This window comes from Miniopterus natalensis, chromosome 22, assembly GCF_054644295.1.
Source record: "Miniopterus natalensis isolate mMinNat1 chromosome 22, mMinNat1.hap1, whole genome shotgun sequence".
Lineage (NCBI taxonomy): Eukaryota > Metazoa > Chordata > Mammalia > Chiroptera > Miniopteridae > Miniopterus > Miniopterus natalensis.
Window position 1 is genome coordinate 9,052,277 of NC_142102.1, and position 128,226 is coordinate 9,180,502.

At 51.9% G+C, this 128,226-nt stretch overlaps 2 protein-coding genes across 5 annotated transcripts; one reads left to right on the forward strand and one right to left on the reverse strand.

Annotated features, from left to right (window-relative positions):
* The first annotated feature begins 584 nt into the window (after window positions 1-584).
* ADAMTS7 (ADAM metallopeptidase with thrombospondin type 1 motif 7) lies at window positions 585-28,863 on the forward strand. Of its 3 annotated transcripts, none has more exons than XM_087829231.1 (24): window positions 585-690; window positions 5,871-6,226; window positions 6,908-7,073; window positions 8,022-8,197; window positions 9,068-9,151; window positions 9,426-9,550; window positions 10,580-10,729; window positions 12,027-12,173; window positions 15,953-16,100; window positions 16,591-16,683; window positions 17,090-17,235; window positions 18,278-18,447; window positions 18,666-18,799; window positions 19,613-19,736; window positions 20,903-21,147; window positions 21,404-21,524; window positions 21,987-22,113; window positions 22,755-22,968; window positions 23,231-24,346; window positions 25,046-25,198; window positions 25,507-25,680; window positions 25,774-25,920; window positions 26,657-26,819; window positions 28,423-28,863. In XM_087829231.1, the coding sequence occupies exons 1-24, from the start codon at window positions 585-587 to the stop codon at window positions 28,557-28,559; spliced, it is 4,722 nt and encodes a 1,573-aa protein (XP_087685357.1). In that variant the 3' UTR covers window positions 28,560-28,863. The 3 variants fall into 3 exon arrangements, with proteins under 3 accessions (XP_087685357.1, XP_087685358.1, XP_087685359.1); XM_087829232.1 differs by lacking the exon at window positions 28,423-28,863 and adding an exon at window positions 27,018-28,269; XM_087829233.1 differs by lacking the exons at window positions 585-690; window positions 5,871-6,226 and adding an exon at window positions 6,336-6,821 and having other exon boundaries at window positions 15,953-16,106; window positions 28,423-28,862.
* Window positions 28,864-36,146: 7,283 nt separating this feature from the next.
* On the reverse strand, window positions 36,147-73,764 carry TBC1D2B (TBC1 domain family member 2B). 2 transcript variants are annotated; one of them, XM_087829213.1, is made up of 13 exons: window positions 73,441-73,764; window positions 58,635-58,788; window positions 52,500-52,665; window positions 51,155-51,315; window positions 49,488-49,723; window positions 48,243-48,638; window positions 47,595-47,705; window positions 46,187-46,380; window positions 44,698-45,192; window positions 43,285-43,402; window positions 40,296-40,481; window positions 37,894-38,015; window positions 36,147-37,072 (listed from the first exon to the last, which is right to left on the reverse strand). In XM_087829213.1, exons 1-13 carry the CDS (start codon window positions 73,762-73,764, stop codon window positions 36,877-36,879), a joined length of 2,859 nt encoding a protein of 952 aa, XP_087685339.1. In that variant the 3' UTR covers window positions 36,147-36,876. The 2 variants fall into 2 exon arrangements, with proteins under 2 accessions (XP_087685339.1, XP_016053221.2); XM_016197735.2 differs by lacking the exon at window positions 73,441-73,764 and adding an exon at window positions 63,224-64,170.
* Between the last annotated feature and the right edge of the window lie 54,462 nt (window positions 73,765-128,226).

Here is a 128,226-nt window from a genome sequence, read left to right on the forward strand (position 1 = left end):
AGGGGCAGGCCTGCCGGGCCTGGGCGCACACCAAGGGGCGCCTCCTGGGGCCCAGCTTGGGGACAAGGCTGGAATTCCGGAAATTCCAGATGCTTTGGGGGGTCTCGGAGCGCCCAGGCCGGGAGAGCCGGCTCCGCTCCACCGCCAGAGGGCGCCCTGGCCCGGCGGGCTTCGGACGGAGCGGCGGGCTCAGCCCGAGCGCAACCCCGGGAGCAGAGGGGAGGCGGAGAGGCCGGCGGGGAGGGGCGCGGGGCGGGGGCGGGGGCAGGAGCCCGGGGCGGGGCGGGGGCCGGCGGCCGCCCCTCCCACCTCCTTTCTTTCTCTCCTTTTTTTCTGTCTTTCTTTCTTCTATTCTTCCTTTCTTTCCTTCTTTCTCTCTTTCTGCCTCTCGCCCCGTCTCGGTCCCTGGTGTCCCGGTCTTGTCCTCGCCTCCGCGGCGGCCGGGGGGCGGTCCCTGCAGCCTTTGTTGAGCGCGGGCCGAGCCCGACCGGACCGGGAGCTGCACGCGCGCGGCCGGGCTCGTCCCGAGCGGGACCCGGCACCGGGCAGGAGCGAGCGCACGGGCCGAGCGCGGTGTGGCCGGCATGCCCCGCCCGGGCCCCCGCCGCCCCGGCCGCCCCGCGCCGCTGCGCCCCCTCCTCCTGCTGCTGTGCGCGCTGGCGCCCGGCGCCCCCGGACCCTCACCACCAGGTGGGTGTGCGCCCCCACCCCCCGCCTCTCCTCCGCCCTTCTCTCCTCCGCAGCCCCCGCGTGCGAGGGACCGGGGTGGGGTCGGGGGCCCTCCAGACTCCGACCCCGCCATCGGCCCCTGCCTGTGGCCGGGAAGAAGCCCCCCTGCTCTTCGGGCTCCAGGGTCCCCACCTCGGGCGCAGCCGCGCGCGCCCCTCCCGGGGGGTCTCGCGTCCCAGGGGCTGCACGGAGCGCGGTGTGCGCTCGAAGGGGTCGGTCTCTCACCCCCCTCCGCGCTCCTGCGTGGAAAGCGGGCTGCGGGACGCCGCGGTCGCCGCGGGCCCCCCGACGCGGCACTGCCAGCCGGCTCCGCGCGGGGTCGCTCCTCGCGCCTCCCGCGCTTCCTGCCTCCCCTCGGCCCGAGCGCGAGCGCCCCCGGCCGGCCTCGGGGCTCCCGGCTCCTCCGGAGCAGCCGGCCTGCGGGGAACCGAGGAGTCAGGGACGTGGGGGCTCCCCGGCTGCGCGCTCGGGGACCTCCCGCTCTGATGCGGCCGGAGGGACAGTAGGGGGAGCCCTGCTGGAGTCAGTCGGGGAGGCTCTGTAAGGGGGGGCTGGGAAGGTGGGCAGGGGTGGGGGCTGGGTGAGGCCTTCGCCCCGTGGGTAGGGAGACTTGCTCCCAAGGAGTGGATTGTGGTTTGGGGAGCAGCGGATGAGAGCAGCGCCTAGGGAATTTCCTGAGCAGCAGTGTGTTGGGCGTGCAGAAGGAACAAACTTTTAATGGGCACTTACTATGCGCCAGCCCGCCTGGTTCTGATTTTTCATCATCTGGACAACTACCCGGCCAAGCAGGTGGTGGTGGGAAGTTCTTGACGCATGAGGGGACAGGCTCAAGGAGAGTGACCTGCTAGGTCACCCCTGGGCTGCCCAGAGCTGGGTGAGAATGAGCCAGGTGTGGGGATGCAGGAAGAGCAGCAGCTTGGCGTCCCCCCTCCCCACAGGTCTGCCCCTGAACCTGAACTTGGGTCCAGGTCCCCTGGCAGCTGTGTGAAGAATGGGGGAGGGTCCCTTGTGCTTGGCCCCCTCTCCACTTCCACTGCAGGCCGGACCCATGTATGAGTGTGGCCACCCTCCTGCCCTCCAGTCCGCCCATTTGTCAAATGGGAATAATGGCATCTACCTCCTAGGGCTCTTGTGAGGATTAAGTGACCTGCTGAATGACCTCCCTGTAGTGGCTGTTATTTTTATTAACCTGCCAGGCCAACCCAGTGAGATTAGGGAGTCCTTGGTGAGTCCTGCCACAGGGATCTGCCATTTGAGGGTGGAGGCAGAGCAGTCACCCTCCCCACATCTCATCTGCCCCCCTCCCCAGAGTAGGGTAGAAGTATCTGGAACCCCTATAGATATGTAGCAGGGGGTCCTCCACATTCTGCGCATGCTTGCTCAGTTTCCCTTGAGGCGCTGAGCTCTCTGCCATTTTCTTTGGAGTTGCCCTGGGAGACCTGCCCCAGGGGCTCTGCCCACTGAATGCTACCTTTTTTGGGGCGAAAGAGCACATCTTGGGCTCACTTTTAGGAAAATGTGACAAACCAAGGGACTTGGGGTTGCTGGGACTGGGGTCCAGCAATGTCTCCCCTAAAACGTTGAATTGCACATATGAGCCCTGTGTGTGTCTCACACACATCCACACACATCCAGACATCCACCCTGGTTATTTTTTCTCTTTGGCACAAGCTGCGGGTCCTTTTGTTACTGGAAAGGGAACCTGGCCCTTGGTGGGTCTGCCTAGGGCCAGCCGGTAGTGTGTGGGTTCTTGGGTTCTTGACTTCACGCATAAAAAATTTCACGAGTCCAGGTGACTATGAGGGAACGTTAATTAAAGCCGGGGACAGTAAAACAAGAGAGGCCTTAGCATAGAAGAAGCACCAGGAGAGCCTAGGCTGGGCTGCCTGGGAAGTCAGAGAAAAGGGGGCCTTGGGAACAGGTTCAGGGACTAGCCAGGGATGAGCTGCCGCTGCCCATTGCTCCCCTGGTTGCAAGTCTCATGGGGTCCCTTAGAATTTAGGAGATGCATGCCATGGGGGGAGAAGTGGGGGGAGAAAAGGGGAAAGGGAATGGCTGCTCCCCAGACGGAGAGCTCAGGCTGGGTCCTTTGTCTTGAGGCTTTATCTCTCCCTCACATCTCTTTCTCATGGGCGGGAGTCTTAGGAGAGGTCTCAGGGGAGGGTTTCCGCAGAATTCTAGGTGTGTGCGCTCCTTCAGGGTCGTGGCCTTCGCTGATTGGTCGGTGACAGGGCAGAGGGTCATTAGCCATTGCAACTGGTCCTGATGTTGCCCACCTGGTTTTGCTGCTTTTCTGGGCCTGGAATTGAAATACACCTGAGGCCTAAATGTTATCTCTAGGGACGTGACCTTCTGTATCTGCTATAAAATGCTAAGTAGTTTGTTCAGCTATCTGTCTCAGTTTCCCTCTTCCACTTGTCCTGTCCTGTCTCAGTTTGAAGGGCTGGATCCTAAGTCAGGTTCTTGATAAGGGAGTTCAGGGTACACACCATGTTGGTATTTCGTCTGGTAGAAGCTCCAAAGAGCCAGTTCTGTCACCTGAGGGTGATCGTCAAAATATTTAACACCCACCAATCAGAGCAGATGGGGCCATGAACCACTGGCATCAGCTCTGCCAGTTCCATAGATGCACCGCGTCCCATCCTAGATTGCAACCTGCAGTACTCCTTGCTGGCACTGGGAAGTGCTGGTTTCAGTCACCAAGGTCCCCACCAGGGATCATAGGAGGCACTGGGTGGTTTACTTTTAAACTCACTCTACCCCCACCCCCTTTAAAAATATTTTAATGGCAAAACAATACAGGTTGATTATATTTTTTAAATCAATGCAGAACAAAACAAGAAAATAAAAATTATTGCCGTAAAAGTGGTAACATTTGCTCTAGCCGGTTTGGCTCAGTGGTTAGAGTGTCAGCTCTTGGACTGAAGTGTCTTGGGTTCAATTCTGGTCAAGGGCACATCCCCCAGTTGCAGGCTTGATCCCCAGCCCCAGGCTGGGGCATGTGTGGGAGGCAACCAACCAATGTGTCTCTTTCACATTGATGTCTCCCCCCCCCCCACTCTCTCCTTGTGAGCCATGGGTTGATGCTCTAACCACTGAACCACACCAGCCAGGGCCAGGCCATATGCTATTAAGTGGCTGAGCTGGGACCATACCCGGGTCTTCTCTGCTCAAAGCCCACACCTTTGAAAACGTGTTATCACTCCATTGCCTCTCATTTCAGAGAAGGTGCATCTGGGCCAGGCTCACCTTCCTGCTGTTTACCCCCTTTTCCTCCTTCCCTGGGGGGTCTTCCACCAAGATACCCCGCTCTCCTTCACGGTTAAATGTGTAGCTTATGTCTGGAGACATCATCTCACAGGTGCCCCCTGTCACAAGGTTTTCCTTCAGCCCATCTGCCCCTCACTTGCATCTACTTAGCACTGTGCCAGGCGTGAGAATCATGGGGGCCCCGCGCCCATTTCTCTGTTTTGAGGGCAAGGACAGTGTCTATACATTTTCCTGGACTTTGGTGCACCTCACAGTCCCTCGCAACATCAGATGCCATGGACCAGGCAGATAACCTAAATGGACAAAAACAAGGCTGGTGGGGAGACATTCTTCTTGAAACATGGGGCTTCTTGGTCCACCTTGTTTCCCCATTTTTTGTTAGGGGCTCAGTTCTTTCCTAAATGGAATGCAAGTGTAAAGCCAGAGAGCAACCTCTACTTAGCTGTGGTGTTGGGACATCATAGGGACTGGTGAAGACTGAGGCAAGTGGGGGGAGCATGAGACCTCTACAGGGCTGCTTCTGACAAGTGGCCATTTAGGCCAGACATAGATAGATGATAAGAATTTTCAAGGAAAGCTGACAATTGAGATTTTTTTTTTTGGTACAAGATCATGTGATTTTTAAATATTGATGACTGATGAAATATTTTTCAATATTTATGTCCGCCAAAATAAACACCCTCCCCCCCCAAATCAAACTGACAGACAAAAAACAAGTCCCCAGGCTGTGGTTGTGGGGTTGCAATCCCAAATGCCCTTATTAGGATGTTAGTATAAGAAGCCTCCTTAAATTATCCAGCCCAGTGGCTTCTAAATGCCATCCCTGACGTGGTTACATCAGGATCCCCTGAAGGTTTATGCCCTGGCCGGGTGGCTCAGTCAAAGCATCTTCCCGTCCACCAAACGGTTGCAGGTTTGATTCCAAGTCAGGGCACATGCCTAGGTTTTGGGTTCATCCCCAGTTAGGGCCTGTCTCTCACATCATGTTCCTATGTCTCTCTTCCTTCCTCTCTCTGAACATATCCTCGGGTGAGGGTTTGGAAAAAAAAGAATCCCCCAAAGGTTTAGAAAAACACTGGAAATGCTGATTCTGTGGCCCCAGGGCCTTGGACCTGCAGGATCAGCCCTCTGGGCTAGTGCTGACACCTTTCCGAGCCCTCCAGGTGCTGCCGAAGTTTATCCAGATGTGGAATTTCCCAACTTCCCTGAGGCTTTATGTCAAAACACCGACTTCCTGGTCGAGTTTCCTGGAGGTGCTGATTCAGTGCCTCGGGGGGCAGGGAACGGGAATTTGTTTTTAAGGAATTCTTATCTAAGAAATCTGGAAAACCCTTGCCCTGCGCCCTCCTGAAAATCAGAGATGGAGAGAGATTTGCTCAGGGCCACACAGCAAGTCACCCCAGCCTGCTGACCTCTTGTGTTCTCTTGGAGGAATGTACCTGAAGGCAGGCCTTGGGCGGTGGTGGGTAATGGGCCAAGGGGGGCCCAGGTTCGAAATGCGGGGGTGGTGGTGGTGTTCTCAGCAGGGGGCACCCCACTGGTGTGTCCAGGGTGCTCCCCAGGAGGTCTGGCAGGAGGCTGGCTGGAGGTGGGCCTGGCCAGATGGAGCTTCAGGCTGGGCTGGGAGTGAGATGAGGGCGCGGGGGGTGGAGGGGGAGGGGAGGGGAGGGTTGGGGGGGTTTGGGGGGGTTCTGAGCAGAGGAAGGCCAGGAGCCGATGGGTTTGAGGGGCGCAGAGCCCAGCTGGGCTGTAGTGGAAGCAGGGAGGCCTGTGAAGAGGTTATTGCGATAGAGGGACCTGCAGATGCAGGAACAGAGGCATGTGAATCCCCGCCCTCGGGTCCCGGCGACAGGACGGTTTTCTCCCCGCAGGGGCCGGCGCCGAGGGCCGGGAGGCGCTGGACATCGTGCACCCGGTGCGCGTGGACGCGGGGGGCGCCTTCCTGTCCTACGAGCTGTGGCCGCGCGCGCTCCGCAAGCGCTCGGTGGGCGCGCCGCGGGCCGTCCACGCCTTCTACGAGCTGCGGTTCCGCGGGCGCGCGCTGCGCTTCCACCTGGAGGCCAACCCGCACCTGCTGGCGCCCGGCTTCGTGAGCGAGACCCGGCGGCGCGGCGGCCTGGGGAGCGCGCACGTCCACGCGGGCGCGCCTGCCTGCCACCTGCTGGGCGAGGTGCGGAGCCCCGAGCTCGAGGGGGGCGCGGCAGCCTTCAGCGTCTGCGACGGCCTGGTGAGTGCTCCCTGGGCGCTGTGGCCAACTCCCTTCCCCGCCCTGGGGCCTCAGTGGCCACGCCTGTAAAATGGGAGTGAGAACACAGGTTCCCAAACTTCAGTTGGAGCTAGGGTCACCGGCGGGCCATGTTAAAACAGAGTGTCCCATTGGTTAGGTCGGGGTGGGGCCCCAGACTTGCATTTGTGACAGTGTCCCAAGTGATGTTGGAGATGTAGGTCCACAGACTCGCTTTGAAAGCCAGTTTGTGGTCTGTGCAGACTAAGCAGCTCAGAAAGCAGCCGAGCCCCTCTTCCTTTGGGGTGTGAGTTTCCCTTCTCTGGCAGCCCTGGGACCAGGGAGTAGGATGTCCTGCTGGCGGTGAGCGTCTGTCTCCAGAGGAGGCCAGGGCCCTGGCTGCTGGGTCAGCATGGCCGTCTGGGTCTCCATCGAAGACACCTGTCGTCTTAGATTTGGACGCACACCCGTTACTCCCACCTAATGGGGTGAGGGGTGGGGTGAGTGCGTGGAGCAGCTTCAACCCCAGGGCCTTTGGCTGTGCGAAATGGCAGGGAAGGGCCTTCCAGGCAGAGGGCACAGTGTGAACAAAGGCCCAGTGCGTCCAGGGTCAGCTGGGGTGGTGGGACAGGGGATGAGCAGCCAGGGTTGGTGCTCCCCGTGTGACATGGAGCTCCTTTCCAGAAAGGTATGTTCCAGCTCTCCAACGAGAACTACTTCATAGAGCCCCTGGAAGGTGTCCAGGCCCAGCCCGGCCGCGCCCAGCCCCATGTGGTATATAAGCGTCAAGCCAGCGACAGGCGGGCGGAGCAGGGCAACTCCACGACTCCAGGCACCTGCGGGGTGCAAGGTATGGTTCTCTGCCTCCAGCTGCAGGGCAGGGGCTGGGCACAGGGCACGGAGGTCCTTTGTAGGAGCCTCCCTCACCATCCCTATGCCTAGCTCCCCTTGGACCAAAGGGGCAGGGACGGACCAACAGACACATAACAGCCTGTGCCCTGCAAGTGTGCCCTGGCCTGAGGCCTCTGTCACGCGTGCCCCAGTTCATCCCTTGGATCGACCCCTTTCTCAGCCACTTCACTTGCCTCCCCCACCTCAGGGCTCAGTCTCCCTGTGCCCTCCCCACTCACAGCCTGTGATGCCTCCAGCTCTGCCAACCGTATTTTTTGAGCCTCTAGGCAAGGCTGAGCCATAGGCACCCCCGCAGGGCAGCTAGCCAGGTGCCTCCCTCCCCTCCCCACTCGGGTCCCACCCCAGAATAACTGACCTCGGTATTGGGGACCTAGTGCATCCGCCAGTGCAGTACGGAGGGAGCCGTCCATCAATGGCTCCTGGGGCTTGGCGACTGCTTGCTGGCACTCCAGCCTCCTAAATTGCCATAGCTGAGGGACTCTGCTGGAACAGATAAACGCTTTTTGGCCTCAGTTTCCCCTGCTGCATACATGTGATTCCTCCCTGATTCTCAGCCTGGGGCAGAGGGGCAGGCCTCCAGGGGTGTCAGGCCTAGGTCTGCATGTGCTGGGAGGCACTAATGCCTCGTGGGGGAGCCACATGGGGGAGATGGGCCAAGAGGTCCCCTCACGTGGGCACAGTGCTTTACTGTGTCCTGTCCACCATGTCATTGACCCCCTGAGACCACCCTCTGAAGCTGATTGGAGTATTCCTATATATAGTCGGGGATCTCCTGGGTCACAGACCGGAAGTGACACAGTCAGGGTCACATCGCACAGGCCAGAGGCAGAGCCAGCGTGCCCCGGGCCTATCTAACAGCTCACCCTACTCTGTCCTGGCCCCACAGCATCCCTGGAGCAGGAGTTCCAGCGGCGGGACCTTTGGGACCAGCAGCGGCGTGTCCATCGGCGCTCAGTCACCACAGAGAAGTGGGTGGAGACCCTGGTGGTAGCTGATTCCACCATGGTGAAGCACCACGGCCAGCAGCACATCGAGCGCTACGTGCTGACCATCATGAACATGGTGAGGCTGCCAGGGGGTGGCTGTGGTGAGGGCTGCCAGGGGGTGGCACTGGCAAACTGCACAAATGGGCAGGAAGGCTGGCAGGCTGGCCCCAAGGCCCAGGCCCCAAGCAGGAGGAAAAGTCTCTAAGCTCTTGAGTCCAGGAAGTCCCTTGGAGGGAGCTGGGCACGGGTGGGGCCTTGGGGGCTGCTGTGAGGACACCACTGGGTGTCACCCAGCTCATTGGCTCTGCTGGTGTTTGGGGGTCAGCCTCTACCTGCTTCCAGGACCCGAGCTGAGGGTGTCATTTATCCAGTGGAAACACCCATACTGGCCTTAAGCCATTAGCAGACACCCCCTGGTCAAGTTTGTCAACCAGGCATGACTGTGTCTCCTGCCAGTTATCTCCCAACACGTGTTTTGCTCCCATACTTCTTGGGAGACAGTATGGGGGTGCTCAGCCCCAACTCAGGGTGTAGGGTGGGCCAGTTGTCTGGCAGGTCTTAGCAGACCCTTTGCTGGGGCTGCTGCCAAGGTCACCTATTTGTACTGTAGGAAAGACTTGTTCTTTTCACCTCACTTTCTCTGGGGTACTTTTCTCATTTCCCACTGTTGCTTTAAAATGAGAGCATGCCTGGTAACCCTTAGCAAGCACCCGAGATCATTCATTCATTCAACAAATATTTCTTGAGTCCCCACCATCCGACTTTGGGGGTGGCCTTCTCTCCAGGGCAGAGTGGGGAGCCCCTTGCATAAGTTGGGGAGGCATGTGGGCAGCCTGCATGCACTGCGGAGCTCCCCTGTGTGTGAACGTGGGTGCGGGTCAGGGGTGGACAACGGCTGCCCATATCCTAGGTCTGGGGTGACAGCCTGACCTCCTCTCTTGGGCAGGTGGCCAGCATCTACCTTGACCCCAACATCGGGAACCCCGTCTACATCACTGTCGTGCGCCTGATCCTGCTGGAAGAGGAGGAGGTGAGAGGCCGCGTGACCACACTGCCTGGGTGTGGAAGACACAGTGAGGGCCTCCGTGGCCCAGGCAGTGTCACCTGTCACCCCCAGTCCCTGCTGTTGGGTCATCTCTCAGGTCCCCCCAGGAGATGCCTGCAGGAGGAAGGGGGTGGTCAGGCTGGCTGCTGTCCTCTCGCTGCCCCCTCTGGGCATCTGCGTCCTAATTCTATGAGGAGACTGGGCCTGAGCCTTTGGAGCTCAGGGGACCGGCATGAGTGGTCACACGCTCTGCTCGCAGGAGGAGATGAATGTCACACACCACGCGGACAGGACCCTGAGCACCTTCTGCAAGTGGCAGGAGAAACTCAACATGAACTGGGACTCCCACCCACTGCACCACGACACCGCTGTATTGCTCACCAGGTGCCACCAGCTGGGGGGAAGGGGCCAACCCTCAGGGAGCCCAGCCCGGCTCTCAGGACCCACATTCTGCGGGGGGTCCATGTCAGCACTCAGATTCCTGTTTGGAAACAATGGTGGATTGTCATGCAGTTGTCGGAAATAGTACAGACAGCCCGGCCGGGCGTGGCTCAGCGGTTGAGCGTTGACCTAGGATCCAGGCGATCGGGGTTCGATTCCCGGTCAGGGCATATGCTCATGTTGTGGGCTCGATCAATGACTCTCTCATCATTGATGTTTCTATCTACCTCTCTCCTTCTCCTTCCCTCTCTCTGAAATCAATAAAGATATATTTAAAAAAAAAAAAAAGAAAAGAAATAGGACAGACACTACCCTCACCCTGGGGAATATCTGGCATCACCCTAGTGCCATCACCCAACCAGCAAGGGGCACAGATCCAGGCACGGCCCCACTCAGACTTCACTTTGTCACAGGCACTTGTGTGTGTGTGTGTGTGTTTAGTTCTGTGCAGTTTTTATTTTTTATATGTTTTTATTGATTTCAGAAAGAGGAAGGAAGAGGGAGAGATAGAAACATCAATGATGAGAGTCATAGGTCAGCTGCCTCCTGCATGCTCCCTACTTGGGATCAAGCCCACAACCCGGGCCTGTGCCCTGACCAGGAATCGAACCATGACCTCCTGGTTCATGGGTCAATGCTCAACTGCTGAGCCACACCGGCTGGGCTAGTTCCGTGCAGTTTTATCGTGTTCAGCTGCCAGTCTGTTCAGAGGCAGTGTTTTTGAATTCTGCGTGGAGTTCTTTCCCCTCATTTGGGCTCCGGCAGATCTGAGCAGGGTCCACTCCCTGGGCCCAGTAGTGTCCGGTGGGGCCTTTGTGAGTGAGGGCACCTCTGTCCCCTTGGCTGCTGCATGGGCCCGATGTCTCGGGAGCAACGGGCAGGCCTCCTTGCTCCCTCCCTGGGATCCCTGGCTCAGGTGGGCCTGGCACGGGGCCAGGCGAGCCTGAGGGCCATGTCTCTCTGTCTGTGCAGGACGGACCTGTGTGTGGCCATGAATCAGCCCTGTGAGACCCTGGGCCTGTCCCACGTAGGGGGCATGTGCCAGCCCCAGCGCAGCTGCAGCGTCAGTGAGGACACGGGCCTGCCCCTGGCCTTCACCGTGGCCCACGAGATTGGGCACAGGTACCTCACAGCCCCCACTGCCACCTTCCAAACTAGGGGCACCGGGCAGCCAGGCCCACAGGCCTCAAAATCCCAGGGAAGGGTGCCCCTGGCCATACACTGTCCCTGCATGTCCCATCCACAACCAGACTGCTTCCCTGTTAAACAAGAGAGAGGCCCTTGGGGGATCTTGGGCTGGCCTGGAGCAGGTATTGTTTGATGGGCTGGGACAGGCCAGACGGGTTGGGACAGGCCAGACGTCCCCAGCGGGCATTCGTCTCAGTGCTTGCATTTTTGACTCTTGGTCTCTACTAACTGCTCTGTGGCCCTAGGCAAGTGTCCTGCCCCCCTGAGCCTCTTTGTGCTCCCTGGGTGATTGGAGTTAGTGATATCCAAGGCCCCTTCATGGGACATGTCTGCTCGAGGGTCACGGACATGTCTGCTCGAGGGTCACGTCTAACCGTGGCCTGTGCCCTCAGCGCCCTGTGCCGGGGGCTGCTTAGCTGGTGAATGTGGTGGCGTTTTTAGACTGTTCGGAGCCCATGATGGCAGGCGCCCAGATCGTGCTGTTGGGGTCGTTGTGTGGATTCCCCGGGTTCCCTGGCTGACGGCCATCTATGCAGGGCCTTGGAAAGCTGCCTGTGGCTGTAGAAAGAACACACTGCTCCAAATTAGCCATTTCCAGGCTGTGTTACACCGGCTACTTCTTAGCCTCTCTGAGCCCCTCCAGGAGAAACAATGCCCTCCTTGGGTACTTCTGAGAACTAAAAGACAAGCATTTCTGAAAGGGCTCAGTAGGGTGCCTGGCACATAGTAGGTGCCTAGGAAACACAGTTTTTCTCATGTCCTTCCTAAGGATGGTCTCGAGGCTTTTACTGGGATACAGCAGCTCAGACTCCTTTAAGGTGATGCAAAGCCTTGGGACAAGGACCTGGGCCAGGTGGGAGGACCTCTGTCAGACTGTTCTTGGTGGCAGTGAAGCTGCAGGGGCCACGGTGGGCCGCCATCTGTGCCCCCTGGCTTTCCACCGTTGCCAGCCTGGGGGCAGGAGCTGCTTGCTCTAGGTCCCTGGCACCCATTCAGGCTCTGGCTGGTGCAGCTGAAGGAGGCCCTGCTAGATACTAGCCTCATGGCACCCATTTTCCAGAGTAAGGAAACTGAGACTCAGAGAGGAGAAGTAACTTTCCTAAGGCCACACAGCTGTCTGGTGGCCGAGCCAGCCCTGGAACCAGGATCGGGCACCTCCCGGGCCGCAGGGGCGGGGCAGGCTGGCCCCTTCCCCCAGCTCACCCTGCCCCGGGCCTGTGCTCTCCCGCAGTCTTGGCATCCAGCACGACGGAACCGGCAACGACTGTGACACGCAGGGGAGACGGCCTTGCATCATGTCCCCACAGCTGCTGTATGACACCTCCGCGCCCCTCACCTGGTCCCGCTGCAGCCGCGAGTACATCACCAGGTTCCTCGAGTAAGCCCCTTCTTCCCTGGGGCCCTGCCCGCGGCCCCGAGGTCAGGGTCTGAGGACAGTGGCACCGAGGTGCCAGGCAGAGGGACGTGCAGGAGCAACGGCTTCGGACAGGGGCCTCTGTGCCCTCCTATTGCGCTTTCACCTCGGCGCACGAGGTTACACGAATTGTCCCCCCCTGCTCCCTGCTAAGTGTCTGTTTCCTTTGATTTATTACTTAAGATATTTCTTTGCTGTGCCAGGTTTTTCTTAAAATGGCTCGGCTGTATTTCCTGTCCTGGGGTGGCAACTGGCGGGGGGGGGGGGGGGGTCTGTGGACCTACAGGACTCCTCTGAGTCACCGCCAAGGGCCTGGTTGCCATAGGCACGGTCCTTTGGGGCATCTCCAGGTGTCGGCATCGGAGGTCCTTTTCCTGAGTGACTCAGCCCCCAGAGAGGAGATCTCTAGTCTTTTCCTGGGAGGGGGGAAGTGTGGCATCATCTGCACATCCTGGCAGCCACCAGGGAAGGGGCATGGCTGGCGTCTCAGAGTCCCCGTGTAGACATTTGCATGTCCCCTTTCCTCTGCCTCGGGCTTCCAGCTGGTGGTCTTGGGCCAGGTCTCCGGGTCCACGGTCTGCCGGGCGGGACATGGCCATCGCCTGGCCACACAGGGTTGGGGAGGGATCTAGGGTCCAATGGGGTCTTTCCAGACCTTGAGCCAGACGTCCCGGGTGCTGCTTTGGGGTGGCCCCCGCTGCAGGCCCCCGCTCTCAGCTCTGGCCGCACCACCTCCTCAGCGGCTGCTTGGCCACCGGCTTTCCAGAATCTCCCTGGCATCTCTCGCCTGCCATCGTTGCCTCTGTCTTGTGGCCTGTGCCTTGTTGATCCCTTCGCTGTCGTAGTGGGGCTCTGGAAGCTGGTGGAGATAATTTCCTATGTGCTACATTTTTCTTGACGTCCGCTCCCTGTGGGGTTTGGGCAGGTACGTCACCACATCCATGCTGGATGTGAGAGCAAGGCCTCCGGCCTCTGATATCGAGGGGTGGCCGGGGCCAGGGTAGGGCTGGAAGCAGAGGAGAGTCGAGTTGGATGGGTAAGAACCTGGACTCTGGCCCAGGCTTCTGCCCCCCGTGGGCAGACAAGTTATATTCTTCCTTAAGCCTGATAAGGAGGGGCCTGGTGGCTCTTGGATTAATATCAGGAATCAGTGAGCAAGCATTTGACGTGTTGAGGTGCCACATGCTTAGCATTCAAGGCTGGGTCACTGTTATCACAGCTGAAGGTCACAGGTGATAAGGAGCTGAACTAGGGAATGGGCCCCTGGGTTGAAAACCCCCCAGGGGATGTCTCTTCCCCCAGATGGGGCCAGAGAAAGGGCTGGAGAATCAGAACAGATGCCTCGGGGCTAGTCCCCAGCTGCCCCGCCCAGGGTGCTACTCAGCACCCTGGCTCCTACGCGAGGGACTTGGCTCGAGGCCTGGGGGACAGTGGGGGGAGAGGGTGACAGCCTGAGCCACCTGGCCTCCCACGACCTCGAGATAGAGTCAGGTTCGGCCAGTGGAGGGGTGCTTGGGAGGGGGAACCTCCCCTCCCCCAGGTCGGCCTGGCCCACCTCACCATCCGGAGGGCCAGGCAGGTGGGGCTTCACAAAGGCCCAGGACAGATGAAAGGAGAGGGGTGTCTCTCCCCCAGCCTCTGTACCCCCCATCTTTTTGCTGGGGATGGGATGGGAGACAGAAGACACCCCCCCCCCGATAAGGTGGGGACAAAATGAGCGAGATTCACGGGAGGTGCCAAGTGGGGTCAGGCAGTGCCCCTGGTCTTGGGGAGGCTCAGAGGTGCTGGGACCACCTGGCTGTCCCCGCTGGCACTGGACTGTCCTTGGCCATGCAGACCCAGGCGTGAGTGACACCCGCTCTGATCTCAGAGTCACATTCCTGCTGTAGCAATAAACCCCAAACATGCCCTGTGCTCAGAGAACAGCTGTAAAGGACACAGATGGGGCACCTGTCCTCCGGCCCACCCCACCTGGGGGACAGGCATGCAACAGTTCGGGAGGTCAGTGCTGTGGCAGATGGCCCTTTGGGTGTGTAGGAATCTGGAGGGGGCACTGGTCCCTCCTGGGGTCGGGGATGTCATCTCAGGAGCCTCAAAATTGCCCTCTAAGGACTCACGGGGCATCCGGAGGAAGGGGGCACTCTGGGTGCGGTGCGAGGTGTGGTCAAGGGTGGGGGCGGGGAGGAGACGCCCCCTCCCCCGTGCCCTCAAAGCAGGGGTTCCTGCAGGACAGCGGCTGTCCCCAGCGCGTGTCCTGTCCTTCACTGCACCCCACGCCCCCACCGACTGTGGCTCTGTGACCAGGCACCGGGGGTGGCGAGGGGAGGCCTCTCAGGTGGCGGGCAGGGGCTTTGGACTGGAGCCAAGCACTGTCTGCTGTGTCTCCACGTGGGGCCACCAGCCCTGCTAGGCTGATGGGCTTGGGGCTCCGGGTGTGTCTGCTGCGTGAGGAGCCAGCCTGGCAGTGAGCCGACCAGAGGAAGGAAGGGCCGTCTGTGGCCGCCTGTGTGACTGTCCCCAAGTAGATGCTGCTATTTATATCTCTGTAGTGTGAGGTCACACCAGCAGCCTCGACCTCTTGCAGATGAGGACATGAAGGCCCAGAGAGGGTGAGGGATGACCCAAGGCCACACAGTATCCATAGCCAGGTCGAGAGCAGAACTTGCGCCTCTGACTCTTCAGTTCACACCTGGGCCTGGATGTGGCCCTGATTCTAGCGGTGGGTCCCGTGAGGGGCTCCTTGGGGCCCCCTCCTTCTCACCCTCCTACAGGATGGACCTGACATGTTTTTATTGCTCTGGCGGCCCTGAGGCAGGTCAGCGCTGGGACCCAGCCAGAAAACAGGCTGCATGTGGCCTGGGAGCTGCCGGTGTGGGGGCTGAGGGAGCACCCAGCCCACATCTTGATGGAAAGGAAGAGACCCCAGGCCGGGGTGACCCGCCCACCCCCTGGCTGACATTCTGCCCCAGGGTGCAGGCCCAGAGAGCCCCCAGAACCCTCTTTCTCCCCACCAGGCCATGGTTCTGAACTTATATTTTGGGTGAAGTGTTGGAGGCCAGGCTCGTGGTGGGATGGGAGGAGCCCTGCACTGGGGACAGCCCCACGAGTGGACACGCAGGGGTGCCAGCAGCCTGGGCCTGGCATCATATCCTGATCATTACTGCCCTCCCACATCACCACTGCCCTGAGCCCTGTGTCACCCGTGTCGGCAGAGGCAGGGCTGCCCCTGGCTCTCCCAGGGCTAGGTCCTCGCACAGATGACTGGGTCTCAGCCCCAGTGGGGCCGTCAGAGGTCTCCGGGGGTATCGGCTGTGACGTGATGCTCTCCAGGTCCCTGTGGGCCATCAAGGCCCCAGGCTGAGGGGTGGAGGCCGCAGGAACTCGGGGCAGGGCCGCATGAGGCCTTAGCTGCACAGAGTTTTCTGGGGAAGGGCCTTTGGGCTGGATCTGGAGGAGAGAAGCCTCCCGTAGAGGAGTGAGAAGAGCATTGTTGGGGAACAGCTGGGCAGAGCCTGGCACTGGGGTGCGGGCGTGAGTCGTTTGGCCCAGAGATGAGGTGGGTTAGGCCTGCAGGGCCTGGGTGCTGGGCTGGGGTCCCAGGACAGGTTGGGGTGGTGGGATCCTGCAAGCTTGGGGTTCTTTCCCTTTCCAGTCTACCCTGCCCTCCGGCCCCGCCGAGGCCTCCCCTGGATGGGTCTCTCAGGCTGTTTCCCTCACCCCACCCCACTGTCCCATCTCTGCAGCCAAGGGTGGGCCACGTGCCTGGATGACCCTCCCAGCAAGGACATCATCAACAACCTCCCCTCCGTGCTGCCCGGTGTCCTCTATGATGCGGACCACCAGTGTCGCCTCCAGTATGGGCCTGGCTCTGTGTCCTGCAGGGATTTGGACGTAAGTGTAAGTGTGGGGTCAGGGGTAGGACTCCTCAGCCTGTGGACGCCTGCCCTGGGCCTGCATGTGACACTCGCCGGGAGAGACCTCAGGTTAGGTGGCCACAGGCCCAGGGCTGAATTCTGGGTGGACTGTCACCAACTGTGGGACTGTGGGCAAAGCCCCCCCCCCCCCCCCGAATGGATCCTAAGAGGTTAAACAAAACCTATGCTTCTGGGTCCTGGGGAAGGTTGCCTGACGTGATGGCCACGGGCATGTTACCCAGACCCCGTGGCTTCTGGCCTGGGCTGGAGTCTGCTCCTATCAGCAAAGCTGAACCTCAGGGTCGCCACAGCACCACATGGTCCAGAGAAGACAAAAGGGGCCTTTGAAGGTCCCATCTGCTTAGCCCTACTGTGTGCCAGCCCTGTGGAGGGGCCCCGGGGACTAGTGGGACATCGAGGGGGCACTGGGAGGGGGTGAGAGTGTGGCCCTTGCCTTTTTCCTGCAGAACGTCTGCCACACACTTTGGTGCTCTGTGGGGACCACCTGTCACTCCAAGCTGGATGCGGCCGTGGATGGTACCAAGTGTGGGGATAGCAAGGTAGGGGTGCCCCAGCCCAGCTGTGCAGGTGGGAGGGAGAGGCTAGACTTTGTGCTGTGTCCGTGGGGGGGTTGGAGGTGTCAGCCCAGACCCACAGGCTGGTATAGTGCTCTTAGCACACCCCTGCCCCTCTCCTCCCAGCCCCCCTCTGCAGAATGGAGGTGTGGGGGCTCGATTCAGTGACTTTCCCAGGCATCTTCAGCTCAGAGTCAGCCCCTGGGCTGATTCATTCTCTGCTCTGCTCCCCTGTGGGGCCTGGGTCTTGGGTGACTGGAAGGGGACCTCTCCTACCCCTTCGATACTTCCCCTTTGTGCCTTCCCAGGCCTTCCACCCGCCTGTTTCTCACTAGGGTGAACATGACTGATAGGCTTGGGGTGGCTGCCCTACCTCCATGTGTCTCCGCAGTGGTGTCTGAAGAGGGAGTGCGTTCCTGTGGACCACCAGCCTGTGACAATGGACGGTGGCTGGTCCGGCTGGAGCGCCTGGTCCGCCTGCTCGCGGAGCTGCGGCGTGGGCGTGCAGAGCTCCGAGCGGCAGTGCACGCAGCCTGCGTGAGTGTGGCACCTGGGCCCAGTGGGGTCGAGGGCACTGAGCAGAATGTCAACTGAAGGAACCTGGCTCTGTCCAAGCCTCCTTCTATCAGAAGCGTCCCCAGAGAGGCCGAGTCTGTAGTGTCCAGCCACCTTGGGTCACTTGTAGGAGTGTCCCAGAAGCTGACAGAGCCCCCCACTGCTGATCCATTGCAGAGAGGGGGACACCAAAGCCCAGAGACTGGAGGGACTCATCAGAGGCCACGTGACAAAGCAGCCTGGCTGAGAGGAGGGGACAGTGGTCAAGAGCTTAGACCCTGGCCTGAGATGGGTTCAGGGTTCAAGTCTCCCCTCCACTCCTGTGTGAGGGCCTGCTCACCCCTTGTCTGGGCCTCAGTTTCTAGAGAAGCTGCGTGATGGGGTCCCAGCAGTGCCCCTGGTGGGGCTGTGGCCAGGGGTACATGCAGCTAGTTCACGTGGGATTCAGGAAATAGGAGCCACTTGGTGGCATCAGAGTGGGTTTGAGAAGAGACCAGGAACAGCTGGGAGAGTGGTCAGCTGGGAGGGGGGTGCTTTGTGACCTGGGCCGAGTGACTTCCCCTCTTGGGGTCTCAGTTTCCCCATCTGAGAGTGATGTGAAGATTTGGGGACATGCGGAGGCCCCTTCACTAGGCTTCCCTGGGGTGTGGGGTTCAGAGCGAGCCCCATCCAGGGCTTTGTGTGTGGCCAGGACTGTGGCCCTACCCCTGCCTCATCCTGACCCGCAGTCTGAGCCGGGATGGGGGTTTCAGGAGGGGCTTCCTCCTGACCTGGGTGGGTATGGCTGGTCTGCCCACGCGTGGGCTCATCGGGACACTGGGTGCCACGGGCTGGAGACTCAGAGCAGCCAGTGCTGGTCAAGTCTGCAGCTTGTCCCAGCCTGTCCACAGTCCCCTGCAGAGAAAGCTCCAGCCCCATTTTCTAGAGGAAGAAGCCCCAGGGTCACACAGGGCAGGTTGGGGGCAGTGCGAGCAGAGGCGGGCGGCAGGTGCCAGCTCTGAGCCCTGCCCGGCTCTGCCCACAGGCCCCAGCACAAGGGCAGATACTGCGTGGGCGAAAGGAAGCGCGACCGTCTCTGCAGCCTGCAGAACTGCCCCCCAGGCCACCCCACCTTCCGCGAGGTCCAGTGCAGCCACTTCAACACTGTGCCGTACAAGGGCCAGCTGCACAAGTGGGTGCCCGTGGTCAAGGATGGTGAGTCCTGAAGGTTCCCCGGGGCTCAGCCCTGGGCTGCTCCTCCCTGGCCCCCGGGGGGGCCCTCCCCCTCGCTCCCGGGGTGCCCCCCCTTGCTCCGCCTGCTGCTCGGCGCCTGGCCTGGCTGCCTTCTCTGCGTGTCCTGGACGTGGTCTTCCTGGTGGCCCCCATGCCCCCTGCCCTGTTGTCCCTCATGGCTCCTGCACTTGTGCCCCTAGAGGTCCCCTGTGAGCTGTACTGCAAGCCCACGAATGAGTCTTTTGCTGCGAAAATGCGAGATGCCGTGGTGGACGGCACGCCCTGCTACCACGGCCGGGCCAGCCGAGACCTCTGCATCAACGGCATCTGCAAGGTGTGTCCCACAGGAGGGTCTCCGCCACTGGCCCTCCCACGGCAGCCTCCTCCGAGTCCCTCCCCAGGCCCACCATTGGCTCCGCTGCTCTGCCGGTGCCACTGTTCAACGCGCCCCCTGCCCGCTCAGCAGTCCTGATACCCTCATGGCCCCCTTGACTCCCTCGCCCCCCCTGGCTACCCCCCGCTTCCCCCACATGCATCTCGTTGGGGCACAGCCCTGGTCAGGAAACTGGAGCCCAGGCCGTGGCTCGACCTCCTCCTGGCTGGGTGACCCCCCCGGGAAGTGGTTTCCTGTGCGGTAGAAAGGGGACCGAAACCACAGCACCAGGTTAAGTGAGGTCGTTTAGTAGGTCTCAGGACCTGGCCGAGGCAGCGAGTGTCACCCTTTGCTCGCAATACTTTGTCTCACTTCCAGCAAGACCAGCAGCCTCACCTCTGTGCTTGTGTCCCAGCCACTGTCTTTCTGCCGCTCCTGGGAGGTGATGCCACTGAGCTAGAGGCCTGGGCTCCAAGGCGGGGCAGCAGGGGGTGCCAACCCCGGGACCGGTGGGGCTGATTCCTGTCCACACTGGTCACCCATGGAGTGCTGGCCCCCCGGCCACTGCCCCTTGCACAGAATCTGCCCCATGTCTCGTCTCCCGCAATCTCACAACCTGCCTTTACGGCTCGGATTCCCCTCCCCATTGCCCATGTGAGAAAACCGAGGCCGCATCTGAGGAAACCGGGGCTCAGAGAGGCAAAGGGGTTTACCTGGGGCGTCCTCCTGAGCCCCACACCCTAGCCCCGGGGGCCTCCCCTCTGTGTGTTTCAGAAGGTGGGCTGCGACTTTGAGATTGACTCGGGTGCCGTCGAGGACCGCTGTGGCGTGTGTCACGGTGATGGCTCCACCTGCCACACTGTGCGCAATACCTTCCAGGAGGAGGCTGCGGGCCGGGGTATGGGCAGGACCACCGGTGGGGGGACCACTGGCCCTTCCTTGTCTCCCCTTGCCCCCCATTGTCTCCACTGGGCAGGGAAGCCGAAGTGCTTGGTCCAGGATCCAAGCACGTAAGACACTTGGCCCAGATGCACTGACCTGTCCCCACAGGGCATCCTCCTGCCCCACGGAGCCCAGGCTGGGCCGATCAGGCTTGTGGGGAGCTCTCAGCCCTTTCAGAGGGTTATTGCCTTGTTATGAAGCTTCAGAGACTCCTCACTCCCTCAGCTCAGGGTGTTCTGCACACATTGTTTAAGTGTCCACTGTATACCAAGTGAGGGGGCCGTGGAAGTGACGTGCTCACAGTCTGACAGGGTGACAGAACCTTTTAGCCTCACAGACACAGCAGAGGGAGGCCCAGAGGGCTGTGAGAGCGCAGAGGGAGAAGTCTATGACCTGGGGAGGTCAGGGAGGACTTCCTGTAGGAGGTGGCAGTTGAGCTGAATCATAAAAGACTCAGACAGCAGAGGCAGGACCCATGGACCAAAGAGCTTGTGCGAAACAAAGCCTGGGGGCAAGAAGGCGCCTGCCCGGTGGGTCTGGGGCCTGTAAGGAAGGCAGAGTTGCCTTGGGGCCTTGAGTGCTCACCCAAGAAGCTTAGATTTTATCCCAGAGAAGCTCCCAGCACAGTGGTTGAAGCTCAAACCCTGCAGCCTGGTGCACAGCCGAGCAGAACCCTTGGGCCCCATTCTGTGCCTCAGCATCCCCACCTGCAGCATGTACCTATGACACAGGGTTGTTACCTGGGTGAAGCACTTAGAGCAGCCCCAGGCATGGGACAGACACTGTGAAATAAGAGGACAAACAGCCTGTGTGGAGGGAGGAGGGTGTCGCAGGGACCCTCATGGTTGGAATGGTGACGCTGACCCTGAGTGTAGGGCGTGGGCCAGCTGTGCGACAAAGACCAGCTAAGGTGTCTGGGACGGGGCGATGGGACAGGATCAGAGGACCCCTTTGGAGGTGTTGGTCACCTAGGACAGATGTAACCATCTGCTCCCAGGGAAGCTCAGAATCTTAAGCCAAAGGGGGGGGGTCCTTGGCATCAGCAGGGTGGGGGCTGGGGGTGGGAGGGGGGCGTCGGGGAGGCGGCCTACCTGCTCATCTCTGCACAACCCTGGCCACCAGAGTACGTGACTGTGGGGCTGATCCCAGCCGGCGCCCGGGACATCCGAATCCAGGAGCTGGCCGAGTCGGAAAACTTCCTGGCCCTGCGGAAAATGCACTCGAATCAGTATTTCCTCAACGGCTGCCGCACCATCCACTGGAAGGGGGACTACGAGGTGGCAGGCACCATCTTCACGTACGAGCGCATAGGCGACTGGGAGAACCTCACATCCCCCGGGCCCACGGACCAGCCCATCGTGATCGAGGTGCCTGCCTCCCAAGGCCCCGGGCTGGGGGCAGGGGCGGAGTCCAAGGGACCCGGGCCCCTTGGCCCGAGAAGGCCCGGGGCAGTCCCGGAGCCCGGCTCTGGCCTGGCTGTGCTGCTGGGGCCTCTGCCTCCGTTTCCCCGTCTCTAAACCAGCCCTGGGTCCCAGGGGTGGGGGGGTGGGCTCCTTTCCTTTGGGATGGTTGCTCTGGCTGGGTGGAGAGGCTGCCTTGTGCTCATGGGCCCCCCTGCCCCAGCTGCTGTTCCAGGATAGCAACTCCGGGGTGCGCTACGAGTACACCATCCAGCGGGACGCGCTGCCTGAGTTCTCCTGGGACTATGGGTCCTGGAGCAAGTGCACGGTCACCTGTGGCACAGGTGAGGATGGGGCCTTAGTCTCTGGGCAGGGATGCCGGCTTCGGCCTCCAGGTCACTGCTCATTGAGCCTGGGGTTTTGCTTCTCCGAGCCTCAGTTTCCCCATCTGTAAAATGGGGCTATCGATAGCCCGTCTCAGGTCTCCCTTGGACTTGCAGGCTAGCAGCAGCGGGCACGTGTGGATCTCTGGCCGTGGGCCAGGCACAGGCTTAGCCAGCACATGTGTGACCACATGTCATCCACACACCCAGGCTTGCTTCCAGACAGCTGTTACTGTTACTCTCATGTACAGATGAAGACTCTGAGGTTCAGAGTGGCCAAGTGAGCTGCTCAAGGCCTCCCAGCTAGGAAGCCCCAATCTACCGAACCTCCACATTCTGTTCCTCCTGGGGTGGGGGCAGTGGGGGCCTGCTCTGGGTGTGGCCACGTCTCTGGGTGCCACTGAACCCCATGGCCACCCCCAGGCATGCAGAGGCAGAGCGTGTTTTGCACCGAGCGGCAGATGGGGCCTGTGGATGACAGATACTGTGACCAGGAGGACCGGCCGGATGACCGCCAGAGGAAGTGCAGCGAGGAGCCCTGCCCTGCCCGGTAAGCCCACCCTGCCCACTGCCCCCTCCCAGGCCTCTAACCCCCAGGAACAGGCCCCACATCAGGGGAGCAGAGGGAACGGGCTCTTACCCCCTCTTTTTTTTCTTTGTTAATCCCCACCTGAGGATATTTTTCCATTGATTTTTTTAGAGAGAGTGGAAGGGAGGGAGAGAGAGAGAGAGAGAGAGAGAGAAACATCGATGTGAGAGACACACATCAATTGGTTGCCTCCTGCACGCATCCCGACTGGGGCCAGGGATCGAGCCTGCAACTGAGGTACGTGGCCTTGGCTGGTATCGAACTCAAGACCTCAAGACCCTTCAGTCCACGGGCCGACGCTCCAACCACTGAGCCAAACTGGCCAGGGCATCTTAGCCTCTCTTCCCAGGGCTGAAGCCGCAGCCCCAGGCTGCCCCCACCCCAGCCTGGGACGTCCCTGCTCACTTGTATTTGGGTCCCCGTGTGGGCACAGGTCCCCTGGGGTTAGGGTTAGGGCTGTGCCCTGTCACTGGGCTTTTGGGGGGGGTGCCCTAGACTTGGAGCTCTGGGGACACGTCCCCTGGGTTTAGGCCTGACCCTGCCTGGACCCTGAGTGCCTGGGAGTGCAGCCAGCTCCAGGCTGATGCCACTGTGCCCCACAGGTGGTGGGCAGGCGAGTGGCAGCCGTGCTCCCGATCCTGCGGGCCTGGGGGCCTCTCCCGCCGGGCAGTGCTCTGCATCCGAAGCGTGGGGCTGGACGAGCAGAGCGTCCTGCAGGCGCCCTACTGTGACCACCTGCCCCAGCCTCCTGCGGAAACCCCGTGCAACGTCCATGTGCCCTGTCCAGCCACCTGGGCTGTGGGGAGCTGGTCTCAGGTGAGCGTCAGGATGGGAGGGGCCTGCCCCCAGCTCCACTCTAGGTCTCAGGCTGCAGGGAGGCAGAGCCCTGACTGCTGGGCACCGTGGTGGGGGGGGCCTGGGGCCTTCCAGGTCCAGCCTATCCCCGTACCTTGGGGACTGGGATGCCCTGGTGAGCCACAGCCACCAGCCACAGTCTGGAGCTGGGCGGTGCCAGAGAGGGCTGGTGATGGGACCTGAGCTCTTGGCTGGAGGGCCTCACCCTGGGTGTCCCCTGCAGTGCTCTGTGACTTGCGGGCTGGGCATGCAGCTTCGAGCTGTCGTCTGCACCTACGACACCGGCATTCCCTGTGACGAGGCCCAGCGGCCAGTGAGCCAGGCGGCCTGTCCCTTGCAGCCCTGCCTGAGGGCCCTGGACACCCTGGACCCTGAAGGCTCTGGCAGCGGTTCCTCTAGCCAAGAGCTCTACAACGAGGTGGACTTCCTCCCCCCCCGCCGGGCCCCCCGCCCTTCGCCCCCGGTGCCCCCCGAGCCGGCCAGCAGCAGCAACGCCATCACAGAGGAGGGCCCCGAGCTGGGCCCGCCGGGCCCCGCGTTCGTCGATGACTTTTACTACGACTACAACTTCATCAGGTTCCACGAGAACCTGTCAGATGAGGACGAGCCCTCCGAGGAGCCCGGCCCAGAGCCGGCGGGCACCGGGGACTGCACCACCCCATCCCTGAGCAGCCCTGCCCAGCCCCCCACAGAGCCTCCTGGGGACAAAGAGGAGGGGGCGCCGGGACATTGGTCCCCTGCCCCTTGGCCCAGCCAGGCCGGCCACACCATGCCCCCACCGTCGGAGCAAACCCCCTGGAACCTCCTGTTCAACTTCTTGTCTGAGGAAGACGCCCCCACGGGGGCCCCAGACCTGGGGCTCCCCAGCTTACCCTGGTCCCCCGCTTCTGTCACTGAGACACCTGGGAGCCAAGATGAGTTCCCGGTGGGGGAGCACAGCCCAAGCCAGCCGCCCCCTCCGCGGTGGGAGACCACCAATGAGGTTTCTGAGGACGAAGAGGAGACCTTGGGTGGCCCAGCGCCCCACCTGCCCCAGGCTCCCGCATCACCACCGTTGTCCCCCACCAGCATCACCCACTCCTCTCCAAGTACTGACTCCGTGGAGCTGGGGACCTTCCTTCTGACAACTGCCACTGGCCTAGGGCACAAGCCTTGGGTGAGCACCCAGAGTGCGGATTCCTCTGGCCAGCCCGAGGTGCCCCCAACCTCAGTGCTGTGGTCCACACCAGCTGGGGACAGGCCAGCCGACAGCAGCAGGGCCCCTGAGGCCTGGACTCTGCACCCCTTGGACCAGCCGCTGACCAGGAATGCCAGCTGGGAAGTAGGAAACTGGAGCGAGGCAAGTACTGGTGGTGGGGGTGGGGCGGGACAGGACCTGGATGCCTCAGTTTCCTTTTTGAGTGGTGGGGGGTGGGGCGAGGGGTCCCACCTCTCTGTGCCTCTGGAGTCCCTGAGGCCCTTCCCTGACCAGCACAGGAAGAGTGGGCACCCATGAGGGACAGCTCATGCTTGAATGCCCCCAAGGACAGGGAGCTCACCCCAGACAGCTGTGTGGGTGGAGCAGCCTCCTAGCACTGCCCCAGGTCCGTTGCTGCCTGGCCGGGCCCAGCAGGGTTCCCAGGGTGCGGCTGTGGCCCTCCCACCTGGCTGTCGCCTCTGGGCTGCACCCTGTTCTCTCAGGGCCTGCAGGGGTCTGAGCAACACGGAGCCCAACTGCCCTCCGCCCGAGGATTCCAGATTGTCCCTGCAGCAGAAGAGAGCTCCAGTTCAGGTCCCTAATATTGGGGGGGGCAGACGGAGGCCCAGCGAGGACCCCAGACTTCCTTACCAGGCAGGACAGCTGGGTGCCCTCACCCGCGTCCTCTGCCAGCAGGCACAGCGGTGCGGAGGGGATGTGACTTGTCCTCACCGGCTCCTCGGGGAGGTGGGGGGGAGCCCGTTTTGCTGAGGAGCGTGCACCCCTCTCCCCGATGGCTTGGCGGGCTGCGGGCAGGGGGAGGGGGGTCTGCGGCGCCCTCACGCCCCCGCCCGCCCCCAGTGCTCCACCAGCTGCGGCCTGGGCGCCTCCTGGAGGTCGGTGCGCTGCAGCTCCGGCCAGGAGGCCGACTGCGTCCCCGAGGGCCGCCCGCAGCCCGCCCGCCGCTGCCACCTGCGTCCCTGCGCCACCTGGCACGCGGGCAACTGGAGTAAGGTGCGTGAGGAGGGCTTGGGGGGTGGTGGGTCCGAGCTGCGGCCTCTGTCCTGGCTTTGCACCTCTGCGGGGGTGACCCTCCCCAGGCCGCCCCTTGTGCACCTTCACCTCTCTCTCTGTGCGCCCCACTCCCCTCGGGGACCTCACTCACCCACTCGCCTTTCTCCCCTCTGGCCCATCCTGGGTCCAGCCCCAGCCTGGCCTTGGGACTTGGGGGGTGGTCCCAGGCGGGGTGTGACCCCCCATCGCTGGGTCAGGGCCCCGCATGCACGTGCGCTGTGTCCACACGCCTGTCCCTGGGCCCGCAGTGCTCCCGCAACTGTGGCGGAGGGTCGTCGGTGCGGGACGTGCAGTGCGTGGACACACGGAGCCTCCGGCCCCTGCGGCCCTTCCACTGCCAGCCCGGGCCCGCCCCGCCGCCAGCCCGCCAGGCCTGCGGGGCCCAGCCCTGCCTCAGCTGGTACACCTCTTCCTGGAGGGAGGTGAGGCCTGGAGGTCTGGGTGGGGTGGGGTGGGGAGTGGGTGGGGGGTCAGCCGGCCCAGCCCTGCCTGACCCCTCCCCGGCCTGTCCCCAGTGCTCCGAGGCCTGCGGCGGTGGGGAGCAGCAGCGCCTGGTGACCTGCCCGGAGCCCGGCCTGTGCGAGGAGGCGCTGAGACCCAACTCCACTCGGCCCTGCAACACCCACCCCTGCACGAAGTGGGTGGTGGGACCCTGGAACGAGGTGCATACTAGGTGCCGGGCACCCTGTGGTCACTGCAGATACAGTGGTGGCCCCAGGAGCTCCTGACCTGCCCGAGCTGCAGCCTGCCGGGGAGAAGTGGAGCTGCCCGGGAAGGCCTCCGGGGAGGGGAGCTCAGAGTCCAGACCTGGGGGAGGCCGTGATGTGAAGGGGCGTCCGCAACGCAAAGTCCTGAGCAGCAGTGACAGGCCTGGGGATGGTCAGGGAAGGGGGGGCCGGACACCCTCCGCTGAGCCTGTTTGGAGCTCAGAGGGTCAGCACTCTCGGCCCTTGTTTCTCTGGCTGCTGAGTGACTCTAGGCTCTGTCTCCTCATTTGCCAAAGGGGGTCGTGAGGATCCCGTGAAGCAACCTGGGCACAAGGTTGGCACACATTAAACGTGTTTGAGGGCTTTGTAAAAGCAGCAGACCCCAGCTGGGAAGAACTGAGCCTGACTCAGGAGGGTGGCCCCCCCTCCCTCCCTCCCTCCCTCCCTCCCTCCCTGCTGGAGACTGCTGGGCTGGTCCCATCCCCAGGGAGGTGCTGCAGCGCCCCCTTGTCAACCCCTCCGAAGGTGCAGCAGTGATGCCCAGGAGGCAGTGGGCCTGGGGAAGAGGGGGCCAGACCCTCCTAGGAGGCAGCAGGGCTGGGGCTGGGAGCAAGGAGAGGCTGTCAGCCCTCGGGTTGCCCAGCCCCCACCGTGAGGCTGGAGATGGGAGCCCACCCCCTCCTTCCCACAGTGCTCGGCCCCCTGCGGGGGTGGTGTCCAGCGGCGTCTGGTCAGATGTGTCAACACCCAGATGGGGCTGCCCGAGGAAGACAACGACCAGTGTAGCCACGAGCCCTGGCCTGCGAGCTCCCGGCCGTGCGGCACCCAGGACTGCGAGGCTGCTGAGCACCCACGTGAGTGTCCTCACCCCACATAGGAGAACTGGGGGAATGGGAAACCATCAAGCCATCCCCCCTACAGCAATACTGAGCGTGGGGTGCCATGTGGAAGCCTGGGCTGTGCCGGGACTGGACGGGGGTGTGTGTCCAGCTTTCTCAAGTTCGGTAGGCATCCGGCAGCAGCCTTGACCCCAAGTTGCTGTGTGATCTCAGGTGATCTTCTCCCTCTGGGTCCCAGAGTGAGGCCAGGGGTGTCCCTGAGACTAGAGACCAGACCCAGGTAAGTCCCTGTCCCCAGCTATGGCCGGAGTGAACGATGCCTCCCTCCCAGGGTCCCGCTCACTCCCTGCTTCTGGGCCAGCTGTGTCCTCCTGGAGGAAGGGCCCGAGCCCCAGAGGTGGTTCTGGACACACACACACACACACACACACACACACACACACTTCCTGCAGCCTAGACACCTGCGGTGCTGAGCACAGGAATCTGGCCTGGCATCCACCGGGGCTCCCCTCCCAGCTGTGCGGCCTTGGGCTCCACTTCCCTCTCTGGCCTCCACTTCCCTGACCATAAAGAGCTGACAGCCCCCATCCCTGGTGGGTGGGGGGAGCATCTCTGAGGACTCAGGGGTGAAGGGCTCAGGAGGGCCTCAGGGAATGTGGGCATCTTCCCTAGAAGGTGCTATCACCCCATCACAATGTCAGGAAGCGGGTGTAGGGCTATCTGTCCGTTGAGGGAACCCAGCAGCTCATGAGTCTGTCCGCTTTTTGTCCCTGGCTCCTAGGACAGTCGGTAGCCCTCAGGGCCTTGGGATCTGCCCCAATCTGCCTGAAATCCCAGCAGAAATGCCACCCACCCGGCCCCTGCCCTCACCCTGCCCTCGGCATTCATGTAACCAGCCTCAGTGCCTCTGCACTTGGCCCGAGCTTGCTGCTGACGCCACAGCACTTGCCTCCAGGGCACCATTGGGTCCCTGCCCCTCTCAGCCCCTCACGCTGGTCTCAGGGCCTCTGGGGAGCTGGGCAGCTATGGTTCCAGGCGGCGAGGGTCAGCAGGGGCGAGCACTGAGGCCTCTGGGGCTGGAACCAAGGACAAGGCCTGGCCCGGGAGGTTTCTGGGTGGCTTTTAGGGTGGTCAGGTGGCTGAGCCACCAGCTGCCCCAAAGGAGGAGTTTCCAGGCTGGAGCCAGGCGGGAGGCATCTTGGATGCTGACACCCCGGAGTCCCCAGGATATTCTGATGGTTTGTGGGGTTGTGTGGCCGGATATCAGGAAAGGCCAGGAACTCCGGGGTGTGAGGTGACCCCAGCGAGGCAGCTGACGCCATGGAGGTGGGGTACTGACAGAGGGAACCGCCACCCCCCCGACCCCAGAGGTTAAGAGGCCTGCCCTATGTCACGCAGCAGGAACGGGCCACGCGTCTGCAGACGCGCTGCTGGGGAGCTGCTGCCCGAGGCCGGGGTGGCGGAGCCCGGCCCCCCGCCAGCAGCAGCTGAGGGCTGTCAGCAGCGCCGGGGGCAAGGTCAGGGGGCTGGAAGCGAGCTGCTTCCCCAAATAGCTCCAGCGAGCACAGGCCTGGGCCCCAGACGAACCAGCCCCCGCCCGCCCCTGTGCTGCCCGCAGGCTGCGAGCGGGACCGGCTGCCCTTCGGCCTGTGCGACAGCCTGAGCCTCCTGGGGCGCTGCCAGCTGCCCAGCATCCGCGCCCAGTGCTGCCGCACCTGCCTCGCCCGCGGCCACCCCACGGCCACCCCCCGCTGACCGCGCCCTGGCCGGCGCCCCGCAGACAGATGGACCACTGACAGCCGCACAGACCTCAGTGCCCGCCGCCCCTCCCTTCGCGCCCTCCTGGTGCTACCCTGGCCCCCCCGCAGCGGGCTGGGGAACCCCCTCAGAAAGGTATTTTTTTATTCTAACAGTTTGTGTAACAATTATTATTATTATTATTATTATTATTATAATTATTATATAAACGAGCATCTACCGAGTCAGAGCGTGGCCTGGTTTCCTCCTGGATGGGGGAGTTTGAGGTCTGAAACTCTGCCCCCACCCTCCATTGTCCGCCTGAAACGCCGCTTGTCCTGGGGAGAGGAGACGACAAGGGAGCAGGGAACTGGCCCATGTGGGCGGAAGGCTGGGCGAGGCTGAGGCTGCTGCCTGGAGGAGGCGTCTCTGCCCCCTGCTCAGGCCCCCCAGCCCCCCCATGTTCCCTGTGTGGTCCTCAGATCCGAGTTTCTCAGGGATGGGGCCGCCCCCCATCAGCAAGGCCTGTGTGTCACCTGCAGGGACTGCCCCCCCAGGCAATGGTGGGCTCTGTGAGCCCCTTGGGCTCATCTGCACCAACGGGTAGAGGGAGGCATTCCCTGGGCTTTGTCAGCTCTGGGCCAGTTGACCTTAGCCCCCTGGGGGGAGGGGTCAGAAGGAGGGGCAGACTGGCCAGTCACAGCCTTCTTGCCCCACTTGTCCATCTCCTTCACCTCAGTGCTCAGGGGAGAGGGGCTAGGCCGGTCCCTGGGGTCTCTGGTATCACTCCAGGTGGCCCCAGGTGCAGCCGTTCCGCCCCCCAGGTGACACTGACCTGTGGGCCAGCCACCTGGTACCTGCCCCCCACAGCCCCTTCCTGCCACACTCACTTCCCTGGAGCCGGCCTGGTGCACACCCCAGGGGAGGCTTCGAAGGATCCTGGGCCCTGGTGGGGGCGGGGAGGCGGGGGAGGGGCTACAAAACATCCTGGGGGCCCAACCCCTCCTCCAGGAAGCGGCCTGTGCAGGCCCAGGCTCCCCTGTGCCCAGGAGCCTTTGACTAGACCCTTTTATCACCTGCTCACAAGTCACCCCCCTTCTCTCTCCATTTGGGAACACTGAGGGTCAGAGGGGTCCAGGCCCCCCTGCACCCCCCTGCCATGCGTACCTATCTTCAGGGGACACCACTCACACCCGTTCTACGTAATGTGTATGTGGTGGCCTGAGGGTGCTCACTCTGGGCCCTGTGGACACTCGTGGCTGGGTGTGTGTTGGGGACAAAGGGGATGTTGAAAATCACTCACTGGGGACTGAGACCAGAGGCTGAAGCATCAATAGTGTCTGTCCCAGAACTAGAGGGGTGGAGGGCAGTGGCTGTCCCCAGTAGGAACAGGGTGCTGTTGGGCCCAGACGCTCTTAGATCTCACATCGCCCCATTTCAGACCAGAAGCCAAAGGCACTGAGGGAGGCGACCAGCTGAAGGCACACACCCCGGCCACACGGGCCGCCAGCCCTACCTCCCGCTGAGCTCGGGGGCGTCCCAGGCCAGGCAGGAAGATGACCCTGGGCAGGCCCCACAGCAGCTGGGACAGAGGTCGCACAGGAAAGTGCATCCCTGGGGGCTTGTGTGAGTCTCATAGTCACCACACCATGGAGGTTGGAGGGGCCACAGCCTTGCTTCCTGTCTGCCTGCAGACACCCGGCTGGCCCACGGAGGCCCTGGGGACCTGCTCTGAGTAATGGCTTCCACACTGTCCACTTGCTGTCCACGGCCCCTCATGAGAGGCAGGCGTCAGAGCCTCTGCTTGGGGGCTCCCAACCCACACGAGCCTGGGGGGGTCCCAGCCCCGGCGCTGCGGTTGTGCTGGGTGACCTCAGGAACCCCATTCTCACTGCATCCTGTCCCGGGAGGAGACTGGCTCACCAGGTCCTTGCCTGCTTGGACTGTCTGGGAGCCCCCCTCCCCCACATTAGGGAAGGACATTTGGTCTTAATCATTATGTGTTTTTCCCATGATGAAGGTGGGGTGGGGGATGGTGTCCCCAGTGGCAGCTGGGCCTGAGCTGTCACCCCAGGCGGGAGGCAAACAACCCATGACTCAGGCAGGGCATGTCACAGACGGTGGGAGGAGGGGTGCCTACCATGTACCGCTGGGGGCTGCTCCAGCTCCTGGGGCCCGGCTGAGGCCCAGGCCCCTGTGCCTGGCACTAGCTCAGTGGGCATGCCTGAGTTCTTGGCACCAGCGGCAGGACTGGCTCATGACTGGCTCAGGATGGCCCGGTGGGGTCAGAGTATGCCTCAGACCCTTCACCAGGGTGGCAAGTATTGACAGTCTATGGAGAATGTGCACTTTACGGGTGTCACACTATCCCCAGGTAAAAGGCACCCATCCACAAGAGACATTTTTAAATGACGGGAACTTGCCCCTCACCACTGGCAGCAGTTTCATGGAAACAGATGAGCCCCCAGGCTGGGCTGTGTGTTTTCGGCCATCGGGGGTGGGGTGTCACAACAGAAACTGGTTCCTCCAACAGTTAGGGGGCTCCCTCACCTCCTGCCCCCATTCTGCAGGGACTGAAGGCCCCGATACGTATACAAACCCCAGGAAAGGCTGCGACAGAACAGAAATGTCCCCAGGAACTCCAGGCCACTGGCCCCTGCTCTTCTATTTGCTCGGGCTCCTGGAATGTGAGGTGCACACAAGTCAGCACACACACCCCTTCAGCGTTTCTCCCTTTTAGATTTAAACTCCCTGCTCCTTAGATATGCCTCACTCCCGGAGGATCAGCCTCCTGCAAGGAGGGAAAAGGTCAGCAAGGCCCTGTAAATGCTGAGTTCCCAGAGTAGTTTCTAGTGCACATGACACGGGAGGAACAGAGAGGCCTGGACGACACCCTCCTTTGGGGCTGATCAGGTTCTGCCTCCTGCTCTGCTTAGCTGACGGGGCTGGGGACAGGGGACCTGGGCCACATGACCAGCGCCTCTTCTCCTGCAGCTGTTTGTCACACATGAAACCTCCGTGCCCAGCCCCATCTTTGCTACAGAAAGCACGAAATCCCATTCCCATTTCTCACTGATGCCTTCAGTTGCTGACTGAGGCACAGCAGGAAGGCGAACACCTACGCCTGGGTCTGGACGGTACCGAGTAGAGATGAGAAAGTGCCCTGGGCCTGCTCAGTTAGAAGACAATGCTGGGAAGTCCTGACTCAGAGATGGGTTGATCTGGTTTAACCCAACATCCCCTGGCGCCCCTGGCTCAGAATTCCCACCCTCCAGCTTGCAGAACCGAACCACGTGCTGCAGAATCTGTGTCCTTGGAGAGTAACGCACTGGGGCCCAGAGGTGGGCCGAGGGCACCCACAGTACTCGCCACCCCCGGGAGATCCTCTGCAGCTGGCCTGGAGCCTTGATGCCCTTGGGAACCCGTGGTCCAGGGACCTTGACTTCCTGAAGCCAAACGCAGGGAGAGCTGCACCCGAGTCCCTGGTAACTTGCTGCTGTCAGAGGACGTGGCACTGAAGCTGGTTCAGGGACGGCCGACCGTAGGTTCTGGCAAATCTGGGAGGAAAGTGACCCGCTAACCTGAGAAACACACACTGTCCCTTGTTTCTGTTGTGGTGCCTGCAATTCCACTCGTGTCCACAGGGCCACAGCACATACTTTCTTTTTTTAAAAATATTTTCTTTTTTAAAATATATCTTTATTGATTTCAGAGAGGGGAAAGGAGAGGGAGAGAGAGAGAGGCAGAAACATCAATGAGGAGAGAGTCATTGATCAAGCCCGCAACTGGGCCTGTGCCCTGACCGGGAATCGAACCCTGATCGCTTAACCGCTGAGCCACGCCCGGCTGGGCTACTTTCTTTTTTAAAAAAAAAAAAAAGCCTTGGAGGCGGCAAAAGGACCAGCGAATGTTCTGTGTTGCTAGCAACTTTGACTGGTTCCCAGGCATTTGCCCAAGTAGCCTGTTGCTTTTTTAGGGGGTGTCTAAAAAATAGTGTGCCTTCCTCTCAGGGCCTTTGTGCTTGCAGTGTCATTTCCCTGAACTCTCTTTTACGGCTTTTTAAAAAATCCCGGCTGTGGCCTTGCTTATTGCCGGAGGGCCTGACAATGCAGCTGTCTCAGGGAAGACCAGTTTCAGTTAGTTTTATAGATTTTGACAGGTTTTGGAGGAAAGCTTGACACAATCACTTCTTTTTTTTTTTTTTAAATCCTCACTTGAGTATATTTTTTCCCATTGCTTTTCAGAGAAAGTGGGGGGGGGGGGGAGAGAGAGAGAGAGAAAGAAACATCCATGTGAGAGAGACACATGGATTGCTTGCCTCCCACACGTGCACTGACCAGGGCTGGGGACGAACCTGCAACCGAGATACATGCCTCTTGGCTGGAATCAAACCCAGGACCCTTCAGTCCACGGGTTGACCCTCTAACCACTGAGCCAAGCCAGCTAGGGTGACACAACTGCTTAATCTGGGATACAACCAACTGTCCCTGTTGTTTCTGGTCTGCTGACCACACCACCATTCAATGTCCACAAGGTGGCACCATTTACCAACTTTTAGAAAATACCGGGTGGGAAACCTGAGTTTGTGGACTTTGCTAAGAGCCTTTATGGATTTCCAGTGTCTAGGATGGTCGTAGGTAATTTATGGGGGCGGGGGAAGGTCTGGATAAACACCCTACCTATTCCAGCTCAGGGTCTTAGTACTTGATGTTTTTCCCCCAGAATGCTCTTACATGACTGTTTACTTAATAGTGACTCTGGAGTGGCATTTGTTTCAAGGACCAGGCAATGCAGCCGGCTCAGGGGAGCCCCGCTTCTGTTTCTTCTTGTAGGCCCTGGAGTTCTGGGAGAGAAAGACTAACTTGCCCCTAATCAGAGAATGTATATATTTGTCCCCATTCTGCCATCTGCAACACCACGGGGGTGCAGGCTTGCTTCCAATGTGTTTGCAGAGGCCTCGCTGGCCCACGGAGGCCCTGGGGACCTGCTCTGAGTAAAGGCTTCCACACTGTCCACTTGCTGTCCACAGCCCCTCACGAGAGGCAGGGAGCAGAGCCTCTGCTTGGGGCTCCCAACCCAAAGGAGCCTGGGAGTCCCAGCCCCAGCTCCGGCGCTGCGGTTGTGCTGGGTGACCTCAGGAACTCCCAATCTCGCTGCATCCTGTCATGGGAGGAGATGGGCTCACCAGGTCCTTGCCTGCTTGAGCTATCGGAATCTTCCCTGAAGCTCCCCCTCCCCCACACCATGGAAAAAATTTGGTCTTAATCATTCTCGGGGTTTTTTCGATAATGGGAGGTGGGGATGATGTCCCCCAGTGGCAGCTGGGCCTGAGCTGTCACCCCAGGCAGGAAGCAAACAACCCGTGACTCAGGCAGGGCATGTCACAGACAGTGGGAAGAGGGGAGCCTACCACTCACGGCCGGGGGCTGCTCCAGCTTCTGGATCCCAGGCTGAAACCCAGGCCTCCGCAGACCCTGCCCCCTGCATGACCCCAGCCCTCATCTGCAGCTTGGGGATGACTCTTGGGGCTCCCGGGGCTCCTACTGCTGACCAAGGCATCCGGTCTTACCTGCCTTAGAGCGAACTCAGGGCAGGAACCCCGAAACACCCACCTGGCAGGTCCGAGAGGCCCCCATGGCCCTGCCCTGCTTCCCGCCCGTGGGGCTGAGCGCCTTACAAGTGACTGTAACTGTAGGTCATGTCAGAATGTTATACAAATTAGTTTATTTTACCTTTTAATATGACAATTCCAAAGTTGAACTCGAAGGTAACCATGGAAGCTGCTGTACATCAAAGGCAAGAGTCAGTTGGCAGCACCTTCGAGGGCTCCAGCGCCAGCATCCAGCCTCCCGCCTGCAGGGACACCCCCCCGCAGGCCCAGATGCCCACACTCGAGGGGCAGGGAATTGTGCAATAATACAAACATTTTGTTAAAAAGAAAACAGAATGGCTATTTGCCTAGGACTCTTCCTATATTGATGTAATGCAGTTGAAACCGGAATCCTCCCCAGCGAGACCAGGGTCTCGGCCGCTGTTGGGCAGCTGTCAGCATGACTCCAAGGAGTGCCAGACGCTACCTGGGGTGGGCAGTGGGCCGTGCAAGAGCGGAGGCCCAGGATGGTCCAGGCTGGAGGTCAAAGGTGGCCCAGCGGGGAGAGCAGCTGAGCAGGTTCAGGTTTACATAAATACACACAGGGGAGTCGTGCACACAGAAGAACTTGTTATACAAAATAGATGTACGTGATCTCACAAAATCTTGATACAAATAGGCTATAAAAATATAAACTGTAGTGAAATATACAAAAGTATTAACAGATGCTCCGTAAAAAACAAAAGCTCACCCACGTGAAGCTGGCAGTTCCCGACTGTATGATGCAGGAGGCGCCCCTTGGCCGTGGCAGGTGCACCCCGGCAGGCCAGCCAGCGGCAGCCCAGCCTGGGTGTCGAGCAAGTCTTTCCGGGCGGCACGGGAAGGAAGCGTTGGCTCAAAACAGTGGGACTGGACCCTACGGTTCTGGAGGAAAGAGTCGGGGCCATCAGGTCCCCAGCCTGGAATCAGGCCAGCATCTGGCTGTGCCCCTGGATGCCCGCACCACAGGGGAGACTCTCTAAGAAGCTCCCAGCCCTTTCCTCCACCAGCTCTGCTCTCACGCCTACTGCCTGGACACAGATGATGACACCCCGGTGCTGCCTGGGGAAGGGCTGGCACCTTGGGCTCCAGGCCCACGCAGGCACCAGTCTCAATTCAGGTGCTTTCACGATGCGTCTTTTTGGGACAAAATAGACAAAACAAGCCTATTCTTGAAGGTGGTGTTCTTGCCCCAGGTTTTGGAAACTGAAGTCTGAGGGAAGCTGGAGTGACTGATCCGTGGAGCCCGACCCCATTCCCACTGTACCCCAGGCCACCAGCCTCGTGGGACGTGGGAGTGGGGGAGAGAGAGGGCCTTCAAAGAGCAGTGAGGCTGCTGGGGCCTCCTCATAGGACCCAACTCACAAGGCAACTTCCTGAAGAAGCTGGACCTCAAACACCTGCTCCCAGGGTCCAAAAGGATGAAAAACACGTTTCTGATCCCTGACAAGAGACAGAGGCTTTTGGCTGAACGTAGAAACCAGCTCCCTCTATACGGTGAAAAGCCTGGTATGCTGAGCTGGCTGCTGGGGAGCAGTCACACCAACGAAGAAATCACGTCTTCAAAGGACACCGATCGAACTCTCAGTCTGAGTGTGCTCAAGGTTTGTCAACTCGCGTTTATTTCCATTGTCTTTTGGGTAAAAACTCCATTTGGGCCCTCGCCAGTTTTCTCAGTGGTTAGAGCGTCGGCCTGAGGACTGAAGGGTCCCGGGTTCGATTCCAGCCAAAGCGTGAAAAGTAATGGAAAAATATCCTTGGGTGAGGATTGAAAATAAAAAAGCTCCATCTGATATGGCGTCCTTCCCACTGGAATAATAACATGCTGGAAAGCATCCTCTCCCGTCTGCACAGAGGGTGGGTGGTCCACGGAGCCTCAACAGAGCCACTTTCTTCCTGCAAAGCCTCTTTCCAGGGCTTTAAAAGGCAGTGCTCGGGGTCCTCAGACCCACCAGGCCAGCCTGACACGCTGAGACCCCCACGCTGAGCCTGGCCCGCAAGAGGATGAGCCAGTTTCCCTGGAGTCCCGCCCCACCCGAGTCACCTCTGAGATGCACGGAGAGCTTCCTGCGGGACTTGCGGCGCCGACCTGCCAACACCGGCCAGCAGGAGGAGTGCGTGCGGTGTCTGGGGAGCCAGGCCCTCCCCGAGCAGCCGGCAGCCGCGCCTAAGGCTGGAAGGGCACAGCCGGTCCAGAAACAAGGCCCGGCGGGCAGTGTGGAGCCCCCCCGATGGGGCGATTTCTACAGGCTCTTTCTGAATAAGGGATGGGCCTGCTTTTCTAAGGAACTCGCTTTTTTCACACTGACCGTAAGCCACGCTCTGGCCTAGGAGTCTGTGAGCACACGGGCGTCTTCCACGCTGCCCACTGTGTAGAGGAGACGACACGGGAGGTGGCCCAAGTAGGGCACAGACCGCAACATGCCTGACCGATGCTGTAAACAGGCTCCTGAGAGTAGCCGACGAGTGGGCCCGGCCGTGCACGGTTCTGTCGGAACATGTGACGGGATCCGTGGGACCAAGCACGCAGCAGGAAGATGGCTGTAAACAGACGCGACCCCGGCCGAGTGGAAGTGAGAAGTGCGGTGTGGCCCTGGACAGCTGCCAGCAGGTTTCCAGAGGCCACGGGGTTACATTCCGGGTCTGAACGACAGACGCCTCTGCAGCTCACCCCTTGGCACGCTGTGGTGGTGGGCTGGGGGCCACTCAGGTGTCCTCCTCCTCGTCGCTGACCAGCTCGCCTTTGTCGGGACTGGTGTCCCGTTCACGCAGGAAGTCCTCCCGGAATGCCTCCAGCTCCGTCAGCTCCAGCCGCACCTTCTCCAGGTGGTAGGCGCGCCGGTTGCGGATCTGGCGCAGGGGGAAGGGGTTCAGGTCCCCGAAGGAGATACTGATCAGCTTCCTGGTGGGACACGGGGCAGAGCGTCAGCGGGGCTTGGGTCATGTGCACACAGGAGGCCTGGGGGTCCAGGGCGCGGACCCAGACACCATGGGGCCTGACATTAGTGTGTCACCTGGAGGCCAGTCCTCCTTGTGCAGACGCTGCAGGGCTGTAAGAACCCCACTCTGCGCCGGCCCCACCTCAATCCCCGTCACTCAGACACCAGCCCGGCCAAAGATGTCCTGGTTCCCCACACACTCTGTCCCACATCTCTGGCCAGCTCCTGAGCTGCCCCTTCCCAGCCTGGGTCACCCTGCGAGGGCCTGGCCCCAGCCTGGGTGTCTCTGAGCTCCCCCATCCCCACAAGTTCTGCAAGGACGAGACGGTCCTCATGTGTCACCCTTGATGCTGGGCAGGGGCCCCACCCCATCGTCAACACTCCGTTCAAGCCTGTCACACCAATCCACCTGCTGCCGTGCTGGCTGGGACTTGGGTTTGTTGGACAGAGAATGGGTAAAACCACCTTTCCCGCCCGACCAGCGTTACTCAGTGATCGAGCGTCGACCCATGAACCAAGAGGCCACGGTTCGATTCCCGCTCAGGGCACGTGCCTGGGTTTCAGGTTCAATCCCCAGTAGGGGGCGTGCAGCCGATGGATGAATCTCTCATCACTGATGTTTCTATCTCCCTCCCCCTCTCCCTTCCTCTCTCTGAAGTAAACAACAACCAACATCTTTCCCTGCACCCCTGGGGGGCCTGAGCCTGACACCACAAGCACAGGCGGCTCTCAGGGGAGCAGAGGTCGGGAGGCCCACTGTCCCGGACGTGCCCCCCGGACTCACCGAGCGTCGACAATGGTGCGAGTGAAGCGCCGGAGGTACTTGAATATGGACATTGAATCCTGCAGTTTCAGCATCTCCTCCTCTTTGAATTTGAAAAGCGCCAGAGCAAAACGGAAGATGACCTGTGGGCAGGACAGGGAGTCTGTACACAGAGAAGCACCCAGCTTCTGGGGGCCAGGCCTCCCGGGCCCTGGGGCAGCCTCGGGACTAAGGTGTGCTCCACCGGCAGGGCCAGGGCCCTTTCTAAAAAACTCCTCAGCCGAGGACATCTTCATTGGCTTTTAGAGAGAAGGGAAGGGAAGGAGAGAGGGAAACACCAATTGGTTGCCTCCCGCGCACACCCTGACCAGGGCAGGGGATCGAACCCGCAACCTTTCGGTGTATGGGAGGGACGTCGCTCCTCACTGAGCCGCACCGGCCAGGGCCAGGGCCCCGTTTACAGAAAGATGGGTGCTAGTGACTGACGACAACACCCCAGCCAGAACCTGATGTCCTTGTGGAGCCGAACCTGTGTGGACTCCTCCCCATTCAGCTAACACTTCCAGGAAAGAAGGTATACAGAACCGGGAATCACTGTTACTTTTTATTTTGTTATTATTATGTTTTGATTATGAACTTTATTATTATTTTTTTGCTAATCCGCACCTAAGGATATATATATTTTTAATGTTTTTATTGATTTTTACAGCAAGAGGAAGGGAGAGGGACTCATGATCGGCTGCCTCCTGCACGCCCGCTACTGGGGATGCAGCTGGAAACCTGGGAATCGAACCCTGACCTCTTGCTTTCTAGGTTGAAGCTCAACCACTGAGCCATACCGGCCCGGCTGGAAATCAGTTTTAAATACAATGAAAACCAGGGTTGACTCTGAGACTCCCTGAAAACTCCACACCTCCATGCGGTTTTTATTGCCACTTGTGACACTAGGGTCTGAATCACTGACTCCTGAATATAGAGAAACTGTGTCTGAGGCCAGAGGGACAGGACTCCTGGTAGTCTTGCAAGTCCAACCAGCTCTGGAAGAAACCGCCCACGCCCGAGGCCCTGGCTGGCCTGTCCGACCAGCACTTTCTCTTATCTAGACAGCAGTATTTATAGCACTTGAATAGTTATCTCTCTTTTGACATTCCTACCTATGGCCCAACAGCAAACACTGAAAATCCTGGTTGAGAATTCTTTTGTTTTTTGTTAGTCTCACCTGAGGATATTTTTTCCCCACTGCTTTTCAGAGAGAATGGAAGGGAGGAAGGGAGGGGGAAAGAGAGAGAAACATTGATGTGAGAGAGACACATCCAACGGCTGCATCCTGCACTGGCCCCGGCCAGGGGTTGGAGAATGAACCCACGACCCGGGTATGTGCCCTTGACCAGAATCGGATCCACAGTCCTTCAGTGCATGGGCCAACGCTCTAACAACTTAGCCACATTGTCCAGGGCGAGAACTCTTTTTAGTAATGACAGAAGTCCTATGTTTGAGGCCAGAGGGATCAGACTAAAGTCCCACGTTGGACAGAGTGTGGGGGATCTACACACTCACACTCTGCTGGGGGTAGGGGGCTGTAAATTGGTTAGGCCCTACGAAGGGTGATTTGGCACCAGCCATGAACACCGCAGATGGGTGTACCCTTGACCCAGCACGTCCCCTTCTAGGACGCAGTGGCACACGTGTGGAAAGACAGCATCAGGGGCTGTTAGGTACATTTCTGGTTCATCTGTACAAAGAGATATTATGCAGTTAAAAAAAAAAAGCCAGATCTATATGCCCTGATATGGAACTATCTCCAAGATGCATTAAGTGTAAAAATAAAACCCTTATATTTCAGATATACATAAAGTACCTTGAGAAGGATACATAATAAATCAAGAAGAGAGACTAGGAGACTGGGGCCACAGGGACCTCCTCCCTGCCACATACCCTTAATTATATGACCTCTTTTCCACCACATTCCTTTAGTTATGAGATCTCCTTTCTACTACATACTCTCAGTTATGTAATTTGAGTTTATCACGTACCAGCTTAAAAACTGATTTTTTATAAACATACAACAGACTGGGTGGGAGGCTTGTGGGCATAAGGCTCTGAAGTTGACCCTGAGTTTGTCCCTGATCTTCTGCATACTGACCTCTGGGCCTCGACCTTCTCATCCACACAATAGGGACAACACCACCGCTTGTGTGACATGGTGAGGCTCAGCCTGAAAACCATCAAAGCCCCGTGCACGGGACTAGGGTGCTAAATGTTTCTGACGAACGAGCAAATGACCTGCCTGTGGCCCCAGTGCCCCTCCGGTGGCACACAGTGCAGGGCTGGCTCTGGGCCAGGGCACCCCTCTCATGTCCCCGGTGAGCCGGCCACTCTGCCACCACGGATGCTGCCCACAGTCGCCCAGCGAGCGGACCCACCTTTGGCCCCTCGTACAGGAAGGAGTCCCATATTTTGAAGAGGATGTCACTGACGACGCTGTCCACGAACACCACCAGAAACCAGTTGAACGTGATGAGGGTGTAGTCCACCTTGTATTGTTCAAAGTGGGTGTGCAGCCGCGGCAGCTTCTCGCTCATGAGGTCTCTGAACACCCGCTGGTCCACCTGGGGAGGGGCAGGGGGCAGAGGCATGGAGTCGGCCACAGCACTGGGCAGGCGACCTGAGTGAGCTGGGGCAGGCCCACCACATGGACACCGCAGGTGCCGTCAGGTCCCACAGTGTCGCCCTTTCCACAGGCCATGGGGGTGTCTATGGCCTGAAGCCCACGCCTCTACTCAATGTGCCCTGTGAAAGCAGACGCTGTGAGGAGCCAGCGGAACAGTCGGCCTTGCCAACCTGTGTGTGAATACTGGCGGTGCTGCTTCGAAGGGCCACAGCCCCACTCTGCCTGAGAGCAAGTGGGACATCAGCATGTCCACTGGACAGAGTCACTGGGCTGTGTGGGGCTGTGCGGGGGCAGTGAGGGCTCCAGAACCAGGTGGACCCGAGTCTGAATCTCAGCTGTTCCACTCGCTAGCTGGGTGGCCAGTCTCCCTCCAAGCCTTGCGGTTCCACGGGGCAGTCACTGGACGCTGCCTCTTTCCTGCTGGTGTTAATCTGTCTCTCAGCATTCAATGACAACTACATATCTGCACAGGCTTCGTGCCTGGCACTGGCCAGCACACGGGATGACAGCTGAGAGGGCCCAGGGGCTGTCTTTAAGGAGCTGTACGCTGGCAAAGCAGAGGGACAGCTGACCGCAGGACCAAGGGATGGCCATGTGATTCGTTCTGCCTGCAGGGTCCGGGCTGAGGATGCCTGAGAGGAAGGGACGTGCAAGCTGGCCCCGAAGTGGGAGAGGACCATGCACTCCTCCCAGCCAGGTGGCAGGTGAGCCTCACTGCTGAGGCTGCCCAGTGCTCAGCACAGGGCTGGGCCTGCAGCAGATGGCCAGGGACCACTTGCTCAGGCCTCTGCTCATCCCTCTCCCGACCTGGGCTTGGGAGGACCTCAGCTCCTGGCAGGGTCCCTGGCCACAGCGTGCACTCAGCAAGCGGAACGGATGGGACACGTCTGAACCACAGCAGCAGGGGCGGGCTGGGCACCTGGTCCCGGCAGGAGGCGTCTGACAGGGAGTTGTAAGCACAGCGCTGGGGGCTGAGCACACAGGAGGCTGCCCCCAGGTAGGCGTGGCCTGGTGCACTGTCCATCACAGGACGACAGTCAAACACGTCAGACAGCCAGCTGACGGAGATCAGAGCCACCGAGCAGGATGGGGACAGACTACGTGGTGATCGGGGAATGCTGGGGCCAGGCTGGGAACAGCCACGGTGCACTGAGCTCTCAGTATGGACACCGAAGTGTATCAGGGTTAAGAAAGAAAAGAGGAAAAGGGGAAATATATAAAAATGCTAACTACGGCCTGGGCAGCGTGGCTCGGCAGCTGAGCATCAACCTGTGACACAGGAGATTGCGGTCAGTTCCCGGTCAGGGCACAGGCCTGGATTTTGGGCTCGATCCCCAGCAGGGGGCGAGCAGGAGGCAGCCGATCAATAACTCTCATCATTGATGTTTCTCCCCCCCCTTCCTTGCTTTGAAATCAATAAAGACATATTTTTTTAAAAAATGCTAACTACAGTGCTCTAGCTGGTAGGCTAACAGGTGACTTTCACTTTCTTCTTAGTATCTTTCTACATTAAGTAACTTCTCTTTGCGGAGACCTATTACTTTTGTAGTCAGGGGAACCTGCCTCCTTGGAGTTTCCAGGTGTGTTTATGAGATGCCGTGATACAGATTTTATTTTAAATTCACACTTGAAACATGCCTCCCCTTTGCCTGAGAGAACAATAGTTCTGACAATGTTGTCAGCATTACATGAAACTCTCAATGCATCATCAGAGTTCAACCTCAAATACTCTTATGAGGAGAGTACGGCACTCATTTTACAGATGGGGAAACTGAGGCACGGGGATGGTCGGTGAGGCGGCCGAGCTCCACAGCTCACAGGAGGGAGGGCTTGGCTTCTGGCTGACCATGTGACCCTCACCCCAGCTCCTCACCCATGGCAGAGGTGCAACTAGAAAGTAAAACTCAGGCCGCTCCAGACATTGACAACGGAGGGACTTTACCCAGGGAGATGGTCACCCTGGGGACCACAGCTGAGAAGCCAAGCAGCTGATGGGGAGGTGGCCCAGAGGCAAGGATAGGAAGGACCCCCCAGGCTGGAGCACAAAGGTCTCTGCTCGGGGGGACACAACACTCAGGAGATGCATCCATCAACACGAAGTGCCCCAGACGCAGAGAGGGGAGAAAGGCCTTCGATGCCCCTCCTGTCCCCCTTGTCTCCTGTCCAGTGCACTGACAGGTGACTTTTGCTGAGCACTCCTTGACAGTCTGGCCAAAACTTCCTTAGAACCGCACAGCGGTCTGAGATCCTTCCACCCACACCTCCCTCGTTCCTTCCCCAGACCTGGTGTCCTCCCGGCCTCCGCAGCCCCTCTCTTTGACCCTCCACAGGTGTTTCCCCTCGGGGGACCTCAGGCACATCTACCCGTGTCGTGTCCTGGCCTCTTGGAGAAGCTGAGAGGGCACACGGGGCTCCCGAGCAGCCTGGACCGTGGCTCAGCCTGCCAGGCAGGCCTTGCCCAGAGTGCAGGGTGCTGAGCTGTGACCATGAAGAGCTGGGCTGCTCAGTCCTCACTGGGCTCTCACTGGACCAGGTGCTGAGTGAGCCCGGCCCACGCCCACTTGCTCAGGGACAGTGGCCCGGTCTCCAGGTGGCCCTGCTTTGTGCGCCTCCCTCAGGGCACAGTCAGGGCTGAAACAGGCCCAGGAAGCCTTCCCCTCCCCAACCCAAAGCTGAGTTCAGGTCACCTTTCAGCTCTAATCTCCCAGCTGCTGACAGAAGCACGATATTTTTAGAAGTACCTGGGATCCTAAGAGAGTCTTTGTGTAATAGTCGCGAGGCATGAAGACCTCCACGATGGTGACCAGGCACCAGAAAGCGTCTTCTTGCTCCAGGTACAGAAGGGCCACTGCCACCAACCTGCAAGCACACAGAGAACAAGGTGAGAGCCGGCACAGGTGGCTGTCTGTCCCTCCGTCTAGCTCTCCAATCAGCAGCAGGAAGCGTGTGTTCCTTGGCCAGCAAGGCAGTTCCTAAAGTTTGAGAAGCAAAACTACACTTCCTCTCCCTTCATTTAAAAAAATATATATTTCTTTTTTTGTTCTTTGTTGTTTTTTTTGTTACTCTTCACCTGAGGATATTTTTTCCATTGCTTTTCAGAGAGAGTGGAAGGGAGGGAGGGAGATGGAGAGAGAGAGAAACATGGATGTGAGAGAGACAATCTGACCGGCTGCCTCTGGCATGGGCCCCAACCAGGGCCGGGGATCAAACCTGCAACCCAGGTACGTACCCTTGACCGGGAATTGAACCCACCATACTTTGGTGCACAGGCTGACGCTCTAGCCACTTAGCTCACTGGCCAGGCTATTTCTTTTTTAAAAAAATGTTTCTATTGATTTTTTTTTTAGAGAGGAGAGAGAGAGAAACACTGATGTGAGAAAGAAACACTGACTGGTTGCCTCCAGATGAGCCTGACTGGGTGGGGAGAGATTAACCAAAGAGCTTATATGTTCATAAGCATAACCCATGGACACTGGTCTGGGGGAAGGGCTGGGGGTGGGGTGGATGCGGGGTGGAGGGGAGCAATGGGGGTAAAAAGGGGACATCTGTAATATTCTCAAAAATAAAGAAACTTAAAAATAATAAATATAAAAACAGCTTTCCTGATGCCATCCTGCTATCCAGGGGGCTTCGGACAAATGGACCCTCTGAGGGTCAGCACGGGGGTGGGGAACGGCCGTACTGTTATAGAGCCACAGCGGGAACCCGGGTCTGGCCGCTTACACTGTCAGGAGTCAAGAGGTGACTTATCCAGTCATCCCCGGTGTGGCTCCGGGTCGGCGGCATCCAGGGCGGCAGGAGGAGAGTGAAGCCGAGGAAACCCCTCTCCACAGCTGATAACCAGACGCGAGGCTTCGCGCATCCCTCCTGGGAAAGCCCTGGAAGCCACTTCTCAGAATATCATACACACATGTGTGTTTGAACAGTTATCATTTTAAAAGGTGAAAATACTTCCTGAAAGCATGTTTGTTTCCCTCAATTACTCTAGACCTGGGGAGGCTGCATCATTAAATCTTGTTGACTGCAGGCTGCTTCTTTCCATTAAAATATTGGCTTTTCCTGGCTGAGCAGGAGGGGAGGGAGGGAGCCGCAGGGAAGAGCCTGCTCCTACAGGTTGTCTCGGGGCACAGGGGCAGCCGCGGGCCAGCACCCACCTGTTCAGGCCCTGGCAGTAGCCGATGTCCGGGTTCCGCCAGGAGAAGGCCAGCAGCACGTTGCGTAACTTCTGTATGCCCTCCGAGGTGGGGCAGGAGTAATGCTTGTTGTTGGGCAGCGTCCGCAGCAGGTCCAGCTCGATCTGCTTGGAGGCCGGGTTCTGCTTCTCCAGCGCCCTGTGCAGCAGGCTCTGGAAGTACCCGGGCTCGATGCCGTCCTTGAACTTGCGGGTGTGGAGGTCCACGCACCACTTCCACACCTTGGAGCGGTGCTCGTGCGGGATGCCTGCCCGGATCAGGCTCTTCAGTTCCGGGGAGCAGGCCATCTCCCGGTTCATCGTGCTGGCGAAGTAGTTCTCCCACTTGACCCCGGTGGACACCTCCTGGTTCTCCGCGAGGTAGAGGCTCTTCAGGTCCAGCGCCCGGACTTTGGCCACCAGCTTCTCTTCTTCATCATCCTCTGGGACAGTCCTAAAGCCGTAAATATCGTACTCGCTGTGAAGAAAACCAAAAGGGAAAGTGGAATGATGTGACCTCGGCAAAACAGATCAAAAAGAGAACCTAGAAGTTAGCTCAGGGGTAACGGGCACTGATACAGAGCCAGGCGTTTCAACTCAGTGAGGAGCCAACCTCTCCATAAACAGGATGCGGACAGCTGGCGATCTGCGTGGAAGACTAAATTAAATAAGGTCTCTTCTTGATACCACACAGAAAATAAAGTAATTCTAGATGGTTTAAAGCCCTAAATGTGAAAAGCACAGAAGATACAAGCAACACCAGGAAGACAAGGCCGATACATTTGGCCACAAGAATGTACGCGCGTGTTCATACATCATACATATGTGTGCGTAGCCTTTTTATGTTTGAAAAGTATCATTTTAAAAGGTGAAAAGACCAGGGAGAAAAACGTTTATAAGGTATCGGGGTGAAGCTCTGGCTGGTGTGGCCCCGTGGTTAGAATGTTGGTCCGCGCGCCGTAGGGTTGCGGGTCTGATTCCCTGCCGAGGGCACGTACCTGGGTTGTGGGTTCACTCCCTGCCCCGGTCGGGGCGCATGTGGGAGGCACCCAATGGATGTGTCTCTCACATTGATGTTTCTCCCCCCCCCTTCTCCCTCTCTCTGTAAAGCAATGGAAAAATATCCTCAGGTGAAGATTAACAAAAACCAAAACCAAGATATTAGAGAGGAAGAGGAACTGAGGCCGTGGCGGGTGGCCAGCAGCATCACAGCCCGCAGACGTCCATGCCCCACCTGTGGAGCCTGTGAACACGCGACGTTACGTGGCAAAGGGAACGTGGCAGATGGAATTAGTTAGAGAGCCTAAGGCAGGGAGGTTATCCTGGGTTATCTGGGGGGCCCAGAGTCACGAAGGAGCCCTCAGAAGTAGAAGAGGAAGGCAGGAGTCGGCCAGAGAGACCCGGCGATGGAAGAGGCAGCAGAGATGTGAAGAGGGGTTGTTGTCGCCCCCCCCCAGCCACTGGTCCCATACCTGACAAGGTGAGGTTTCACGAACGCTTGCTCTGGCTGCTCCGGGCCCTCGACCTGCAGTGCGTCCTCCAGCAGCTGGGCTATGACGTCCCGGGCAGGCCCCTGCTCTTCGGAGCAGACTGGCGTCTTCATCTCTTGGAGCAAGATCAAGTACTTACTTTCTATCTGGCAGAGCTTGGCTTCCAGGCTCGAATACTGCGGAGAGAGCGGCAGTTACCTCACCCACCCAGAGACGCAGGGAAACCAAGCCTTAGGCAGCGCGGCCACCAATGAATGAGGAGCCCCAAACTACGCGGACGTGAGAGCCAGAGACACTAAATCAGACGAGACTAAGTTACTCCACAGGCCATCTGTCATGTTTGAAATGGCCTGCCCTGGGGCCCCCTTCCTTCTGCGAGGTGTGGCACAGAGGAGGCGCTGATAATAAGACATCTGGCCTGGCCAATGGGGCTCAGTCGTTGAGCGTTGACCCATGAACCTGGAGGTCATGGTTCGATTCCCGGTCAGGGCACGTGCCCAGGTTGCGGGCTCGATAACCAGTAGGGGGCGTGCAGGAGGCAGCCCGTCGATGACTCTCTCTCATCACTGATGTTTCTCTCTCTCCCTCTCGCTTTCTCTCTCTGAAAGCAATAAAAACATATTTAAAAAAAAAAAAGTCTGGATGCCAACACAAGCATCGGTTCTGGACATGGGTGAGATGAGTCGCAGAAACCGTGCCGCACGCCCATTACGGAGTCACACTGAGTGATACCTGGCACACGGGCCATGAGCAGCCTCCCTGTGGGACACCGACACCTTAGGACAATGACCCAGGACTAGCTCCCAACTGCCACCTTATCAGGCAAATCAAATACACCCCTGGAAATCATGGGACCAAGGTCTGGGAAGCCGCTTTGAAACCAGTTCTGGAGCCAGGCAGGTGCTGACACACCGTCGCCGACCTGCGCTGGGCTGTAACTGAACGTCTGTGATGTCTCCACACTTTGCAAAGCCCTAAGCAGCCACCATCATTTCTGACCCTCACACCAACCCCGTGGGGCTCACCATGGAGGCATTGTCCTCACCACTCCCATTTATAGAGAAAATACAGATTCGCCTAGCGCAATAGCATGAGTCGGAAACGCAAATAACCTTAATTTGGAGACTTGGGGCTGCAGTTAATATTTTTTTTGAAACTCCACTACACGTGTGGATGGAAGCCACACTGCAGGCCCTGCTACCTGTCTTCATTCCCCCACATAGGGAGACAGCATGCAGTGCTACACGCTGTTTCTATTTTAAGTATATTTTGGTGTCAGCGACCACATCCTTCAGCCTGTGCGCTGAACTGTTTCTCAAGCACATCCATTTCTCGGTGGCTCTGAGCCACACCTCCTGCCAGGTAATGGGGTACACCCGCCCTGACCCACCTTGGCCATCAGATCCCTCTCTCTCCTTTCTGCATTTCTCCGAAGCACCGAGAGTTCCAAAATTTCCTTATTTAGAAATTTATTTTGGGTTTTATACCCCTGCAGATTATCCTGTTGAAAAAAACACACCACAAAAACCATCAGTTCACACTGGCTGAACACAATTAACATTTTGCTGCCTCACCAAGCAGCCCTGCTAAGTCGGAGCGAGTTATGAGGAACTGAAAACTGATTATCGGGCACCTTCTGATTAATCTCTGGGGCCACTTGCGGCAGCAGAAGGCAGGCGGGGACCACCGCTGTGACGAAGGAGACGGGGAGTGAAGCTACGTAATGGTGGTGACTTTCCTGAACCGGCCTCAGAGGGGGGCAAGACGCAGCCCCCGGAGGTTATGTGGGATGGTGATGCTCTAAAGGTGTATAATGTCTCAGCTGCTGGAAGTCAGAGTGGGGAGAGAGCTGAAAGTGCTGGAGCAACGGCAGCACTGCTGGGCTGACTTCCATTTCCAAGGAAGCTCCGTAGGAGACTAGGAATTATTTGACTGCAGCTCACTGAGGCTGGTAGCCCTAGAGGGACGTCAGCGCACAGAGACTGTGAAGGGGCTTTGGGGTTTCTTGTCCCAGTAGTCAGCCCACGCCTGCTCTCACCTTCAACCTGTCCAGCTCCAGCTGGTCCCTGCTGGCCGTGCCGGCGGTGGGCGAGCTGGGGGCCCAGGTGGGAGAGGCCACGGTGCCCTCGCACTCGCTGAGCTGCCGAGACAGCTTGATGATGACCTCGTCCTTGGCCTGGATGGTCTCCATCAGCATCCCCAGCTGCTCGTTGAGCTCGCCCACTTTGCTCTTCAGTGTCCTCACCTCCTGCTGAAGGCTCTCTTTCTCCAGGCTGAACTTGTCCAGCTGGCCGGCGAGGCCCAGGATCTGGTCGTCCTTCTGGTGCAGGAGCTCGAGCGTGTCATGGGGGACCCCGTCACAGAGCCGGCTGCTCGTGAAATACTTGTCATACTGGGACGACCGCACCGTCTGCTGCAGCAGCCGCACGAGCTCCTGGCGCCACAGGGGGTGGAGGGGAGGGAGAGGGGAAGCAGGCTTGTGAAGAGTCTACACAGTGACCACTGGGATTTGAAGAAATGCAGAAACTTTACTGGAAAGATTTTAATACCCAACTTCCTCTAGAAGGATCTCAAAAATAAAGAGGAAAAAAAAACTTCTTACTCCATAAAGACCGTGTGTAGAGATCATAGGAAACAGGAAATAATGGGCACACACACTGTAATTAGCAATGGTTCCGGGTAAACGCTCGTCCGCATTAAAGTGTGATCTCTAGCCCTGGCCGGTGTGGCTCAGCTGGCTGGGCACCATCCCCTGCAGCGAAAGGTGCTGGTGTGATTCCGGGTCAGGGCACATGCCTGGGTTGCGGGTTCGATCCCCAGTAGGGGGTGTGCAGGAGGCAGCCAATCGATGTTTCTCATCAGTGTTTTTATCTCTCTCTCCGTCTCCCTTCCTCCCTTTCTAAAAAATCAGTAGAAAATATTAAAAACAAAACAAAACCAAATCCCCTGTGAGCTCTAACCCTGATCCACTGGCCTGCTGAGCAATTAAGGGGAGCTGGGTCTGCTTAGCTCGGAAGGAAAGTGTCGTTTAACAGGATGTGGAAAGTCTTTTAACAACCAGTCACAGGCTCTGGGCTGAAGCTCAGAGAGCCGGTGTCAGGGTGGGAGTGAGCGAGAAGCAGACAAATCCCTCCTCTGACCACTCGAGGGGTCTTCACTCTCTTTGGAAATTCAATTGTGTCTGAACAACAATCAGGCACCGTGGCAGCGCCTAGGACAGCGGCCGTGGCAACACAGAACTTTCAGGGTGTGGAACGAGAGAGATGTGAGGAAGAAAAGTTACCTTCTGGCTGGACAGGTCCTTCTTCAAGCGTGCCAGCTCCTCCTGCTGGCTCTGCATCTGCAGCTGCACGTCAGAGGCCAGCTTGCCGGTGCCCCCACTGCCCGACGTCCCCTCGGTGGTGGCAGGGTCACTGCTACTGTGACGGCTTCTGTATGATCCAATCATGTCTTTCAAAGGGCGCTTTCCTTTGTAGGGAACACGTCCCAAATCAAAGGAAAATCCTGAGCTGGTTACTCCTACAGAGAAAAAAATTTGTTTTTTAAGAGCAGCCAAATCTTCCTTTTGCAAACGCCAGTAAAACACGCCAGGCTCTTGGCGGTCCCCCTCCAAGGACTCTGCACTCACCCCCTGGCGGGGCCTCTGCCCCTTCCATTCCCGATCGCAGTCACACCCCTAGTCAGACATGCCCCCCCCACTGGATGCTTCCTTACAAGACTCTGCCATGTGACCACTTTAAAGATTACACTCTCGTTTGATTGCTCAATCTTTGCCTTAAGACAGATGAAAAAAGGCACTAACGGGAAATTAATGACAAAACGGCCCTGTGGCTCTCCCAACATTCTTCGGTGATGTCAAGTTTATTTTCCAAAATCTATTTTCAAAAGCTCAGTGCTAAACCTCTATGTTCACATCACCTCTTTCCCATTTCAGGTACTCTGAGGACCAGAGAGAACCAGAGACACAGGCCAGGGAAGGACGTGGGTTCTCCTGCACCCACGGCATCCTGGGAACACGGGTGTCTCTTCTCCAGGACCCCCTATGAAACTGGATGCCAGGTTCCAAGGGCAGGACTTAGACGTACTAGGGACCTTTGGCTTCTATCTTTGCTCTTTGTAAAAAAAGAAACCACCTCCCCCCCAAATGTATGTAAAAATTATAAACACACATTTTAAAGCCTGACTATACATTCTCTTCCTTGAAAACTGGTATTTAAGAATACAGAGGGATCCAAATAAATTTTAGTATAGATGAATCCAAATACATATTTGAAATATAAAGGGGAGACACATGAGAGTACACGCTCTACAGATTCCATTTATATGAGGTTGGAAAACAGGCAAAATGAACCTATGCTGGGGACTGCGGGCCCGTGGGCTCCTGATCTGAACAGGCCGCCGGTAGGCAGACATTGAAGGAACAACTGGGGGCTGAGGTAACAGTCAGGGTTCACTGTAACTGTTTTTAGGTATATTAATGAAGCTGTGGTTATACTTTTGTAGTCATTACCTCTCAGAGATAAATACTAATACAATGTTTAGAGGCAATGGATTGGTATCTAGACTTAACTTTAAAATCCTCAGCTGATGGTGGTGCAGGGAGAGGTAGGAGCTGAGAGGAAATGAGAGCGGCCACAAGTTCAAGGCTGTGGAGGCTGGATGGTGGGGATTCCAGAACCCAGGACAGGTTTTTTTGTGTGTTTTTTTAAATCAGTATTTCTGTAAAGAGCACATGGATGTTCTATCTCCTGAAAAAGTTTAAGAGCCACGGGACTGGACAGTTGCTCATTTCTTGTAACGTGATTTTTTTCAGGCCTTTATGTTTTATCTCCCTCAAAGAGAATGCAAACTCCCCAGCATGCGAGCTCCCTGCTCCTGAAGGGCCTCCCGCACCGCTGGCTGTTGGCAGATGGCAGCGGGGATAATGACAGACGAGAGCCACGTCTGTACCTTTGTTTCCTTCGGGCAGCTGCTTCTTCCTCTCTTCCTGGGCTGTGGACTCCTCCAGGTCCTTAGGGCTCGGGTCTAGAAGCTCCCACTCTTCATTGGTATAAAACACACTCTTCCGACTATCATGCCCTCTTCCCGGGCGGAAAGAGGACATTGAATTTCTATTGGGGAAAATTAAATGTGTTATTTAAACAAAAAACTGTAAAAGAAAAACATAACTTCACATGTATGGGGCTGGAAAAGATGAAAAAGATCTGATATCAAATGCTGATGATACACGCGGCCTGCTGGTGAGAGCATGAACCGGTGCTGTTACCACCAAGAAGAATTCGGCAGCACACGGTTAAGACAAAGGTGTCTGCCCTAAGACCCCGCGTTTCCTAAGTGGATTCTCACACATGTGCACAAGGAGCCACAAGCAAGAGCATGCATTGCGGCACTATTCACATCGGCAAAAACATACAACTTAAACATCCATCAAGAGGAAAACCGATAAATTGAAGCATATGCGTACGAAGGCTATACATGATTTAAAATGAATTCGTTCATTTGACAAATATTTATTGCGTGCCTACTGTGTGGCAGGCACTATTCTAGGTGTTTAGGCTAAGCCAGGGAACAAAACAAAGATTCCTGCCCTTGTGGAATGTACTTTCTAGCTAAAGCTACCTGTAACATGCACATAAATATTTTTTAAATGCCGAAAGAAAAGTAACTAAAGAATGACATATACAACAGGATGTTGTTTTAAATCTTTAAGATAATGCTATTAATATATATTTACAGATAGATACATATGTAGTAAAACTATTCAAAAAATCCACACATGAATGATAGCTATCAAATACAGATATGGTGCCCTGCCAGTGTGGCCCAGTTGGTTGAGCACCAGCCCAGGCACTTAGAGGTCTCTGGTTCGATTCCCAGTCAGGGCACATGCCTGGGCTGCGGGCTTGATCCCCAGTAGGGGCGGGCAGGAGGCAGCCAATCAATGTTTCTCTTATCAGTGTTTCTATCTCTCTCTCTCCCCCTTCCTCTCTCTCTCTCAAATCAATAAAAACATATTTAAACTACATTCCAAAACAAAGTTCAGGAATATTTATAGAAGACAAAGAAATCCAGCATCTGGAAAGGTAAAAACTCACAATATTGGTCATCCAAGAAAAAAATTACCGGGCATGCAGAGAAGGATGAAAATACTACTCATTAGGAGGGGAAAAAAATCAGTAAATAGAAACAGATCCAGAAATGACAGGTGATAACATTCATATATGAAATCATAACGAATATTGTCAGAAGTCGTCCGTGTTCAGTGTCACGTGCGACAGGCTTTCCTGAGACTCACCGGAGCTCAGCGCCCCACTGCTTCAAAGAGAAATTGATGGAGTTCGGGTGCCCCGGGGCTGGCTGACTTGCAGCCTGCTCTCCCACCAGCTCTCCAGGCGCAGTTTCCACAGCTAGGACATTTCTGGCTTTTTCTGCAGAAGCATTTGTTTGTGGGTAAACGAAATCTGAAAGAGAGGCAGACAAAGGTCAGTGACTCAGAGCCTCCCCAACATCCTCTTTGAAACACTAACCGAAATACTATATAAAAACCTGTACTACACGTGTGCTGACATAGTTTTAACGTAGACTGCATAAAAATATCTGCGGTGGCTTCGGCATTCTGCAACCATTTTGATCTAAAGTATCCGACCCTCCTTTCTCAAAGGAAGGTTGTGATATCTTCAAACCGCCAGCTGTCAACAGCCTCGGCCAGGGAACCAGGAGGCTGGGCTCTCCTCTGCTGTCTTGTAGATCAGTGAGCCTGGCATTGGCTGTGGCCAGGCTCCACTCACCTGTACTGACAAGGAACAAACTTCCAAGTCAAACGGTTCGGCCCAAAAAGCAAAGCGCAGATCAGATCACACTACACTTTGTCTAAGAAAATGGGGCGAATACAAATATATACATATTTGCTATTATCTGCAAAAAGCGACACTAATAAGTTTGCATGTCACAGAAGAGCAGTTCAGGACATTCACAGGCAAATGCATTAATGCAAAAGCATGATCAGACCTCACACTGCAACACTCTAGTGTCAGCTTTTGAAAATCTGAAGGTTGGCCCGGCCGGTGTGGCTCAGCGGTTGAGCATCAACCTAGGATTCAGGCGATCGCAGTTCGATTCCCGGTCGGGGCACAGGCCCGGGTTGCGGGCTCCATCCCCAGTGACTCTCTCATCATTGATGTCTCTGTCTGTCTCTCTCCCTCCTTTCCTCTCTCTGAAATCAAAAAAGATATATTTTTTAAAAAAAATTTGAAGGTTGAAATTATGTACTACCCAAGACCTGCTTCAAAACGACATTTTATTATTGAACAAATAAATAATAATTGCTTTAAATGACATGTTACTTACTTCCAAAATCACAAAATTAAGTGGGCAGGGGTATCAATGAAACAAGGTGGGTTATGAAACAATAACTGTTGAAACTACCTAATGAGCATGGGGGTAACACTATGTCATTCTCTCTTTGCCTATGTTTAAAATTTCCCACAAAAAAAAACTTACTTTTTTACTGTTTAGACAACAATGTATCCAACTACAAGTACTTTGTATTCTTCCCAGTGATCTGATCCCCCAGAAGAGGCGTTCTTCGTGGCAGAATGTAACACTGTTTCACAACAATCGTCTACACTTCCTCCCACTAACGCATCTCTCTCCAGAGAGGCAACACCAACCACCGCTTTCTGTGAAAAGAGAATCCGGAGGAAGTGCTGAACACCAGATCCAAGGAAAAAACGACTTTCTAACCAGATGACACACAACCTGTCGCTTAGGGCAGGTGTCTGTGAAGGTGGCAGGTGTTAGAAGGAGGAGCTCAGGGGAACCTGCGCTGCTGGGGACCCTGGAAATCCATGTCCCAGGCACCTCACGATGGGCTCATGCTCTGCAGGCAGGTTGCTCACCTGACAGTGGCCAGAGTGGGAAGAAACACACTGGGGAAAGTGTCCGGGGTGTGACATGAAGAAGGGACTGCTGTGTTTCTATTGGGGGAACTTGGCTCTGGCCAGGAGAGTCAATGCCGGCTGAGGGTGGGGTTCTCAGGAGGGAAAGCGAGAGGGTGCTGGGGATGGAAGGACTGCGGGCTGGGGAGTACAGCCCAGATGTCAGCCCAGAGGGCCAGGAGTTATAAACCACCACAGGTTCCCAGTTTTTGGTTCAAATTACTCCCATGTGTCAAGTTCTAGGTGCTGAGGGTGCAATAAAGAGCGAGACAGCCCGGCCAGGCGTGGCTCAGCGGCTGAGCATCGGCCTAGGATCTAGGAAATCGGGGTTCGATTCCCGGTCGGGGCACAGGCCCGGGTTGTAGGCTAGGCAGCCGATCAATGACTCTCTCATCATTGATGTTTCTCTCTCTCCCCCTCCTTTCCTCTCTCTGAAATCAATAAAGATACATTTAAAAAAAAAAAGAGTGAGACAGAGCAGTGGCCCTAAAGGAGGGAGCGTCTAGGGCAGAGAGACACAAAATCAAATGTCAAGCTAAAGTCACATGCATGGGTGACTGGCATCAAGACCCCTCCTCTGAGCTGAGGGGCTCCAGGAGATGCCACGGGGACTGTTAGAGGGAGAAGAGGGAGGGCGCCACCCTCGGCATCAGCCACAGGGCTTCCTCTTTTCACTCTTTTGATAGATTGGCGCTCCCCTTATGACTTCATTTGGAGAAGGAATTCCAACAAACAAACAAAAACCAAAATTTCAAACACCTCTCTACCTACTTCTCTTGTTAGAACACAAAAGCCCAGAGCCAGGGAGTGAATGCGGTGACCTGCCCTGTGGTGGTCCAACCGCAGCAGGTGCCGTGACTATGAGAGGTGGGCACCCAGCGCTGGGGGGGGGGTGCGCCAGCCAGTGGGTGCAGATGAGGCAGGAAGGTAAAACTGACACCCGGCTTCCCAAAGGCTGGTCTTTCCCAGACCCCTCCTGGGCAAAGCATTATAATTCCTTTTATTTGTATTTATTGATTTTGAGAGAGAGAGAGAGAGAGAGAGAGAGATCAATTTGTTATTCCAGATTTATGCATTCAGAGGTTGATTCTTATATGTACCCTGACCGGGGATCGAACCCTCAACCGTGGGGCATCGGGACAACGCTTGAAACAACTGAGCCACCTGGCCGGGGTGAAGCACCACAATTCTAAGCGAAGCCAGGAAATAAACAGGAGTCCAGCCCCTTCTTCCTGTGTGGCCTGGCAGCAAGGTGAGGACGGCCCCTCTGCGGGGTCACATTGTCAAGAGAAAACCCCATGATTACCAAGAAAACCCCCGACCTTGCAGCAACTCTCGCCCACACTGGAAATGCTTCCTGGGGAAGTAGGGCCCCTGGGGGTGGGGTGGAGAAAAGGGACTGGAGGCCACGGAGGATGTTGGCGAAACAGGCCATTTCTAAATACAATTATCTGATGTGTAAAAGAGGCAATTTCCCAGTTTTTGCTGTCCTTGTTTTCTCTTTCCTGGTTTTCGGGTTTTTAAGAGCACGTGAGATTTACTCAAATGAAAGCGGAGCTGCTGGCTTCTCCTCAACACATGTGCTAAGGTTAGCGGTCAGGGGACTGCCTGAGGACACAGCGGGACACAGCGGGGCTCCCCGGGCGTCCTTACGAGGACTGGCTGGGTTCAGCGGTGCTTGGCGAGCTTTATCTGACGGCGGCAGCAGGACAGAAAATCTGCGCTTGAGGGGTTTGCTGTTAGACCGTCTCTGTTCTTTTTAAGCACTTTCAAATGCCTAAATGACGCCTTTGAGTGAGCTTTGGACCACCGTGTTTACATTTCCTAGGTTCTGATACCAGCACAGCTTTTTTTTTTTTAAACCCCCACCCGAGGATATTTTTTCCTTTGCTTTTCAGAGAGAGTGGAAGGAAGAGAGAGAAAGAGAGAAACATCGATGTGAGAGAGACACATTGATTGGTTGCCTTCTGAATGGGCCCCAACCTGGACAGGTATCGAGCCTGCAACTAAGGTACCCTCCCTTGACAGGAATTGAACCCAAGACCCTTCAGTCTGCAGGCTGACGTTCTAACCACTGAGCAAACTGGCCAGGGCCCAGCACAACCTCTTAATTCCAGTGTGACCCGGACAGCCCCAGTTTCCCAGATCTGCACGAGCCCCTCCCACAGGAGGTCACTCTGACACAGGGGGGACCCGTGCTCACACCGGGGCTTGCCTGGGTGGGTCTCCCTCCTCTCCTGCTCCAGCCTGCTGCCTCCCTGGGGCCGGGCCTCCTGCCAGCAGCCTCAGCAGAGAGCAGAGCCGAGTGCTCCAGGAGAATTCCCGTAAAGCCAAACCCAGGATGCACTGTCGTCCAAGAAAGGAGCAAAGAGCATGGGGAGGTGCCGGTCCCACGTGTCAAAGAAGATGGCAAAAGGGGCCTGGATGTCACCACTGCGAGGTGCAGGACAGAGCAGGGTTAACCTGAAAATGCTATTTTTTTCTTTATCAAAAGTGAGTTAAATGCAGACTCTGAAGGAGTAGTCAGTAGAGACAGCTTCCAAGTGTGATCTGAGCACCAAAAAGGAGAGGGGACCCTGGCCAGTTTTGCTCAGTGGTTAGAGCCTCGGCCTGTGGAATGAAGGGTCCCAGGTTTGATTCTAGCCAAGGGCACGTCCCTCGGTTGCAGGCTTGATCCCTGGCCCTGGTTGGAGGCAACCAATCAATGTGTTTCTTTCATGTCTCTCTCTCTCTTTCTCTTTCTCTCTCCCTCGCTCTCCCTCTCTCTCTCCCTTCCACTCTCTCTGAAAAAGCAACGGAGAAATATCCTCTGGTGCAGATTTAAAAAAAAGAACAGAAAGGCTGAGAGCTCCCAGTGGGCCAGTCCACATGTCTCTTCTCCACTTCCTCCTTGAGCCTTCTGGCTTCCTGAATAATTTTAGTCTCCCAAATTGCCCAGCGGTCGAAAGTTTTATTATTTGCTCTTAGAAGCTATCTAAAAGTTGGTGGCAGTCTAAAACTAGTCATTTCTACACATAAACCTTCAGACGCTCCGCTGCTCTTAGGATAAAGTCCAAAGTCCCAAACCCAGATGTCAAGAGCCCTCAACCCCAGCCTGGGTGTGTCTCCAGGCTCGGCTCACCCCACTGCCCTCCACCTAGGACAGTCCTCTCACCTGAACCTCCTCCCCCGTCCCTGGCTGTCCTGCTCCTCTTTCGGGTCTCAGCGTAGCTGCCACCTCCTCAGAGAGGCCTCTGGCCACCCACAGCAGCGCTCAGCCACTCATGGGTCTCTGTACCCTCGGGCCCCTCACACCCGCTCACTGGAAATTCCATGAGAAGAGGGGTGAAGCCACTCGTGGGTGCCTCCTAGCTGAATGGATGCGTAAATGTCAGTGGCACAGACTCTAAACTCCCACTTACAGTCCCCAAACCAAGGGAGAGACCCAAATGTGGGCTCCTGATGTCTTCTTCTGCTCCCAGGCCACAGCATTGTTGGTTTAAAAGAAGGAAGGACATGCTGTACGGACCACAGGGCCGGGAGCCACCTCTCTGCCCCCCATTCAGGGTGATACCTCGGAGCCTCTGTTAGAGAAGCAGCGTCCTCAGAGTAAAAGAATCGAGGCAAACCAGGACCTCTGTGCCCATCCTACCCATTTCTCTGAGGTTTCCACACGGTCTAAGTGGCTTCAGTACTGAGTTATTGCACTTCTTTTGATCAAAAGCACTATGCAGGCCCGGCCAGTGTGGCTCAGTGGTTGAGCATTGACCTAGGATCCAGGAGGTCACGGTTCGATTCCGGGTCAGGGCACATGCTGGGGTTTTGGGCTTGATCCCTAGTAGGGGGTGTGCAGGAGGGAGGTGATCGATGACTCCCCCATCATTGATGTTTCTATCTCTCTCTCTCCCTCCCTTCCTCTCTCTGAAATCAATAATAATAAAAAAAGGAATGAAGGTGTAGGTGTGGGTACTGTGCCTCCAGGTAGGCAGGAAGCAACTGGAGTCCCATGGGAATTTCACCAGCATGCACATTACCTGCTGACCTCAGCTGTGTCCTCTGCAGGATGTTGGGCACTGGCCTTGCCCAACTCCCAAGGTCATTCCTAGGCCTGAATACCACTCTGGACACGGAAGCACTCGGTCAGTATGGAAAGCTGCCCGCGCACAAGGGATCATCCCTGTGACCCCTACTCTGAGTTTCCCTGCTGTGCTGACTTGCTGTGTCAAACGGCAATATACAAAGAACCGACACAGGTCCCTCTATTTCTTTCTCTCTTTTTTAAAATACATCTTTATTGATTTCAGAGAGAGGAAGGGAGAGGGAGAGAGAGAGAAACATCAGTGATGAGAGTCATTGATCGGCTGCCTCCTGCTCGCCCCCTGCTGGGGATTGAGGAGCCCGCAACCTGAGCCTGTGCCCTGACCGGGAATCGAACCACGATCTCCTGGATCCTAGGATGATGCTCAACGGCTGAGCCACGTCCGGCCGGGCAGGTTCTTCTATTTCTGACTCACCTGTGGTGTTTCTGGCTACAAGGCCCTTAGAAAAGTCCCCAGGGGTCGGGGAGGTCCTGCTGTCCCACTTGACCGTGTCGAGGCCATTGCAATATTCCCATCGCTTCTGCTGCAGCTCCTGTAACCAGTAAGTCATGAGCTGACGATTAGGAGCCTAGAAAGAGAGAGGGAAAAGAGTGTTATGGCCACCAAGACAACGAAGGGCTTAAAAAAAATGGCATCTCGTGAGGACTGAACACCTTTGCCACCTGGAAGGGACAGTTAAGAACAGGTCCAAGAAATTTCAATTTCAAGACCTATACCATGGAATACTATTTTTTCCTATCCTCTCCTGAGGAAATCTTTTTCGCATTGATTTTAGAGATAGTGGAAGGGAGGGAGGGAAGGGAGAGAGAGAAACATCAATGTGAGAGAGACACATCGATTGGTTGCCTCCTGCACGTGCCCTGACTTGAGCTGGGGATTGAACCTGCAACCCAGGTATGTGCCCTTGACTGGGAGTTGAACCCGGGACTCTTCAGTCTTTGGGCCGATGCTCTAACCACTGAGCCAAACCAGCCAAGCTGGAATACTATTTCTCAATAAAAAAATAAACCATTGATTCACCCAACACAGGCGAACAGCAAATGCATGTGTGAAAGAAGCCAGGTCCAAAAAGCTGCGTACTGTGTGATTCCATGTATGTGACATTTTAAAATGCAAAATTATAAGCACAGAAAAATCTGTGGTTGCCAGGGCTTGGGGTGAAGGGACTGGAAGGGACAGCACAGGAGGATTAGGGGTGAAAGAGCTGTCTGCATCCAGTCTGTGGTGGTAGACACACGAGTCTATGCATCTGTCACACTCATAGACCATACAGGGCAAAGTGTGAATTTCACTACGTGTACATTAAAAAAAAATTCAGCCAAGATAGGAGGGAAACCAAAAAATGAAGGAGCTGTGAACAGACTAGAAGGCAGGTGTGGGCCCCACAAAGGAGCCTCGAGAAGGAACCTCAGCAACACTGGCATCCAGGGAGGTGAATAGGCATCAGGCACAGTGGTTCCAGGGTCAGAGGCATGTGGGAAACTGCTCCCTTCCGCAAGCACAGGACAGCCTCTGGTGCTACAACCTGGGGGCCTTTCTAGTGACACTTGCTCATACAGTCCAGGTATCCTCATACAGGATCTCTGGGTATCTTACAGAAAGTTTTTCCACCTATCAGACAAGCCATCATGTCATCCGACCATCAGCCAACATTACTACTGACATTTACTATCAGGAATGACAGGTGCCTGGACTCAGGGCTTGGCCTCACGAGAGATATAGGAAAACCAACCAGTGGTTTTGAGAGTGTGTCAGGTGCTATAACAGAGGTCAGAGGAGCGAGGCGGCTGCTGGGACTGGAAAGCACCGAGCAGACACCTAACCAAGCAGAGGAGGTGGGGCAAGGGGACGGTACTCCAAGTTCAGGAAACCTGCCACCTGCAGAATCAAACGGTCCACAGTTTGGGCTTAACGTCTATCCTCTCCAATAAACATCAACTCCCAGATGCCTCCATTTTTCAGGCATCTAGCTCAGTGCCAGACACACAGGAGATCAGTATCTGTTGAATAAGAAATGAATGAACAGATACTCATGAAGGGACACAGGCGCTTGGTGTGAAAGGGGAAGCAGGCAGTGGCCAGAAGGACAAGGCCGAGAGGAGTGTGTGCAAAGGCCCCGGGGCAGGCGAGCTCGGGAAGGGAGGCTGGGACACCCAGGGACAGGCCCAAGAGTTTCTAGCGGGGCAATGACATGATTAGACAATGTCACTGCTGTTGAAAAGGGGGGGGATAGGGTTCAGGTCTGGGAGATTAGCCCATCTGTGAGACCCGTGAAGCGCAGGGTGAGTGCTGGTGGGGGCTCAGCCTGGCCCTAGGCTGGGAAAAGAGAACCCGGCGTTCCCAGGGGAGAGAGGAGAGCAGCTGGGAGACACAACCGCAACCAACATCAGGGCCCAAAGCCCACCTCACCCCTCCTCCTTTCACAGGGCCCATATGGACCCCCAGTTTCCCACCATGGAGGAAACTGGGCGGAGTGTGTATGTGCGTGTGTGTGTGTGTGTGTGTGTGTGTGTGTGTGTGCGCGCGCGCGCGCACGTGCATGTGTGTCCTGGTCCTCCCACCAGCTCCCTTCCCTGGCTCCCATGCCCACCCCAGGGAGAAGACCACCAGCGACTCTCCGAACTCCCGCCTCCCGCCCAGCCTGTACATGCTCTTCCATTTGTACCCAGAAAGCACTCACAGGCGCACACTCCCTGGGTCAGGTCCCTCCCGAAACTCTCCAGGTGTCTCCTGCAATACAGGCACCGTGAAAAATCTGCTTTTTACATGAAAACCTCCCGCTTCACATCTCTGCATAATAAATCTAACTAGGGGACAATTAGTAACCTCTTAATCATCTCTCACTAAATTCCTGGGACAAAAACCCTTTTGGATCACATGCTTTCAACATCTGACACATTATTCATGTTACAGAAGCCTGGCCAATAAGGCGGCAAACGCCTCGAGACAGTGATTAACGGGTTCCTTTCCTTTAAAAAAAAAAAAAAAAAAAAGAATCTAGAAACCACTGTAAGCATCTGACTTCCATCCCCAGGAGCTCAGGAAAGGCCGGTGCTATGAGCACGTGGCCAGGGTGTGTGCTGGCATCGGGGAGGCAGGAAGGCCCTGCTCTCAGGAAGCTGAAGCCCTAACCCAGAAACACACAGGAGGGAGAGGGCAGGGCAGGGCCAAAAGCAAGAAATGTAAAATCCGCAGAAACCCAGAAGCCTCTGGGTTTTCCATTGGGTATCTTTTCCTGACACAGAGACTGACTGAGTCCTAGCAGATGTAGTGTCCGAAACTAGTCTCTTCGCTGCCCAAGTCTTGCTCCAACATGTAGAGCTTGTCTAGATCCGCCCCATCCAGCAGCTGCACGTGGCTACTGAGCATGTGAGGTGCAGCTGGCACCACAGGGTGAAATGTTTTGGATACACTGGGTTTAAATAAAATGCATTTATGAAAATCAGTTTCTTCTGTTCAATGTGGGTACCTGAAAACTTAAAAGTATGTACCATGGCCCACATTCTGTTTGTATTGAACAGTGCTGGCCTAGATCGTGATGAGAAATAAGTTTCATTTTGAGAGCCGAGGTAGGTGGGAAACCCAGGGGGTGGGAAACGGCCTAGGGGTTCAAACGCAGGCCAAGAGCACGGGGTTCGCGGGGTGTGGGGCAGCCAACACTGCTCCCTCCCACCAACCTTTATGACTCAGACTTCCTTCTTTAACCAGGCACCTCCACATCCCCAACTACCCCATGCAGAGAACCAGGACCTGCCCTCCCCCCAAACAACCATTTGAAAATGCTCAATCCCCGAATTCTGGAGAGCCAGACAGATACTGCATTTCTGCTGGAAGGGCAGAGACAAGACCAAGCTCCACAGCCCCGCAGAGCAAAAGCTGATGCCAGGTAAGCAGCCAACAGGAGTCAGTATCTCTGCCTGAAGGCTCCCAGGACCATGTCCCGAGTCTCCCACAACTCCTGCTCATCCTTCAAAGCCCAAGGCAAATGCCACCTCTGGAGGAGGTTCCCTGACCCAAGCCTGCAAGTCCTCTCCACCCTCTGAGTGGGGAGGTGACAGTGCCATGTGGCCCAGGGCAGCTTCCCATGGGGGTGGGGACACTCCCTGTGTGTTGGTCACTAGTCTACATTCCTGATGGCAGAGGCCAGACCTGCTGGCCTCACTGTGGTCCACGGTGTCTAGCACAGTGCCTTGGATTCAGCTAAGCACTCAAAGACCCAACTCATCCTCTCCTCACATTCAGTGGCTGGTACTGCCTCAAGAGGGCTCAAACCGCAGTTCAAACTGGCACCAACCCCACATGACAGACCACATGGAAAGCCATTTGGGTCCTACACAGCCGCAAGAATGTCCTGGGGGGATGAGGAGCAGACGAGGGCTAGGTGGGCACAGCCCTGCTGTCACAGACATCTGTGCATTTAGGGGCCATTACACGAGGTGCCCGTTCAAAGAAAGCCAGGCCACCCTCACGTGGCTGGAGGTGGAATTCAGTCCCTGACAGCTGGCTGAGAACCATGTGACGCCCCAGCTGCTCCCACAGCTTTTGTCCCCAACACCCAGAAACCCACTCTTGGGAAGACAGGCCCCAGCCACCTGTTTCTTCTCTTGGACCCCAGGACTTCCTTCCCTGCAAGCCCAGCTCTCTCCTTTTCTCGGAAAAGTCCCCTGGTAAAGTCATTTGATCACAAGTTCAGTCATTTCAACACACACTATCAAGGGCACATTTGGCAGGCAAGTGCATTACTGGGGGGTGGGGGGCTGGTGCACACAGGAGCAAGGCCTTGTGCCCTAACTTTACCTTTATTGCACAACTGACTCAAGTTCTCTTAGTCCCTGGGTCCCAGGCCCTTTGGTAAAGGATCATCTATCAAAACAGCACCTTTAGGAGCTGTAACAATGCTCATCTCCTTTGACCCACAACTCCACTCCTGGGAATCTCTCTAAAGTAATCCAAAAGAAGGGAAAGGGAAAAACACCATGTATGTAAAAACAGTGTTTACTTACTTGGCAAATATTAAGAGCGTAAGTTAGGCCAATGTGGCAGCAACAATAGGGACATGGAGCTGGGTGAGACCTGGCCAGTCATCGCCTCTGAGATGTTCCCAGTGAGACTGTTGGAAACATGTTCACTATTACAATCAAAATATAAATGGCCAGGCATACGTTTAAGAAAGTCTCATGCATTATAGAAACTTTTAAAACATCCAGTCAAAAGTCTAAAAGGAGTTCTTCTAAGGATGGCAAAGAGATTATGAAATTCATCTACAGTTCAACCTTTGAGAATTCTGAAAAAATAAGGCATGAGGCTTTGCCTTACCAAATAGGTAAGCATATTATAAAAAACAAACAATAATTAAACCAGCACTGTATGGCCAGAGAATCAAAATATAAGGCTAAGATATATAAAGTTTTTAAGTAGTATTTCAAATTAAATCAATGGGAAAAGTACTAATTATTGAACAATGGCAATAGTAAAACTGGCTAAAACTTTGGGGGAAAAAATGAAGGTATTATGAATTAGGACCTACGTAATATTATAAAGGAAAATAAATTCAAATTTGATTCATGACAATCTTGCACGATAATATGATGTACCCCAGCTCTGCCATGTGTTAGGTAGTGTGTCCGGGCTTTGGATCCCTTGTTACTAGAATGTGAACAACAGGAAAACCTACTGCATCTCACTGTTATGAGACTAAATGAGTCATTTTGTGTTAAGCTCAGAACAGTGCCCAGTGCACAGCAGCAACCATGGTTGGGCACCAGCCCTCCACATGCTCACCATGGCCGAGATCTCGCAGGCACAATCCAAATTCAAAGCTGGGTCCTGTGCTCCTTGCTATCAGGGTTAGGAGGAGAAGTGGGCGTCCAGGACAAAAATCCATCCTTTTAGCATTTCAGCAGGCATCAGAAGTTCCTCTATGGTTTTTCTCAAATAGTGAAATCTCAATGACCCCAGCCAGACAAGGTCAACTGAAAGCCCTGTAAGGGTGGTGGTTTTCGTGGGCAAGGACAAGTCCCACACCACAGACTGGTCATCTGCACATCAAAGGGCGTCGGCACAGCCTGGCCACCAGCTCTGCTCTAAGGACATTCTTAGCAACAGACTGCAGTGTGCAGGAAGAAGCCCAAAGATGGAGGAGAGAGACCATGTCCAGCATCAGAGGATCACCAGGTCTCAAGTCCAAAGAGCCCCCTTGTCAGTCTCTCCCATTCATGCTCCCCAACATTCCCCTGTTCATCTACTCGGGTCTCTGCAGCAGCACCCTAACTGGTGTCCAAGTGTCCCATGCTTAGCACTCTCTGATGGCTTACAGGGCTGAGCCATCTGGCATGGTGCTCTGGCCCACACTGCCTCACACCCCACAAGACTAGAACCTTTTCCGCATGACCCCTGCTCCTACTGCACTAACACCCACCTGTAAACTCCTACTTGCTCCTTGAGACCCAGTCCAAAGATCCCATCTATGAGGCCACCGATGTCCCTTACAGAACCACTCACTCAGCCCTCCAAATGCTACATGTGATGTCGCAGCAGCTCAGTCACCACTTAGGATGTGAAATCTGGGCTCCTCCCCAAAGGGCCAGGGCCTACCATGTTTATAAGCCAGAAGGATGGCATAACCGATGGCCATGAAGGAGCCACAGAAAGTCAAATACACATCCAGGTGGGGGGAAGTCTGACAGCCCATGGGAAGCAGATTACCCACAGGCTGCTCAGAATGAAGGGAGTTTTGTTTCTTACATCTAAGGAAGGCTACCTGGATTTCTGAGCCGTGTCTAAGGCAATTCTTCCATGAGCAATAAAAAGCACAAGAATATTGGAAGCAGCTTGATGATACAAAACAAAACTCAGATGAAAAATAGACTGCAATCCCGAAATGAAAACTAACTCTAGGTTCCAGATTTTCTTTTCAGTGTTTCAAAATCACGAGCCTGGAAACAACCTCAAGGGATCTGGCCCAGTACCAACGTAAAAAAAAAGTAAATTTTTCCTGGACGGTTTTGATATCCTGTGTTTCAGCCCAGCAACCGAGGCTGAGGAGGGAAATAACACTGGATCTCCTGGCTCCTTGGAGAGTGGAATGCGACTAGCATGAACCTCCATTCTTCCAGTGAACACGATAAATTCTTGTTCTTTAAAAAAAAAAAAAGAAAAAGTTTTTATTGATTTCAGAGAGAGGAAGGGAGAGGGAGAGAGAGAGAGAAACATCAATGATGAGAGAGTCATTGATCGGCTACCTCTCACACATCCCCTACTGGAGATTGAACCTGCAACCTGGGCATGTGCCCTGACCAGGAATCGAACTGATAACCCCTTGGTTCATGGGTCGATGCTCAACCGCTGAGCCACACTGGCTGGGCTCATTTTCTATCTTTTTAAACTGTGGTCTTAACATCAGCATACACATGCATCTTATTAAAATAATTACATGAATTCTAATCTAAATCCCTTCAAGACTGAGCATGAACCTAGACCCCACCATCACTTTCCAGAACTATCTGAGTCGGAGGGGGCGGCCTTTCTCCAGGGATGGTACCTACTCCTCATAGGCTCTGGGAGGTAGGTAGTGGTCTGAGAAGTTCTGCCATCTCTAATTTGTCAGCATTCACTTTTAAAAAGCAAACAACTTGGGATAAAAGCCATTTCTTGGACCCACCTTCAGCTAATACCTTTTCTTAGCTTTAACAATTTAATAGAGGTTAGCAATTCAGGGTAACAGACTATGAGAAGAGAGCCTACAGACAGAACAGAGACAAGCCACAACCCAGGAAAGGGGCAACAAGGGAACAGGGCTTGGGAGGGGCCTGGCCTCGGTGAAGCCACCTGGGTGACAGATTTCACCCAGACAGGGTCAAGGACAAAGCCACCCTCTGGGCCTGCTCTTGGAGGAAATGTGGAAGCCTGTCCCACATGCTTTCTGCTTTAGAAGAGAGGGAGCACGTGGCCTCCAAGTGACCACAGGCCACATTGCTATGGCTCTGTATCAGCTGTGACCTTGCACAATAAGAGAGAGCCAGGGTGTATGAGCTCAGGACAATAAAATTCCCACAGCCACAGCCACAGCCACAACCACAGCCTGTGGGACCGCCTCCGCCTGCAACGGTTTCCACACCCCACACCGCACTGCACTGCTCTGGTGTTTTTTACTTAAAATTAGGACATATGGCCCAGCTGGTGTGGCTCAGTAGTTGAGTGTTACCCCAGGAACCAAGAGATCACCAGTTTGATTCCCGATCAAGGCACATGTCCAGGCTGTGGACTTGATTCCCAGTGGAGGGCATGCAGGAGGCAGCTGATTGATGATGTTTCATCAGTGTTTCTATCTCTCCCTTCCTTCTCCCTTCTGCTCTAAAAATCAATAAAAAATATTTGAAAAAACAAAACAAAAATAGAAACACTGATATGAGACCCATCGACTGGTTGCCTCCTGCACAAGGCGGGTATCAAATCTGCAAACAAGGTCCATGCCCTTGACTAGGAATCGAATCTGCGACCCTTTGGTCTGCAGGCTGATGCTCTAACTCAGGGGTTGGAAAACTTTTTTCTGCCCAGGGCCATGTGGATATTTATAACATCATTCACAAGCCATACAAAATTATCAACTTAAACATTAGCTATGAAAAAAGCTCCTAGATTTACTGAATTTCCCCCCTGCGGTTGCCTTGGCAGGGCCAGACCAAATGACTTCCACATTCCCCACCCCCTGTTCTAACCACTGAGCCAACTGCCCAGGAGATGCCCTTTAAATGACAGAAATGAAAGAAGCCTTATCAGCATGTTACTCTGGGAGAGAGCCGTGCAAACCGTAAAGCTTAAAACACCACTGGTTCAATTCCGAGGCTCGAGGGCGTGGCTCACAGAGCAGTAAGAGAAAACACACTCACAGGCCAGGTGAACAGCTCAGAGAAGGCCTCGGAACAGGGACCAGCAGGCCTTGTCTCCACCACCAGCGTATTACCAAGTCCACCCCCTGGAAATTTATCACCTATACTGTTCATCTCCAACCTTCAGATGACTGCGTTAAATCTATGCCACTACACAAAATAGGTAAATGTACAATTTAAGTATCTGGATGCAACAATTAAGAACAGAATAAGCGTAATGTCCTACTAATGGTTTACGATGGAAATACAAAGCAGATATCATCAAACTGCTACTTTTAAAATGGTAAAATACTGTTCATGTGTCCGGGAAAGGTTTTGGTGCTGGAGATGCCACTCCTAGCTGTGGGACTCAGTTTCCTCCCTGTGTCAGGTGGGGACAGGGAAGGCTGATTCCGGAGGGCCCCTTCAGTTCTGACTCAGGGATCATGTCCCTTGGAGCAAAACCAAGGGACTTATTCCAGCTCACAGAGCCACTTAAACACAATGTCCTCATCACAGCCCAGAATAGAGCAGGACAAGCTCCCTGAGGCCACAGGCAATGATGGATTCCTGCTGCATGCCCTATGCCCCCAGGGCCTTGCTCAACAAATCTTTTAGGTGAATGGCTGGCTGGCTGACTGGATTACATTTGTCTGCAAGCCCAGCCTCCCCTGGACAACCAAGGGCTGGAAAGGGAAGTGAAGATTGGAGTTGCTGCCAAGAAATAATTCTTATATTCCAAGATCAACATCTCTGATAACACTGGCCTGCCCACATCCCACTGAAGGCCAGGCCTTCCTCCCCCATGCTGACAGGTTCTCACCAGAGGCCGAGCTCAGGGAAAGCCTGCTCTTTCTGGTAGGGCTGGCTCTACAAATGGCCAGAGGAGGAGATGGGCCCAAGCTCTTGGCTCCTGACTGTCCCCCTCTCCACCAGGATCCAGTTCTCCCCAACAATCAATTTGAAAACGCAAATGGCCGAGCGTGCAAAGATGCCGATTCCATCTGGTGGAGAACACAGCTTGCTGACCCAAGAAGAACCAAACCTCTTTTTTTTAAAAAAAAAAGAAAAAAGTTTTTATTGATTTTATTTTTTAAAAATATATCTTTATTGATTTCAGAGGGAGGAAAGGAGAGGGAGAGAGAGACAGAAACATCAATGATAAGAGAGTCATTGATCGAGCCCGCAACCCGGGCATGTGCCCTGACCGGGAATCGAACCCTGATCGCCTGGATCCTAGGTCGACGCTCAACTGCTGAGGCACGCCTGGCTGGGCTGTTTTTATTGATTTTAGAGGGAGAGAGAGATAGAAACATCGATGAGAGAGAAACATGGATAGGCTGCCTCCTGTATGCCCCCTACTGGGGATCAAGCTGGCAACCCAGGAATTGGTCTGGTGACCCCTTGGTTCATGGGTCGACGCTCAGCCACTGAGCCACAAAGGATGTTGAGCAGCTATACAATTGTACCAAAACCTAACTCCCTAGCCCACCTTCTCCAGGGCGCGCCTCTTGATAATCAGTAAATACAGAGCTCTCCAAGGCTGCAATGCCCACAGAAATTATTACACAAAGCACAGACTTCTGGCTGTGGGCCATGTCCACATCAGGATTCCCCCTCTTTATTTACTATGGAAAGATGCCAGTCCTGCCTCAGAATTGAAAAACTGGCAAACGTCTGATATTTACTCCCAACGCTGAATACTACAGACAAATATGGTCTGTAGACACGAAGACCCGAGGGCCGGAAGCATTCATCTAACACCTGCCAGACACCCTTCTAGGGATCAGGGATGCAGTGGTGAGCCCCAGACAGGCCTCTGCCCACGGGGAGCTTATGCTCAAGTAGGACTATAGCATCAGATGCTCGAATACCAGAACAGGACTAGACTCACTTCTGGGAGCAACCCCATCCTGAACCTCTAGCTGATTCGGGGCTTCCAGTACTGCTTGCTTGATAAGCTACTACTTCTGGGGCGACCATGAAACCTGCAGCCTCCCCCACAGATCATCTCAGCCTCGTGCCCCTCACAGAGCCTGGCACATACAAGTGCCCAGCGTGTTGCCGTCACTGAGTTCTTCAGGTGGACTATGTAGCAGATGCGACTTAGAAGCATCCTTGCTGACTGACTCACCATTTCTATGTTGCATTTGCTCTGTGAAAGCAAATGAAACCTAGCTGAGGCCTGGGCCTGAGAGCATGTAGGCAAACACTCACTCCCAGTGTCTTTGAGACCCTACTACATAAATCTCTAAGAGAACGGAAAATTCCTAATCAACACCACTTCACCTCTCCCAACCTGAGAGTCATGCCTTCAATGAAAAGCTTCTTCTCTCTGGGAGAAGGTACTGTATGTATTTTGTTCTGACCGGAACGCTGTCACCCACTGTGGCTCATGTGTAAAGGCGCCTGACCACAGAGAACTGTCCACCCCACAGAAGGCCCAGCAAGGACGTCTTGTGCACTGTCTTTTTTTATACACCTATAACCCAAGAATGGTTTTTACATTTTTAAATGTCTGGGGGGAAAATCAAAAGAACAATAGTTTGGTACATGTGAAACTTGCCTGAAATTTCAGAGTCCGTAAGTAAAATCTATGGGAACACAGCTACCCTGATTCTATGGTTGTTTCTGTAACTACAACAGCATAGAGTAGTCACAGAGATGGAATGGCTGTAAGACCTACACTATATATATATTTTAAATCCTCACCTGAGGATATTTTCCCATTGCTTTTCAGAGAGGGGGGCGGCAGAGAGAGAAAGAGAAACATTGATGTGGGAGAGGCACATCAATTGGTTGCCTCCTGCATGTACCCCAAGCGGGCCCAGGATTGAGCCTACAACCCAGGTAAGTGCCCTTGACTAGAATTGAACCAGAGACCCTTCAGGCCACGGGCCGATGCTCCAACCATTGAGCAAAACCAACTAGGGCAAGATCTACACTATTTACTATGTGGCCCTTTACATAAAACATCTGTGCACTGGTGTAAGTGTCCTCCGACTCCAGACTGTGGGCATAAAATACAAGAGACCTGAAAATACAGGACTGACAGTAATCTGGGTGAAGTTGTCCCTCTTGGATCCTTGATGCCATTACATTAGATTGGCATTCACTGAATGGTGGACACCTCCAGGACATGAGGTGAGAATGTCATCTAATAGATCTGAGAATTCTGGCTGATAGCTTCTCAAGGGCTGCAGCTCACACGAGAACCAATGCTTACTGGATGACCAACTTCTGTTCATTTGTTCAACAAACGCCCACCTGGGTACCTACTTTGTGCCAGGCACTATTCTGGGAGGTGATACAAAAGTGGTCCTCAGGGGACAGGAAATGGATGGAGACTATATACTACAATGAGAATTAAGACAGGCAGTGGCAGATGAAAAGCCACTGTGGCCCCAGCCAGTTTCCCTCAGTGGTTAGGCTGTTAGTCCGTAGACTGAAGTGCGGTCCTGGGTTCGATTCCGACAAAGGGCACGGATCTACGTTGCACGCTGGATCCTGGGCCCCAGTTGGGACACATGCACGAGGCCACCAATTGATGTCTCTCTGTCATGTTGATGTTCCTGTTTTTTTTCTCTCTCTCCCCCTTCTTCCCCCCCCTTCCCTTCGACTCTCTTTAAAAATCAATGGGAAAATCCTCAAGTAAGGATTAACAAACAAACACAAAAAGGCAGATGTGTCAGAAGAGATAATACAATTACATACTCTACATTTTGGACACTCACTGCTCCCAGAGTCTGCTTTCAAAGAGGGTCTGGGTCTGGATTCATGATCACAGGCAAATCACACCCCCTCTCTGGCCTCCATTCCCTCATCTGTAACATAAGGCGCTGGACCAGAGCCCTGAGTTCAGGAACAGAGAAGCTTACCAAGAAATTCCAGTATCAGCTTACATCAAGACTCAAGTAGTAAAACAGCCCAACAAAACCACAGCTTCTCCAGAGAAGGCGGAAAATACGCTTTAAAATGAGAAACATATGCTAATACAATAAGCACACTGCTGATTTTTTCTTTTCTTCTCTTTTTAACCCATCTGTCAAAGGAAATGGTATCTGTAAAATTATATACAACTAGCTGAAGTGTGAGCAGGGTTTATCCCCTCTAACCGACAATGCTCCTCGGAAATCAGGGTGTCTCTCCTTGTGGGCCAACGAACCCCAAAGTGAAGCATTAAAACTTATGTGAATCACTCTTTGGATCTGAAAGGCGAAAAGGAAGATACATTAATTTCCAAGTTTACCACCACAAAAGTTTTATTCCCATGGCTCAAAAGGAACCATAGGCCCTCGTCAGTTTGTTTAGGCTCAGTGGTTAGAGCATTGGCCCGAGGACTGAAGGGTCTCGGGTTCAATTCTGGTCAAGGGCATATACCTTGGTTGAGGGCTTGATTTCCAGCTGTGGTTGGGGTGTGTGCAGGAGGCAACCAATTGTGTCTCTCTCACATCGATGTTTCTCTCTCTCTTCCCGTCTCTGAAAAGGAATGGAAAAAATATCCTCAGGTGAGGATTAGAAAAAAGGAACCAGGATACGCTAAGATTCGTTCCTAAAATAAACCCCCTATTCTGAACCCCTATATCTGGATGCTCCTTTCCTTTGGAGAGCCTTCCTGTGCTTCCATTTCCATTGTTTTTATAAAGCAGACCTCTGGCCTTGGGCATTCTGTCTTACTCTGTGACTCCTTCAACTTTACATATCAAAATAGTCCTGCACAGTCAGTAACCCACCTGGAAATCAGTTTCTTTTTTAAAAAAAGAAATATTCTGAACATACAAAGATGAACAGAGTAATATAACAAACATTGTTGCACCTACCACCCAGTCCTACAAATAAAGACGCTGGAAGCCCCTGGGCACCCATTCCCACTCACATTGCCCTCTCTTCCCAAGCGATAACCACCATCCTGAATCCATGGCTCCACTTCCCCCACCCCCATGCAGTTCTCCCACCTACTACATGGCAGAGACATTTACATGATCTCCTTAATCTTTACAGAAACAGTGTCATTCTGTAAATTTGTTTTTCTCGTCAATTTCACGTTGATGAGTCATTCATATTGTCACCTACAGTGCTCAGTCCTTTATGTTCACTGCTGCATAATATTCCATTATAGGAATATGCAGCATATTTGACCACGACATTACTGTTGTTTCCCATGGCTGCCATGCAGTGTCTACTCTGTGCCAGACATTTCCCGTAACATTTTTCAGAACCCTCACAACCACCTACAGAAGAAGGTAAGATCTCCACTAGAGCAGAGGAAACTGGGACAAACTTGACCAACACATCTGAGAGGCAGACCCAGGCTGCAGGGTGAAGTTCAAACAAGATGCTGTTTTCTTTCTTTCTTTTTTAACAATTCTACGTGTAGTGAAGACAGGCCTTTCTTTGGCAGAAGTCCCCGTGTACTCACTGGGGTCATGCCCAAGTTTATACAAATGCTTTCTAAGTAAGCCGGTGGGGGGAGGGGGCGGGGGCGCTGAACCAACAACCTCACTTGGCTTCCTTTGGGGAAACAGGCTGCCTGCACCCACTTATAGACCCGGGATGGGGGAGTCTGCAGGAACACCTCGAGGGAGCAGCTCCAGCTGCTGTGGCTCCGGCACCAGTCCTGCGTGAGCTCACAAGGCCAAGGGAGCCAGGCACAGCCCACCCTGCGCTGCACTTGGCCTGCTTTCCAGAAAGTTGTCATATGTCCCAGCTCAGCTCTGCTACTCTGGAGAAAGCCCTGCTTACAACACGGAAGAGAGGAGAGAGGGGTGAGGAGGGAGGCATCCAGCCAGCAGGCAGGCGGGCGCGCAGCAAGGGGGGAGGCCAGGGCCCAGACCCCGGTGCTCCGAGCAGGGGGGCCCCCAGGAGATGAGGGGACCCGCAGGGCTGCTGACCGCAGCCCCAGCTTCTGCACTCTATCGCCCACACTGCGTCCCCCTGCTAGAATCAGGAAGGCGGAGCTGGTGGAGGCGACAGCCCCGTCCCACCTTCCCACCCAAAACGAGGCGCAGGAAAACAGGCTCAGCCGCGCCCTGCCTGCGCGCCCCCGGCTGGGGAATCCCTGCCGCCCGGCCTGCGGCGCTCCGGGCGGGAGGTCGCCCTGCGGGGCGCACAGCGCGGCCGCCCCGCCGCACGGCCGCGGCGCAGGAGCGGAGTCGCTCGGCCAAGGTCAACGGGCCCGCGGCCCCGAGCGCGGGGGCGGCCAGCAGGCGGGGGGCACGGAGAGGGCCCCCAAGAGAAGGGGTGCCCGGGACAGAGTCTGGGGAAGGGGCAGGGCGAGGAAAGGAGGGAGGAGGAGGGCGCCCGCGGGCAGAGCGACGCGGAGCCGGAGCCGCGGGAGGCGCGGCGGGTCCCACCTTGAGCACCGTGACCGCGCCCGCGCTGTGCACCTGGAAGTGCGCGGGCGGCTCGGCGCCGGGCTCGGCCGCCTCGTCGGGGCCCTGGTAGCTGAAGCAGGCGTCGGCGATGTCCAGGTGTCCGAGCGGCAGCGCGTCCTGCGGGCTCTTGAAGTAATAGAGGTAGCAGCGGCGCGCGTCGAACACGAACCAGCGGCTGCGGTAGCCGCGCAGCGGGCCCTTGCCCGACAGCTTCTGCAGGTAGCCGCACAGCCGCGCCGGCTCCCGCCCCAGTCCCGCGCCCTCGCCGCCGCCCTCGTCAGCGCGGGCCTCGGGCCCCGGCATCGCCGCCCGCCGCGCGCCCACTGCCGCCCGGCCGGGCCCGACCCGGCGCCCGCCCGCGCCGCCGCCTCACCCGCCCCGCCGCCCCGCCCCCGCGGGCAAGGCAGCCTGGGATTTGTAGTCCCGCCCCCGCCACGCCCACGGCCCCCGCGCAAAGCCTCCTGGGACTTGTAGTCCGCCCACGCCAAGCCCGCAGCTCCATCCCCGCAGGCTACCTCGGGGGGCGGCCCCCCGCATCCTCGCTGACCTCTTGCGCGTCTGTCTAGCAGTGTAGATACACAGGAGCGCGCAGGGCTCGAAACCCGCCGGAGCGTCCCCTCCACACCGTGCGTGCAAAACTGCGTGTTTCAGTGCGCGCCCCGCCACGTGCACAGACTCGTTGCACAAACGAGAGCGCCCGTGGCCCGGCGCCGAGTGGGTGGGTGCTCGGTAAATATTTATATGGAAAGCATGAATGAAAGCCAGCGCACGGCCCTCCCCTCCAGACCTCGGTTATGCACTGACTTCAGCCAGCCTTGGCTGGGCGCCTTCTGTGCGCCGCGGGCAGGTGCAGACACTGGGGGACGCAGGCGTGTCCCCTGCCCGCATGGACGCTGCATTCCAGGAGGGGACAGAGAATGCACCCACAGAGCGGGAAACATACTGTGTTGCATAAATGCTCTGATGGCCTTTGAGTAAGGATGACCACTTAAATAGCATTCAGTGCTTAGCAGTGCTTTGTATGTTAACTCCTGTGCACTTGCGCAGCAGCAAGAGGCAGTTAGGTTGGCTTCGCAATAAAATAAAAGCAAGGGGGGCCTTGAGTCTCTGCCCACTGCTGGAACCAAGTAGAGTGGCCAAGCCTCCTGAGGCCCCATAGGGCCTCTATGAACAACTCTAAGGGCCTTTCTGCCCCCAGACCAACCTCAGGCCCCCAGCCCTGCCAACTCTCTCAGGGCCACTCGGGGATGCTGGTGACTTCATGAGCAAACCCTGTGCTGTCTCACCCCTCATTCCTGGGGCCACGAGCCAGAACAGGGCTCCACAAGGAGGCTTAGCTCCTCTCCTTAGGGCTGCCCCCTCGCCCACCCCTTATCAGTTTGGACAATTTTTATGGTTTATGTAAAATTCCAAACAAATTCTGCTTCAGTTCCCTGCCTCTTCTAACCAGATTACCCCCCCCCCCCCCCCCCCCCCGTGGCCTTAAGGCCCTCCTATATGGAAATTTAGGGGCTGCCTCTAGTGGCTCTGAATTCCTTGGAACCCTTTTTAAATGGCTAGTTGACATTTTACAGTTCCCCTGGTCACTTAGGTTAAATGTCAGCATCCCTGTGGTCAGGGACCAGCTTTACACAGCCCACCAGTGTCCCTCCCTTGCCCAATTTGGGTGTGCCTGGTGCCAGAGGGTCCACCCTGCGTGTCCATGTGAGTCCCTGTCCCCTCAAGCCTCTAGAAAACCTAGTGACCAGAAGGAAATGGCCAACCCAGGAGGAAGTGGCTGCTGTTTACTGAAAAGGGGAAATTTGAGCAGCGAACTTGCTTTCCACGCTTCCTGTCCTTATGGGGGGGAGGGGTGCGGGATGGCCTGGACTCTGGAGGCCAGGGGAGGGTTCCAAAATAAGGGAGGGGCCGCATGATCACCTGGCCTTCCTGTGCATCAGTTTCCTTATGTGTGCATTGGCATAATAATAGCATTTACCTCCTAGAGCTGTTGTGAGGTTTAAACAGATAAGTACAGAGTACTTGCAGGGTCCCTGGTGTGCGGTGAGTCCTCAGTCTGGTAGCTAATTCATTCAACAAATAGCCTCAGTCCTGCTCTTTGCCTCTGCCTACTGTTGGTGATGCTGAAACTCAGAAAAGAACTGACCCTGGTTCCTGCTGCAAGAAGCTCCCAGCCTAGGAAAGTGATAGAGCTTCAGAGAGGAATCTCACCAGGGGACCAAGCTGTCAGCCTCCCCGGGGCCAGGGGACCAGGGCTGGGACAGGTAGAGGCCTGGGTGCCCCTGGGAGCTGGAGGGTGGAGGGTTGGCAGGGCAATTTTCCTGTGCACTTGTGGGGTTTTTATGGGTTAAGGACCATCTAACCTGCAAACCACTTTCAGATATGATGAAACTTTTTTTTTAATTATTATTTTTTTAATATATCTTTATTGATTTCAGAGAGAGGAAAGGAGAGGGGGAGAGAGAGATAGAAACATCAATGATGAGAGAGTCATTAATCGGCTGTAGCCCACAACCCGGGCCTGTGCCCTGACCGGGAATCGAACCCTGATCGCCTGGATCCTAGGTCAACGCTCAACTGCTGAGCCACGCCCGGCTGGGCTTGATGAAACTTTTATGAATACCAAAGGAAGCTGATGTAGTATTATGTTGTGTGGACAGTTACATATTCATTTATTCATTTTTATTTTGTACTTTTCTTGTTTTAGCTTTTGGAGCCAATACTAGTATGAGTTCTTGTTTTTTGGTTTGTTCTCAGGTCCCAGACATGTTTATAGGCCCTTGTCAAGTTCCCACTACCTGTCCATTGTCCTGTGAATGAATCAGAACAGGCTGTGTTTTGGGGGAAGGTGGCTGGAAGGGGCATCTCTGGGTATTGCTCTCTCATGCCAACAGCCATGCTCTACAGAGGACAGGACAAGCTGGCTCAGTCCCAGTAGAACTGCTGACTCTCTGGACCAGCATCAGCCCCCTGCCCCTGTTTTTCTTGCAAAAATCACAGAGCTTCAAACTGTTATCCACTTGGGGTACAAAAATGTATTGTTCATAAATAAAAAAACACACAACTAAAACTTACTGAAAAGTCCACTTTGGCCTTCTGCCTGGAGAGGTACTGGTTGCCTTCAAATCGATCCCTTACTAACTCTGTGACTTTGCTAGGGCTCTCCCACTTGCTGAGGATGAACTTGAGATAAGTGAGACTAGAAGGAGTTTTTTATAGGTTGTTGACCTGGACTTGGGTGGATACAGTGGGCCTGGAGAGACTGGCCACAGCAGATGGCCTAAAGCAGGTAGGCCATCCTGCTCGGTTCAGGTGACGCTGTCGTTATAGGACAGTCCTGCAAAATGCATATTGTCATTCCTTGTTTGATTTAGCTAGACTGTGAATTCTCTGCAATACTTTGTCTTATCTGTCCCTAGGACGCTGGAGATGCTCAGGGAATGACTATTCTCGAAATAACTGAATCTCAGTGACGTGGTATTTTTGATCCCAGTGGTTATCTGGATGACTTTTCAGGCCACCTTTGTTAGGGACGTTCAATATCGGTTGTGGAGTCAAGATCTAGAACTATCATCAGGCCCCACGTTAAGGCGTGAACACTACTAGGGGGTCCCTGCCTGTTGAAATGCCCAGGCTGGTTTTTCTTGACTCAGCTCTCTTCTGCCGTCTGCTGGGACAAGCCTGTCAAAGCAAGATAACCAGAGAAGACAAGCCTCAGCTTTACTGGACATAAATACCCTGCACGATTTACAACTTGAGTGGAGAACCAAGTGTTACATCCATACTACCTATCATTTTCAGCTTAGCTTCACTATTTCCCAAAGACAAAATATCCTCCTATTTTTTTTTTTCTTCATGCACAGATATCTTAAATATCTGTGTTCCCGTTGAGATTTTGCAACCCTATGATAACAATATTATTACTAGTTTTCACACGAGGAAACAGAAGCAGAGATTTATTTGTTTTTTAATGGTTTTTTTTTTTTTATTATTATTGATTTCAGAGAGACGAAGGGAGAGAGACAGAGAGACAGAAACATCAATGAGAGAGAAACACCATTGACTGGCTGCCTCCTGCACACCCCCTAACTGGGGATCGAGCCCCAAACCCGGGCATGTGCCCTGACCGGGAATCGAACCGTATGTGACCTCCTGGTTCATGGGTTGACATTCAACCACTGAGCCACACTGGCCGGGCAAGCACAGATATTTAAATAAAATGCCAACTTCAAACATAAGTAAGGACCGAGTCAGGACTGAAACCTCCTTTACTGCCAGTTCCACACTTTTCTCAGTAAACATGTTAAAATAAAAAGTTCAAGAGGGGCTCATCTGTAGCACGGACAGGGCAGGTCTACCAGAGGTGGAGAAGGCTGGGGGCTCCTCAAGGGTCAGCACTTAAAATTCAGTGTTGGGCTGGGGGCGAGGGTGTGGATAGCAGCAGCAGCAATTCTCCCAACATTATATGTTCCCAAGGACACATCAAGGTGATGTCCCTGAGGGGGAACATTTTTGTAAGTCAATAAAAACAAATAGAACTTGAACCAAGATAGAACCTAAAACCTTTGCTGGATGTTGTCAAGCAATATAGATGCTGTTAGTTTTGGTTAACGTACGTGGGTATATAAATATATGCTTATATAAATACACAAAAAGCTGAAATTCTCCTTTACTTTCCATAAAGACAACCACAGTCGGTGGGATGCTTCCAGATCTTTTTATGTGGGTTTACACAAACATATGTGTCCCCACGGAAACCAGGAGTATTGTTTCGTGTTTTGCCCACCTGCATGAATGATCTCTTGCTGTGCTGAACAGCCCTGTGTCTCCAACTGAGGGGCCCACACTCCTGGCCCATAGGGTGTGCACTTTGCTTTGCACGAGGCCCCATGTTGTTCATGCAAACAAGCAAACGAAAGGGTTATAACCCACCCCTCTCACCTTGGCACCAATCTCCAGAAGGAGGCAATGGTTTCAGCGTTTTGTTCTCTAAAAGGTTAATGAGTGTTAACTTGCTCCTGCAAATAATAAACTGGTACTCCTGCACCATCCATCCTGTAGAGTATTATCTATTGCTTTCTGCTTTGGTAGGATTTACCACCCACTTTTCCTGCCCCCACTGGTGCCAATTTTGAGATTTCTTTGCATTGAGTTATGTTGGGCTGCTGGTGAAGATGATATCGGTCTTCCTCACCTCCCATTTCCCTGCTCTCTTTACTCTTTCTTCCTTTGTTCCCTCATTTTTATTTGCAATCTCTGTGTTCTCTGTTCTGCCTTTTTTTTTTTGCTTTCCCCACTTCACGTGTTCTTCCATTTTCCTCTCTATTCTCTCCATTTTCTCTTAGGTGTGAGCAGCCACTTTACCTACCACATCTCGGCAGGTGCCAACTGGGCAAGTTCCTTAACTTTTCTGACCTTTCGGTTTCCTCGAATAATGACAATAAGGGACATGATATAGGCAAAGTGGATCCTAGAGGCTGCCTAACGCAAGGTACCGGCCTTCGTGATCGTTCCTATAAACCGCCAGCCTGAGATACACATTCGTTTTTAAAAAAAAAAAATTTTTTATTGATTTCAGAGAGAGGAAAGGAGAGATAGAAACATCAAGGATGAGAGAGCCATGGATCGGCTGCCTCCTGCACGCCCCCGACTGGGGATCAAGCCCGCAACCTGGGCCTGGGCCCTGACCGGGAATCGAACCCTGATCGCCTGGATCCTAGGCCGACCCCAACCGCTGAGCCACACCGGCCAGGCACACATTCATTTACTATTTAACCTGCCATTCCACTACCCCATGCCACTTTTAGTGAGAATGTAGTTTTTCTTTTCCTGTTACCCACTCCCCTGTGATAACAAGGGCCCTTCTCCCACCAGGGGGACTCCATGGTTCCTACACACTGTCCCCTCCAGCAGAAAAAGCTGGGAAATCGTGATGTCCGGGATTTATGACTGTGGTTGCTCGTCCTGCCACACAGTGTCGCTGTTGAATCAGGGACTCCGGCCTGTCCATCCTTCTGGGCCAATGCCCAGTGATCTTAGAGGACAAGACAGGTTCCTCGGTGGAATGCAGCTCCTGTACCCCATTCTAGTCTTCTGGGGACATCATCTCTATTTAAATACTTCTTGTGAGGGGAACAAAGCTCTGAGTATACCACAGGTCCACCCATGTCTCAAATAAATGATTTTGGATTCTATAAACATTCAATGTGTAATCTTATCAAAGCCACTTTCTAACTAGCAGTGAATTGCAGAAAGACAGAGGTCGTTTGGAGTTAACTGTAGAAGGTCAAGCTCAGATCAGACATGCTGGAGCTTCCTACTTGAACTTCACCAAACTGTTGATTGAGAGACATGATATCTCCTTGGCAGAGTGGTCAAATGGTACACAGACCCGTAGCTACTTGTTGTCCAATTCTTTTGAAGGGAAAAAAAATCCTCATGCATTGTAAAGAACATCAAGTGTGATATATGTCCCCAAATGTTATTAGTATAATTAAACACTCTGGTGTAAGATGTAGCTGCATCTCTAAAACACTGCTGTTGGAATTTTTAATTGGTCCTGCCATTTGGAGAACAAATTGGCATCATAAAGTCGAAGACACAGGCATCTACGACACAGTAATCCCATCAGTACCACCTACAAGGATCTGTTTCCCAGTCAGCAACCCCAGAAAACCAGAGTGCAAACAACCACGTATATAAATGACTCCTTGTGGTTTCATTTTTTCAACAAGATGACAGCTGAAGAGCAGGAAGAAAAAAAAATTGACAAAGTTCTTACGAGAGAGAAATCAATGCTTTTTGAATGCTGCTGTGACTAGCTGAAAATGCACATTGGCAGAAAGTTTCTCAGTGCTGAGCCCATCACGCTGTTTGTCTCAGACATTTTCAGAGTAAGCCTGAGAGTCAGAATTTGAACAGGTAAAGATAGCTGTGCAAAGAAGCATCGGTGGAATATTATTATCTCAGGTAGCTCTTATAGGTAGATGGGAAAAGACATGGGCAGGAATAAAACTTTGCAGTAATATTTTAATATTTTAACTATTTTTATTTATTTATTAACAGAAGTAATGATACAGGAAGACTAGAAGCATTGCAGAATTTGTCTGTTGTAGGTAAGTGGAGATTTACAGATAATAATTTGCTTTACAAATGAACTATTCCAGTAACATCTTTATTGATTTCAGAGAGAGAGAGAGAGAGAAACATCAATGATGAGAGTCACTGATGGGCTGCACCCCGCACACCCCCAACTGGGGATCAAGCCTGCAACCCGGGCCTGTGCCCTGACTGGGAATCGAACCCGTATCTCCTGGATCCTAGGTCGATGCTCAACCGCTGAGTCATGCGGGCCAGGCTGAGCAGTAAGTTTTTGACATAGCCTTTTTCGATTTTATGAGTGCAGTGCAATTCCATTATAAATGCATTCAACTTAAGCAAATTCAACTGTATGCATCTGATTCTAGTGCTTACTTTTCATACGGCATAGACTTTAAATACCAGCTGATTTCCTCATCTGGTGCTTAGTTGTAGAAACATCGATCTGTTCTAATACCACAGAAATTACAGCTTGGATTGATCAATGTATGTCTGAGTAGTGTATTTATTTATTTATTTTTAAGGATAAAAACATTTTTGTATTTGATTATATTACTCTCCATGTTCTGGACAATGTTGATGTTTTAAGCACTAACTAGAGTGTTTTTAACAAGCGTTTGGCAGTATTACATTTTTTTCTATTTTTTCAATAAATATCATTACCTGCCAAAAAAATGTTAATTCCTTATAAGTAATTTCATTCCAAGCCTTTGGAAATCTTTTATTCTTTAAATCAACTTTATTGGGGTATAACTTCCAGACAATGAACTGCATCCATATGAACTATACAATTTGTTGAGATTTTTTTTTTTTTTATACTATGGATAGATATGTCTCTTTAATGGCTGTGCAGTAATCAATATTCAACAATTCCTTTTTTAAATTGAGTTGATTGGGATTAGTACCGCATTTAAGAGACAATTAAAGAAATTCAATTTGGATTATATATGACTTTTCACATCACAGGCTGCCATTGATAGCTAATACATAAAATACATTTCTATTTTAATACATGTTAATTGCAGAAAATTTGAAAAAATATAGCAGCATTAGAAGCTAAAACTCATCTCTAATCCCTCTACATGGAGATAACAATTGTAATGATTGTTAAGGGCATACAGATAGCTCTCCAGCATTATTCTATGCATATCTTCATGTGGTAGGATACACATTGGAGATATTATTCTAGGCACTTTCCGCCGCTGCATTTCTTTGTCTTCTATGGTGGGGTCATTTGTCACCCCCCCTTCACTTCATCACTTCTTAAAGATTCAACATTGGCTTGTGAAACATATGTCAGTATTGAGAGCCTTGCATGTCAAGCTCTGGGATGTGCATGTTTTGAAAGTTTATGTTCCAATGAGTTCAGTGCATAAAATTGCATAGGAGGAAAGAGGAACCAGGAGATGAGGCCTCCCCAGCCTCGGGGAGGGTACTGGGGGGATACAGAGCACTTGCTGGGAGAGAGATGGATGGGGTCAAGAGGGACTCTGTGGCCTGAAGGGCACCCAGCAATGAGCTGCTCCCCAGCCTCTGTCTGAGCAAGCACTATCTGTTGCTGGCCATGGAGAATCTTCAGGGAGCTGCATTAGGCCCCACTGGTCACTGTGTCCCACATGAGTAAGCATGTGTATGACCAGTGCCAAGCAACTAAGCTGGTGTTCCCTCCCTGCCATTGCCCTAGGAACGCCCACGGAGATCAGCTAGTGGGTTTCTGGCTCATTGATCGACTGGCATGAGTGCTGTCCATCTGTTTCCTCAGACGCTGCTAGCCTCCATCTGAATTACCTTGCGTGGCCTGGCCTGCTTCGTTGGTCACTAACACTTGTGAGCCCAGCTGGAGCCTGGGCTCTGGACACCTGGAGTGGGAGTGGTGAGGTCATACAGAAAGACCCAGTTACGCTTTTTTGGAACAATTGCATGAAATCAGCTCTCTGGGGCACCCACCCCACCTCTTAGATGTCTAAAATCAGGCTCAAGCTGTATGGTCTGCACTCTCAGGCCATAATCTAATCAAGCACTCTCCTCCCACAGTGATTTTAATGGTTTCAGAGGACGTGCAAGTACTACCATTATTTACTTAAAAATCCTTTCTCGTTGGATGTTAAGGTGATTCCTAGTGTTTTGCTGCTACGAAGAATGTAACAATGACTTTCCTTGTGAAATCTTTGTGAATGTCTCCAAAATGAAAACAGGTTCTCAAATAATGGTGAGCAATCACAAGATAAGTACTGTGAATATTATTGTCTGGGTTTTGGCCTAACTTTCCAGGATTATTAGTCGCCCATAAAGCAGCTGAGGACTCAGCTGCATTGCAGATGGACAAAGCCCACAGAGGCTCGATACGGACTTAACACACTGGATGGAGGAAGAAAGGCAGACACAGGAATATAAGATTGCCATGGAAACATGTTCCCTGGCTAAACACGCATCTTGGTGTCAAACCCATGTCTCAGAGCCTATGATGACCTGTGTACATGAAATGAGATCCCACTTTGCGTCTCTAATAGTCTTTGCCATCTCCCTGGGACTCAGGAAGTCCAGTCTGAGCTGTCCTTACACATGAACAGGAAAGCCATGAAATATTAATGCTTTGTTACTGACTCTGCTGTGAACACTCAGAGAGCATCAGTCCCTTCAAAATCGATAAGCTTTGCATTATGCATAAGAGAGCCACAGAGTCACACTTATGGTTGCCCTTTGGGTTATAGGGTGGGAAGACTAGGAGCACAGACCGGAGCTGGATGCCAGTACTGGAGGGTTGCAATCCCCTTTTTCAATGTTTTTAATGCAGAACAAGTTCAATCAGTGCCACAGAACAGGAGTGTGTCTCTATAAAAACCTCAAGACTCGTAAGCCTAATGTTTGAAAAAGGCCAATGGTCAATTTGATTTTCCCCCTTTGATGGTAGAAAAAAGAGAATGGTAGAATTTATATATATATATTTATAAATATATCTTTATTGACTTCAGAGAGAGAAAGGGAGAGGGAGACAGAGAGAGAAACATCATTGATGAGAGAGTCACTGATCGGCTGCTTCCTGCAGGCCTCCCACCGAAGATCGAGACCAAAACCCGGGCATGTGCCCTAACCAGGCGGGAATCCAATCGAGATCTCCTGTATCGATGCTCAACTACTGAGCCACATTCGCCAGGCAAATTTCAACATATTTGACCTCTCTTTACCTATGAGGAACACATACTCATCATAGTAAAGTTGGAGAATGCAGAGCTATTAAAACTAAAAAATTTTCCCATTTAAATGGACTTTGCTTTCAGAATCGCTTTAGGTTCACAGCAAAACTGAGCCCAGAAAGTTCACAAAGTTCCCGTGTATCCCCTAACCTCACATGTGCATAGCCCCCCCATTATCAATACATTTCTTACAATCAATGAACCTATTCTGGTGCATCGTCATCACCCACTCTATCAATGTCTCTCCTTTAACTGATCTATTTACACCATTGACATTAAAGTGATTATTGATATAGTCGGACTAATACCATATTTGCGCCTATTTTCTATTCCCTATCCTTGTTCTTTGTTTCTATTTTTGTCTCTCACTCTTTTTCTGGTATTTGTGGTTTTAATTGAGCATTTTATATGATTACATTTTCTCTCCTTTCTTAGCATATCAATTACATATATATTATTTCCTTTTTTTAGTGGTTTAGTTAGAGTTTACAACGTATATTTATAGCTAATCCAAGTCCACTTTCAAATGACACTGTAATACTTCACAGATAATGCAAATATCTTATAGTCACAAAATATCCCTAATTCCTTCCTCCTGTACCTTGCTTGTACCTTGCATCACTGCTGTTATCTCACTTGTACAGACATAAATATATGTGCTTATATATGCTACTGCTTATGTGTTAAGTATATACTCATGCATTATATACAATAAGTAAGCATACACAATCAAATACATTGTTGCTGTTATTTTTAACAAGCTCTTATCCGTAAGATCAATCAAGACTAAGGAAACTAAAAGTCTTTGTTCACCTTCATGCCTTCCTTCTCTAATGCCCTTGACCTTTCGTTACCTAGGTCGGAATCTCTGACCTGTATCCATTTGCTCCTGTTCACCCAGAGGAGGTGACTGCCGTGGGCCCCCCGCCCCCCAGCTGGAGCTGGATAATCGGGCTGGTGTTGGAGCTGGAGCTGGATAATCGAGCTAGAGCTGGAGCTGGATAATCGAGCTGGAGCTGGAGCTGGATAATCGAGCTGGATAATCGAGCTGGAGCTGGCGCTGGCGCTGGAGCTGGATAATCGAGCTGGAGCTGGAGCTGGAGCTGGAGCTGGAGCTGGATAATCGAGCTGGAGCTGGAGCTGGAGCTGGATAATCGAGCTGGAGCTGAATAATCGAGCTGGACCCAGAAAACCCAAGGCCCCGCATTCCCTCCCCTGTCCCTGTCCCTGTTGGAGTGCATGCTCTGCTCACCATCCCCACCGTGGGAGTCATTTTCAAGGGTGCAGCCTGGAGCGAGCAATGCGTCGTCGAGCCCCTCCGGCCAGCATGTGACTGCACCCCAGCGAGCGACACGTGGATGGGTTGCCTCCCGCACAGCTCCGCGCCGGGGCGGGGATCGAGCCTGCAGCCGAGGGGTTTCTTTTCTGCACTTCTGAGTACGGCACGCCTGTAAACAAACCCGACAGGCACAGGAGGGAAAAGGAGAGACTCGTATTCAAGAAACAGTTTCCACAGCGGAGCCGATGAGAAACTGGAAACGTGCAAGGAAAGGGCTCCGGTCGCGGTCCTTGAAGTTCCCGCCCAGGTTCCTAGCTAGGCCGGGTTTATGTAAATGAGGTTCCAGACTTCGTTCTGATTGGCTGGAGGCGCGCCCCGTCCTTGATGGGCTTCCGTTAAGGAGCAGTTCTGATTGGACCGGGGCAGGCCCGAGTCTCTAGGGCGGAAGCGGAAGATTTCCGAGGGCGGTGCGGAGCGGCTGGCAAAGCGCGGGAAGCTGAGGGCGCAGTGAGGGGTCCTCCAGGGCGAGGCGCGCAGAGAATGTGGGGCCCCCTGTCTGCAGACGGCTAAACTTTGGGTTCTGGGCCAACCTTGGGGGGCCCATCTCAGCAGGCGAGTTCCTTCCCGGGGGTGGGGCCTTAGCCGGCTCATGGTTAGAGCGCCTGCGGGCGCGCTGAAGGGTCGGGGTTCCATTAAGGCCGGGGGCGCGTGCCTGGGTCGCAGGTTCGGTCCCTGGCCCTGGTCGGGGCGCGTGCCGGACGCAGCCGATCAATGTGCGTCTCTCACCCCCCCCCTTCTCTCTTTCCTCCTTCCCATTCTCTCTAAAAACAAAACAAAAATCAAGGAGGGGGGAATAGTCTGTGGTCACAGGATTAACAACAAAACGTCCCCTTCTGGGGTTCACCTCACATGAATTCCCCTTCTCAGGGTCCCCGCCCCCCTTTATCTTGCCTGCTCTTGGGCTTCCTGGGCCTGTGGTGCTCTGCGGGCTCCCGGCCTTTCCCTCTTCTTCTTGGATATTCCCTCCCCCCCCCCCCAGCCTTTTTCCTCTTTGCTTTTTCAGTTTTGCAAGTTTCTATGGATCCTCAAGCTCAGGCCTCCCCCCCCCCCCCCAGCCATGTCCAGAGTACTGATCAGCCCGTGGAAGGGGTTCTTCATTTTTATCAGGGCGTTTATGATTTCCAGTGTCTTTCTGGGCGCTTCCTTACAGCCCCCATCTCCCTGCCTGCGGCCCGTCTGCTCTTGCCCGTTGCCTCCTTTTCCCGCTGGAGCCCTCTGCGTACTGACCACAGCTGTCTCAAGTTCACCGTCTGATCGTTTCAGCACCCTGCCGGGTACGTGTGTGGTTCTGTCTCTTCACACTGTGTTTTTTTTTATTTTATTTTTTTGCATTTTAATATGCCATCTAGTTTTGTTGTTGTTGAAAGCTGGACATGATCTGCTGGGTAAAAGAAACTGGCTCAAGGAGGCTTTTAGAGACGGGTGATGAGGTGTGGCGGGAAGGGGAGCTTCCTGTTTTCTTTTTTTTTTAAGAATATGTTTTTATTGATTTTCAGAGAGAGGAAGGGAGAGGGAGAGAGAGAGAGAGAAACATCAGTGATGAGAGAGAATCGTGATCGGCTGCCTCCTGCTCGCCCCCTGTTGGGGATCCAGCCCCCAAACCCCGGGCAGGGCACGTGCCCTGACTTGGAAATCGGGCTGATGCTCAACTGCTGAGCCACACCGGCCCGGCAGGCAAGGAGCCTGTGATCCTTGGCTATGAACTTCGCAAGTGCCTCTCCGTCCCTGCGCCCCGGCGGTGGGGCAGGGTGACGAGAGGGGGCTGGAGCTGAGTTTTTCCCCACAGACTTGTCCACACTGAGCCTCCAGCAGTTCGTTAATCATGGTTCTCAGGTTTTCCTCTCCCGGGCGTTGGTTCCTGCGGAGGTTTCCGCTTGTGGGATCCTGCCCTGGTAAGTGAGCCTGATTCTCTGTATTTGCCTGTCTGTCTCTCCTATTTTGGGAAGTCATGGTTTGCCCTGTGGCCTCACTTTTCGTATGGATCAAAGAAGAGTTGTTGATTTTTTTGGTTTGTTTATTTATTTCCTTATTTATTTTTTTTCAGCTGGAATTCTCAAATACTGCAGGTGGGACTGTAAATTTTGGTGGTATCTACTAAACACATCACGCACTCACCCTGTGACCTGGCAACTCTACTTCTTGTTACATATTCAAAAGAAAAGACTGCATATGTTCATCAAATAGTCACAGCAGCTCTATTCGTAACAATTAAAAACTGGAGGCAACTAGGATGTGTACTGCTAGGAAAGAGATACATACATCGTGTTATATTCAGGCAATGGGATACTATACAGCAATAAAAAAGAATTAACTCCTGATATGTGAAACGATATGGATCAATCTCATAGATACTATTTTGAGTAAAAGAAGCCACACACAGAAGAATATATACTGAATGATTCCATTCGTACATAGTTCAAGAACAAGCAATACCACCCGATGCTGAAAGACATGGGTAAAATTGTTGCATCTGGGGTGTGTGTGTGAGTGGTTATTGCTTGGGAAGGAGCTTAAAGAAACCCCTGAATGACAGCATTGTTCTCCGAATTAATCTGGATGGTGGCTGTATACTAAGGTTTATCGAGCAGACACTGTATGCTTTGTGCCCTGTGCATGTGAGGCAAATAAGAGACAGGCTTGCATTCTAGTGAGGATGACGTTAGTCAGCTAACCCTAGCGACACATGCTGGGTAACGTGTTGGTAGAGGAAATTATGGTCGCTCTAGGCACATGGGACAGAGAGAACTCAGTTATTGTGAGGAAGAGGGGAGACTTCCTGGAGGAAGAGGTGGCGCAGCTGAGAACAATTAGGCATTAGGCAGGGACGAGAAGATTGGGAGGAGAGAGCATTCTAGGTATTGGAAACAGTATATGCAAAGGCCCGGAGGTGAGAGAGTGAGGCATGTTCAAGTAATTACAAGTTTGGGGTACAGGGGAAAAGATAGTGATGGAGAGGCGAGGCTGTGCTTTTCAGCTGGGGCCTGCTCTTGTGTGTCTGAATAAGATGTTAAAAGAGTTTTGGCTTTTCTGAGGGCTTTTCTGGGAAGCTGACGCATGGTTTTTAGGTAGGAAAGAGTCGAGATCACGTTGACATTTTAAGAAATGAGTGGAGGAGGCTGAGCAGTTGAAGCCCTTCAGGTGGTCCAGGTGAGAGCTGAAGGGGCCCTGAAGAAAGGAAGGAGCTGGCCGGAGTGTGCTGATTGTAGAGATAGCAAGGGGGTGGAAATGAAGACCTTGCGATGGCAGGTTGTGCTGGGTGGGGAAGATGCAAGAGTCTTTCAGGACCTGGCTCCATTTCATCGCCTAGCTCCATACCCTAGGGGAGGCCTGGAACCTGAGGTATGTCGTTAGATTTTTACCTCTGAATTTCCAGCGTCATGTCATTGCTTCTCACTGCCGCCTAGAAGGAGCCTTGTTCTTAAATAGAGCCTTTCAGTTGAATTTGCTGGCCTCTTTTGTAGGTGGCGGTGGGGGGTGGGATTGTAAGGAGGGAGACAGGTGGGGGCTGTGTTTAATTCAAGCACATTCTTCCTCCCTCTCTCCACCCCCCCCCCAGTAGGTTATTTGCAGTTTCCCTGTGCAGTAGAAAGGACAGATCGATCTAATTACATCCATTATTTAAGATACTTTGGGAATGGGGCCATCAGAGGACCCTCCTTTCCAGGAATTTGAGTCCGGTCCGCTGACACATCTTAGTTTGGAGATGGTGGGTGGGGATCCCCTAACCCCAGGTGGGGTAGAGAGCCAGGAGAGATGACTACCGTAATGAATTGCTTATGAAAATTCTTGAAACTCCAGGAATAAGAAGTTGAGCATCCATTGGTCTGCAAATCCAGAAAGCCTGGGACCCTGGCGGGTGCCTTTCCCACCCAGCGATCCCAAGTACTCCGCCTGGAATCAGAAGGGGATTTGGAAGTGCAGAGCTGTCCGCAGCGAATACCTTTAAGGCCCAAGCAGGGAAGAAAGCGGGTTAGGATCTGATCCCGCAGAACAGGAGATTCAGGAGCCTCAGGAGCCTCCCGCCCGCGGTGCTCTGTCGCTGGGACGCGCTGCGGCGCTGCGCGGGGAGGGGCGCGCGGGCGGGCGGCGGCGGCCTGGGCGCCGTGTTGCAGGCGTGACACCCGCGGACTCCTGCCGGGGCCGGATCGCCAGGGCTGACGCCGCTCGGCTGGCACTGCAGCTCCAGAGGATTTCCGCGCTTGGATTTCCGCCCTCGGACTTCCCACCCAGGTAGGGGATGGCATGGCCAGATCCGGTGCGTGCAGACCCGCTGGGGACGCGGGCTGCGGGCTTCCAGGATCGCCTGCTGGGGGCTGAAACATACACTCGGGTACCTCTGACCATTGGTCGTAAATGGCACAAAAGACAGGAGAGAAGCTTGGAAAAGCAAAGACCTGCCCTCCACCCAGGGCTGCGCGCTTCTGTGAAGGTGGCAGCCCCCAAGGGCTGTTTCAAGCACCCTGTTTGAACTGTGAGCTTACATAGTTTTGCAACTCAATTCTAACTCCGTCTCCCTAAGCCGCCGCTTTTCGTTTCAGTTCTGTTCCTCTGAGATGAATTTTGTTGCTGCAGTTGGTTTGTTCTTAAAAGAACAGATGAAAAACACACTAACACCTGGTGGCTCCTGGTTGGGGTTTGTGAGTGTGCGTTTTTGTATGTGGAGGGCGCCCTCCCCGGGTGTGGGAGTGGTTTCTTAGGGACACAGAGGATTTGTTTGTTCTATGGATTTCAGCCCAAGGAAAAGAACATGATTTGTTTTGCAGGGATGGGTGAGCAAATGCATTTAGCCAGGGAGGAGCGAGGCACTGCTGTTTCTTCCGCAGACCAGTATTAGATATCAGCTGTCCAGGGTGCAGCCGGGCGTCTGAAACCCCATCCTTTAACCAGAAATCACAGATGCAAGCTAGCTCAGTTTACAGGTAACTTAACGGTGTCTTAGACTCTAATGGGGTGGGATCGAGCACTGGAGAATGCCTGCTCGTCTTTAAAAAAAAAAAGCCTGTTGGGGAGGTAAATGTGGGTGGCTTTGCGGTTGAGGGAGTGGCAGGGGAGGCAGGAGAGGTGTGTGTGTGTATGAGGGAGATTTGGGCATTTTCAGCGGTCCTTCTGGTCAGCGATGGTCTTTTCTATGTTTCTGCCTCCTGCCCTTTCCAGAAGAGGAGGCTTGTCCTCTTTGCTCCGGCCCATGCAGCAGATACGGTACAGGCACATTCTGCATCTTTCTTGAGTCAGCAAATACTAACCAGGCACCTGGTATATGTCAGAGGCCAGATTAATTCTTGGGGGTGCAGAGGGGACGAAAACACAGTCCAAACTCCCCAGCAGCTCACACCTGGTGGGGGAAAAACACCTGTATTAATGAAGTGTGATAAGTTCAGTAATGCAGGTGTGAAAAGAGGGTGGTAGAAGCAGAGAGGAAGTGGTAATTAATTGTGGCAGTGATTTTTTTAAAACGAAGCCCTCATCAATGGGACATGGCATAGATTTCAGTAGGGGCTGGATCTGGCTCTTGGTCCCTTGTCTGTGAGTGACCCAGATCATTCTCCCACCCCATCAACATCACTGCCACTGGACGTGAGAGCTTGACAGGTCACAACAGGACTGGCATTTGACCAGACCCCAGAAGACACAGACACAGGCTGACACCAAAGGAGGAATGCATCCACTGCAGGTCAGGCTATGCTTTTTTTTTCTTTTTTTTAGTGGATTGTTTTCCTAAGTTCTAGGACCAGGAAGGTTTTGAAGCAGTACTTCACAAAAGCAGGAATTCTGGAAAATGCTGGGGAAGTCTCAGAGCAGGTGAACTTCTTTTTCCCCCCTGGGGTCCCTGACCTATCTGTTTGTCCCAGCCCAGTTCTAAAGGAAAGCTAAATGGGTTGGAATAAAGGAAACCTGAAGCTGTTACTAGTGACCGTCTCTGGGAGATGAAAATCCAGTCTCGTGGCTGTTTCGTTCTCGACAAAAGCTGTGGTGGGCAATGAGAAGTGATAGAACGACGCGCTGTGTTTGCCAGAGATGTGTATCATATGCATTTTGTCACCTAAACTCACCATTAAGGTATTTGAAAAGCAGGCTGGCTCACTGCAAGGAGTGTGGGCTTTGATGATCAGACAGACCTAGGTGAGTCTTGGGAAAGTTACTTAGCCTCTCTTTGAGCTTTGGTTTCCTGATCTGTAAAATGGAGACGGCAATAAAGCTGTTATAATAATGAGACAGTAGGTACTTAAAATATTTGTTCTTTGTGAAATGATTGTCATCTATAAATTGCTGGCACAAGTAGGTGCTCAAAAAATGGCAGTTCATTCATTGAGTACCTATTATGTGTTAGATACTGCCCTATGTGAGGGGAGTACACAACCGAACAAAATAAAGCCCCTCAAAGAGCTTAACGTGTGTGTGTGTGTGTGTGTGTGTGTGTGTGTGTGTGTGTGTAAGATAATGGAGAAATAAATCAGTAACTAGATAGTGTATCAGCCGATAATGCATTGTAATGGAGAGAAATAATGTAAGGTAAAAGGAATTGAGAGGGCTGCCAGAGGGCAGGGTAAAGATTGTTATTTTTCTATGTGGCTTGGTCAGGGAAGGCTTTGCTGATAAGTGACATTTCACCAGATCCCTGGGGAAATGAGGGAGCGAGCCAGGCAGAGCATTCTGGACTTTTTGAACCTTTGTGGTATATTTGTGTTTCCTCCCCATAATGAAAGAAGGGGTCAACTTTATCGAATAGTCCTGCAGGTATTGTCCTTGCTAGTTGTTACTGCTTTTCCTTTGAGAACAGTAATAGTTTCTATTGGTTATGGAAAAGTGTTGGAATAACTGGAAATGCATAGGCCTTTGGTGTACCATGGAATGCATATATGTAATATCATATGATGGATTTATTTGAGGCTTCCATCTTGCAGGCTTAATATGAAGGTCAGCTTGCTGCTCTGTCCCTTTGAGACTCTGTTCCTCCAAAGAGCATGGTCTTGGGATTTGAAAGCTCCATCCCACAGGATAGATCCTGCATCCTTGGTACAGTAGGGCTACTGCAGAGTGTTTCATGGACGGAAATTGGGCTGGATGCTTGAGAACTTTGTTAAAGTTTCTGTGACATTGGATGTGGTTAGGCTGGGTCGTGGTTGGGGTGGCTGGCTGGGCGTCCCCTAAGTCCCTTTGTGAATTTACCCCATCCAAGGTCTGGCTTTTAGTCTTGCTGCCTCAGAAACCTGATCCGTCTCTCTGGGTCACATGAGAGTGACCTTGCTCACCTGCAATGCCATTCTATTGATTTGCAATGGCTGAGACATTGTGTGGCCTGGCTGGTGTGTCTTCCTGCAGACTTCCCTTCATGAGAACTAAATCACAAGGAGGTTTCCTTGATGAACATGTACTCAGAGCAAAGAGCTTAGGTGCCTACTCTAAGGACTGAGCACACACATTATGGGTGTTCTTGCTAATGGGACTACAGAACATGCCACCCCAAAACTTAGATGCTTAAGACAGCAACCATTTATTAAATTATTATTTTTTCACATGTCTATGGCTTGGCTGGGCAGTTCTACAGATCTGGGTTGTGCTTGGTTGGTCTCAGATGGGTTTCATATGATTTTGGTCTGCTGATGGTGTGGCCGAGGGCTGGCTGCTTTAGGATGGCCTCAGCTTCGGTGGCTTGACTCTGCTCCATGTGGTCTCTCTTCCTCTAGCAGGTGAGCCCAGCATGTTCACATGGAAGGTTAGGAGACCAGGAGAGTGGACACTTGCATGGTCTTTTGAGGCCTAAGCATATAGCTAGCTAGCATCCTTTCCTGTTGACAAAAGTAAGTCACAAGGCCAGCCCAGAGTGAAGGGGTGGGGAGTAGACTCCACTGCTTGACAGGAGGAGCTACATAGTCACGCTGCAAAGAACATGGATCCAGGGAGGGGAACAATTGGGGATATTTTTGCAATCTCTTTACCATAGGGACCTAATATTTAAAGTCCCCTTGGCTAAGTCTCCTTTTTTGCTGGGCTCTGCTTGAATGGACAATGCCTGCAACTTGTTCTTTTTGTTTCCTGTGTTTCCATGGCTGACCTACTTTAGACATGTATGTGTTTAGATAGTCATTCATTCACCAGATACTGAGTTTTCTCAGTGTGGCAGGTACGTTATAGACAGGGAACACAGCAGTAAAAATAAGATGACCCATCCTCATGAAGCACTTGTTTTAGTTGGGAGAGACAAATAACATGTAGGTAAGCAAGTAAGTGTGTAATGTCAGATGACGAAAGAACATCAAGGAGGGAAAGGACCATGGGGAATGCCTGGCTGAGTGGGGATGGGAAACTAGGGTAGAGTTGCAGGTGGGCATTTTGTACAATGCATACCTGGGGAAAAGGCCCTTGCAGGCCAGGAAAGTAAGTACAAAGGCCCTGGGGCACCAGAGTACTGGCATTTCTGAGAACAGCAAGGGGACTCACGTAGAAGCAACTGAGAGAGGGGGAGCATGATAGCAGAAGATGAGATCAGACAGTTATCAGGGAGCCAGGTAATACAGGTCTGGTAGGGCTCTGTATGGATTTTGGCTTTTACTCTGAGTGAGATAGGAAGCCATTGGAGAATTTTGAGCACAGGTCGTCATTACCTGATCTATGTTTTATACTGATCACTTGAATTTAGACCTTAGAATGGACTCTAGGGGGTCAAGAGTGAATGCAAGGAGATCAGTTATGGGGCTTCTGCAGTGATCCAGGTGAGAGATAATGGCAGTTTGGACCAGGTTGGATAGTGGTTGAGATTGTGAGAAGTGGCCAAAATCTGGATATATTTGATGATGGAGGAGATAGGACTTGCTGATAGGTTAGATTTAGGGTATGAAAGGAGTCAACGGTGACTCTACATATATTAATCTGAGCAACTGAAAGGAATTTCCCTTTACTGAGATGGAGAAGGAACAGTTATGGGGTTCAATAGGCTAGCCAATGGGAGATGCTAAGTAGGTAGTTGTATGTGTGAGTCCAGAGTTGAAGCCAGAGGCCCGAAAAGGAGTCTGATACACATTTGAGTATCATTGGCGTGTTATTTATTGTTGTTTCAATAAGCCAAGTCACTACTGTATCTCTGGTGCCCAGCATAGTGCCTGGCACATAGTATGTGCTCAGTGAATTTTTACTGAATGAGTGACTGCAGATCTTTTCTTCGGTGGATCTTGAAGTGTAACTCTCTAAAGTTATTCCCTTTCTTTCCAAGGTCTCCTGGAAACTTTATTGTGGATCTCATGGTTTAAAAACAGACTTTAAGTGTGAAGGCTTATATCTTAGAGAAAACAATGGGTGGTGACAAGTAAGAAAGAGAAATGAGTGGAAACCAAAAAATAGCTCACACTTTCAAAAGAGGAGACAAAATCCTCTGGAGGGAGGTGGCTGAAATTTAGGGGTGTGATGTTCTTGGTTTATTATTGTACTGCTCTTAATTTAAAATTGAGCAAGAGCAGGGAAGAATCTTGAAAAAGGGAGACATTTATTTAAATCAATTTTATGCCAAGTGAAAGAGTGTCACCAGCTTGCCTGAAAAAAAATAAAAATCCCATATCTACAGCATCTTGAATAATATATTTCTGTTTATAAAAGGAGAGAAGTAGGCAATATAGCCTAACAGGAAAAGGGGGGGACTGGAATGAGTTTAATCTCAGACCTGAGGTGCTGTCCGTTTCCTCCACCTGGTGTGGCTGAACATGGTGAGTGCGAGTTTTGTTTGCAATGATATTGGGGGGGGGGGGGGGGGGGCAGTTGCAAGTGGTTTCTTCCGTGCGTGTGTGTGCAATAGTGGAAAAACATAATTGAAACCCAGAAGGAAGTGTAAGAGAGATAGCAGCCCTGCTGGGCGTGGCTCAGCAGTTGAGTATCGACCTAGGATCCAGGAGATTGAGGTTCGATTCCTGATCAGGGCACAGTCCCCGGTTGCGGACTCGATCCCCAGTGGGGGGTGTGCAGGAGGCAGCCGATCCATGACTCTCTCATCATTGATGTTTCTATCTCTCCATCTCCCTTTCTCTCTCTGAAATCAATAAAGATATTAAAAAAAAAAAAAAGAGAGATAGCAGATTGCCCTCTATTTTTATGTGGATGGAGTAATGGGTTTGATATCAGACAACTGGGTTTCAACTCAAGCTTCATTACTTTATTTTTATTTTTTTAAATATATCTCTATTGATTTCAGAGAGAGGAAAGGAGAGCGAGAGAGATAGAAACATCAATGATGAGAGAGTCATTGATCGAGCCCACAACCTGGGCATGTGCCCTGACCGGGAATCGAACCCCGATCGCCTGGATCCCAGGTCGATGCTCAACCGCTGAGCCCCGCCTCCGCCGGGCGTAGCTTCATTACTTTATAGCTGTATAAACACGAGCAAGTTATTTAATATCTTTGAGCCTTGGTTTCCTCAGTTGTAAGCTGATGATGGTGACAATGTGATGGTGATTCTGGTGGTGGTAGTCATAACACTCAAGTACTCTTCAACTCCCTTCATGCGCCTGGATGTGGAAATATGTTAGTCTAAATGCTAATTAAGGGATCTACATACCTGCTGAGGGCCTTAAAGGTTCTGTGTGAAGAGAGAATTGAGCACCTGTCCTTTAATGTCGCCAGTGCTGTTGAGATGATTTGCATGGGGTCCATGATTTTCAAAATGAGATGAGTGGGTGATCAGCCTTATATTCTCTGCAATAAGCCAACGCCGCTCGGTCAGCTCCGCAGTGTCCCATAGCGGGACATTGACATGTGACATGAATTCCATGTCAAAATTTCTGAGTCCGTCTGCCCCATGGTGTCTTCTATGGCAAAAGTCAGCTGTTCTCCCTGTTCCAGGAACATCGTAGGCACACAATAGATATTTATTAGATGCATGCAGGAGTAAATGCTGTTATGGTTGCTCTAGTGCCCAAACCTCTCGTTATTCCTCACCGGCCTGGGTAAGAAATAGAATTTAAGTGACAGTGATAAGCCAAGTCTTCAGTCCCTCAGCAGCTAATGGTTTCTGTCCCCCCACCTTCATGCTTGGCTGTCATTCTGGCCTCCTCTAGATCAAGGGACATAGGCCCAACTTTCCCTTGCAGCTTTCAAATACTTTAGCAGCAAAGGTTAAAGCTCCCTTGCTGTCCTGACCATTCAGTACAGCTCACCCAACAGTGATGAAGACCCACACCATGGATTCCCTCCTTCAGCTCACCATGCAGCAGCCTGGGGTCCTAGTAAGTCTTCCTTTTTTCTGTAGAAACTCCTGCTCCACCCATTTCTTTTTCCCTTCAGAAGTTAGGGCTTGCTTCTGTCTTGAGTGACAGTGGAGAGAGTGACAGGCATTAACTTTCTTTTTCCCAAAAGGCAGTTGAAAATTCTCCCCTACATGGTGATTGTGTGCAATCCCTCAGAAATGGAGTTGAACTGAACTTCTCTGAGGAGCTAGATCAATATAGGCCACGTCTTTTCATTTCCGTTTTATAGATGGGAAACCTGAGGCCCAGAGAAAAAGAAATCACATATTAAAAATAGAGAAGTGGCTGCACAACCTCATTTATTTTGCTTCCAGCTCTGCATAGAGGTAAGGGAAGTTAATTTTGCCAGACCTCTGGGGCCTTCTTGAATCACAGATATCTGGTTCTGGAAGTTGGCTGTTTAAGCTGGGAGCTGCTTTTTGTGTCAACCCCAGATGATACATATGTTGGCAGGAGCTCTGGGTTCCTAAAACTCACCTAAGCAGAGATAGTGTGTGTTTCAGTCTTTCCATGACAGAAACCTGCACATCAATATTGCTCAGGAGAAGGAACAGAACCTGTCCCTGGATAAACGCGCCATCCGTCATCATCCCTAGGTGCAGGTTTTGTTTCCATAAATATTTCATGGGCAGGTTCCTTTTCAGATCTAGAACAAGTTCAAGGCAATGGAAGGATTTATTTGAAATACAGGGGGTCTTAGTGTTTCAGAGCTGAAGGGACCTTACAAAGCAGAAATCTAAACTCCTTACTATGCAAAGGAGGGAGCTGAGTCTAGAGAAAGAAATGACTTAGTTAAAGTCCTGCAGTAAGTTAATGAGAGAGAGAGAGAGAGGATCAGAGCAGAGCACCAAATCAGGGCTGCAGCAACTTAGGATATCTTAGGATAGAGGTCAAGAGAGAACAGGAAAACAGAGTCTGGTGCTCTTTCTTACTATGCTTAGACACCCACGATTCATTTTCACAGGCATGCGAGAACATGGTCAGGCCCCTCAACAGCTTCCTCTGAAAAATCCGGTAGGATTTCCCCTGCTGGTTCCCCAGGCCCAGGCCCAGGCCCAGCGAAGGCTGCTCTTATTTAGCCTGCGGCCCCTGCTCCCCTGCCATGCACAGAATCTGACCATGGCCTCTCTCCTGATCCGGGGTGTAGCAGATGGCGCTGAGGAATGGAGCCCAGCTGGCATGCAGGAGACTCTGGGGAGAGGAAATGGCCTTGTGGGGTGGCCTGCTCTGGGCAGAGCGCTGGGCCCAGGGATAGGGCTGGAGAGGTCAAGGCAATGTCAGGAACTCCTGACCTTGGCCCTGAAGGGTGAAAGGGACTCCGTTCCACCCCTAACCCGATGATAGTAAGTGATGAATGCATCCCCTCATGGGCACTGAAAGGTTCACAGATTAAATGCAAACACTTAAAGCAATGTAAAAAGTTGCTTAAAAGTTGAAGTAATAGAAGTAAACTCAAGAGGAACAGTGAAGGGGTCGATTAGAAAGGCTCAGAGGCAATGTGGAAACGGTGGGATGCTGAGCCACGCTCTCCTCTCACTCCCCATGATGGGTGATTTTTTTTTTTCTTTTCTTCTTTGGTTGGTCCTGGCCGGTCTCTGACAGAGAAGCTATGCTGGGTTCCAGTCCTCACGCAGGATCGGTGGCCTCCTGTTTTCACAGTGGCCTCAGTTTCCTCATCTGTAAAATGGTCATAATAAGATCTTCTTTCTGGGGTTATTGAAGGGCATTTATTGAAGGGATAATGGTTGTCTAGTTCTTAGAAGGGTACATGGCACTCTATAGGTGCTTTCCCGCTGGGCTGAAGCTCCCTGAGAACTGGGACTGTGTCACCTTGTCTACCACTGTAGCTCTGGTGTCTAGCACAGTCCCTGGCATACAGTAGGTGCTCCATTGTTAGTTATTTACCAAACTTGGAGTACCTTAAAGAAGCCTGCATATTTCCAAGCAGAAGTGCTGTAACCCTGGATTGGAGAATGGAGAAAGGTGGAGGAATGTAGAGAGGGTCTCGCACCTTGACCTTGGGGTGCTGGCGGGTTCATTGATCAGCTCACCAAAAAGGGTTCTAGAGAAGAATTTGCAGAGAGGTGAGGTGTTTCAGGTTTCTAATGTGCTTGGAATTGCTCTATATTTGGATGATGCCTCTCATCTGAGGGTTAATCCTCTTTGTCCAAGTCATCCAGCCAGGGGATTAACTGCTTTAAACTCCAAGCCTCACTGGCCCTGACAATGCGAGCTTTGTGTTGCCAAGGCCCAGGGCTTCCAGGGGTCAATTTCTATTTGATCCGACACACAAGGCTCCTTTGTCAGTACTTAACCCCAGCCCCTTAATACTGTGGAGGGAAGGTAATTTATTTCCTGTGGCAGATTTGTGATCAGAACCCCTATTTCCACCTTGGAGTTCTCCCCTCCGCTCTGTGCTTAGTCTCCAGTTAAAGGTTCAAGGAAAGGAGTTTGACTGAAAGAGCCAAACAGTGACTCAGTGGGAGTGCTCCAGGACTGACGTTAGTTCCCACGTGTTGTGGGGAAGTCTCCAGTCTGTCTGTGAAAAGTCCAGCCAGCTTCCTTGCTAACAGATGGGCTATTTAGAAACACCCCCAAAGGGGCTAAACCCTCCAACTGTTTTCTGGATTTGTGCGCTCAGCTTAAGATTCACATTCCGGAATGGGAGAAATCCGCCTGGCCCACCTGGGGTGGCATCCCCATACCTGAGGCCACCCCAACTGTGAGTCCCGTATGGAGTGAGGGAAGGGCAGCCCTCAAAAATGGAAGACTTCTTAGCAAAAGAAAGGGACATGATTGCTGGGTGGGCAGAGCCCACAGACAGAGCCCATCACACACTGAGCTCGCTTCCCTTGCTGAAATAAATATTACGAAGGGGTAGCTTTGTTGGTGAGTGTCAAAGACTTAAAGTCTGGCTGTATCTTCCTCTTTCCTTCCTTTTCTTTCTAAGGGGTTCTTAACCCTGTCCTTGCTTGCCCTGACCTTGCATTTTAAGAATTAATATATGCAAAATTCAAAGACTGAATCCCCACTCTCCCTTAAATCCCTTTTACATCTGTTTATTCAGCAGATATTTATTGACTGCCCACTGTGCGAGGCATTGGAGTTAGTGCTAAGTAAAGAAGACATGGTCCTTGCCCTCAGAATTGCTAGCTTGTGTATAACTTGAAGACCTGTAAGCCCCATTGCTGCCTATCAGGGGTACCACCAACTTCAGTTAAAAGAGAAAAGTGTGTCACTGAAATCACACCAATGAGTTATTTTGCCAAAGAACATGACTTTGCATTCTCCGTGTGCATAGAACATCTTGGAAGTTGAAGAATAAAAATCCGTCTTGGGACTAAACCACCTGCTACTCTGTGCTCTCGAAACTGGGAGCGTGGGGGTGGCCTTCCTTTGCAGGCTATGACTGAGAACTGGCAACCTTGGCTGCTTTGTTTTGTGTGGTGCTGTTTGAACACCGGACAGCATATTGCTTTGCTATTATCAGGTTATTTGTATAATCCCAGCAGCTGGCAAATGTGAAATAATATGATATTCAAAAGAAAAATCCAGAGATGTTTGCTTAGAGAGAGTAAAAATAGGCAGAGAATGACAAGACCGTGCAGAAGGTTGGGTGACGGCACTTCACAAAGGCAGGCTTTTTCCTGGGGTAGAATTCCCCGTGGGACTTTCCTTCCTCAAAGTTCAGAGAAGGGTCATGCATTCTGGAAGGGAAGCCTGTTTCATTTTTCTTGCAGATACTGACAGAGCTAGAAAAATGGCCTCAGCCCTTGGGATCTGGTCAGGCTTGTGCTGATAGGGAGCTCAGGAGTGCCATTTTGGCTTTGAGCCCAAGGTCAGCACCAGAGCACACACTTATCTTCCCTTACTAAAGGTGCTTAAATGCTCTGTGCCTCATTTTGTTTATCCTAAAACAAAGGTAATAATACTACTCTATATTATACAGTTGTTAAGAGAAATAAGTTAAGTGAGATAATACAGTGTTCAGCAAAATGTTGGGCGTATAGCAAGCAAGTGTATTAGTTAGTTATTACTGCATGGTAATGCTGCGTAACAGGCAGCCCCAGATATCTCAGTGGCTCCCACTCATAATTTATCTCACGAGTTTCACTGTCAACTGGAGAGATTCTTCTTCACGGTGCAGGTCAGATTCTTCTCATGATAAATGATAGGAGGCCATTAAGGGCGCTAAACTATACTAGCATATTTAAAGCCTCTGTGTGCATCATGTTTGCTAACATTCATTGCCCACAGTCAATCACATGGCCAAACCCAACATCAATGAGGTGGGAAGTCTATTCCTCACAGTGGAAAACATTACAATGTGACATGGCTGAGAATATGGATTATAATCATATCACATGGGGGAGAAAATTGGAAACGATAATTTGATCTACCAAAGCAAATTAAATATGTAACAGGATGGGACTTTCCTATTGTCTGAGAATGGGCATTCAGGGCATAAATCTGAAAATCAGATGACGCAGGCACTCTGCTTTTTAAAGTGAGCCACAAATAACAGGGTTCCCTCGTGAGTTTCCAAGAAGTAATAGCACTGGCCTTGGACCCCTCAACTACTAAGCTCCTGGGTCCACATATATACACAGATGGAAAGGGAAATGAGAATCTTTGGAATCTTGGCCCATACAAAGTACTTGCTTGAGGTGAAAGACTTTTTGTCAAGTGAAGGGAGTCCAAAGACTCCCCCCTGTCGATTGGGGGTGCTAGAAAGGAGGGGAGTGGTGGCATCTCATATCTGGCTGAGTGTTTGCTGACCTGCAAGCCAGCAGGCATTTCCCTCCATTGTGATGCTGATGGAGTGGAGTGAACTAAGGAAGGGAGCTGTTTGGAGGGCTTGACATGTACCCTGGAGTTTGGGGCCTATGAAAACGTAGAGCTTGGTGCCAACAGTGGTCTGGACATTTTGGCAGGCAGGACGCTTAATGGAGTACCCCATACCATTAGGGAAAGACGGTGGTGGTACAGTGCCTAGGGAATAAAATAACACTTTCTGTTTCATTCATCGAGGGTTTAGGAAAGTGCAGAAGGCTCCATAGGGGGGAAGCATAAAGCACAGGGAAGAAACAGGAGCCCCAGGGCTGTTCAAACAGTAGCCAGATCATGACAGGGGCACATCTACCCGAAGAAGTGGCTGGACGCAGGGACAGATGGTAGGCCTGAAGTGGGACACAGGGGTCCCTCTCTGAGAGGTTCCTTAGCACTGAAGGGGACCGAAGTGAGGCTGAACTTGGCCCCAAGAAAACTGCATACACAGAAGCCACCAGCTTCAGAGGGGCCAGTCTAAACCAGAGCAGCTCCAGGGAGGGGCATCGTCATCACCATAATGATTATTGTTGTTACACCTCACTCATGTTACGAGTTGAATGAACAAAATTCATCTACTTCTTTCCTCCACTTCTGGCTTCTCTCATAGCTCCTTCGCTCCTCTCGTCAGCTCTCTTTGGTGGCCTCCCAAACTTTATGCACTGGGTAATGAGCTCTCTCTGCAGAGGCCCGGCCTAGGGGTGTGGGCACACTGGCTGATCCGCTTGGGGCTCCGGCTTTATTCCCAGCTTCTGCCTGGCCAGCAGCAGAAGGAATCCTCTGCAGGATGCTCAGCCAAGTTGCTCCACTTTTTAGACCAAGGCGGGGTCCAAAATACATAAATAAAATGTTGACACAGAGCATAGTGTTGCAAGGAGCAAAGAGTTGGCACTTCTGGGGGAACAAGCTTTTCCCAGTGGTAAGAGCTATCTTTTAAAAAGACATCTTTTGCTAATTTGACAATCCCTTAGCTTTCAGGAAGGGATTAAATGGCTAACGTGGTTGAGGAAAGAAGTTAAGCTGTGCCTGAGGTACTCTATCACTTGAGATGCGGGTACAAAGCTGTGGTGAGCAATTCATTTATTCTCATGCTTAAATCTGGGCCTCTTGGTGACCTGCCTGGATTTAGCAAGTGACAAATTTCCCTCCTGGCTCTGGTTGTTATTGTAATTCTGAGCCTCGTGTTTGTAAGGGAACTTGAAATTACCCAAATTTATTGGTGCAATTAGGGAATATTTGAAACCAAAACTCTAGAGATGGGGCTGGGAAACTAAGTTTTTTTAAAGAAACTGCCTGTGCTAGTATTGTGCAGCCACGGGCTGAGACCCAGTGACAGAGTAAACCTTCAGTTATGATTTCTGTTTCTGTTGTTTTCATTTGTCTTCTAGAGTCACTCACAATTCTTGGGTAGAATCTCTTTCTACCCATGCCTTTTTTCTTTATAATTCTCACCTGAGGAGGGAGGTTTTTCCCCCATGGATATATTTATATTTATATTTATATTTGTATTTGTATTTGTATTTGTATTTGTATTTATATTTATATTTATATTTATATTTATATTTATATTTATATTTATATTTATATTTATATTTATTTTTAAATTTTATTTTTGTTTAAAATATTACAGATGTCCCTTTTTCTCCCATGGATTTTAGAGAGAGTGGAAGGGAGGGGAAAGGGGAGGAGGAGAGAAACATAGATGTGACAGAGACATGTCGATTGGTTGCCTCCCACATGCATCCCGACGGGGGGTGGGGATCAGACCTGCAACCCAGTTACGTGCCCTTGACCGGGAATTGAACCTGCCACCCTCGGGTGTGCAGGCCAATGCTCTACCCCTGAGCCACACCGGCCAGGGCTTTCGGGGCTATTATATTCTCTCATAATTTTACTGTTTTATATTTTTTCTTTGCTTGCTGAAGATGGACACAGCAGCTGGGCAAACCCAACAGGGCCCTCACTAACTGGAACGGAAAAGAGAGGAGTTGGCTTAAAAATAGAAGCAAAGGAAAGCAGAACATCAGCTCTCTTGAATCCCGTGCGCTCTCATTTCAACTGGGGATCAGTTCTTCCCTACCCTTCTGCACCCACCTCAAGAATGCATCTGTTTATATTAATTTTAGTTTTAAAAGTAACGCTTGTCCATTGGCTCCAGGAGTCTGACTACAAAGACTGTATTCCTTGTATCTGCTATACGGTTCCCACTGGGCAAACTCCCACTATGTCAGGTCCTAGAAACATATTTCACTGGTATATTTACAATCAGGCCAGGGGTGTTGTGGATGCAGGTAAAACAAGCACAGAGCCTGAATCAGAGAAGATGTTTATCAAATATGTCCTTTCTCCCTCTGTCAAGGTTTAAGTCATGAAGCTCACAGATGGGGTCCCCAGACACCCCCCTGGGGATTCAGTTGGGAAAGCAGGGTGCCTGGGATTAATTTCCACGTCAGAATCATCCTGAACGACTCAGCTTTCTCCTGGTGGGCTGGCTCTGCTCCATCCTGATGCCATGTGAGCCAGGTGGGCACCAGTCCCCTTCTTGCTCTCTGCCAGCATGATTGCTGAAGAGCTGGCACCTCCAGTTCTGGCTCCTTCTCCATCCTTTCTGCTGCTTCTACTTGCGTGAAATGACATCTTTGAGTCATTTCACAAAGCTCGATGTCCCAGTTAAGAAACTTGGCATCTGGGGCTCATCTTCTCCAGCCTTTTGTCTGTTCTTCATCCTGTACTTTCCAACAGATCTATTGAAACAAGGGCCTGAGGAAGAGGCAGTGTGGGAGGCCCATAAAGCCAGAGAACCTGCATTTGTTTCCCCGGAATAACCTAGAAAGTCAAGATCCATGCAGGATACACTCATGGGGCCCCGTGCACACTGTGCTATTTGGGGGACACAATCGGGATCAATTTGCATTTGTCGAATTCCAGTTATTTGCCTACCATTTTCTAAGGAGTAGACCTCGTTTGCTTTTCCCAACAAATTCCTGCAAAGTAGCAAATATTATTCCCACAGTGCAAAGGAGCTGAGTCACTTGTAGTTGGTGCGTGGTTGTGATCCAGGCCTTTGGACTTGTCATCCAGTGCTCTTTTCTCTCTACAGGGCATGTCTTCTCCAGAGGTTTCCAGAGATGAGCAAGGAGAGTAATTGGGGACAGGCTGGATTTTCTGGATAAGCAATCTCCAGGGGAGACAGTCCTGACCTCTGAGCATATTTACTCTGTTTCCTCTGAAAGTCTATAAGTTACCCCTTTACCTGGAAATCACCTGGGCCCATGTCGAGGACTGTTGCCCAGAGAGGTGCCCAGAAGATGTGCATAGGGAAAAGGGGGTGCGTTGTGTTGCTGTGGATGCCACCCCATCGCAAGGTGTTCAGCTTTGCCAGTTCAGAGAGGTTGCTGCAAATCCTCAGGAAATCATTTGTTCGTAGAACCTTGTGCCCCTCCTCATGGGAAAGTCATCCTGGGTTAACACCAGGGTGGGCAAGCTGTTTCGGCTTCCTGGTACTGGTTTGCTATTTTCTTACCGCACTCATTGAGTTATCAAAATGTTATTTATTAAGATTTAAGTGAAACCTCCCAGTTTCAGGACCCATCTGTTCCTGCTATTTATTCCCTCAGGGAAGTCACGAGTCTGTCATTTATGATTTTACATGTTTTCGTATCTGCCAGTGGTGTTTCCTCTGTGAGACTACAACGCATGACTGTCCACGTGGGACTCTTGGGGAGACTGTGGGGCTAATGCACCCCCTCCCCCTTCCTTAGAAAGTGAGAAGCCCTCACCTGAGCGTTGGGCACAGCAGCCAAGTTCTGGTGGGAAAATGAGCATTCTTACCTCAAAAACAGAAATTTTTCAGGCCCACAGAGGGATCAGGGACTTGCTTTTAATTCATGTGACAGCTTTCTGATGTCCAGAGATGGAAAACACATCTGTTCTTGAAAGGAGAATATATTAGTTTTCTAGGGCTGACAAAACATAAGACCACAGACTTGGGTGGCTTAAACAAAAGAAGCTTTTCTCCCATTTCGGGAGGCTGGAAGTCCAAGATCAAGGTGCCAGCAGGTTGGTTTCCACTGAGGCCCTTCTCCTTGACTTGTAGATGGCGCCCTGTGGATGCTTCACATGGCCATTCCCCTGTGTGTGCACATCCCTGGTGTCTCTTTGTGTGTCCTAATCTCTTCTTGTTAGGACATCAGTTAGATTGGGTTGCCCCCCCCCCCCAAGGTCCTCATTTAACATAATCACCTGTTTAAAGGCCCCATCTCCAAATAAAGTCACATTCTGAGGCACTGAGGGGTTAGGAATTCAACATATGATTTCTGAGGAGACACAATTTATCCCATAACAGGGAGCGAATGAGTGAGAATTTAAGCACTTGATGAGTTTCTGTTCTATATGCCAGGCACTGTACTCACGGCTTCACGTATATTTGCTGAGTTATTGAAACAGATCCTACAGATCATCCAACAGGGATTCCAGCTGGCCTTTTGTAATCACCACTCTACAGTCAGTACAAGGGGTGAGGCTTCCTTGAGAACTTGGAAATTTAACACCAGGACACAAAGAGCAGGGTGGGAAAATATGTCATCTTGAAGCGAGAGAAGGGCCCCCAGTCTACTGTACTTGAACATCACTGGATTGACTATATTAATAATGATAATGGTAATAATGATAATAACTGACATTTGGTGAGTGCCTACTTTTGGCTGGGCCTGTGTTCTAAGTGCTTTAAATGTATTACTTTTCTGACAGTCACAATTGTAAAGAAAGAACACATCTGACATCCTTAAGAGGTGCTGGTGATTCCGAGATGAGCATCTGTCTTACACGTAAATTTCTCCTTGCAAATCAGCAAAGTGGCTTTCTGGCTGCTAATCAGTCTGGGATGCTTGGGTAGTAGGGAGAGACTTGTTTTGTGGGGCTGAAGACACCTGATCTAGGGTGAGAGCCAGACCTTGGGATTTCTTTGTTTCCTATGGCCACTGTAAGTTACCACAAACTCAGTGGCTTAAAACAACACACATTTATTATTTTACAGTTGCGGCGATCAGAGCCAAAATAAGCCTCACTGGGCTAAAGTCGGGTATTGGCAGGGTTGCGCTCCTTCTGGAGTCGATAGGGGAGAATCTGTTCCCTTGCCTTTTCCAGCCTCTAGAGGCCACCTGCATCCTAGGCCTGTGGCTCCATTCTCCATTTTCAAAGCCAGCAGCTTTGAAATTTCACCACTGACTGCACAGTGGTGAAATTTTCAAATTTCTCTCTGACTCTGGCCCTCCCGCCTTCTTTTACTTAGGATTATAGTGGGTCCACTCAGACAACCCAAGCTAGTCTCCCCATCTCAAGATTCTTAACTTAATCCCATCTGCAAGTTCCTTTTGCCACGTAGAAGAACATATTCACAGGGTCCAGGGATTAGGACATGGACATCTTTGGGAGGCCACCATTCAGCCTCCCACAGTCACCCTCCCCGAGGTAGGCACAGGCCTTTGGGAAAACTTCTGCGTCATGATCAGCTGGCCAGCTTTAGATACACTCACGCTGAACGCTGGCTGCACCCTAATTTCTGAAGTCGATCTTTCCACCTGGTGAGGCCAGGGCGAGGGTGTTAGTACCGTGTGTGAAAGTCAAGGAAGCTCAGGGCCACCAAGGGGATGGATGGGCCCTATTTTGGCCGGCAGCCCTGATGTTTTCATCACACCGTGCTTCCTTCCAGTTGTGCTGTCTGCTGCAGAAGCTAACCTTCCTCGGTCACTGGTGTCACTCTGCATTTGGCTTTCTCATAAAACGTAATCAGCATGTCAGGGTACAGACCACCTGAAGAAGGAAACATCTCATTTCACTAAATTGTTCACTTAGGCGTGCATTCACTCAGTCTCTTACCGCCTGTGGAGGACCCTTTCTGTGGTGTGTGCTGTGTGGGGACATGGAGGTGTTTAAAGCTTGGTTCTTGTTCTGAAGGAGTTTCCAGTTGAGCGGTTCCTTCTGGCCTTTTGTCCCATAGGCCCCTTAGCATGGGCTTTGGAGTTGGAAGACTTGGACTCTAACGCTAGGCCCATCCATCATTAACTGTGTGATGTTGGGTAAGTGGCTTAACCTCTCTGAGCTTGCCTCAGTTCCTCCTGTGCAATGGGATAATAACTGTATGCACCCTGTGGTGTCCTTGCGAGCTTCCAGCTCTGAGCTAGACATGTGGCAGATGCTCGTGAGATGTTCTCTCTACCCTTCCTTCCCCTGGGTGCTTGGTTTTCTCTTTACAGAAAAAAGTGTGGAAGAGACGGCCTGGGGAGCAGGGGAGGTGAATTTAAGCATTTCTGGGATGTTCTAACTAAGGGGCAGAGGCCAGGCAGGAAACAGATGCTCTGCACCCTTGGTGTGGCGGCTGCAGAACAAGCTCATTAGGCCGTGCCCTCTGTTTGAGGCTGCCGGGAAGACTTTCTGTTCTCCAGACCCCCATGCCCACAGCTCTGTCCAGCAGTTCTTGCATCCTCTGGCAGAAAGCCTCAGTAGGTGTTCAGAAGCAGATTGTCCACCCTGTCCTCATTTTGGAAAACAGCAAAAGAAAAAAGAGAAAAGCTCTTTTTGTGGAACAAATAGGCTCTTGGATGCGAAAGAAAAGGAATATTGCAGAGGTATAACAAACACAGGATGGGCCGAGAGACAGCCCAGAAGGGTGTTTGGATGGGCAGGGAGCTGAGATGCCGGTGGGGAGGTGGGGTGGGTGGAGGGGAAGAGAGAGCGAGGCACTTGGTCCAAGCGTTCTGCTGGGCCCTGGCACGATGCTTTAATAAGCAAAATTCAGATTTTAACTCCCGAATGTTGGGGTGCAGAAATAGTTCCAGGGGTTTACCAGGATTTCTGTGTTAACTCTGCCTAGCTTAGCAGATTCAGGAGTAGTTCTTTGAGATTTTATTTTCTTTTCCTCATAATAAGCCTTGAAATGACATGTACTTTATGGACTGTAAGGAGACTTGGGAGGAGAAGGTGAACAGTGACATTTGGCGCTCTGCAGAGAAGAGCATCCCCCAGCTATTCGAGCATATTCCATGGGGAAAAAAGGAGCGCACTCCTGTGAACACTTATCTTTCTCAGGTTGATCCCAAGGGCTCAAATCAAACCTGAGATTGGGCAGACGCTGCATTTCCACCCCCTGGGGAACAAATCCCGTCACCAGCCCTGCTCTGTCTCTGGCAGATTGTCGCCCCCTCCCAGGAGCTGTTTTCACCCTCTCCCACCAATGAGTCATCCTCGGAGGCTGTTCTCGAGAAGGTGGGACGGGAGAGCAGGAGGAGGTGTCAGAATGCAAAAGCTGTTCTGTTCTTTCCTTGAAAATCAACTTTGCAGCTTGTAAGTGGTGATTTTTTTTTCCGGCAAGGAGTCAGGACAAGCGAGTGGACCAGGTAGTGTCCCAAGGCCTGGAACCCCCTGCCCACCCACCACCTGACTGAAAATGAGATCCTATGTTGCCATGTGCAAGTCTTTCATCCCGGTGCTTTTCAAGCAAGGGTTAAGTAATCATCATGACAGTGTATGTCATTTCATATATATTTAACACGCCTGAGGGTAGATATATCACATGAAATGAGTATGTTGAGAGTATTAGCCTTCAAGATAGAGTCATTGGCAAAATAAATATAATAGTTCCCTCTTGTCTGCAGGGGTTATGTTCCAAGACCCCCAGTGGATGTCTGAAACCTGGTATAGTACCAACCCGATATATACTATGTATATATATACATAGCTACGATAAAGTTTAATTTATAAGTTAGGTATAGTAAGAGATTAACAAAAACTAATAAAAAATAGAACAATCATAACAATATAATTCTGTATGAAATGTTGCGTGAATGGCTTTGGGTTACCTGGACAGTCGATCTGATTCCTGAGATGGCACCCGAGTGAGTAACCTGTGGGAACAAGGACCTCAGTGCCACCAGCAAAGAAACAAGTATGTGGAGCGGCTGCAGGGCCTTGACCCCACACCTTCCTTAAGGTGTTTGCTGGTGAAAGGACGAACATGAAGGCCGAGTAGGAAAGACGGGAGAGATGCTTTCAGATCGTGCAATATGTGCATGTGGCGCAGACTTGGTTTTTATGCTCATTGGCCATGAAAGGGCAGCATTTCCTCTTGGGTCAAATGCACCAGTGAGCAGGGGCTTCCGCCACCCTCCTGTTCCACTAGGCCCAGGCAATATGTCTGGGAAATTCCCCCCCCACCCACCTTTTTTCTTTCTGTTTTTTTGAGGTTGTCTGCTCAGATGCACAGGAATTGACAAATTCTAATGATAGTCTGTTTTGGAGGGAGTGTTAAATTATTCAGATGCAGGCACAAATAGAATGTCTCCAGCAGCCTGGACTTCCTGCGTGAACCTGCAGGTAGCAATGTGTGGAGCCCCTCGGGGGGTCTGCAAAGGACACCTGGGCAGGGGGCAGGGAGCAGGGGGAAGGGAGGAGGGGGCAGGGAGCAGGGGGCAGGGGGCAGGGAGCAGGGGGCAGGGGGCAGGGGGCAGGGAACAGGGAGCAGGGGGCAGGGGGCAGGGAGCAGGGGGCAGGGGGCAGGGGGCAGGGGGCAGGGCTTTTATCCACTGCAGAGGGCGAGTGCTTGCTTGCTTGCTGCCAGGGAGCCTGCAACTCCAAGCCTTCCTGTTTCCAGTCCCAGGCTGCAGGGTCCCTGGGCAAGGCTTGGCGCCATGGCAACCAGACCCTGGCTGGGCCTCTTCCAGTTCCTCTCGTCACCTCCACTGGAGTCGGTGGCCTCCCAGGTTTGCATTCCACCGGGAGCTGGGACTGCTGCAGAGAGCTCCCCTGGCCATCACACCTGCGGTTGTGCATTTGTCTGAGCTCCAAAAGGTCCACGTGTGCACTGGGGCCTTTTGCAGGGTATTCCTCAAAGTGAGGCATTTCTCAACCTGAAACCCCTCTCATGCCCCTCTGCCACTTTCTTTTCATGGCTCCTCCTCTCCTCCAGGAACATCTTTCCCTCCTCTGATGAAGATGTTGCTGCAAGAGGCCGTTCAGGCTCGTTCTGATTCTAGGCCCTTCCTGTAGAAATACCTGGAGAATTGGGTAGAGCACCGATGTAGCTGCCACGTGTAGGGTGATTATTGGTGTTCGGGACTATGCTCTAACCACTGAGCCACCTGCCCAGGGCTAGGTAAACATTTTAAAAGTGGTGGTCATTAGCTATTAGCAAACATTTCAGGAGTGTCACAATGCCAGTGATATTTTTTCCTTGAAAATAATAGCAGATAGGAAGAAAGTTACATTTTCCAGATAATAAACATTTGAATGGTACCGGGTAATTCTATAAAGTCGAATAAAAGTCTCTCAGCAATGACCCGTTAAGAAGGACTTTAACATAATAAAAATGCCTTTTAGCATTTTACATAAATATTTTCTATTCCAAAGGCCTGGTGATTGTCCCAGAGAAGTGGAATAAAAATGTCACCTTCATGCACAGGTGTATGCCTCTCCCTTGTGCCAATTTGTGGAACTGTTCTCAGAGTTAAGTTCTCAAACACTTCTGGCTGGAACTCATCCTGAGTTAGCACTAGCTCATTTATGCCGTTCCTGTCTGTCCTCTTGATGTCCTCTAACAAAAATTGGAGAACATGGCTGATGTCCAGTTTCTCTTTCCCCACCGAGCTTTCTGAACTAACCAGATTGGGTTTGGGACACGTACTGGATATTTCTGTGGCTTAAAACACCATCTGCCCCTGAAGTGTGCGTGCGCTTGTCTGGCATGCCCGGTGGCTGTTTGTCACTTCTGTATTAATCGTAATAGAATGGATTTGTCATTAATTACAGCCTTGCTGGGTGTTGATAAACATATGGAGAGATATTTCTCTCTGATTTCTTATGGCCACAAGGCACCAAACAGAAACCCATACAGCCTTAGATGAACATATGTTGTTCTAAGATTCCCCACACTTTCCCCAGCTTTTCTTAAAAATAGAGCTATTATTGTGATGGAAGCTAGAAGTGCTATAAACATTCAGGTGGCACTTTCTGAACCTAAGAGCAGCAAGCCTCTCAGTGTTTCTTAAACCCCACTTCTGGAACTGGCTACATTATTTGGGGACCTTTTAAAAAATAATCTATTTTTTTTTTTTGCACCCTATTGCCAAAAGAATTTGCTTTAGCAGGTCTGCATTGGGACTCGAGAAACTCCACTTTTGGAAGCTTTCTTAGGGGATTCGGGTGCACAGCTTAAGTTTGGAACTGCTGATGAATAGCTCGATGTTCTAGCAAAGGCTGGAAGTTTCGTGAGATGTTTTGCTGGTGCCATCTAGGCTCTTTTGCAGACTAGGGACATGCTGTTTCTCAGGAAGACTTGATATTTTCAGGAGCTCTTTGCAGTTTGCTATCCCAAACCTAGTCACTGTCCATGTGAGGGGTGAGTCCATCCTGGTGCCTGGTCAGGAGCACAGACAGGTCCCAGCGCAGACAGGCTAAGGCCAGATGCCTCCAGCACAGGGACCGTAAGGTTCATTCTAAAGCGGCGTTTGGTCTGACTCCTGTTGTAATAGAATCCACCGCGAAACCATTTCTGATAAAAATAAAGTTTAGGCTATATCCTTATTTTTTCATAGTCTGCAGTTTGGATCTTGGTGTGAATCTTTCTTTATATGGTCTCTTAGGTGGAAGCAATAAAAATATGCAGCCTCATAATTGCAGATGAGGCTTCCTTTCTTCCTTACATGTCCGATAGGGCCAGTGGTTGGGGGTTCCCCACAGTTGGCACTGCCCAGGGCAGGCTGGGCTGGCTCACTCTCGTGGGAGTCATTGAGGCAATGACTGTGGGACCTTTGGGTGGGATGTTGTTATGGGCATTCTGAGTTGGATGAGAGGCTCCCAGATAAGGCTGTCAGTCGGAATCACTTGGAGAAGGCTTGTTGAAATTCAGATGCCCAGGTCTTATTAGAGATGATTCAGTACGTCTGAGATGGCTTAGAGGCCTTTCAGATATACCCCCAGTTGATTCTAACGCACACCCAGGTTTGGTGACTATTGGAATAGTTGCCATTAAAGTGCCCTCCGTCACAAGGTTCTGTGAATCCTATCTTCTGTTCTGGAACAGAGAGCCACGGCCTTCCCTGTCTTGCATTCTGCAAAGCCCAATGTGTTCTATCCATGTGGGCAGTGACAGCTGGTCAGACATCGCTTATATTTCGTTCTTGGACAGGATAGAGTGCTGAGCTGCTTGTAAAATATCTGGTTGCACATTCTGTCTGTAACGAAAAATGGTGTTGTCCAGCCAGGCGTGGCTCAGCGGTTGAGCAACCACCTAGGATCCAGGAGATCGCGGTTCGATTCCCGGTCAGGGCACAGGCCCGGGGTGCAGGCTCCTCGATCCCCAGCAGGGGGCGAGCGGGAGGCAGCTGATCAATGACTCTCATCATTGATGTTTCTCTCTCTCTCTCTCCCTCCCTCTCCCTTTCTTTCTCTGAAATCAATAAAGATATATTTTTTAAAAAGAAATTATTTATTCCAGTGGTACTTCTTGACAATGCCAGCAGACCACACACATTCCACTTGGATGAGGCCGGATAATGCTTCTACACCTGCGGGAATTAGCCAGAGGAATCAAGAGGAGATTCTTAGCTGATACGTTTATTTTAGAAAATGGAACGGTAACCACAGGGCTGAGGTGGTTTGGGGAATGTAGTATGCTTAAATACACTTTTCCTTGGCATGCTTTAAGCAGAAAAAGAAAACTCAGAGATTTTGATGGTAAATGCATGTTTTCTGGCCATGGTGACTACACTGCCTGAGATCTCTCGAGTTCTTGAGCTGAAGCTTTCTTGGATTTTTTTTTTTTTTAAAAAAGCATCTGCTCCTTCTTTTCCAAACAGATGGATGCTGGTGATAAATAATGAAAGAAAAAAAAAAAAGTTGAACGCTAGGAAAATGACATGCAAGTTTTCTTCCTCCTTGATATAGGCCCATCTTAATAATTAATGCACACATCTTTTCTAATGGTGAAAGGCCTTTCCTTCAGGGAGCTGGAGCATGGGCAAGGCTCAGAGAGGCTTTCCCAGCCCGTGGCCAGCTCCAAGGCATTGCCCACGACACCTTTTGCATCTCAACAGAGGAGTATCTCTCAGGCAAAGACACATTGGAGAGAGGTTGTGCCTTTCTCCACTTTTCTCACTTTATTCCGTGATGCTGAGCTTTCTTTTTCTTTGGCAGCTGGCCTGTTTCTCGTTTTTTAAACGAGGAAGCCGCTATAATTAACAACTCAAGCCTATTTCTGCTGTGTTAATTAATGTGCGCATGCAGGAGGTTACTGTTTTCCCTGACGCTGTGATGAGTAGGACTGGTTTTCATGGATGTCACCTAGAGCTTTAGCAGATGCAGCACTTGGCTTTGGGAAACACTCACATTAAATAGCCACACACGACTGAGTCCCCATGATAAAGCCTACCAGGCTCTAGGGTCTCAAGAGTGGTCCCCAGATTGCTCTAGGCTCTCTGTGGGGATTTGAGGGTGGTGAGCAGAGTAGAAGGGGCCTTTCCACTGAAATCACTCAGACCTGGGCCCGAGTCTTAATGTCACTTAAAGCACAATCAAGAGTAGTTCACAAGAGTAACTTTGTCCCATTATTTCTGAGCATGGACACTTGGGGTGTTTGGACGTTTGAGCTGGTGGGAGTCCCAGGAGGCTGGTGGCATATGTGGCCTTGAGTGTCTGGGCCAGGCCGCCTTTCTGCCACTGCGGCAGCTCTGGCAACAGCCTGGATCTGTGCAGCCGACTGCAGCTGACACTTTGCACTCCCCCGGTCTGCTGGTTTGGGTCGTGTGTCAAGTTGGCAGCTAATTTTCTCAGAGCGTGTGCTTGGCTGGATTGGGACTCAGAGGCTGTGCCTACAGCCATAAAGCACAGAGATTCAGCGTTAATGGCCATCATCTCTCCACGGATTGCTGTGGCTTTCGTGAGAGCCGCCTCTTGCTTTCACCAAAAAATTCTGTGTTTAACCCATACAGGCTGGCTCTGCGGCTTTGTATGCTCTTTTCTTTTGGCATTTTTGACAAAAGCCCGTGAATGAACAATGTCCCAGGGAGTGTTTTAAAGTGCTTGGCTGTTGCCCTGGCCGGTGTGGCTCAGGGGGTTGAGAGTCCCCGCGTGCACCGAGGGGTGGCAGGTTCAATTCCCCGCGAGGACACATGCCCCCGTTTCAGGCTCACAGTCCCCAGCAGGGGGCTTGCAGGAGGCAGCCCATCGATGTTTCTCTCTCTCATAGATATTTCTCTCCCTCTCTCTCTCCCTCCCCCTTCTTCTCTCTCTCAAATCAATAAAAACATATTTTTTTAAAAAAACCTAAAAAAATTAAGTGCTTGGCTGTTTATGAATCTATCTTGCTCCATGGGTCAAAAACAAAGACTACTAAAGATACCATTGCCTCCCTGATCCACCCCGTCTTTGAACCAGCTTTCCAAAATACCAATCTGATTGTGTCATTCGTTTGCTTAAAAATCTTCAGTGATGAGGAGACCGTTGGAGGCATGACAGAAATATTGATGATCATGATCGCGGTGCTGGTGAAATGTCAAAACTCATCCAATTGTACGTTAGCATTGCATCGTTAAAATCCGTGCAAGGTATTGTGTGTACATTATATAGCAATAAAATAAAGCAGGAGCAGGGGAAAGCCCAAACTCCGTCCTTGGTCATTCAGAGCTGGACACAAGTGCCACAAAGATATAGAAGAGACAGCTCAGCCCCTCCAGGTCACACTGAGCAAGCCTGTTCCCTCCCCTCCCTGAGCTTTTCTGTCCCCAGTGAATTTTTTTCTCTTTGCTTCTTGTGGCACATGGGGTCTTCAGGACAGAGGGAACGGAGGGGAGGCATGAGCGCGTGGGAAGGCCTGGAAATAAGATCCCCAAAGCTTCTGTTTTGTGCCTCCTTCCAAGGATTCTTCTTTCTGTTCTTCCTCCAACACGTAGAAGCAGGAGGGCAGAGCACTTAAGAGTTTGGCCTCTGGAGACAGTCTGCCCCAGCTCTAGTCCATATTAGCTCTGTAACTTTGGACAACTTACTAAACCTCTCTGAACCTTGGTTTCTGATCTGTATGACAAGGAAGATAATAATAGTTTCCACCCCAAAGGATTAAGTGGATTAATATATATAAAGTACTAAAGCTGGCACCTGGCTCAAAATAAAGGTTTTGTAAGTTTTATTATTTTTATTATTACTCACCAAATATACTGAGGTGATGAGGAGCCCTCCTTGAAGGGGCATTTTTTCCTAGTGGAGAAGTTCAGACAATCAGCAAGTGAACAGATCGATACCAAGGTGATACCACGTTGCAGTAACTGCTATGAAAGGAACAAAGAGGGCACTGTGCGCTGTGCCATCCCACCTTCCTTTACCTTTTAATTGAATAATATTCTTCATTAGGTGGGACCCAGCCTTATCAAGCCCACAACCCGGGCATGTGCCCTGACCGGGAATCGAACCCCGATCACCTGGATCCCAGGTCGATGCTCAACTGCTGAGCCACGCCCGGCCGGGCTCTATGTCATTTATTTCTGTTCCGATCTTTATTATTTCCTTCCTTCTACTTACTCTGAGCTTTTCTTGTTGTTCTCTTTCTAAGTCTTTAAGTTGTAGGGTTAGATAGTTTATTAGAAGTTTTGCTTGTTTTTTGCTGGCTATCTCAGGCACTTTACACTGTTGGGAGGAGTCCATGGGGGAGATTTTAATTCAGGGACATATGGAATCTTACTGTACTGATAATGGAACAAAAGCTTTTTCTTAATTAGCCCTCCAAATTTGTGACACTTCTGTGTAGCTCATTAAAAGATAGTTCAGGCCGCTCCTGAATGGGCCAGTCTCTCAGCACAGAACCATCTGTGCCAACTGGTGTCTCCAGGGCAGGGTTCAGCTTCAGGTGAAGACCCTGAGCGGAGTGAAGGCGAAGGTGAGCTCAGACCCAGCATCTCCTCCTCGAGGTGGCAGGGACCTTTCCCACCTTGTTGTCCAGCTTTTTGGCTTACAGTTGTTCATAATATTTTCTTACAACCCTTTGTATTTCTGTTGGGTCTGTTGTTACTTCACCTCTTTCGTTTCTGATTTTGTTTACTTGGGTCCTCTCTCTTTGTTTCTTGATGCATCTGGATAAAGGTTCATCGATCTTGTTTATCTTTTCAAAGAACCAGTTCTTGGTTTCATTGATCTTTTGTATTATTTTTTTTTAGTCTCTGTCATTTCTTTCTTTTTTTTTTTTAAGATTTTTTTTTTTTTTAATATATCTTTATTGATTTCAGAGAGAGAAAAGGAGAGGGAGAGACAGAAACATCAATGATGAGAGAGTCATTGATCGAGCCCACAACCCGGGCCTGTGCCCTGGCCGGGAATCGAACCCCAATCATCTGGATCCCAGGTTGATGCTCAGCTGCTGAGCCGCGCCCGGCTGGGCTCTATGTCATTTATTTCTGTTCTGATCTTTATTATTTCCTTCCTTCTACTTACTCTGAGCTTTTCTCGTTGTTCTCTTTCTAAGTCTTTAAGTTGTAGGGTTAGATAGTTTATTAGAAGTTTTGCTTGTTTTTTGAGGGAGGCCTGCAGGGCTATGAACTGCTTTCATTGTGTCCCATAGATTTGGAATTTTGTGTTCATTTTCATTTGTTTCCAGGGATAGTTTTTGATTTCTTTCTTGATCTCGTTGGTAACCCATTCATTGTTTAAAAACATGCCATTTAGCCTCCATGTGTTTGAATGTTTTTCAGTGTTTTTATTGTAGTTGATTTCTAATTTGATGCCACTGTGATCCGAGAAGATGCTTGATATGATTTCAGTGTTCTTGAACTTGTAGAGACTTTTTTTGTGTCCTAACGCGTGGTCTGTCTTTGAGAATGTCCTATGTACATTTGAGAAGAATGTATATTGTGTAGTGTTGGGGTAGAATGGTCTGTAAATGTGAATTAATTCCACTTGACCTAGTATGACACTTAGGGTCACTGTGTCCTTGTTGATTTTTTTGTCTAGAAGATCTATCCAGTGAAGTCAGTGGAGTGTTCAAGTCTCCTACCATGATTGTATTGCTGTCAATCTCTCCCTTAAAGTCTTCCAGAAGATTTTTTATATATTTGGGTGCTCCTGTATCGGGTGCATATATGTTTACCTTGGTTATATGCTCTTGTTGGATTGACCCATTTAGTATTAGGTAGTGACCTTAATTGTCTCTTGTTATGGCTTTCATTTTGAAGTCTATTTTGTCCGATATGGGTATTGCTACCCCAGCTTTTTTTTTTTTTCATCTCCATTTGCATGGAAAATTTTTTTCCAGCTTTCATCCTGTGTGAGTCCTTTGTTCGGAGGTGGGTTTCTTATAGGCAGCATACATACACGTCATGTTTTTTTTATCCACTCAGCTACCCTATGTCTTTTGATTGGAGCATTTAAGCCATTAACATTTAAGGTTATGATTGATAGGTACTTATTTATTGCTGTTTTTTCTTTATGTCTGTGTTCCTCTGTTTCTCTGTGTTTCTTCTTCTACCAGCCCCTTTCGCATTTCTTGTAGTGCTGGTTTGGTGGTAATTTACTCCTTTAGCCTTTTTTTTTTTTTTTTTGGTCTGCAAACTCTTTATTTCACCTTCAGTTTTGAATGATAGCCCTGCTCGATAGAGTAGTCTTGTGTTCAGTCCCTTGCTTTTCACTACTTTGAATACTTCATGCTGCTCCCTTCTGGCCTGAGGTGTTTCTATTGAGAAATCAACTGACAGTCTAATGGGAGCTCCCTTGTAGGTAACTTTCGGTCTCTCTCTTGCTACTTTTGAGATTCTTTATATATATATGTATTTTAAATGTATTTTTTTTTTTTTTAATATTCTTATTGATTTCAGAGAGAGGAAGGGAGAGGGGGAGAGAGAGAAACATCAATGATGAGAGTTACTGATCAGCTGCCTCCTGCTCGCCCCCTGCTGGTGATCAAGGAGCCCGCAACCCGGGCCTGTGCCCTGACCGGGAATCGAACCCCGATCTCCTGGATCCTAGGTCAATGCTCAACTGCTGAGCAATGCTGGCCGGGTGATACAGTATCTTCTTAACAAGACCAGCAATTAAATATGTCCCCTGATGGTATTACGCTTTTTAATTTATTTTTATTTTTTTATTTTTTTGGTCCCAGGCAGTTATCTAGGGTGTTAAGCAAGATATGAAAATAAGACATGTTGAAATGATGAGCAGATGAAAATGCCAACATTTTCAAAGGCCAGAAGGAAAATTCAGTTTGTGTTCCATCCTGTCCTTGGCAAATAGTCAGTTTCCTCCCCCTCTTTTTTTTCCTGTTAATCACAAGTGCATATGGATGAGGCTTCTTTCCTTCTTTGATCCGTTTGCTCATTGCATCCACACAGCTTTGGGACCCGGGCTCTCATTTCCTGTGTCGTCTTGATGAATGTCTGGGCGATTACACGACCAAGTGATTGTGAAGTGCACTAAAAGTGACTCAGGGGTAGAAATGAGTCTGTTGGGAGGGCTAGATGACATCTTACAAGCAAGGAAACAACCTATGATGGGATCTTCTATATTGTATGGAGAGTTTTGGAAAACTGTTCCTCAAAGTTTTGACCTGTAACAAGTCAGATCTTAACTTGGATATTAAAACTGGATGTAAGGGGCACCAGCTGAGGTGGGGAACCCGATCAGCTGTATATACAGTTCCTGTCCGACTACTTTTCATGAAGTGTCTATATAATTAAGGCAAAAACACTTTTCTGGTCCATTGCTTTGATTCTCTGCTGGATAATTCAATAGTTCACAGCAGAAAATCAAATTGCAGTATCTTGATAGTTCAAGTGAAGGCCAACTTTCCCCATGTTTCTCTGTTTCTCTCCCAATAAAGGTTGCAGAGACATATCATCCAGGTTGAATTAAATTTTTTTTTTTTTAAAATATATCTTTATTGATTTCAGAGAGAGGACAGGAGAGGGAGAGAGAGAGAGAGAAACATCAATGATGAGAGAGTCATTGGTCGAGCCCGCAACTCGGGCCTGTGCCCTGACTGGGACTCAAACCCCGATCGCCTGGATCCCAGGTCGACGCTCAACCGCTGAGCCACGCCCGGCCGGGCTGAATTAAATTCTTTCCGGTTCTAAGAGACCAGATGCTATGAATTTTCTCCCATTAATTTACAAATAACCCAATAACGGTTCAACCATGCTCCCACATGGAAAAAGTGACAGATGACAACCCCTCTACTCAGAGAAGTGACAACCCCATGATGGTCGTCAAACTGATTATTCTACTTGTCTCATTGATTAATTGGGTGAGTCATTATTTAAACATAAGGAGTTAAAAATAAAACTTAAAAAAAGCCTTAGGCTCCTAGGAAGCAGTGTTTGAAGGAAGAAAACACTCCCTAGTTTAAGACAATCCCTGACACTATGAAATTCTTATCCCCAAGGTTTGGGACTCTCCGTGACATCAGTTCTAACCAGGATAAGGCTTGGTGAGAATTTGAATGGATCAGAATATGAGATTTTACTATTGAAGGAAGTTGGGCTGCACATGAAATTCTTCTTCATTTCATTAGGTTGAGCTGTATGAAAATTTTTGTTAAAATGTCAAGCAATTTCTTCCATTGTGGAGACCGGAGTGCAGTTTTGTAGTTAAAGAGCAATGGGTTCGCAGTCACCTTTCTGGGTTCATACCTGGGCACCCCCCCACCCCGTTGATTTGCTACAAGTCCTTAGGTGTGTCACTTAATTTTTCAGAGCCTTTGTTTTGTCATGGGAAAAATGGGGATGGTAGTGGTTCCCACCTCCAAGGACTAGAGAATGTTTGTAAAATGCTTAGCACAATGCTTGGCACATAGTGACTTTTCAATAAATGTTACCTGGGTGTCATGAGCAATGGGTGTCAGATATTATGAGGTTTGATGAATAGGTGCCAGGCATTTCTTGGGGAAAATTTTTGGCTTTGGTAATGTTCTCTAAAATGTCCCTTTCTCTTAGAGCTTTCCCCAAGGTCCTGCTCTTGGAGCCTACCCCAACTTCTGATTCATCACCCCAGGACTTTCTGTTCCCCGATTTCTTTCCTGTTTGGCTTGTTTTTTTCCATTGCCTGTCAGCTGCTCCTTCCTTTGTGAGCTTGAAAAGTGCCGACTCATGACTTTTGTTACTTCAGAGCCATATGTTTCATTTTATCATTGGCATCCAACTTATCTATCTGACCTTCACCACTTTATTCAAAATTCAAGCAGTCAGAAGCAATTACCTTTCATCTCCTCAGATGTTTGCTTAAAAACTCAAAGTCGAAATGTCACCACGGTGTCTTAAGATTTCTCAGACTGTTTTGCATAAATGTACCCAGGAGAACAGACATATATATATGCCAGGTCTATTAATGTTAGCATAATAAAATTATTATGAGTCCACTTCAATTACAATAAATATTTATAAAAGCTTATTTCATTTTATAAGAGATATGATATTGGAAATTATTCTAGCCTGTCCCTGGAGCTTTCTTCTGGAACAGATGCTCTGTCCATCCAGTTGAATGTTAACTCAAAGACATTTAAGAAAAAAAATAACCTCTTTGGAAGGTTACTTTTTATAACCATTGGTTCCACGCTTGCCCTGAGCTCAGTAACTTATGCACTCTCACCAAACCCTGAAAGACAGAGCTTGTTATTGCCTTTTTCCAGGTAGAAGGAACTTGCCCAAGGTCATGTTGCTGTGGCCTGACTGCAGATCCCACCTCATCCCCATTAGGCCACTCGATGAGGGTGACCAGTGTTTTATCATCAATTTGTCACCCTAATGGGGGTGATCAGACCTTTCCTAAGATGGGCTACTCCCTGTCTGAGGCTGTCCCTGGACCCCAGCTCCTTCTCTTTTCTATCTTCATCGTTATAAACAGGAGGAGTGTTTATTAGGGATTATTACACTACTTTTCTTGTCTGGATAAGAATGTAGGTTTGGCATGAAATTGCCTACTTCCCTCCTTCTTACAAAATGTGCCCTGGTCAATCTGGATATTTATTAGTGAGATGAGGAATGGAAGACATCTGAGACAAATTTCATTTACACCCAAAGCTAGTATGTACAAATTCTGAGGAGGCTTATTTGGCAACTCACTGTCATAAACATGTTTTTAAAAATTTTTTTTATGTAAATAGAACTAATGACACAGTTTAAATTTATTTCTTTGTGTTTCATGATGAGATAAATCACCAGGCACAAATTATTTGTAAAACATATTACAGGGGAGCAGAATTATGTAACAGTAAAAGCATTACACATGGAGATGGTCCAGGCTAGTTTCAAAGTCCAGCTCCACAATCTACTTGCTGTGGCCTTTAGCAAATCACTTGACCTTTCTGGGACTTGGTTTTACAATTTTAAGAGGAAGTAATCACACCTGCCAGGAGAGTTATTGAACAAGTTGTAGAAACGTGAAAAGATCCTAGATGCTGTTTGAACTTCAAAAAAGGAGAAAAGACAAGCCTTAGGCAGTTAACGTGGAAGCAGGATATGCCAACCAAATACACAAAAGAGATTTATTTGGGGAGCTTGTTTATCCTTTAAAAGTACACTCATTTTTATTTTTTTTTATGCACTTTTAGAAAAAGCTGATTGTTTAAACATGCTCCATTCTTAATAATTGATGAAGCAGAAGGCTTGAGTCATGCACAAGGCATATTTTAAAGAAAAACTGACAGGTATTAACATTTCCCAGCCATTTACCCCTGGATGCACGAACACTGCATTAAAAAGCACCGCGCTGGCATTGCATTTGGTGGCATATGGTTGGAGGTGAATGATTTATCTGGTGTGACTGCTTTGAGGACATATTCCTCCATATTTGCAAGTGAATTCTTCTTTCTCATTTCTCAATAGATTTACGCATGGGTGAAATGAATTCTATAATGCTCTTAAGTGTTCCTCAGTAAAAGATGGATATCAGAGTCTCATGTTTAATCCATAATTTTGTATTTGACAGCAGACTGGGAGAGCATTCCAACCAGTTTGCTCACCAGCCTGGTAAAAGGTCGCTGTCCAGTGTGCTGAAAGTCACTGTCGCTAAAGAAACAAGTGACCCCGGGTTGATCTTCTGGAAGGCACCTCCTTCTAATATAGAACCCAACATTTAAAAAACACTTCACAGTGTTTAAAGTAAACTTCTTGCGGCTTGTAGGGTAAATCTGTCAATTATTGTTTCGATGCCTAGAAGAATTGTGATAATCTTGAAATAACTTTTTTAAAAAAATAATTAAAAAAATTTTTTTTAACTGATTTCAGAGAGAGGAAGGAAGAGAGAGAGGGAGAGAAACATCAATGATGAGAGTCGTTGATCGGCTGTCTCCTGTGCGCCCCCTGCTGGGAATCGAGGAGCCTGCACCCCGGGCCTGTGCCCTGACTGGGAATTGAACCCGGATCTCCTGGATCCTAGGTCAATGCTCAACCGCTGAGCCACGCTGGCCAGGCTAAGTTTTATTTTTTTTAATTGTGGCAATATAGAAAAATTTCCCTTGGCTATGAAAATAAGTGGATTTGAATAATTTTCATTGAATGTAAATTATACATAATTTAATATATTTTCTATATTCGTTTACTAGGAAGCAGCGCTTGGGACTTGTGGTTTTTCACTTTCACAGAACACTATTTCTTTTAAGCCTGGTATTTGCTTAGAGCTTCTGAAAAAAACTGAGTCATAGGATTGAAGGATCAGCTAGCTTTGATTCACTGTATTTGGATATAATATTAAACTATAATGTGTAATAATAATAACAAGAATAATAATAATAAAGCTATTTTGTTCTTTGCTGTAGGTTTTTGGTAATCAGTGTTTATAGTTATAAATACTTACTGGGATGCTTTCTTTTTTATTCAGTTTTAAGTATCTTCAACTTTCTATTTCATCTTTCAGAGACAGAATATTGCTTATTTTTCAGACACATAATGTTGATTTTTAATTTTATTGCTTTAGGATCAGAAACTAATATGTATAAGGTTTTGTTGTGATCTGGCACATTTCACAATGGATGTGATAAGGAATGAATGAAGTTGCGTATGAGAACCTGTGACATCCTTGATGTGTTTCTGGGTAAGAGGATAGTCACTGAGGTGCCCCCACTATGGCTCTAAAATTTTGGACAAAATTTTTCCTTTTGCAAAAGGAATGGAAGAAAAGGGAAGAGCAGGTGACTCTTTTTTCTTTTCTATTTCACAAGGTCAGGGAATTCACTGTTATTTTTCCCATTTTGAACAATCACAGAAAGTTTTCTTGCTGTGCATAGATTAATGACCTTCAGGAGCTTCTTTTTATGAGATGGGCCGCAGGGACTAGCGTGTCATTTCCAGCTTGAAACCGTGCTGTGCTCCTGAGGACAGGTAGTGAGCTGGCCTGGGTGGCTCGGACCTGTCGCCTTCAGGCTTGTGGCTGCTCTCACACCAAACATTTTTTCCACCCCCATTTTCCTTTTGGATGCAGAAAATAAAGAAGAACCCAGCCACGATTACAGCTTTCCAGCCTCCAGAACTGTGAGAAATACATTTCTGCTGTTGATAAGCCATGCACTCTACAGTTGGATGTCTGAATAGACTAAAACAGCACTGAAGCCACCTTGAGTCCACTCTTTTCCATAATTTTTTTCATTTTCACTCTTCCTTTTGGACTTGCCTGTGACCAGACACAAAATGACTGCAAGCAAAGTCCTGGTGCAGTAGGTCCTGCTCTCTTAGGTCTTACCTAAAAAGGCCCGAGTCAAGCTGCTCACCTCTGCATCTCTGTGTCCTTAATTTAGAAAGGAATGAATAGCCAGCTCCATGTTAGCCTTGGGTGTGAGCTGAATTCTCCAAATCTGCTTTACTGTTAACAAAGCTGTACTTTGATCGGAACCAGGCTTTTGGACTCTCTTTTTACAATTGATGGGATCTTACAAGGGAGTTCAGGTAATTGGTTAGCATCCCACAAATTTCTTTCTTTCTTTCTTTCTTTTTTTTTTTTTAAATATATCTTTATTGATTTCAGAGAGAGGGAAGGAGAGGGAGAGACAGACAGAAACATCAATGATGAGAGAATCATTGATCGAGCCCACAACCCGGGCATGTGCCCTGACCGGGAATCGAACCCCGATCGCCTGGATCCCAGGTCGACGCTCAACCGCTGAGCCACGCCCGGCGGGGCCCACAAATTTCTTAACAGTTTGGAATAGTGCATGTACTTCTATGTCAGTAATTATTCAATATTTATTCTAGTTTATGTAAAGATGTTCTGTAATTGATCACTGGTTCACTATGATTTGGAGTCTGTGTCTTGATCCCTGGCTTAAGCTCAAAAGATAGAAGAAATATCGACCTGGTTACTCTGCTCCCTTTCACACCGGTCTGAGCCTGCTTCTGGGGCCACCGGTGGTAAACACCACCAGGGTTCAGTCCCCTGGAAATTGGTGTGGGAAAAAGAAAAAGAAAAAGAAAAAAGGAAAAAAAAAAGAAAAAAAGAAAAGAAAAGAAAAGAAAGAAGAAACAAATCTGCTCTCTGATTTGTTTTCTGGCTGTTAGTACATGGTGGCCACTTGTACTCACTGAGGCACCTGCTTCTTAGGCTTCTGTGTTTGCCCAAAATGTGCCCTGCCTGGCTCTTGGGAGTGAGTAAGTGGGGGAGTCAGGAGGGGAGACCCCGAGAAGGCAGCAGACAGAGAGGAGCCCCTGCAGGCCTGTGGGAAAGGCACCTCTATGGGGACTGCTTGTCCCCCGCCTGGTGCCCTGCCTGGTGGGAATATCTCAACAACGGGTTGTTAAAAATATGTACCTGTTGAGATGCACAATTAGCTCCTCAAACCCAAGGAAGCAGGGCTAGCATTGCTCTGCCCTGACATTTTTCAAATTGGGCATTAAAAAAACAAATAAGGAAAAACACCCTCAGAGCCAGGGAACCCCCTTCGGAGGACCCAGACCATCTGTGCTCCTTTCTGTCCCTTGGGGCAGAGCAGATGGTGGCTTCCCTTGCCAGGGCTCAGCAAGGAGGGGTAGGTCTAGGAGTGGACCCACACCGTGGGCTTTTAAAATTTTCAAGGGCTCTGAAGACATCCAAATATGGGAGACAGGCCCAAGGCTGCCTTGCCAACAGGGAATAAAGCCGCTTTCATCTTCTCAAAGTTGTCTGACATCCTAGTTCTCGAAAGGGCTCAGCTTTTATATCTGCCCGTTTATATGAACAAGAGAGCGACTTCCCAAGTGAGGTGCATGTAAAATGACCACAAAATGCCACTGGACTAGATGTAAATGAAATAAATGTGCTTATCGCCTCAGAGACAGCAGGACAGGGGGAGATGTTATTTGTTTTCCTCCACGGTTCAGCATGTTTAGGCACCTATCAAACCTAAATTATACCCATGAGGCCCCACACAGCTTTCCCTTCCTTTTTTGGTGTAAATGTGGGGATTGCCACTCATGTTTGTGTTAGCTAAACTAATTATCAGGGTCTAGATGAATCAGAGGGCTCCTTTCTTACAGGAACCCAGCCAGGGCACTGGGATGCTGGAGTGGATGGCCAGGGCAGGAGAGAACTGAATTTAGGCAAAGTCAGCTGGGATCAGTCACGAGCAGTTTTTTTAAAAAATATTTTTTTAATGGTTTTTAAAATTGATTTGAGAGAGAGAGGAAGGAAGAGGGAGAGATAGAAACATTGATAAGAGAGAAACATCATGGATAGGCCGCCTCTTGCACACCCCCTGCTCCGGATCAAGGCCAAAACCCGGGCATGTGCCCTGACTGGGAATTGAACCAGTGACCTCCTGGTTCATGGGTCAAAGCTCAGCCACTGAGCCGCACCAGCTGGGCAAGTGGAGTCAGTTTTGAGGAAGATCAAATTCTTCCTGCAAAGCAAGTCCCAGGACTTTTGCCCTGAGTGGTATTTCCCTCATATGCCTTTGGAATTGCAGCTCTGTCATTTCAGGTTCATGACATTTTCGCAGAGCCCCCAGGATGGAAATAACATACCAGTTCTCTGGCAGTTGGCATTCTTTCCACCGTTTTTTATAGCTCTCTGCAGAACTCTCATGCTGTTTACATGTGATTTATATTCCTCCTGTGTTCCCTAAATGGATGTAATAAAAACAGATTTAGAATATTAAAATGACAAGGTTCAGGCCAGCATGGTCAAATACAAATTATTTCCTGGGGGGGGATAGAAAATCATGAAGGATAAAGTGAGAATCAGTTCTTAGTAAATATTTCTTGCTCGCCCTTAGGGCACTGTTTCTCAGAGTGCAGCACACTGGATTCCTCACGGTGTTTTTTTTGTTTTAATTTTGAAAATTCACATTGATAGGTCCTACACCCACTTTGCAGATTCAGAGCCTTTGGGGGCAGGATTCGCATTTCTCATGAGTTCTCCCAATGCCCTGAGTTCTGGCCCACCCTGTGTCAGTCTAGGGCATCCTTCAAAAGAAATGTGTTGTGTTGCTTGAATTAAATGAATTCCAGAGCTGGAGTCTTCCCAGGGCTGAGAGCAAACAGAGCCAGACAGGCAGGTGTGGGGCCGGGGGCCCAGGGATGCGCTGTGGGCAGGGGAGGAGTCCAGAGGCCATGGTGAGGACAGGCCTGTCCAGTTGTTGTGAGGTGACATCTGCCCAGCTTGATGAAAGGACGGTGAAGATTTGAGGTGTGACAGGGAGACCTGTGAGGGTTGATGGCACATATACGTTTCGACAGGCGGGTTCTGCTGGGTAGTGGGTTTCTGGCAGCCCCAGAGAAGAGATCTGAGCATCCATCTGTGTCTGAGGGTCTGGCAGCAGGGGTGAGTTGGGAGGGGGTAAGGGAGGTCGGAGGGACCTGGCTTCCACCCCTGAGGGACTGTTCAGTGAGCAGCTGGGCCTCACAGCCACTTGGGGAACTGTGTGAAAACTCCTATTTCTGAGCTTGAACCAGCCCTTCTGCATGCTCTGGGACTCTATTTCTAAAGCCGCCCAGGTAATCTAAAGTGACAGTCCCTTGGAGAAAAAACTGACTTGGGGATCACCAGACCTAGCTATATGACCTTGACCTAACTCCATCTGAACCACAGTTTCTTTATCTGTAAGATGAGGGTGCAGGTGCCTTTTTCTTCCTCTTTTGAGTGTTGTGAGAATTCGGGACAAGAGATGTGACACACCCAGCACAGTTGACATTATTAACTGGTGGCTGCAAACCTTGCGAGAGCTGTGGTTCTAGGGAAGGTAATTAGGGCCTGTCCATTGGGCATAGGAGTCCACAGGGGGACCCAGTGATCAGCTCTGGGATTTAGGGAAGGGGCTCGGCTCTGACAATACTGGGCTCTGATTTCCAGAACTGGAACTAGAAAAATAAAGAGCAACAATAATGTTAAGGTTTAAACAGCATTGATTTATGCAGGCCTGGCACTGTTCTGAGCACTTTATGCGCAACTTTAGCAGTTAAGTACTATTGTTATCTCTATTTTAGAGATGAAACAAGTGAGGATCAGAAGGACACAGCCATTATATGTCAGACCCAGAATCAAGTTTCAGACCGAGGCTCTTTGGCTCTGGGTCTTCAGTAAGGGTGTCTGCCTATTTAAGCCAAGCTTTAGGTCAGAGTGGCCCTCACACCTCAAGACTGAGTTTTAAAAGTAAGCTGGGCCCGGCCAGGGTGGCTCAGCGGTTGAGCATCGACCTAGGATCCAGGAGGTCGCTGGTTCGATTCCCAGTCAGGTCTGTGCCCCGGTTTCGGGCTTGATCCCCAGCAGGGGGCCAGCAGGAGGCAGCCGATCAATGACTCTCTGCCTCGCCCTTCCCCTCTCTGAAATCAGTAAAAATATATTAAAAATAAATAAATAAAAATAAGTGGGGCCCCGGGCAACATGGTCCTAGATATTTCCCTGCCATACATCTCTAGATGTAAAATTGTCCAGCCCCTTCATAACAAAGTTAGAAGAGCTGCCGTTTTTATAACCGAAGCCGAGCTGTATTGTAAACCTGTATTGTTGTCAAAGGCTTGATAAAGTTTAACAGAAAATCCGTAACTCAAAATTGTCTTATATTGAAAATCCCTTGCTCTCTTTTTGTTTCATTCTTGTGTTAAGATTTGACCCCTTTCATGGGTGAATCCTCACTTCAAAGGGCCCCTCTGACCC

Bases quoted from the DNA above. Each gene is read 5' to 3' on its own strand.
- TBC1D2B (XM_087829213.1), bottom strand. From the start codon at position 73,764: ATGCCGGGGCCCGAGGCCCGCGCTGACGAGGGCGGCGGCGAGGGCGCG. The intron at 43,403-44,697 runs GTGGGTGCTGGC...GTGTGCTTGCAG, and splicing joins TACTGCCAGGGCCTGAACAG to GTTGGTGGCAGTGGCCCTTC. The intron at 38,016-40,295 runs GTGGGTCCGCTC...TCCTGCCCACAG, and splicing joins TCCTGTACGAGGGGCCAAAG to GTCATCTTCCGTTTTGCTCT.
- ADAMTS7 (XM_087829231.1), top strand. From the start codon at position 585: ATGCCCCGCCCGGGCCCCCGCCGCCCCGGCCGCCCCGCGCCGCTGCGC. The intron at 7,074-8,021 runs GTATGGTTCTCT...CTGGCCCCACAG, and splicing joins AGGCACCTGCGGGGTGCAAG to CATCCCTGGAGCAGGAGTTC. The intron at 12,174-15,952 runs GTAAGCCCCTTC...CCATCTCTGCAG, and splicing joins TACATCACCAGGTTCCTCGA to CCAAGGGTGGGCCACGTGCC.